At 42.2% G+C, this 144,179-nt stretch overlaps 3 protein-coding genes and 1 pseudogene across 16 annotated transcripts; 2 read left to right on the top strand and 2 right to left on the bottom strand.

Moving 5' to 3' along the window:
- Positions 1-56,938: 56,938 nt before the first annotated feature.
- Positions 56,939-78,918, bottom strand: LOC128560073 (S-phase kinase-associated protein 1-like; annotated as a pseudogene).
- Positions 78,919-79,157: 239 nt separating this feature from the next.
- On the top strand, positions 79,158-115,542 carry NFE2L3 (NFE2 like bZIP transcription factor 3). Of its 2 annotated transcripts, XM_053553768.1 has the most exons (4): positions 79,158-80,006; positions 101,194-101,364; positions 108,960-109,043; positions 111,056-115,542. In XM_053553768.1, the coding sequence occupies exons 1-4, from the start codon at positions 79,440-79,442 to the stop codon at positions 112,325-112,327; spliced, it is 2,094 nt and encodes a 697-aa protein (XP_053409743.1). In that variant the 5' UTR covers positions 79,158-79,439; the 3' UTR covers positions 112,328-115,542. The 2 variants fall into 2 exon arrangements, with proteins under 2 accessions (XP_053409743.1, XP_053409744.1); XM_053553769.1 differs by lacking the exon at positions 108,960-109,043.
- A 1,408-nt stretch (positions 115,543-116,950) lies between these two features.
- Positions 116,951-126,744, bottom strand: HNRNPA2B1 (heterogeneous nuclear ribonucleoprotein A2/B1). Of its 6 annotated transcripts, none has more exons than XR_008372906.1 (13): positions 126,493-126,712; positions 123,709-123,744; positions 123,501-123,611; positions 123,191-123,337; positions 122,688-122,898; positions 122,432-122,533; positions 122,277-122,357; positions 121,753-121,815; positions 120,396-120,515; positions 120,042-120,164; positions 119,295-119,377; positions 117,789-117,924; positions 116,951-117,278 (listed from the first exon to the last, which is right to left on the bottom strand). XR_008372906.1 is itself a non-coding variant. In XM_053553771.1 (12 exons), exons 1-11 carry the CDS (start codon positions 126,496-126,498, stop codon positions 119,316-119,318), a joined length of 1,062 nt encoding a protein of 353 aa, XP_053409746.1. In that variant the 5' UTR covers positions 126,499-126,712; the 3' UTR covers positions 116,951-117,278; positions 119,295-119,315. The 6 variants fall into 6 exon arrangements, 4 of the variants coding, with proteins under 4 accessions (XP_053409746.1, XP_053409745.1, XP_053409747.1 ...); XR_008372907.1 differs by having other exon boundaries at positions 117,852-117,924; XM_053553771.1 differs by lacking the exon at positions 117,789-117,924.
- Positions 126,745-126,891: 147 nt separating this feature from the next.
- On the top strand, positions 126,892-143,760 carry CBX3 (chromobox 3). Of its 8 annotated transcripts, none has more exons than XM_053553776.1 (6): positions 126,892-127,461; positions 128,861-128,912; positions 133,836-133,978; positions 137,280-137,442; positions 142,555-142,649; positions 143,552-143,760. In XM_053553776.1, exons 2-6 carry the CDS (start codon positions 128,889-128,891, stop codon positions 143,676-143,678), a joined length of 552 nt encoding a protein of 183 aa, XP_053409751.1. In that variant the 5' UTR covers positions 126,892-127,461; positions 128,861-128,888; the 3' UTR covers positions 143,679-143,760. The 8 variants fall into 8 exon arrangements, with proteins under 8 accessions (XP_053409751.1, XP_053409754.1, XP_053409749.1 ...); XM_053553774.1 differs by lacking the exon at positions 126,892-127,461 and adding an exon at positions 127,589-127,722; XM_053553778.1 differs by lacking the exon at positions 126,892-127,461 and adding an exon at positions 127,613-127,717.
- Positions 143,761-144,179: the final 419 nt, after the last annotated feature.

The raw sequence follows: 144,179 nt of genomic DNA, 5'->3' as shown, positions 1-144,179 counted from the left end.
GTCTTCTTAGTCCCATGAAGCTGAGTTTAAGAGTTGCTGTCTTAATTACTTGGTGACTTTTTAATCTGCATATTGAGGCAAGATTGCCAGGTGGTTAGGAGGTATGGGTGAATGACCAGACTTGGGTGTGCTTCTGAACCCCTCTGAGGCTTAGTTTCATTTGCAGAATTTAGATAATACAGTAACTATCTGTATCAGTCAGGTTCCAGCCAGGAAAGAAGAAACCACGCTAGGCATTTCAAAGAGAGAGTATTTAATACCTGGAATTGGTTACCTCAGTGCTAAAAGGGCTGAGAAGTTAAATGGCATGGTGAGACAATCTGAAGATTGGCTGCATCAAGAACCCACTACTACTCACAGGGCTGGAGGACAGCAAGAGCAGGAGGTGATACCAGAGCCCAGAAGCCAGGGCTAGGAGGGGCCAGATCCAGGGAGGAGACACAGCTGCCACCAGAGCCAGCCCAAGGAAGGGATAAATACCCTTACTTCGTTTCTCTTCCTGCCCTCCAGCCTCTGCCATCACCTTTTAGTGGCTGAACCTAACAAGAAGCCAGGGACTCTGGGAACTGCCGATCCCAGGAACACAGAGCAGAGCAGGAAAAGGGCAGAGAATGGATCCAGGAGCAAATAGGCAAATCACCTTTTGGGGCTGTGGTGAGATTGAAATGTATTATCTAATTCTAATACATGTGAAGTGCTTAGCCCTGCCCCTGGCATGTAATCGTGCTTCATGACAGTTATCATTGTTATTATTTATAACAGACTCTGGGCTTCAAATGGGTAATAAAAAAAGACATATAGACTCTGCCACCAAATAGAAGCCAGTCTGATCACTGTAGCCCATTTTTTAGCATCTCATCAGCCTGTGAAGTGAACCTTCTAACAGGCTTTCTCCTACCATATTGGTTCAGGTAGCCAACATCAAAACATGAATATTGTCTCATCAGGCATCAATGATTCTGGCCAATATTGGCCTATAAATGTTTATTCTCCTAGAATAAAAGAGGTTATTAAAAATGCAAAATATTGGGCAGCGCCTGTGGCTCAAGGAGTAGGGTGCCGGTCCCATGTGCCGGAGGTGGTGGGTTCAAACCCAGCCCCGGCTAAAAATCACAAAAAAAAAAAAAAAAAAAATGCAAAATATTTTTACACAAAATTATCTCAATAAAATAGCTATAGGTTCAATCATATTACCTGATAAATGGTTGATGAATATATCATTTAAGTGAGGTATATCATTTATACAGCTGTCTGATTTGCTTTCCCAAAAGGCAATGGCTTTACCATTAGAAGCTCATTTTCAAAAAGAATTTTCTCAAATAAAACAGGATACTCATACTGAGAACATGAAACCTTGGATAAAGGGGTTCACGACTCTTGTAATTAGGAAAGTCCGTGGATGCTGCCAATTACAGGCCAAAAAATCTTATCTCTCCCTCTCAACTTCTTTACCTCTGGCCTTGGAGTCATAGAACATTAGTTCTGGAACTCTGAAAACACAGTAATGTGCTTAGCTAAGATGTAGAGACTACTCTGAAAACACTAATCCCAAGCTCTGCTGACATTCATAGTTTATAGAAAGATAAAGTGGAAATTGAGATAGTGACTTGACCACGGCAATGGGGCCCAAGTACACCAGGAAAGTATCCAATACTCCTGCTTTCTCATCCTGTCTTCTATTCCAGGACATGTAGAAAATTGGCTATGAAGAATATTTATACTCTTTGCTTTTGAAGTAATAATGACAGCTTAAATATTGGACATTCTGGAGCATTTTAATTAGGTGGGACGACACCAGAATTCTGTGTCTTCTATAGGATGTGTAAATAAAATAGTGAGAAATTTAATCTAATCCCTAAAGAAAATGAATGAAAATAATATTTTATACCAAGAAATAAAAGGGAAAGATAGGGGTTAGGCTCCAAAATTACAGGGAAAATTGAGCTGGATTAATGGCCTCTTTCCTATACAAAGTGAATCAGTTTTACAACTCAATGAGTCAGAAGTTGCCATAAGTTTAAGAGAATAGAATGACTTTGCCAGTCTCAACGCTGATCAAAAACTTGCCAAAAAGGAGAGTTCATGCACACAGCAAATTTTATTCTGATATTGTTTCCTGGTTCTATCTCTCTGGTCCAGTATAAATGATGTCACAAGTCCCATTAGTTAAGCATAAGGTACTGCCAGTCGATAATTACAAATGCCTCCCCTCCTAGCATTCTGTTACACTGGGCTGTCAGTGAGTTTCATCTCCAAATTGTAATGGCACTATTTGCTTTATTTGGTTTTAGGTGGTACAGGATGGATGTCCTTCTAGAAAAGCATATACATTTAAGATGGCAGAGCAAGAATGATTTATTTGGGGAATAACTCCTCAGTCTGTCAAAGACTTGGCAGAATCTTTCTGGGAAACTAATAGCAGCCAGTTCCTTCCACAACTCAGAAATGAACTATTGGCATCTCGGCTAGCCATTATAAGATGCAATCTACTAACTGTAAGAAGAGAGGAAACCAGATTCCGCATTCTTAACACTTGTACATGCTTGATAAAGCTAAATTTCTTGTGAGCCACTTACTGGGATTTGAATGTCCCCTTTATAAAAATTCACCATTTTCCTTTGATCACAACAAAAATTACACTACCTTTCTGAGTATTTATGATGCACCCAAACATCATTTTTATCCTATAACCATCCAGGCACAGCTGCTATGAATGTTAGGTCCATAATGCCCTTGTATTCTCATAAAGTAGGCTGCTAGTTCAATGGGAAATGGGTAAGGAAATGATCTGTCCTAAGCCTCAGAGACCTTTTGCCCTGAGTTCAGATTTACACTGGTCATTGAATGTGTTCCTGTTCTCTTCATTGGGGTTCTTTCTCCCCTGCCTCCTCCCCCTGACCAACCTGCAGTTAGTATGAGAAACACACTGAACTCCCTGCTGGTCCACCAAGGCTAAGCCAAGGGCAACACAGAGAAGGTCTCCCTGCAAGACACCAAGAGCCTTCAGAATATCCCTGGGAGAGGCCTAAACTCAATCCTGTCTGATTGTCTAGACCAGTAGTTATCAAGGGGCAGGGGTGGGAGGGGAGTTCTCCTGGAGACATTTGTAATGTTTGGAGACATTTGGTCATCATAACTGGGGGACAGGGACATTACCAGCAATAGTAGGTAGAAATCAGAGATTCTGCTATATATCTTGCTGTGTACTGAACAGGCCCCATAACAAAGAATAGTCACGGTGACTCCCGCCTATAATCCTAGCACTCTGGGAGGCCAAGGTAGGTGTATTGCTTGAGCTCAGGAGTTCAAGACCAGCTTGAGCAAGAGCAAGACCCCATCTCTAAAAATAGCCAGGCTTTGTGGTGGGTGCCTATAGTCCCAGCTACTCGGGAGGCTGAGCCAAGAGAATACTTGAGCTGGAGAGTTTGAGGTTGCTGTGAGCTATGACACCATGTTTGAGGGTGACAAAGTGAGACTCTGCCTCAAAAAAATAAAAAATAAAAAAACAAAGAATAGTCTCACCTAAAATGTCAATACTGCCAAGGTTGAGAAACTCTGATCTAGGTTTTAATCAAGGTTTGCAAATAAGAGGATTTAGGCAAGTGGCTCTCTCCTCCAATTGGCACAGACCCCACACTGAAGCTACTCCCTGAGCAGAAGCTCGGTGTAGACCCTACATTTGCCTGATTCAGCAGATCACACTTTAATCATGTAATTCAATTTTTCCTCATTTTTTTAATGTTATTTGGGCCCTTTAATATAATTTGGCAAGCTATTATAGTTGTTACAGCTGCTATTTTTGCCCTCAATACTGATTTCACTTATGACCTCAGCCGGAATAAGATTTAAAGTTTGAGATGATGTAAGTGAATAAGGATTATTAGATTTATTCATATGGCAATTTAAATAAGAAACTGCCTGGCTTAGAATAAGTGGTGAATGAAAAATGCTAGTGATTTATAGACCTGTCCATTTTAAAGATTTATATGATGTGTGGGATGATTAAGTAAGAGACAGGCTTGATTATATGAAATATGTAATTTTTATAAATGCAATATTGGAGGCAAGCTACCAAACAGGGCTGCAGATCAACTCTCAGGTAAGCGATTTTTATTACACAATTATTGTAAACTGGTATGCAGAGTCATGTGTGAATCACACATGGAATCCTTGCTCTAATTCTGTTCAACTGTATGAGAGTGCGTTCTTAGGAAATGCATCAAACTTTAGCCTTGAAACATCAGTTATATCAGTAACCCAAATGGCCAGATCAGCTTTGGATTTCAGACCCGAATCAGGGACTCTCATGCCTGAGCAATCCTCTCTTTTGTAAGGGACACGGCCACTCTGCACAGCATCCCAACTTATGAAATGGAAATGATCCACTTGTCTTATTTTAGTGACACATTTTGGGGGAAATGCTCCGAACTCCAAAGCATTGCAATCAGAAAAAGAAAATCAAGACACCGTGATATAGTTTCTTTTCCCCAGTAGGAATTCCCCTTTTCCAACTTATGAAATGGAAATGATCCACTTGTCTTATTTTAGTGACACATTTTGGGGGAAATGCTCCGAACTCCAAAGCATTGCAATCAGAAAAAGAAAATCAAGACACCGTGATACAGTTTCTTTTCCCCAGTAGGAATTCCCCTTTTATCAGAGTAGCAGAAAGAACCTGAAAACCCAGTAGGCTGGGGGTGATTTGCCCATTTCTCAGATTACCTCTTCCTTTCCAGAAGCTCAGAATCCTACAGAGTTGAAGCCAGGTGCCTCCCTGAGGCTCGTATATAGCTCCAAAGTCAGCCCAAGGATTGCTGTGGAGGAATAAGCAGTGGCTGAAGCCTTATCTCTCAGGAGTGGAGAACATGAAGAAAGAGTATTAACATTTAAATTATTTTGACAGCTGCTTGGTTCAAACAAACAAAAAAAAAAAAACAAAACAAAACAGCTGTCTTAGGAGAGCAGTGAGACCTGGGTAGTAGTCATATTTTATCCACAAACTGAGTGTAGGAACTTGGGTAAATTCAGGATTATAACTCCTTTAGCCACATCTCAGGGTTGATATAAGGTGCTAAAGGGATAATTGAAGGAAAAACTCTTTATAAAGAATAGGGCAAAGGTTCAGAAGACAAAACAGAGGCAAAACATCATTCATAGACATTTATGGAAGCCCTGGAACCCTGTTGGGCCTTTGGGTGCCAAGAAGGACAAGCAACCCAATCCTTGGGAAGCTCAGGGCTGGGTTTGGGGGTGATCTAATCTCTAAACTCTGCAGTGTTTAAGAGATTAAGTACTTTCATTCACCTGTGGGCACGGTGAGGACTTGGGGTGGCGAGTAACAAATTAGAAAACTTCACAAAAGAAATAACATTTAAACTGGCTCTTGCAGAATATAGAAGAATTAGACAAAAGGAGACTCCTTGTCCATCAAGATGTGTGACCAAGCATGCCCTGAGACCACCACCAGGAGATAAGGAAAATTACCAACATGCATTGGTTTCAATATCAGAAATAAGGAACACAGGAGAGTGACAAGGTTTTACAGCTCTAGAAATTATTGAGGTGACAGGTATCAGAAACTCTTATTTAAATTCCAAACTCATATTGAAATATATCCTTCATAAACTATTCATATATGAAATCTTTAATGAATTATAACAATCATACCATTCTTTGATGTAATGTTTGTGTCATTTACTTGTCAAATATAATACTTTTGAACTTATAATGTAGGCATGGATTTAATAAATAATCAGATTTCCCCACTACAATTATTTTAATAACTATTTTCTTTCATCTACAGTAAATGTTTTGGTCCAGAGTTTTACTGAACTGATTATGATTTCTGAAGGACTCATGTTGCCCATCTTTATTAAATGTGATAACATAAAAAAAGAAAGAATTTTATTTCAGCCAAATAAATTGATTTTTTTAATCCAAAAATATATCTAATCTGTTAGCTCAGGATTTATTTTAATAACCTCAAAGTCTTATGTCCAGTTTCTCCAAGATGAAGACAATAGCAACAAAAGAGACTCAGGCTGTCAAATTATGGTTGTTGGTATTCAGAAAGGAGAAATATTTTTGGCTGCTAACTGGAGACAGAGTATGATACAAAAATTATAGGTCACAATGGAGAAGAGAAAAGCAAATAAAAAGATGCGTTTGTTCAAACTTTATCCCCACTCCTTTTTAAAACCTACTTGTCCAGCAAAGGTAGGCTTTAAATTTATGTTTTGACTACTACACTAACAGATACCCTAACACTTTCCTGATTAGTTTTATGAATTGATTAATAAGGTAATCATGGTGTGGGAAAGCTTTTATATGCCACCTGATATTGATGCTATCTATAAAAAGATGACCAACTGAGCACCTGATATCCAGTAAAGGCAGGTTCAAAAATTGCAGTCTTAGAAAGACAATGGAATGACCATGACCTCAAGTACTTTGAGCTAAATAGCAATTGTCAACTGCTGATAGCAGTATTTGACCTCAGAGGCAGGTGACAGAAACCAACCTGAAATAGCCATTTTCTCAAATTCTGTTAAGGATAATAAACTGTGATGGGGGAAATCACGCACACTTTTGTAACCTAGAGATGGGCACCACAATTTGAGCAGAAAGCAGGAGGTAGAGGAATTCTTGGAATTTGTTGATTTATACTGAGGATCCATTAAATTTGGACCAGATATTTTGTTTTTGTTATTATGACTTTGTTGTTTTGATCATGTTTCGTTCCTCTCATGGAAAATGTCAACATACAAAGAAGTAGAGAGAACAGCATACTAAGCCCCCACCATGGAGTTTCAATCATTACCAAGGCAGGGCCACTATACTCAGACATCTTATCATTTCATCCATAAATTCCAAATATATATTTAAGGGCATATTTCTAAAACATCTAAGTGCACATTTTGAAAAATAAAGATTTTTTTTTTTTTTTGAGACAGAGTCTCACTAGGTAGCGTACTGTGACATCACAGCTCATGGCAACCTCAAACTCTTGGGCTCCAGTGATTCTCTCGCCTGAGCCTCCCACATAGCTGGGACTACAGATGCCCACCACAATGCCCGGCTATTTTTTGTTGCAGTTGCCATTGTTGTTTAGCTGGCCCAGGCTAAGTTCGAACCTGCCAGCCTTGGGGTATGTGGCTGGCGCCATAACCACTGTAACACGGGCACCCAGCCAAATAAAGATTTTTTTAAAACACCAATTCAAAACCATTATCACTACTATAAACAAACATTAACTCTTTAATTTTGTCAAATGTCCAATCAGTGTTCACTTTTCTCATTATCTTCTAAATGCTTTTTACAATAAGGTGACACCACCTTAGCAACTGGCTTCTGTATCCTGTGAGTCTTTTTTCAGTCTAAAGTTCCCTCCGTACCCACTTTGATTTTCCTCACTATTCATTTATTGAAGACATTAGGCTTAGGGTTTCCACATTTTGGGTTTACACCCTGTGGCCTATTATTTTCTGAGAAATGGTAGTTAGATAGAGGCTCAGTCAGATTCAGGCTTGATGTCTTTTTTTTTTTTTTTTTTGAGACAGAGTCTCACTTTGTTGCCCTGAGTAGAGTGCTGTGGTGTCACAGCTCACAGCAACCTCCAGCTCTTGGGCTTAGGTGATTCTTTTGCCTCAGCCTCCAGAGTAGCTGGGACTACAGGTGCCCGCCACAATGCCTGGCTATTTTTTTGTTGCAGTTTGGCCGGGGCTGGGTTCAAACCCACCACCAGGTATATGGGGCCAGCGCCCTACTCACTGAGCCACAGGTGCCACCCCCAAGGCTACTTTATTGGAGTGGTCATGGACTTCCACAAGGAGTATCCTAGTGTCTGCTTGTCTCTCTGTATGATGTTAGTGGCTATTAATGGTACACGGGCTCTGATAATACAGGCTGTTTAGGGGAAACCATTGAACCAAAACATAAAGAAGGTCATGTTTTGTTTTTGTTTAAAAAAAAAACAACAATGAAAATAATTTTCCTCTGTGCTAAGAATAGTTTTGCAGCACACAGGGCCTTACTGAATCACTATAATGCCCTCATGAGGTGGTGGGGGGCAGATTGAAGCCAGTAAGTGAGCCTCCCAAGCCCATTCTCTCAGCTACCACAGAAACAAATCATCTTGAGATTCCTATAAGGAGGAGCCCTTTTGATTTGGGTAGTATGAATAATTGAAAGAGGCAGAGATGAAGCCCTAGCCAAAAAAATGGTTGAATCTTAAACACAAAGTATAACATTCATATAAGATTATCAAAGCACTGGGCAGCACATGTGGCTCAAGGAGTAGGGTGCCAGACCCATATGCCAGAGGTGGCGGGTTCAAACCCAGCCCCGGCCAAAAATGGCAAAAAAAAAAAAAAGAAGAAGAAAAAAAAAGATTATCAAAGCACCAAACAACTGTTAATAACTGGCAGATGCAATCATTGGAAGTGCACATCGTTTCATAGAGGATGTGAGTTGGACTTTAACAGGCAGAGTAGACGCAGGGCAGCCTGCATTAAATAGGGCTGAAATTGCACTACAGATGTCACCAAAGTGACTGGAAGCTATGGAGCTCTGCTCAAAGTCTATTCTGCCCTTTGCACAAATCAACTTAGAGTTGTGTTACCCACTCTCAGTGTACAAGGGTTGCCAAAATTAGAGTCATTTCATTAATCTCCCATGCCAAGGAGACGTGGCTATATATCACTCCAGGTTACACTGACAGCAAGACATTTCCACAGTGCATCAAATAGCATTTCTCTCAATTCATTTGCTGTCAGAGTGTCTGTAAAAATGCCTTATAACTAAAATATGTCTGTCTTTTAGATTTTAACAAGACTTGCTTCAAGGTAATTTTTTTTTAGTATAAAGAAAGAAAAGTAGGAAAACTTCTCTTTAAATGACATTTTGTTCAAATCTCTGAACAAATTTTAAAAATTAATACTGAAAATAAAATGCTTGCCTCGTTCCCATCAGGGAGAGGTGCTTTGTAATAAAGAGAAAGAGAAAAGAGAGGGAGAAAGGAGGGAAGGGGAAAAGGAAGAAAGAAACAAAGGAAGGAGGGAAGGAAAAATGGAAAGAAGGAAAGAAGAAAGCCAGGGAGGGAGGAGAAAGGGAGGAAAAGGCTTAAATTCATAGTATTAGGTCATTTTATTTAGAGTATTTAGGAAATTTAAGTGTGTCAAAAACAAAGTAAAACTGAGGGAAATAAAAACTACCTATGTGAAAAGCAATGTTTTGTCATTAAACGTATTTTTTAAAATAAGATGACCAAGCAAACTCAAAATTCCTTCTTCTTCTGTATTTTCATCTCTCACAGCTCACTTTAAATCACTGTGCATTTGTTTATGATTCTAACAAGATATCACGAGCAATTTATAAGTTCTCATGGAGTCTCCAGATTTCTCCCACAGCGTTTACCAGCAGGACACAGTGTCATTATAGAGATTTCCACAAGCTATCTTCTGAAATAGTATTCCTTCTCAGTTATTTTTTAAAGTAATTAAAGTTAATTTTCAAAATTAATCGCGTTTGATCGAAAAGAATCATTTTTTAAAAAAAATTGGATGAGGCTTTTCAAAAAATAATAGCAACAAGATCAAAAAGTCAAATGTGTCATAAAAATAAAAATCAGAGGGTGGCGCCTATGGCTCAGTGAGTAGGGCGCCGGCCCCATATGCCCAGGGTGGCGGGTTCAAACCCGGCCCCGGCCAAACTGCAACAACAACAACAAAAAAATAGCCGGGCGTTGTGGCGGGTGCCTGTAGTCCCAGCTGCTCGGGAGGCTGAGGCAAGAGAATCGCGTAAGCCCAAGAGTTAGAGGTTGCTGTGAGCCGTGTGACGCCACGGCACTCTACCCGAGGGCGGTACAGTGAGACTCTGTCTCTACAAAAAATAAAATAAAATAAAAATCAGAAAAGGGATGAAATCAAGGGACTTATGCTGTCATCCCATTACAGCTTTTACTACAGCGAGGAACATCTTTACATTGCCCAGATCCACGCGTTTGGCTCTTTCATTTCACGTAACTCATTATTTTACGAGTTGTTTCTGAAACAATTCACTAAATGTTCGTCCTTGCAAACGGTTCTGCTGCTGTGTTATCCAAGATCCTCAACATAAATTTCGATAAAAACTCAGTGTCTCTTAACTGCGGGGAGAGGTCTCGCCAGCAAGCAGCAGACGCGAAGATAAAGCCAGCCAGGCGGTTGAGGCGCGGCGCAGACCGCGGGCTGCAAAGGCGGGAGGACTGCCGCGCATGCCCGGCGGCGGGAGCAGATGTCGCCGCCGCAGCGCTGGGAGGCCAGGGGCTGCAAGCAGCTGGGCCTGGGTGAAAACGCTGCTCTACTGCTCGGCAGCTGTGTGATTTGGGGCAAGTGGAGTAATCTCTCCCAGCCTCAGTTTTCTCATTGCCACGTGAAGAAAATACCACCTTGCAGAGTTATTGTGAGGACTAAAGAGAGGACAAAGTATGCGCTAGATGCCCAATAAACGGTGTTGGGTGTTACCACATACCAACATAGCTCCAGTCACAGCCCAGATATGTAAGGGCATCACCATAGCAACATGGCTATCCTAGACTGATGATGTAGAAAATTAAATTGAATCACAATTTTTTTTTTCCGAGACAGAGCCTCGCTCTGTCATCCTGTGTAGAGTGCAGTGTTGTCATCATAGCTCACAGCAACCTCACACTCTTGGGCTCAGGCGATCCTCTTGGCTCAGCCTCCAAGTAGCTGGAAGGATATGTTCCCGCCGTGACACCCGGGGGTCTCACTCTTACTCACGCTGGTCCCGAACTCCTGATCCACCCGCCTTGGGCTCCTAGAGTACTAGGATTACAGGCATGAGCCACCGTGACCAGCCTAAATCACAAATTTAAATAATACTCATCCCTCTTTTAGATACTTTTCTAGAATTTGAGTTTTCTGAAGGTGGGACATGTGTGTCCCCACTCATGTGCCTGTGTATTCAAGATTCCTTTCCACTGTTCAGACAAGACCAGAAATGTGAATTGGTGGGTATAGTTAAGGTGCACAGGTCTTTATAAAGCAGCACAGAGTGAATGGAAGCACCATACTATTTGGCAGGATAAAGTATATACAGAGCTCCAAACTCAGAACTGTCCAAAATTTCATTATTAGGCTTAACATTATGTATTAATCAATCCATCCTAAATCTCCACTTCTGAGACAGATAAAGAAGCCATGTAAATCATTACCACACATCATCTAAATAGGGATGTTGTTCAAATATTGATGAGTTTCAAACTCTGGGTGTCAATATAAAGATATTATTAATATAAGCCACATGTGAAGACAAAACTTGACCCTGGAGGGAGAAAAGGGTCAAAGACACATATTTATTATATGCATTTCTCTTCTGAAGCTACAGGAGAATGTCAAATAACATCTCTTAACTATTCATTTTACTCTTTTTTCTTCCAAAAGAAGGAAAAGGAAATTTCTAGGATTATAAATAGTATATCTACATATTGATATAATCTGAGGACAGAAAATAAAAATAGGGCATTCTAGTGTATCTCCAGGTTCAAAAATACAAGCATACACATTTAGCTGGCAAAAATAACTAACTAAATAAATAAATAATAAGCCTGTTGACAAAGAAACGTATTTCCCTGGGAAAATTCTACTTTAAACAGGTGCCTGGGAAATCTTCTTCTTCCTCCAGCTGCTGTTGCCATGGGAAAAAAAAAAAAAGCAGAAGCAGCTCTGGACAGCTGGATCTATAAAAAGGAGCCAGGGGTGTCCCCCCACTTCCCTAGAAAGACTTATCACTTGGTTAAAAAGGAAAACATCTACATGAGAATGCATCTGATAGGCATATCATTAACATGGGATTAAGTGTCTACGATGTAAATTTAGGGAGGAGGGCAGACCTAGAACAAAAGACACAGGAAAGCTGAGGGGACACAGCTCAGGAAGTGTGCACCCCTATAGAAGACTGGCTTTCTGCTCCTCTGCTGCATCCAAGGGTTCAAAGGGAATCTCAGTCAAAACACTGGATGCAACTCAAAAGACCTCAGAGCTGATACAAGGTCTTCACATGGGCTGAACACTTACACAAGTAAGTGCCTGGCATGCTTGTTACCTCTGGGGAACTCTGAGTGGGCCAAAGAAGGAAATCATCTCCTCCTGGTCCAGGCCTCCACTCATCAATCACAGCTGTAAGTGAAGAGCCCTTGGGGGTTCTTATGTCCACAGCTATCACCTAGCTACACCTAAGCCTAGACCAGGGAACTGGGAAGCCCTGAGGCCAGCCTCGCCTATGGCTGTGTTCATCTGTGGGTATGAGGTAGTAAGAATCTCTCTGTGTGCAAAAGTTCCATCTCCCACCACCCCCATCTTCCCAGGCTAAAAGCTTGGGAGTCCTATCTTGAGGTAATTGTGGCCATACTGAAGTAGATTACTTTCCAGAGTCTTATTTGAGAACAAGATGTATTCTGACTTGGAATGGGAGACAGGGGGGCATGGAAGAATATTATGGTGTTAGTGTGAAATCACATAAAAACATAATAATAGCTCACATGTATTGAATGCTTACCATGCACCAGCCCCTGCAATTTAGTTTCCTTCCTCCCTCCCTCCCTCCCTCCCTCCCTCCCTCCTTCCTTCCTTCCTTCCTTGCCTTTAGATTCATGTAAGTTCCTTTTTATCACTTTTCACTTGAATCCACTCTTCAGCCCTCAGAGCCTCTCCTGGACCTCCTTAGACACCTCCCTATGTGGTTTTCCTTCCTTACTCTCCCTAAGCCTCCTGTCTCCTCAGAGAACTGGCACAAGCTAAAGTGCTTTCTCAAAATTTGCCTTAATGGGCTTGGTGCCTATGGCTCAAGCAGCTAAGGTGCCAGATATTCCGAAAGTACATCACAGGGAGGCAGAAATTTTTGAAAATCATTCCACATCTGCTTCTGAAAAGGCCATCCTAGTCACCATCCCCTGTCAGTGAGGTGGTGTGCTTTCTTGAGCAAGAAAGTGCCTCAGTTCTTTCTGTAGGGTTCTTTAGATGGTTTAGTGGACTCTGAAATCACTCGACAGTGAGGAAGGGTAGAACTATAGCTTCCATCAGATTCTTGAAAGAAACTCCTGACCTGGATTTTGCACCTAAAGACTACCTTTTTGATGAAATAGAATAGAAAATGTCAAAGAGCAAAAAATATGATGAATATATACAGCAGAACCTCTGTAAGTAGACCACCCAAGGGACTGTCACAAACTAATCAACATATGAAGTGGTCAACATAAGGAATTGGGCCTACTGTATTGATACATACACGTGGTACATGTCCCATCTGTGAAAATTGGGTCAACTTAAGGAGGTGGTCAATGTAGGGAGGTGGTCAACAATGGAGGTTCTACTGTTTTTGTGTGTTCAATGGGCATATTTCTGTGTGTGTGTTTAAGGTGGAGTTCTTACACTAAGTCATAGTCTAAAAAGTTTTAAATCTGCTCTAAAATATGCTACTCCTCAGAATACAGCAACCTAGTCCTGAGAAATCCAGGCAACTGGACCACACAAGGTGGGCAAATCTTACAACCAAAGACAGTTCAACCTCACCGAGGAAGCCACACATAATGAATCAGGCTGAGAACAGAAGGGAACAATGCTATTGGAGACTGAGGCCACTGAGGGAGCGTGTGGGGACACTGTGCCATAGAACTGAGCAACAGGGAGCTGGCGTCTAACAAGTCAGCTTTGGAAACTCAAGCCAGACAAGCCAGAACTGAGTGGCGTCTGCTGCCTCTCTCGGTGGAGCTGCAGCTCTGAGCCAACGGCGAGCCAGCAGTGCATGAGGACTCGACTAGCTCATGGGCCACTGCAGTTGCTTGGAGTTTAACACAGGTGGGGCGGCCCTGGGGGGGTCTCCAGCTTTAGTGTGCAGAGGAATCCCCTGGACACTCATCAGACATCAGGTTACTGAGTCCTGGCTCCAGAAATCCTCACCCTGTTGGGGAGTGGGGAAAGGAGATGTTTACAACCTACACATACTTGGAAACCATGGAAAAAAACAAAGCATTCCATTTCCATGATGGCAGCTATGGCAGTTTCCATCTGTCAGCAAGAATATATTAAGAAAGTGTACAGGGCTAGGATTGCTCGAGGCACTGACGGGAGTTTGGGGGCTTTTTGAATCTATCTTAGGGCCTTGTATTAAGGAGCATATACCTGAGCTGTGTGTGTGTGTGCACCCAGACAGGCATAATTTAAGGACAGGCAGGAAAATAGGAAAGTAAAAGAGGGAGATGACAAACAGATAAAGGTCCACACATCCCTTCCTCTCCTATAACATTCAGGAAACAAGATCACTTTCTCTTCCACTAATCTAAAATAACAGAAAGAGAAGTGAAGTGAATGAGGTTGCGGAGTTCTTCCAAGGCCCTTCTTCGAAGAGCAGAAGGTAAGTAAGTAACAGTCACAGCACCAGTGAGGGTAGAGTCAGATCAGGACAAGAAGATCACGTATCCAGGCCTGCTGGTAACAGGAACAGAGAAGGGCCCAGAAGTCATCATGGTTTTTCTGAGATAACAATATAGGGAAATGGCCTCACAGCTCATTAAGAGGCAGAGGAACTAAAGCCTAGATGTAGACAATTCGCTCAAGGCTTTTTGGGTCTTTTTGTTTTTGTTTTCTGAAACAGAGTCTCACTTTGTCACCCTGGTATGCATTGTAGCTCACAGCAATCTCAAACTCTTGGGCTGAAGTAATCCTCTTGCCTCAGCCTCCCAAGTAGCTGAGACTACAGGCACCTGCCACAATGACCAGCTACTTTTAGAGACAGGGTATCACTCTGGCTCAGGCTAGTCTGGAACTCCTCAGCTCAAGCAATCTACCTGCCTCAGCCTCCCAGAGTCCTAGGATTACCAGCATCAGCCACTAAACTCAGCCTCACTCAAGGCCTTTTGGATGGAGCCAAGACCTGAACTCAGAACCCTTTTGATGACCATATTTGACCTATGCTATTTTTTTTTCTGAGATGTGAATAGCTGGCTAGCCACATATATAAAAATAAACAAAGCTAAGACCTGTACCTACAGCACAGTATGTACCTAGAACATGGCAGGCACTCAATAAATATTTGTCAGATGAATTAATGTCCTGTTTAAAAGGTACACAATGTTGGGCCATATCAGTGAAAAGCTCCAGTCCCTTGCCCGATGGGTTCTCTATGAAAAACACTGCTAATCAGACAAGCTGTGTTGATCCTTTTTTTTTTATGTGCCCTGAATAATAAAAATAACACTTTTTTTTTTTTTAGAGACAGGGTCTCACTGTGTTGCCCTCAGTAAAGTGCTATGGCATCATAGCTCACAGCAAACTCCAGCTCTTGGGCTTAGGTGATTGTCTTGCCTCAGCCTCCCGAGTAGCTGGGACTACAGGCATCAGCCATAATGCCTGGCTATTTTTTCTTGCAGTTTCTCCAGGGCTGGGTTCGAACCTCCCAGCCTTGGTTATGGGGCCAGCCCCCTACTCACTGAGCCACAGGCACCGCCCATAACTAACACTATTAAACACTGGCTAGATGCTGGGCACTTTCTCTATATGTGTTGTCTTAATCTTTACAACTATCCTATGAAGGAGGAACTATCATTATCACCATTTATAGAGCAGGAAACTGAGGCACAGAGAGGCAACTTTATGGAACATGTAAGAAAAAATTGAGAACAACTAAATTCTAACTAATGAATGCTACAAGGAATTTATTATCCAAGTAGAAGTTTGGATGTATTAGAGCAATAGGAGAGCACTTGAAGGAAAACTCATCAGAGACTATAGAATTGTAGAAAACCTCGTGGTAGAGGTGGGATTTGAGCTACATCTTAAAATACAGGCAAGACTGAGAGGTGAAGAGGGAGACATAAAGGATAAGGGAAACGGCATTAAGCAAGGCATAGGGGCAGAATACAGAGGAAATGCTCGGGGACCTCCCGCCTGGAATGGAGACTGTGCCTCGGGGTTAATGAGAAGCCAGTTTGGATACTATGGGGTAGAGTCATCTTAGAGAGGGTTTAGACCCAAGCAAGGGAGTTCAGGTTTTTAAGAAGCCCATATAGTTTTTTAACCAGGAAATAACCCAATAGGGGCTGAATTTAAAGGATATTAGCTTGGCACAGCCTATAAGAACAGTGGGTGAGGGGCAGCAGCTTGAAGGCTTGGTAGTGGCGGCTTTAATCCAGGTCTGGAGGCCATAGAAATGGAGAGAAGAAGGCAGCTGTGAGACTGTAATATTTAGTAATGGTGCTCTAGGCCAGACCCTGTGCTAAGAGCTTCTGAGCTCACCTTGGGGCCTCACAGCAGCCCTGGGCGGGAAGAGGGTATTATGGACCCCATTCTAAGGAAAAGGAAAAAAGACCAAGGCCCTGACTTCAGAGCCTGTGCTGGTCACTACTACAAACAGGTTCTGTCAACAAATTGGATAGGTGCTTCCGCTTATCAGGAACAGCTCCTTTTGTTTCTTCCCAGCAGAGAGGGAGTTGGAGGCCATTCTGTCTGGGGGTTGCTGTGTCTGAGCTAACAGCTAACATGTCTGTGCAGGGAGTTGAAAATACTAGATGGAGATCAGCATCTCTGAGCTTGGAAGCTCCTGCCCAACTGAAAATGGTAATGGCCAGGATGGCCCTGCGAGAGGGAAAGAAACCAGTTTTTATCGCCATCCTCCAATTTTGTGATCCCAAATCTCATTCGATCCTTCTCTCAATCCTAGAAGTGGGTATTGCTTAGTCCCTTTTAAAGTCCCTTGACATTGAGTGTTAGGTAGCTCTTCTGCAGAGAAGCTGGGCTAGACTCCCACTCAGACACTTCTCACCCCAAAAGCCACACACTCAGGATGCCTGCTGGCTGCCCTAGGAATGAGCTGCTCCTTCTCCCAAAACTGCTCCCTGTGGGCGTTTTGCTGCAGGCTGTAAACAAAAATTCCTCCTCTTTGAAAGAATCCTGGTTCTCCAATCGAGGTGTAAGTCAAGCAAAGAAAGTCATTAAATTGCATGTGTCAGTTTTCTTCTCTTTTATTGAACATTCTTTTTTTTTTTTTTTTTTTGTAGAGACAGAGTCTCACTGTATGGCCCTCGGGTAGAGCGCCGTGGCGTCACATGGCTCGCAGCAACCTCTACTCTTGGGCTTACGCGATTCTCTTGCCTCAGCCTCCCGAGTAGCTGGGACTACAGGCGCCCGCCACAACGCCTGGCTATTTTTTTGTTACAGTTTGGCCAGGGCTGGGTTTGAACCCTCCACCCTCGGCATATGGGGCCGGCGCCCTATTGAACATTCTTATTCCAAGATTAGATAACAGCTCTTTTTAAAAGGAGGAAGCATAAACTGTGACAGATTTGTCCCTGTCTTGCAAATACAGTATTGTATTACCCCTAGGGGCCTTTGGAACTTCTGGAAAAGTAAGTTTGCCAAACCGCCAGCAGATGTCTCTGTTTTGTTTAAATGAATAGGGCTCCCTCTATTCCACCGGCGGTACATCCGATTAAAGAAACCCTTTCTCAACTCATACCCACAGGTCCCAACCATGCCTTTGCCTAAAAGCAAAGAATTTCATTCCACCCAAATTTTTTAATGGGGAAATAAAATGAAATAGAGTAGAACCTCCATAGTTGACCACCTCATTGAGTTTTGTAAAACAGACATGTACGTATCGGTACAGTGGTCCACGTCCATATTTTGACCACTTTGTTACAGTCCCTTTTGGGTGGTCAACTTGCAGAGGCTGTGCTGTAGTTTCTCTGTCTCCTACAATTTAGCATTCATATACCCATTTCTTATAAATCTTAAAAAACAAATCTTTTATTAGTCATTTCCAGAGTTTGGGGGAAATAGGGAATACAGTTATTATTTAACAGGTGTAGGGTTTCAGTTTTATAAGATGAGAAGAGTCAAGAAGATGGATAGTTGTGGCAGCTGCACACATTATGAACGTATTTAATACCATTAACTGTACACTAAAAATGGTTAAAATGGTAAATTTTATATTTGTGTGTTTTATCACAATAAAAGAAAATTGAGGGAAAATATTTCCCTCATTAAAGAATATAACTCAGCTCCAGTTCTTACTGTAAATCCCACTCACGAATTGGCAAAATTAGCGTAAGGAAAGTAGATTTATCCCAAAGAGAGAAGTTTAAATTCTGGATGCTGAGAGGAGGAAAGGGGGGAGGTAGGAGGGGGAGAGTATTCAGGGGGTGGGGGGGTGACCTCACCTAATGTTCATGATGCTATGGTACATTTCAAAACTATTAAGAAAAGAGTATAATTGTCTTACCACAAAAAATAAGTAAGGTGATAGATGTGCTAATTAGTTTGATGTAAGCATTTCACATTGTATATCAAATCAGTACACTGAACCCCATAAATGCATCAGTGTACACAGTTATGATTTAATAAAAACAAAAACAAACAAACAAAAATTCTGGATGCTTAAAGTAAAAGTTTCTGAAAGAGGCCGGGTGCAGTGGCTCACGCCTGTAATCCTAGCACTGTGGGAGGCCAAAGCATGCGGGTCTCCTTGAGCTCAGGAGGTCAAAATCATCCTCAACAAGAGCAAGATCCTGTCTGTACCAAAAATTGTTTCAATTTTGGTATAAATAAAAATAAAAACTAACAGGTATTGTGGCAGGCGCCTGTACTCTCAGCTATTCAGGAGGCTGAGGCAAGAGGATCGCTCGAATCCATGAGCTTGAGGTTGCTGTGAGCTATGATGCCATAGCACTCTACCCAGGGTGACAGAGGGAGACTCAAAAAGTTTTTGAATGGACCATCTTCTGTAAATAAGCTTATCTTGTGTGGAGCTGGAATACCTTCTTTTAGAAGACCTTACAATAGAAGAGATTCTGGAAAAGAATTTTTCCAGTTAAAATATTCACACTATCTGTAATCCAAAGATTCTATTACTTTCTTCCTTTTATACTTTTTTCCCTCAAGACCTCTGAATTTAAAAATTGAGTAAAAAATAATAATTAATATTGGCTGAGGTTTTTCTTCCTGAGCAAATTTGGGCTCCATTTTCAGTAGATCCAGGGGTGCCTGGAGAAATGGCTTCCCCTGTATTGAAACAGGCCCAGAGCTGCTGGAACTCTTTCAGTCAGCTTGAACCTCTGGAGACAGGGAAAACTTGTCATCCGCAACCTCCGAATTCAAAGTGCCAGAAACTAAAAACCTGCCCCAGGCAAAGTGTGCCAGTGAAGATTCAGGTTTCTATGTAACAACTTTTTATATCCTGACCACTAAGCCAAACTCATCGATTCCTATTTCATCACTTAAAAGCACACATAACACATGAAAGAAGCACTTTAGAAACAGTCTAACCTTAAGGGAAATAAAGCCTCAAGAACTTCCAATAAGCCAGAAAGGCTATGTTAACCAGTGTGATGAAAATATTTCCAATTGTATATAAAACCAGCACATGGTACCCCATGATTGCATTAATGTACACAGCTATGATTTAATAAAAAAAGAAAAAAAAAAGAACTTCTAATAATTATTCAGAAGTTCTCAAAATTCCATTTAAAATTCTAATTCAGTTCAACAAATCAACTTATACCAAAAAATACATTTTACAATGGAAGGCACATTAGGAGTTTCAGCCCAAACATGGCTCTGGTCTTTCCCCAGATGAATGCTGGCCTGAGACTCTGATTACTTACCTCTCCTGTGTGTGGGAGGGTGTGTCCATCTTTGATGTTGCATTGATCCAATTATCCTATGCTAACCACGTCTAGAGGTCACTTATTCACTGTCATTTTCCTTTATTTTCTTGGAAGATGCTGCTGATAAGTGTTATTTTCTTGAGTAACCCCCTGTTCTGGCCCAACCTGTACTAATGAAGGACCACAATTTGCTGCCTTGTTGGATAACAGAGCCAGCTGTGCTTTGGATATTTCCTCTTACTGGAAATAACAATGAGAATGTGTCAATCAGCCACCAATGGCATCTCACTGTAAATTCTCTTTTTTTATTTTTAGCTACAGTGTGACTGGTGAATACCATCCATCCATTCAAATGTTGTTCCCCTTATTGAAGCTTTTAGGGAATTTAGAGCTGGTAAAAGTGGCTAGTGACAGGGAGGGCCACAGCTAACATGGTAGAGCTGCTCACAGTGGTAGGACAGGCCTACAAAGTCCTGGCTGGCAGCTCTTCCCCACCCTCCTCCTTCGGGCTCTACAGCTATGCTGTCCAACAAACATGTTTTGCCATAGAAAACTCTGCTATGGCCAAAGTGGGTGGAGACCTAGCAAGGAGCAAGGAAAGGATGTGAAGTCCCAGTCCTGGTGGCCAGGCAAGCCTGTTTAGCTTTGGGTTCTGTCACCTATAGCTATGTGGCCTTTGATAGGCCACTTGAACCCTCAGACCTCAGTTTCTTCATTTGCAAAATTAAAAAATCCACCTTGCAGGCAAAATAGGGACATTTGTCTGTAAATGGTGAATGATACATCTTTTGTTAAACATTTTACTAAAGTCTAACATATGTATACAAAAGTACACAAATTATAAACTCTGTGAATTTTCACAAAGTAAACATACCCAGATCCAGAAATACTAAAACCAGGCCTGGCATGGTGGCTCGCGCCTGTAATCCTAGCACTCTGGGCGGCCGAGGAGGGTGGATTGCTTGAAATCACGAGTTCAAGTCCAGTCTGAACAAAAGCGAGACCCCGTCTCTAATAAAATAGAAAAACTGAGGCAAAAGGATTGCTTGAGCCAAAGATTTGGAGGTTGCTGTGAGCTATGACTCCATAGCACTCTACCCAGGGCAACAGCTTGAGACTCTGTCTCAAAAAAAAAAGAAAAAAAAAAAAAGAGGGCGGCAACTGTGGCTTAAGGAGTAGAGCACTGGCCCCATATACCAGGGGTGGCTGGTTCAAACCCAGCCCCAGCCAAAACTGCAAAAAAAAAAGAAAGAAAGAAAAAGAAAAAGACAATGTAACCAGTACCTCACTTCCTCCCAAAAGCAACCGTGTCCTGACATCTAACATCGTAAACTGGTTTTGCCTGATTTTAAACTCGATATAAACAGGACCATACAGTGTGCACCTCTAGGGCTGGCTTTTTTCACTCAGCATATTTCTCAAAAAAACATCCATGTTGTTGTGAAAAGCAACAGATTGGTCCTATTCATTATTACATAATATTCCATTGTATGAATATACCACAAGGGTTTTATTAATCTATTTAAATAATATTTTCTTGTAGTCTACTTCTTCCAAGGCCAAACCACATGGCTTTTAATAAATAACAGCTTCATAAAGGTATAATTTACATGTTATACACGTCATCCTTTTAGAGTAAATGATTCGATGGCTTTTAGTATCTCTTCACAGAGTTGAACAGCAATTACCACAATTTTAGGACACTTGTGCCAGCCCGCAAAGATGCTTATACCCTGAAGCACTCACTCCACATCCCCCAGCCACCCACTTCCAGCCCTAAATAACCACCAATCTGCTTCCTCTATCTAGATTGGTGCCTATTCTGGACGTTACATCCTTACACCGTGTGGCTTTACAGTGCAGAGAAGATGGCAGGTATTGATGTGTTAATGTGAGTGAATTTGCAACCCTGAGACGCATATGAAAGATGTTTTAGGAATTAACGTGTTGAAAATGCTTGATACACAGGTACTCAATAAAAGGTTACTGTTAGTGTAATTATTATTTCACCATCCTCATCATTGTTATAACTACAATAACTCAACATAACCCAAAGCAATTCTGTTCTCTTGGGCACATTAGAAGATCACTTCCCAAGATAGTCTTGAGAGAACCTGTACTTGTTTCACTTAGAGAGAGATTAATGATGCAGTTCTGCTCCCACAGCTCTCCCCTAGATCCTGCCTTCAACATCCATCCCACTTTCTGCCTCTGTCTGTCTTCACCCATTCCAAGTAACTCCTCAGCCTAGAGCATCTTAGCTGTTTTCTTCTGTAAAATGTGGTAGTCTACAGCTAGACCACTCAGTTTGAAGAAACCAGGGGGACTACAAGAAAGGGCAGCCAGATGGAAATGTTCATTCCAAAAGTGTGTGTGTATATGTGTTCACAAATATCATCACAAAGGCTTCCAGAAATCTGGAAGCAATGATGCTTAGCTTACTTCTTTGATAGATGAAGCCCAAAAAATTTTGTATCATCCACTCTAAAAATAGAGTACTACATTCATCTACACACTGATTGTCACTACCTCCTCCTCACTTCCACCAGCGAGCATCATAGATTTGCATTCAAACTCCTTTTTTTTTTTTCCTGAACATTGAAGGTCACCACATTTCTACTCCCTATTCTACATCACCACCAACTTTTGCTAGGATGCAATTATTCACATTGGTCCATCTAAAATCTTATTGATTGTTATAACCCTGGTAAAGTCACTTGTGTTCCTATGCCTAGGGTTAACAGGTATTCAGGATTTTCTACTACAATCCCAATTTTGAATGTCCTTCTGTTGTTACTATAAAGTCACTTAAAATTCACTTATAATTTTTCACACTGCATGTCTTACTTTGGAGTTCTGAAAAATGCTCTATTTCTATTCCAAAAGAACCCAGAACAATTTCCCAAAACCTTACATACAAAGAGAAGGGGATGGGAAGTGCCTGTGGCTCAGTGAGTTGGGCACCGGCCCCGTATACCCAGGGTGGCGGGTTCAAACCTGGTCCTGGCCAAACTGCAACAACAAAAAAATAGCTGGTCATTGTGGCAGGAGCCTATAGTCCCAGCTTCTCAGGAGGCTGAAGCAAGAGAATCACCTAAGCCTGGGAGCTAGAGGTTGCTGTAAGCTGTGACACCACCGCATTCTACCCAGGGCACAAAGTGAGACTCTGTCAAAAAAAAAAAACAAAGAGAAGGGGAATGTTTATGGAAGGACTTCCAAGACCTCATAATTTTTCTCTATTATTCATTCACTTTATGAACCAAGTGGTCAGAAAAATCAAACCAAGAAACCAAAATATTTAATGTTCTGAGTTGTTACATTGGAGTAGATTGAATTACCTCTCTGTATGCAATGGACTCTAGTTCCACCTCACTTTTATTTTCCATCAAATGGGACCAACAAGGGTTTATGAGACATAATTGCTGTTTATAGCAAGCTTTGGCATCTTGGATAAAGGCATTAGAACCTGGTAAAGCTTGTCTAAGGCAAATTAAAGCTTTGACTATGGAGCCCAAAGAAGAAAAATATACTCCATTTCACCCGAGAATGATTCTGCCTGGTGGAAGCAGCAAGGTTTTACTTTACACCAGACTGGTAGGGATTTTTTTCCCTCTTTTGAAAGATGCCCCAGTCCTGGACTTTCAGTCCAGGATTGGGGTTAGAGGAAGCCGTCCTCAAAGACAAAGGGAAATCTAACTCACTAGAACCATGGAGCATATATGTCATCCCTCCCACATAGCCAAGCACATAGTAAGTACTCAGTAAACATTTATTACAATACATGGCTGAATAAATCATTTGTTTAAATCTGCCCTAATATCCATGAAAATAGATCACAAGAATTACATTGTCATAAAGTTTCAAATCACAAAAAGATAAAGAATCCAATGAAATATATGCCATAATCATTTTGAGTTAGAGAAAATATACTATTATGAGTTACTTAGAGTGGTGGCTCACACCTATAATTCTAGCACTTTGGAAGGTGGGAGGATTGCATGAGGCTAGGAGTCCAAGACCAGCCTGAGCAAGAGCAAGACCCCATCTCTATAAAAACTAGAAAAATTAGCCAGGCATGGTAGTGCACACCTGTAGTCCCAGATACTCAAGAAGCTAAGGTAGGAAGATTGCTTGAGCCTAGGAGTTTAAAGTCACAATGAACTATGATCTTGCCACTGCACTCTAGCTCTGGTGACAGAGAAAGACCTGGGAGCTGGAGGTTGCTTACTAATAGCCTTTACAAAATTGAGATGCATATGAAAGATGGTTTAAATTAATTTAAAATTAATTTAAAATTCTACACAACAGAATTTTTAAAAAGAGTAATTTAGAGAGCCACCGATATATTCTACAGGCTGAAGGCTTTGCATGTAAACAATAGCAAATTTGAAATACATAATTCAAATTATTTGTGTTATGCAAATCTAGAGAGAGAGAGAAACAAAACTTATGTGCAGATTTTAAAGCAAATGCATCAGAACTTATATATCCTCATGAGTACAAAGCTGAGGAGCTCGCACCTTTATTCCAACAACGAAACCATTGCTCAAAGCATTTTAAAATCCTTTTTACGAGGTCTACACAGAGCTTGACGCTTACTCTCTTAATTTAAATATTTTATTTTATTTGAGACAGAGTTTCACTTTGTAGCCCTTGGTAGAAAAACCCTGGCATTATAACCTCAAACTCTAGGGCTCAAGCAATTTTTTTGTTGTTGTTGTTGAGACAGGGTCCCACCCTATGCCCCTGAGCAGAGTGCAGTGGGCTTGGTAGCTCACCACAACCTCAGACTCGGGCTGCGGGCACCCCCGCTGTCTCAGCCTCCAGGAGCCACTGGGATTACAGGCGCTGGCTGCAGCACCCGGCTGGGTTTTTCCATATTTTTTTCATGAGTCGGGGTCTCGCTGTCGCTCAGGCGAGTCTCGAACTCCTGAGCTCAAGCAATTCTCCCTCCTCAGCCTCCCACAGTGCTGGGATTACAGGCGTGAGCCACCACACCGACAATTCTTTTTTTTTTTTTTGGTAGTTTTTGACCGGGGCTGGGTTTGAACCCGCCACCTCCGGCATATGGGACCGGTGCCCTACTCCTTGAGCCACAGGCGCCGCCCTTTTTTTTTTTTTTTTTAGAGACAAGAGTCTTACTTTGTCACCCTCAGTAGAGTGCTGTGGTGTCACAGCTCATAACAACTTTGTTACCCTCAGTAGAGTGCTGTTGTGTCACAGCTCATAGCAACTGCCAGCTCTTGGACTTACGCGATTCTCTTGCCTCAGCCTCCGGAGTAGCTGGGACTATAGGTGCCCGCCACAGTGCCCGGCTAAGCTCAAGCAATTCTATTGTCTCAGCCTCCTGAGTAGCTTGGACTACAGGTGCCTACCACAACGCCCGGCTATTTTTAGAGACAAGGTCTCTCACTTGCTCAGGCAGGTCTTGAACCTGTGATCTCAGGCAATCTACCCGCCTTGGCTTCCCAGAATGCTAAGATTACAGCTGTGAGCCACGGTGCCCAGCCTGGCCTACTCTTTTTAAGGTCTGTTATGGAAGCAAATCTTCATATTTAGAGAGTAAATTTGATTATTTTAGATAGCTAAAGGCTATTAGTAACAGGTCAGTGATTTGAGTATTCTAGGCTCTGAACCAAAAGAGAAATATGACAGGATGTAATGACAATTAATTTTCTGGCTAGGCATAGTGGCTCACACCTGTAATTCTACCACTTTGGGAGGCCAAGGCAGATGGATTGCTTGAGCTCAAGAGCTGAGATCAGCTTAAACAAGAGTGAGACCCCATCTCTACTAAAGTAGAAAAAACTAGCCAGGCTTGGTCCCAGCTGTTTGGAAGGCTGAGGCAAGAATATCACTTGAGCCCAAGAGTTTGAGGTTGCTGTGAGCTACAATGATGCCACAGCACTCTACCCAGGGCAACAGAGTAAAAAATCTGTCTCAAAAAAAAAAAAAAAGAATTAATTTTCTTACATGGTTTTTATACTGGCTCTAAAAGCAAATCCAAGAAACAATTCCAGGAATGCTTCTGTGAGGGTTGATTTAGTAAATATATCTGCTCCCATAATGGTGAGAACATAAGCAAGAAGAACACATCACAAGTGTCAATACACCTAACACCTGTGTTTTAGTATTTATTTATTTATTTGTTTATTTTTTGAGACAGAACCTCAAGCTGTTGCCCTGAGTAGAGTGCTGTGGCATCATAGCTCACAGCAACCTCAAATTCCTGGTCTCAAGCGAGTCTCCTGTCTCCACCTCCCAGGTAGCTGGGACTACAAGTGCCCCCCATAACGCCCGGCTATTTTTGGTTGCAGCCGTCATCGTTGTTTGGCGGGCCCGGGCTGGATTCGAACCCCCCAGCTCAGGTGTATGTGGCTGGCGCCTTAGCCTCTTGAGCCACAGGCGCCAAGCCTGTGTTTTAGTATTTAGCATTTACAATGTGCTTTAGCAAATAAAACCTCATTTGCCTTTCGATCTGCCCTATCTCAAGTCTGATTACAGACCCATGGTTCATATAGCTGCAAAAGGTTATCTACAACATTAAACACTGAGACAGTTTTTTGTAGTACTCTACAAGTAATTGAATATATGCATAAATAAGATATATATAGAGAGAGAGAAAGAGAGAGAGTCTCACTTTGTCACCCTCAGTAGAGTGCTATGGCATCACAGCTCACAGCACCCTCAAACTCTTGGACTCAAGCGATTCTCTTGCCCCAGCCTCCCAAGTAGCTGAGACTACAGGCATCTGCCACAATGCCCAGCTATTTTCTTTTTTTTCAGAGATGGGGGTCTCATTCTTTTTTTTTTTTTTTGTAGAGACGGAGTCTCACTGTACCACCCTCGGTAGAGTGCCGTGGCATCACACGGCTCACAGCAACCTCTAACTCTTGGGCTTACACGATTCTCTTGCCTCAGCCTCCCGAGCAGCTGGGACTACAGGCGCCCGCCACAATGCCCGGCTATTTTTTTTGTTGCAGTTTGGCCGGGGCTGGGTTTGAACCCGCCACCCTCGGCATATGGGGCCAGCACCCTAGGAGGGTCTCATTCTTGCTCAAGCTGGTCTCAAACCTTCGAGCTCAGGCAATCCACCCACCTTAGCTTCCCAGAGTGCTAGGATTACAAATGTGAGCCACTGTGCCCAGCCTTGAATATATTTTTAAATACTTAATATGAAAAAATATCAATATTTCTTCATTTTTTATGTCTATCAGTTAAGCGAATCTCCCAAAGACCACAAAGCCCTCAATATAAAGCTTGCTACTTGGAGGCCAAGGTGCCATCTCCACATTAGGACAGAGATGTGATCTTCCAACTAAGGACACTGTGGTGGATGAAACCTCCTCACCACATTCAAAGACTAAACCAACAGAGCAAAAGGGTAAAATGGGAAGTTAAGAGACAACAAGAAATGTGAGAACATAATTACAACTTAAATTTTTCTTACTATCCTTAGAGTTGTCATTTCTTAGCATTTCTTACTATCAGTCCCTTTCACCCAGACATGATCTTGTATCATGAGACACCTATAAACAACCAGGACACTGTACGCCAATTCTGGAAAGTACTGGAAATGAGGAATTTAAGTAGTGTTCTCTGGTAGCACAGGGTAGAGTGCTGTACATGGGAAGGAGTCTACAGTCACTGGGTTAGTATTGTCTTGCAGAGACAATTCATTCCCCAGTGATTGTCAAAGTACATACCAAAGACCGCCTTCATAGCTCTTTGTGCCTGTGGCTATTCGCACATGAAGTTCAAATGGTGTCCATTCATTAACTCTGGGTGGTAAGGTATAAATGTCTTTTAATTGTCCCAGTTTGCCTGTAACTATCATGGTTTTAGCACTGGAGGCTTCATATCCCAGGAAATTCCTCAGTTCCAGGCAACCCAGAACACCATCGGTCAGAGGATAATAGATCTTGTGGCACAAGAACTATTCCAGACACCCCTGAGGAATGGCAGCCATCTCTCCTGACATCCCCCCTTAGGTCATCTTGTCTATTTGGCCAGTGCTCACCTCCAAGAACTAACTTTCCCAAGCTCATGACCCAACATAGTAAGAGAAGAAAATGCAGGCAAGCTGTAGGCCAACCTCAGTGTGATGCCTGGAGTCACATCATCTCACCCTTCTTGGCCTCAGAGCTTTTGTGTGCAAATGAGGTGCTGGACCACATCAGTGTTTTCAAACTCCACACAAGAGTTTGATTTTTGTGGGTCAGGAATTCAATTTAGTGGACTGAAAACAGCATTTTAAATTAATATAGAATAAAACAAGTAGAAAATGTTAGGGGACATTGCATGTGGCAAGGAAGTACTATTTGTAAAACATGTTTCAGGGGGCGCGCCATAGCTCAGTGGTTAGGGCACCGGCCACATGCTCTAGGGCTGGTGGGTTCTAACCCAGTCCAGGTGTGCTAAACAAAAAAAAAAAAAAAAGAAAGAAAGAAAAGAAAAGAAATAAAACATGTTTCAGTTGCATGTCTACATTCATATGTACTGGGTCTCAGGGTAAAGTCTGTTGCTTAGTGTGGTTTGCAGTCAAACATTTAAAGTACACATATTGAATGATCTCCAAGTTTCCTGCCAGCTCTATAATTTTGTGTCCTACAGAAGTCACTTTTATAATTTCTTCCCTTGTGTTATGACAATTGGCAAGTAGACAGTGTGACACAGGCTTCCATAGCAGTTCACATGTGCCCGGCACCTCTTTCACTGGGCATTGGGTTATAATTATTTTTGTAAATGATTTTCTCTTTCATTGTTGTAAGATACCCAAGAGGAAAAGTTACCTTCACTAATTTACATTACACGGCATGGGTCCTTATAGTTAGTTCCCCAACAGTAAATGTTTCTTATATAAGAACACACTCACGAGAACACACTCCAATGTGGTTATTGGTGCCACTTCCAGCTCTAGTAAAAGCAGAAGTCCCAGGGCTGGGTGGTTATCCAAGCTAGCCAGAAAAAAAAAAAAAAAAAAAGGCCTCTTGAATACTGCTGCCTTTCAGCTGCAGAGAATTCAGAGCACCCAGTAAATGCCACAACCCTGCCAGCTGCAGCCACTGTAAGTTTGGCTGAGGTGGGATGCTGGTTTCAGGAACAATTTGGCTCCTCTACTTGAGAGGGGAACACACTACAAGAGAAACACAAAGGAGAAAAAAGAAGGAAAAGATACTTCCCATAATTAAACACAAGTACCCACTAACTACAAGTCAGCAATGACCTCTGGAAGCATGAAATCGGGCACTGCTGGCACATGGCTGAGGAAGAGCATGGGAAGTATAATGTCATGAATTGTCACAATAGCAGGGTATAGAAAGAATAAAGTTGAGCAATTTTTACATCAGGAATCATAATTATGGAATCCTTTTGTTTTCTATTTCCCTCAACCCTCCCCACCCCCCACAAAACACCTGTGCAGGAATGTCCACATAGTCAGGACTTAGAGTAAAAATTTTGGCAACCTGAAAGGAAAGTATCATTTCCTCTTAAATAACATTTCTTTCCATACGTAAGTCTGAAGTTTGTTTAAAAAAAAAAAATGGGACTAGAGAAGGTATGGCTCTTAGTCTTTAAAATATTGATATTAGAAAGTAATATTGCTTTTCCAAAATATAAGAACAGGCCCGGTGCATTGGCTCACACCTGTAATCCCAGCACGCTGGGAGGCCAAGGTGGGTGGATTGCTTGAGCTCCGGAATTGGAGATCAGCCTGAGCAAAGCAAGACCCCTTCTCTACTAAAAATAGCAAAACAGACCAGGCATCATGGCACATGCCTGTAGTCCCAGCTACTTGGGATGCTGGAGGCAGGAAGATTGCTTGAGCCTAAGAGTTTGAGGTTGCTGTGAGCTATGATGCCACAGACTCTACCCAGGGTGACAAAGTAAGACTCTGTCTCAAAAAAGTAAATAAATAAAAATAAAAAATAAAGGAAATAAAAATCGGAAATAAAAACTGAACATTTACAATCCTAACATGAGGCCCCATCAGGAACACAGGGGGTCAGGAGATGGACTCTTCCCCAAATGACGGGCCTGTTCCCCAGGACCACATCCCACACAGGGGAGAGAATCCCATCCTGTTAATAGAAATAGTGTGAGTGGAGTGTTCTGACAGCAGGGGGCTATGTAGTCAGGTGGGGAGGGACATGGAGTGCCCAGACAGGCAGAGGACCTGTTCTAGCCAGGTGACTTGGAAAAACAAGGACACCCATGCTCGGGATGCCAGGCTAAGCTCAGCAGCCAAATCTCAGAAAGGGTACATAGAACTGAAGCTGTTGACAACTGACCATTCTCCTTTCTGCCATCTCTACTTTTAATTATGTTCCTTAAAAACTGGTTGTTATAGGAAGTTAATTTATACCAACTATATAAAAAACTCCAACCAGTCCACATACTGCCACCTAAGTTCTCCATGATCTTTCAGCACCCATCACCAGACTCCAAATTCCCAGGTAAGAAACCAGTTCATCTCTCCCAGCATCACCTCTAGCCTGACCAGGACAGAATTTCTGTGGATCAGTCTTATCCATCAGCCATGGATGATAAGAGGAACCACCACAGGTCCAAGGGCAGGCAAGTGCCACAAATTCGCATGACCCCTGCAGCTTCTGGAAGTCCCACAGCGGGGATTAGGTGAAGTTCTCTGGGACCCAAGTCCAGAGGGCAGCCTGGAAGTCTGATTCCAGGGGAACAAAGAGATAAATACTAGCACGGATTCTGGCACAGAGGAGCAACACAGGTGCCCAGTGAATAAAACTGGGGCGTGAGAGGAAGGCTTCATTACAGGAAAAAGATAGCAGTCCCTGAATGTGGGCCACAAAGTGAGGGGCAGGCTGGAGACACAGCCGAACAATTGCCTGTCTTCCTGAGACCCAGCACAGAGTCCTGCACGTGGGAGGGAATCAATAAAGACCATCTGGCTGTTTCATCAATTAACTCGGCAGCTTATAGCTAAACCAGTCATTAAAGAAGTGAGTGTTAAGGCAGGGTCACAGCTCTCCAGCATCAGAATCACCTGGAAGCTTGTTTAAAATGGCAATACCAAGGCCCTGAAAGAGACTTAATGAATCATAACCTTGGGGGGCTAGGGCCCAGGAATCTGTACCACACTATGTGCCCCAGGGCTATCGATGTGGCCCACCCTGTTCTGTATTGAATTCTGCATGCCCTGAACTTCAGGTTAAAATTAATTTTCCCTAATTGCACACAGTGGAGGCAATGACGGTACTCGCGTGAGCATATCTTGTATGGTTTGTCCCACTGCTCAGGCAGATGCCGCACATGGGAGGAGGTTATCTCACCCGCTGTCTCCACACTGGACCAGTTTTCCCAGACTCTGTTTCAACCCACAGGCCCAGCTGCAGGGCCAGGCAGCCATAGTTTCAGGTGCAATCCCCATGGCAGAATGTCAGCCCCACCCTTTGCTCACAATGCTAATAATGCTAATAATTAGGTCATCCTTTCCAGACCTGACATCCCAGGCCCAACTATCCCTGCTCCTAATTGTTCCCAGAAGCTGCTCTGGAGGTGGAGTACCAAAGGCAAGCCCTGAGGTCCACACCTTCTCACCTGCCCAGCTTCTCACCTGCCCATACCTCATTTGCCCAATCCAGAGAATGGGCAGTTGACTTCACTTTCCTCACTGAAGTCTTTCCCTCATTCAGCAACAAACGTTTATTGAATACTCACTGTGTACATACCAGGTACTGGGTTACCAAAGCAAGAGAGTCATTGGATTCCCAGAGGGTCTTCATTTCCCTCCAAGACTGTCAGTTTGGTTAGTTTTTTTAATTTTCTTTTTTATTTTGACGGCAATTAAAAAAATGATATTCTGCCATATAATTTTTTTTTCATTTTAGCAGGTTTTGGGGTTTTTTTTTTTTTTTTGAGACAGAGTCTCAGTATGCTGCCCTCAGTAGAGTGCTATGGCATCACAGCTCACAGCAACCTCCAACTCTTGGGCTTAAGCGATTCTCTTTTTTTGTTTTTGTTTGGCCGGGGCTAGGTTTGAACCCGCCACCTCTGGCATATGGGACTGGCGCCCTACTCCTTGAGCCACATTAAGCGATTCTCTTGCCTCAGCCTCCCAAGTAGCTGGGACTACAGGTGCCTGCCACAACGCCCGTCTGTTTTGTTGTTGTTGTTGCAGTTGACATTGTTGTTTAGCTGGCCTGGGCTGGATTCAAACCCGCCAGCCTTGGTGTATGTGGCCAACCCTGTAACCACTGTGCTATGGGCCCCGAGCCAATTTTAGCAGTTTTTAATGAAAGTTGTATATGAGATTATTTTATTCCTGCATCTTCTCAATTGTTTCTTCCTGTACTTGCCCTTTTCCTTTCCTACTTGGCGAAATTTGACTTTCTGTTCGAAGGGTTTTTTCCCAGTCTTCGTCTAGTTTAAGCCTAGTAATAATCAACATGCTGGGGTGAATGTCCACATGGACAGTTGTGCCATTAGCCCTTTCCCACTATATCTGCTCAATGTAGAAGACGTATTTCTTCCTGTAAACCTGGACTGCTTTACCAATCTGCTGACCTTTATAGTGCCCCCAGACAACCTGTACTTCATCACCCTTTCGGATGAGCATGGATCGAACATTGTACTTATGTCTCAGCTCTTTGGAAAGAGGGAAAGACATAAACTTCCCGCAAATGCAGGAAGATGCGTTGAAATGTCTTTTGCAGTTCTTGCTTGGGTCAGAAGTCACAAAGGGATTGAACTTCATTTTTGCCGCTGCCTCTTCGGTGATGCTGCCATATAATTTAGAGTTTATATTTATATTTGTAAATACAGTCTCACCAAGTGAAGGTCAAATTATATCATGTGATGATGAACAATGAAGAGTCCAAAATAATTTGAATAGATCTAAGTCTTTAGAACGCCCAGCATTTTGCTATCTAAACTCAAAAGAACCTTGTAGCAATCAAAACTACATTTTCATTGTGTCCACGGACCCCATTTTGAACCTACCACTTTGTAAAAGCTTATTTACTATAAACGTAGCAGTAAATGAACAGTGAAGAACTAGTTTCTAGTTCTAACTATGCAATTAGATACTCGTCGAGGACAGATTCCTAGGATACAGCAATACTAACTTCACTTCTGAGCGAACAAGACAGTTCCACAGAGTTATCAAGTGGCATTTTATTAAAACCAGCATTTCAGGAATGCTCAACGGCAAAGTTTTAATTAAGTATGAGGTCTGATGTTTTTCTTTTTTTTTTTGAGATAGAGTCTCAAGCTGTCGCCCTTGGTTGAGTATTCTGGCAACATACCTCACAGCAATCTCAGACTCCTAGGCTTAAGCGATTCTCTTGCCTCAGCCTCCCAAGTAGCTGGGCTACAGGCACCTGCCACAACTCCCAGCTATTTTTTGGTTGCAGTTGTCATTGTTTTAGCTGGCCCAGGCGGGGTTTCAACCCTCCAGCTCCAGTGTATGTGGCCGGCACCCTACCCACTGAGCTACAGGCAACCGCCCTAGGTCTGATTATTTTGAACTAGCAAACAAGATCAGGCTAGCGGGTATTCTCTGCAATAGCATTAAATCCAAAATCCAAAGATAGTAAATACAGAACGGAACCTGAGACCAAATCTTCCTACTGTTAAACTCAACATGACTGATTAGCTTCAGGACAACAACAACATCATCTGCTGTATTGAATTAATGTTGCTTACCTCAGCAATATTGATTTTGCAGTTGTGTTTGGGTTTCATTAATACATTTTTTTTATGATAATATGTATAGCAGCTTGCACTTATCGAGTGCTTGCTACATGCCAGGCTCTGTGCTAAGCTTTTTTCATGTATTAGCTATTTAATCCTCACAGCAACACTGTGAGATGCACACCGTTATCTGCATTTTACAAGTAAATTGAGGCACAGAGACATTAACTTGCTTGAAGTTAACACCACCAAAATGATAGGTCTAGGGTTTGAACCCAAGCAGGTCCTGTTCCAGAGTTTGTCTTCTTAACACAATACTATACTGTTTTATTATATATAGATATATATATATACACACAGCTTTCTGAAATTATCTAAATACCATGTACAAAAGTTTATAACTTTTTGCATTTTTACATATTGAAGTAGTTACATTAAAAAACATGTTATCGGGCGGTGCCTGTGGCTCAAAGAGTAGGGTGCCAGCCCTGTATACTGAAGGTGGCGGGTTCAAACCCGGCCCTCGCCAAAAAAAAACTACAAAAAAAAAAAAAACATGTTATCTGCCTGTAGTCCCAGCTACCTGGGAGGCTGAGGCAAGAGAATCGCTTAAACCCAGGACTTGGAGGTTGCTGTGAGCTGTGACGTCACAGCACTCTACCCAGAGCAATAGAGTGAGACTCTGTCTCTAAAAAAAAAAAAAAGACTTAACAATAAAAATAAATAAATTTAAAAAAAATGTTATCCAGTATTCAACTTAGGAGAATTTCTCTTATAATTAAAAAAAAAAAAGGTCTATATACTATTCAAGTGAAAGAATTTAGTAGTTACTCAAAGTAACTGAGACCCACTCTAAATCCCAGGAGTGATAAGCAGGAGGAAGGGGCTCTGATACTCGGTATAACTCTGCAAGCCCCCTGATCCCTGCTCACACCACAGCAGCCCCTCCTCACTAGAGAAGTCCTTCTGTGTGAGGACTGACACCTCTGAACTCGTTTCTATTTGCCAAGATCTAAACATTCCTAGTGCCTAGATTTCCTGTGACATGTCCTGCTGTTAGGTCAGCTCTCTTGACATGAATGGAAGCCAGGGGCCACAGCTGACATGGGCATCTTTGAACCCAATCTATTGATCATCTCACCCACCCTAACCCCCACCCCCTGCCTGCTGCAGGGCAGGTGAGTCCCCCACACACAGCTGACACCTGACTGTGGGATCTTGATCAGGAACAGCCTCTTCATCCTCATTCTCTCCTTCTTCCCTGCCAGACTCATGTTGCTGGGGTCCAGACACTTCTCTGGTTTAGTCAGAGCCTCAGTGGCATATGGAATCACACTGCCAGCTGTCTGAGACCGACTCCAGTTCACCAGGCCAGTATCACAAAAGCGAATTACCACTATCATAGCTGCATTTCAAGGAAGTAAGACACAAGCAATAAATGCCTCTGTTCTGCAAGAAGACCCATGAATTGCAGCCCTCCTTTTTTTACAGTTATAGAAGATATGATGCATAATTATAAGTTAATGGAACTGTTTTTTGCTGTGACTTGGGAATTATAAAATTATAGAGCTGAAAGGATCCTCAGAGTGAGATCATTCGGCAGGCACCTGTAGTCCCAGCTACTGGGGGAAGGCTGAGGCAGGAAGATCACTTTGCAGAAGTTTGAGGTTGCTGTAAGCTAGGCTGATGCCATGGCACTCTATGTGGGTGGGGGAACAGAGTCACATGTTCTTGTTTCTCTTCATCCTCCTGTCTGAAAAAAAAAAAATCAGTAAAGAAAAACATTTTTAAAAATTTTTATCCTTAATAGGGAAACAATGGAAGTTTTACCATTATAGGCAGAAAAAGGCAAGGACATCCATTCTCATCATTATTAGTTAACATTGGTCTAGAATTACCAGCCAAAGCAAAAGAAAGAAATAAAGGTATGAAAATTGGAAATCAGGAGGTTAAATTATCCTGAACTGCAGATGATGTATTATATAACTTGAAAACACACAAACAAAATCAACAGAAAAGCTTTTAGAAACAGTAACAGTGTACAGTAAAATGGTTCTTATATACTATTGGTCAACTGATGCAGCCCATCCAGGCAATTTGGACTATCTATCAAAATACATTGAGCCAATAACCTCACTTCCAAAAATGAATCCTTCTTATACTACCCAATGGGTTCAGAGACAGATGCAGGTATGTGTATGAAAACATGGAGCCATTCATTAGAACATTATTTTTATAATAGCAAACAGGCTGAAAAAAATCTGGTTTTTTAAAGGCATGCCTATGTATGTACAAGCTAGTATGTGATATACATATAAAACATTTTTCAAAGAATAGACAAGAATGGGCAGCGCCCGTGGCTCAGTTGGTAGGGCTCCGGCCACATACACTGAGGCTGGGGGATTCAAACCCAGCCGGGCCAGCTAAAACAACAATGACAACTGCAACAACAACAAAAAATAGCTGGCTGTTGTGGTGGGCACCTGTACCTGTCCCAGGGAGGCTGGGGCAAGAGAATCATTTAAGCCCAAGAGTTCGAGGTTGCTGTGAGCTGTGACGCCATAGCACTCTACCCAGGGCAACGGCTTGAGACTCTGTCTCACAAAAAAAAAAAACCCAGAATAGCCAAGAAAGTGTTATTAGTGAGTATTTCTAAGTAACAAAACCTAGGAAGGATGAGAAAGAACTTTATTTTTCAACATAAACATTTTATACACTAGGAATGTGCCCCAACATGCATGCCTTAAAATGTGATTTACTTTTTGTACCACAGGGTAAGGCTTTTTTGATAGATAAATTTATTTTCATAAAATCATTTAACAAACCAGGAGATTAATTTGTAGTTCAAAATAGATGGATGAGGCTGGCTTGGTGGCTCATACTCATAATCCTAGCATACTGGGAGGCCAGGGCGGGAGGATTGCTTGAGCTCAGGAATTCAAAACCAGCCTGAACAAGAGTGACACCCCGTCTCTACTAAAACTAGAAAAATTAGCCAGGTGTCATGGCGCATGCCTGTAGTCTAGCTACTTGGGAGGCTGAGGCAGGAGGATCACTTGAGCCCAGGAGTCTGAGGTTGTTGTGAGCTCTGATGCCACAGCACTATACCCAGGGTGACAGAGTGGGAGTCTGTGAAGGGAAGGGAAGGGGGAAAGAAAGAAAGAAAAGGAAGGAAGGAAGGGAGGGAGGGAAGGAAAGAAAGAAAGAAAAAAGATGGATGACTTTTGTTTAGTTAAGAAAAGCCTCTTCAGGTGGCGCCTGTGGCTAAGTGAGTAGGGGGCCGGCCCCATATGCCGAGGGTGGCGGGTTCAAACCCAGCCCCGACCAAACTGCAACAACAAAAAAATAGCTGGGCGTTGTGGCGGGCGCCTGTAGTCCCAGCTACTTGGGAGGCTGAGGCAAGAGAATCGCTTAAGCCCAAGAGTTAGAGGTTGCTGTGAGCCGTGTGAGGCCACGGCACTCTACCCGAGGGCGGTACAGTGAGACTCTGTCTCTACAAAAAAAAAAAAAAAAAAGCCTCTTCACTGATATTAAGGGGAAGAAAACTATACCTGAGGGGTTTTTTTGTTTTTGTTTTTGTTTTCTTTTTGGAGACAGAGTCTCACTTGGTCTCCCTCAATAGAGTGCTATGGCATCATAGCTCACAGCAACCTCAAACTCTTGGGCTCCATCTTCTTCTCTTGCCTCAGCTTCCCGAGTAACTGGGACTATAGGCACTCGCCACAAGGCCCAGCTGTTTTTAGAGACAGGGTCTCACTCCTGTTCAGGCTTGTCACAAACCTGTGAGCTCAAGCAATCCACCTGCCTTGGCCTCCCAAGTTTTGGGATTACAGGCGTGAGCACTGCACCTGGCACCTAAGGGTGTGTGTGTGTGCTTTTGTTGTCATTATTGTGGTTGTGATGGCTTTGCGATGGTATAACTATGTTTACAGGTCAGTGTTTTTCAAGTCCCATGGCCAGGTACAAATTCATATCACTGAGCAAAATGCTAGGCACATAAATCAAGACCAACCTTGATTTTCTGAAGGTTTTTGGGGACCCAGTCAAATAGAGCTAACCAACCAAAAGAGCTTGGGCCAGGTCAGGCCAGCAGGAGGGGGAGAAAGAACATTTGGTGGCTGCGCTGCCTACTCTGGCTGGCTCCTTTGATCACTGTCAGTGACAACACAGTTCCACTTTAAACCTCCTTCCCATTTTGTGCGTCCTCCTCTGATGTCCACTTCTAACACAGGGAGGGAAGCTTGGGCAATTCTAGTGGGCAGGGCGATGAAAAGAAATAAGAATGCATGGTTTGCAACAGAAATTTCTATGTCTAACAACAATAACATTTTACCTTAAAATTACCTGGGACTAAATAAACTATGCTGATCAGTTCCCAAACCTTAGTCTACTAACAGAGGCAAGGCTGTTGCAGTTGAATCACTGGGGACATCTTTAAATGAAAGAATTCCCAGGTTGCACTCTGTTTCACTGGCTCTGGGACAGAACCTGGTTGTCTGTATTTTTAAGACATTCCCTGGGTAATTCTGATGGGCAGCCAGGCTTGGCAAACGCAGGCATAAATGAATAAGTTACACACAAATTATCTTGACCCATATAACAGTCTAACAAATTTGGATGTGATCTTTTGGAGGGAAAAACCCCAGAAAAAATTGCTATCATGAAGGAATTAAATTAATCCTCAAGGGTGAGTAAATTAATCCCAATAAACACATTATAGTCACTGTATTAAGTAAAAATTTTGTCTGCTTAATCAATAATGAAATAAGCAGAAACAGGATGCTTTAAAGCCTGCAGGCGATATTATAATTCAAACTCTAGCCTAGATCTGATAAATATTTTATAGACAATCAATTTTATTTCATTCTACTTAAGAAATGAATAAGGGCCTATGTTGCTGTTTGGCAACATCAGGTTTTTTAAATTGAATTGGAAGCATATGGCGTTGGTAAAACTAATGTTAATTTATCCCTCAAGATGAATATTAGCAATCTCATAACTAAAAGAGACCAGGTCTTTTTCTCTCCTCAAGTAAGCCACTTCACCTGACTTGGTCTCTTGATTCTGGCTCTAAAATACAGTGCCATGAGGCATCTTTTGCAGAGTAATTGGCCTGCAAAATGTACCCATTCTCTAGAAAGGGACAGATCTGTAGATCTCTGGTCCTGGTTGTCGTCGTCGTCTTCCTCTTCCTCCTCCTCCTCCCTCTCCCCCCCTTCCCCTTCTCCTTCTTTCTCTTCCCCTTCTACCCCTCCCCCCTCTTCTTCCTCCTCCCTTGCCCTTCCTCCCCCTCCCTCTCCCCTCCCCCTTCCGCCTCCCCTTCATCTCCCCTTTCCCCTTCTTCTTTGTTTTTTTGTTTTGTTTTGCTTTGTTTTGAGACAGAGCCTCAAGCTGTCGCCCTGGTTAGAGTGCCATGGCATCACAGCTCACAGCAACCTCAAACTCCTGGGCTCAAGGGATTCTCTTGCCTCTACCTCCCAAGTAGCTGGGACTACAGGCACACGCCACAACACCTGGCTGTTTTTTGGTTGCAGCCGTCATTGTTGTTTGGCAGGCCCGGGCTGGATTCGAACTAGTCTATTTCAATACTAGAGAAATAGTATCTTAAAAAGATCCTTTCATCCATTTCCCTGACTCACTTCACTGCACAGGCTGGTTACATTGGACCCTTACATTCGGTGTCAAGATAGGAATGGACAATGGGGACTCCCTTGGATTTGATGGGGATGCCATAGAAGGACTCTAAAGTTTGCATTGTATGAAAATCCTTAGACTTCCTGGCAGGAAAATCGAAGGACCTAGGGATCAAAGATCAAGCCCCTGAATACAAGATTAAAACCCCTGAAAACAATTCTTTTGAAGACAGTGTCCCCAGAAGAGAGAATACCAAAGTACAGAAAATTTGAAAGCTGTGTGCTTTATTTCAAGACCAAAAAGGGAGGTAAAGGCCACCGCACAGGGATGTGTCAAGCTAATACTCTCAGCCCAGCCTCTCAGGGGCTATTGACCCAACTGCTTCTGGGCAGCTGTGACCACATTCAGTGCAGACTGTCCGCTGCTGGCTGACAGCACATTGCTTGAGAGGATACCCTATTTGAGGGGTGGGAAAGGAGTCTCTAAGCAACATGTTTAAAGAGCAGTGATGCAGCATCTATGATTGAGAGTGGAACCACAGTGGGAGCAGAGAAGTGGACAGCCACCAGTAGTCCAGCCACTGCAACAAGGAAGGGGTTGGGACTGAGGATTACAACCGCCAATTGACACGTTTGTACATAAAAGAAGACACTAGCCACCAGTGGAAACTGCTGAAATCAGCATTCAGTACCAACATCTTCCCCACTCCACCCCCCCGCCCCCTTTGGAGACAAAGTCAGGCTCTGTCATCCTGAGTAGAGTGCAATGACATCATCATAGCTCACTGCAACCTCAAACTCTTGGGCTCAAGCGATTCTCCTGCCTCAGCCTCCCTCCTGAGAAGCTCAGAGTAAAAGTGCATTACCACCATGCCTGGATATTTTTCTATTTTAAATAGAGACAAGGTCTAGCTCTTGTTCAGGCTGGTCTTGAATTTCTGACTTCAAGTGATCCTCCTGCCTCAGCCTCCTGGAGTGCTAGGATTACATGTGTAAGCCACCCTACCTGGCCTGTCTGTATTAAGATAATCTTGGCCTTTAATAGTCCTTCCACTGGGGAATATGTATGTGGAGGAGAAAGGTGTAGATATAGGTTGCTAAGGAATTTCTCATACTTTTGCATTTATAATGCGCAGGAACATATAATTGAATAAATTAGATACAAGAAATGCATGATTGAGAATTATGTGAGAATTATATGAAAATTCAGAGCCTTGGCTCTTTATTAAGCAAGAAAAATTATTTCAAGTTAGTCAATGCATTGTAATGCTAGCACACTGGGAGGTCAAGGCAGGAGGATCACTGGAGCTCAGAAGGTGACCAACCTGAGTGAAAGCAAGACCCAGTCTCTATAAAAAATAGAAAAGTTAGCTGGGTATAGTGGGGCACCCCCCTAGTCACAGCTACTTGGGAGACTGAGGCAGGAGGATGGCTAAAGCCCAAGAGTTTGAGGTTACAGTGAGTTGTAATGAAGCCACTGCACTCTAGCCCAGGCAACAGAAGAAGACTCTGTCTCAAAAAGGAAAAAAAATGTTAGCCAATGCAAACTTCTATCTCTCTTTCACACATACAGGTTTTTCCTACAGTTCTTGAAGCAAAATATTTACCTTGACCTTCAAGAGTTTTATTTTAGATGAGATGAAAAAAAACACACCATTAGGGCGCCGGTCCCACATGCCGGAGGTGGCGGGTTCAAACCCAAACCCAGCCCTGGCCAAATTAAAAAAAAAAAAAAAAGAAAGAAAAAAAACACACCATGTGATGATTAAAGATTGGTATAAGGCAGAAGGTCATCAGAACCTAAGTGGTGCAAGTGCAGATGAAAATCACAACAGAAATTGGGGAAAGAAAACATCACTGGGGCTGGTTATGGTGGCTCATGCCTATAATGCCAGCACTTGGGAGGCCAAGATGGGTGGATAGCCTGAGCTCACAGGTTTAAGACCAGCCTGAGCCAGAACGAGATCCTGTCTTTTTTTTTCTTTCTTTTGAGACAGAAGTCTCACTATGTCGCTCTCGGTAGAGTGCTGTGGCATCACAGCTCACAGTAACCTCAAACTTAAGCGATTCTCTTGCCTCTGCCTTCCAAGTAGCGGAACTACAGGCACCTACCATACTGTCTAGCTATTTTTTTGTTATTGTTGTCATTGTTGTATAGCGGGCCCTGGCTGGGTTCGAACCCACCAGCCCTGATGCATGTGGCTGATGTCCTGGACCCACTGAGCTACAGGGGCTGAGCCGAGATCCCATCTCTAAAAATAGAAGGCTCCTGTAGTGGGAGCCTATAGTCATAGCTACTTGGAAGGCTGAAGCAAGAGGATTGCTTCAACCCAAGAGTTTGAGGTTGCTGTGAGCTAAGACACCATGACACTCTACTGAGGGTGACCAAGTGAGACTCTTTCTCAAAAAAGAAAAAAAAGATCACTAACTACTGCAATGGAAAACTTTGTGAAGAAACAGGACCTTAGTTGAGCTCTGAAGACAATTTAGCTTAACATATACATGGGAATGGGATGGAAGTTTATCCAAGAAGTGACAGCAAAAGTGAAGATCAGAGAGAGAGGCTGTGTGCAAAACAGCAAGAAGCTGTCTACCTGGTGGTGTCACCTTCCTGTGACAATGCATGGCAGTCTGCCCATGTTACCTGCCCCTGCACCAGATACATTCATTTATTATCCTGTGACATCCTCACAGAAGCCCCAGGAAGTGGAGTCCAGTTTTACACAGAAGGGAAGGGCTGAGTGAGATTCAGTAACTTGTTCAAGGTTACATGTTAGTAGGTGGCAGAGCTAGGACTCCAATTCAAGTCAGCTGTGTCCAGAGCCTGCATCCTTAACTGCAACACTCTTACATAGATCTGTGGTTGGGTGACCAACTGGCAGCAGTTAGCTTCAGATATGTGTTCTTGGCATCACAATGTGTAGAGAAGCAGAGTGGCTGGTGTAGAGAGTGCAGAGTGACTGGGCTGGGAGAGACTGGCTGCCCAACCAGCTTCCTTCCTGGCCTGCCACCCTGCCTGTTTCTCACGTTTGTGCACCTGCCCCAGTCATCATGCTTGGGACTCCCAGGTGACACTGAGGCAGGTGAAGAGGAAATGGAAAAGGGAAAGCCCATTCTTGAGACCCTTCTAAAAAGGGAATTTAAAACCAAAGATAATACAAAGGAACGAGTTAAAGACCTAAGTCTATAAGGTTTTTTTCAAGGTGTATTCTCCAGAATAAGAATTCCCTGGGGAGCTTGTTTCAGAGCAGAGACCTGGACCCACAGCACTTCTACTGAGTCTAGGGGATGACCAGAAAGTCCAAATTTTTTGACAGGCTCCTAGAGGAGTCTATATTCATTAAAATGTAAAAACCTATTGAATTGTACTTATTAAAAAAAAAACACAAAACTTCCCACTCATCTATTTTCCCCTTTTAGCAAATATAATTCTTAGTCACATCTACTCCAAATGAAAAACAGTACTCACTGTCAGCATACAAAAACACTTCACATATGTCTTGGAAAAACCTTGAATCACAACTTTTCTCTGAGCACTTCTTTTTATCTTTGAGCTTCGGAGCACCAAACTGAAGTGAGTCCTAAATCTCTTTTTAATCAATAGTAACATCAAAGGGACTTCATTGCAATTCAGCTCATCTAAGCCATTTTCAGTATTCATATTCATCCAGTTATTATATTACCAAGGAGCATTGACAATTTTTCACACTGACCAAAGATTAGAGTTCATTGAGCTGCAAGATGTGCTTTGGGGTCACAGGTGGCCACTTAACCTCCTTCTCCTGCCTGTCCCTGGAAAAAAGTGGGTGAAAAATCCTTCCAAATGCCTCTAGGCAGTAAAGAGTGCCTTGGCCCTTGCCCTAGATCTTGGAAAGAGCTTTCACAGCTCCATGGCTTTTCCTCTGAAGTTCAATATGCCTGAATGATCTTCTCTGCCACCTCCCCCTACCACCATAAATTCTAATTCATCCTTCAAGGCCTGTCTCAGAAGTAGAGATAATAATCATAAATCAGGTTTCCCTAATTCTGTTCTAGTACTTATGAAAGTCTGTAGTGATATAATTGTGTGATTATTTTATGAGCATCTATCTATCCCATCCCACTTGACTGAAAGCTACATGAGGGCAGAGGCCATTTGCTTTTCTCACCCCTCTATTTATAGCCTATGACCATGTCTGGCACATAGTAGTACACAATGTTACTGCATGAGTTCATAAGGTCACATTTATTGAGTACTTACAGTGTATTGGGCACTGGCTGTATGCTCCTGACATGTGATCTGATTTAATCTTCCCAACAACCTTCCAGGGTAGGTATTATTATTATCACCCCTGTTGTATAGATAAAGATGTCTAGGCTCGTCGAGGTTCAAGGATTTGTCATGGTCACACAGCTAATACGTGCCAGTGCTGGGATCCAAATATGAGTTTGTCTACATCTAGAACTCAGCTCTCAGCCTGTTTGAGATGATCAACCTCTCTGACTGTTACATTTTTGAACACCCTTCTGCTAGAAATAATTATGTCCTTCACCATTTTTTCACACAGCACTTCAAACATTCTTTTATTACCACACTATAACATCACATGAGCAAGATTTAAATATGTCTGTCATAAAGAAAGGGAGCTCCCAAGAAGCCAGCTGTCCAATCCCACAACCCACTCCCACTTAAAAAAATAATAATAAATATGTGTCTGTAAGCTCCATGAGTGGATGGAGCATGTTCTATTAAACCAGTAGGGCAATTTTTTTCTTTTATTTATTTATTGAGACAGAGTCTTCCTATGTTGCCCTGGGTAAAGTGTTGTGGAGTCACAGCTCACAGCTACCTTAAGCTCTTAGGCTCAAGCAATTCTTTTGCCTCAGCCTCCCAAGTAGCTGAGACTACAGGTGCCCACCACAACGCCCAGCTATTTTTTTTGTTGTTGCAGTTGGCATTGTTGTTTTAGCTGGCCCAGGCCGAGTTGGAACCTACCAGCCTCGGTGTATGTGGCCGGCACCCTGCCCACTGAGCTACGGGCCCCGCCCTAGCAGGGCAATTCTAAACACACAGTCCATACTCAGGTGCCATCATAGTACCGGATAATAAGTACCCAACTAACCCAGCATCAGTTCTTCTTAACACATTATTGTCACTTCATGGTTAAGAAAACAGATGCCATTAACCTAAGTGGACAAATTTACCAAGGAAACAGCTCAGAGGCAGACCCACTATGTATGGAAACTTGGCGCATGAGAGAGGTGCACTGAGAAGAGGGTGAAACCAGCACTCTCGGTGACTCATGCAAAATGGAGTGAAATTAAACACCTCTCCTCACTATACAATATACATAAAAATTAACTCCAAATGGATTAAAGACTTTCACATGAGAAACAAAAATTTTCAAACATATATAATAGAATGATGAGTAATCACAATGGCAATCAAAGAAATCAAAATTAAGACTATGATAAAATAATCTTTTTTTTTTTTTTTTCGTAGAGACAGAGTCTCACTTTATTGCCCTCAGTAGAGTGCCGTGGCCTCACACAGCTCACAGCAACTTCCAACTCCTGGGCTTAAGGCGATTCTCTTGCCTCAGCCTCCCGAGTAGCTGGGACTACAGGCACCGGCCACAACGCCCGGCTATTTTTTGGTTGCAGTTTGGCCGGGGCCGGGTTTGAACCCTCCACCCTCGGTATATGGGGCCGGCGCCTTACTGACTGAGCCATAGGCGCCGCCCATAATCTTTTTTTTTTTTTTTGGAGACAGTCTCACTATGTCACCCTCGGTAGAGTGTCATGGCATCACAGCTCACAGCAACCTCAAACTCTTGGGCTTAAGTGAATCTCCTGCCTCTGCCTTCCAAGTAGCTGAGACTGCAGGCACCCGCCACATTGCCTGACTATTTTTTTTGTTGTTGCAGTTGTCATTGTTGTTTTTAGCTGGCCCAGGTCAGATTCAAACCGCCAGCCTCAGCGCATGTGGCTGGTGCCATAACCGCTGTGCTGTGGGCACCGAGCCAATCTTTTAATTTATTTTTTTTTTTGATGCAGAGTCTCACTCTATTGCCAAGGCTAGAATGCCATGGCTCACAACAACCTCAACCTCCTGAGCTCAAATGATCCTCTTGCCTCAGCCTCCCGAGTACCTGGGACTACAGGTACCCAGCATGATGCTCAGCTAATATTTTCTATTTTTAGTAGAGACAGGGTCTCACTCTTGCTCAGGCTGCTCTCAAACTCTGAGCTCAAGGTATCTTCCCACATCAGCCTCCCAGAGTGCAAGGATTATAGGCATAAGCTGCTGCCCCCTGCCCAAGATAATCATTTTAAAGCCACTAAATTGGCAAAAATTGAAAAATCTGATAATATCCACTGTTGGCAAAGATAAGAATTGCTAGGAATTCTTCATACACTGTTGGTGGAGATATATATATATATATATATATATATATGGAAAAAGCTTGGCAATATTGAATAAATGATAGTTATACTATAAAGTATAATATTATGTGCAGAAAAAATGAATGAACAAGTACACCCACTACAAAAAAAAACACAGTATGATTTTGGCTCAGCACCAGCCACATACACCAAAGGTAGCAGGTTCGAACCTGGCCCAGGCCAGCTAAACAACTGCAACCAAAAAATAGCCAGGCATTGTGGCAGGCACCTGTAGTCCCAGCAACTTGGGAGGTTGAGGCAAGAGAATTGCTTAAGCCCAAGAGTTTGAGGTTGCTGTGAGTTGTGACGCCACAGCACTCTACCAAGGGCGACATAGTGAGTCTCAAAAAAAAAAGTATGATTTCTCAAAAATCTAAAAATAGAATTACCGGACGGCTCCTGTGGCTCAGTGGGTAGGGCACTGGCCCCATATACGGAGGGTGGTGGGTTCAAACCCAGCCCTGGCCAAACCGCAACAAAAAAAATAGCCAGGCATTGTGGCAGGCGCCTATGGTTTCAGCTACTCAGGAGGCTGAGGCAAGAGAATCGCCTAAGCCCAGGAGTTGGAGGTTGCTGTGAGCTGTGTGACACCACCGCACTCTACTGAGGGTGACAAAGTGAAAAAAAAAAAAAAAAAAGATAGAATTACCATACAATTCGACTTCTGGATGTATGCCCCAAATAAGTGAAGGCAGAGATTAGAACAGCTGTGTCATAGCATTACTCATAACAGTTAAAAGGCAGAGGCAACCCAAATATCCATCAGTGGATGAATGGACCAACAAAATGTGTGTGTGTGTGAGAGAGATAGAATATTATGCTAAATAATATTCATTTATTTAAAAGCTAAATAAATGAACCTGAAAACATTATGCTAAGTAAAATAATTCAGTCACAAAGGGACTGTATTTTATATAGGAACCTAGTATAGCAAATCTACAGAAATGGAAAGCAGAATAGAGTTTGCCAGGGCCTGTGGGAATGAGAAAATGAGAAATTATTGTTTCATGGGTACAGAATTTCAGTTGAGGATGATGAAAAGTTCTGGAAATGAATGATGGTGGATAGTTGCACAACAATGTTAATGGACACTTAAAAAATAGTTAAAACATAGTGGGGCAGCTTAGGCAAGAGAATCCCTTGAGCTGAGAAGTTTGAGGCTAAAGTAAGCTATGATGGTGCCACTGCGCTCTAGCCTGAGTGATAAGAGCAAGACCTTATCTAAAAAAAGAAAAAAGGGCCATTAAAGCAGTACGTTTTACATTTTGTGTATTTTACTACAATAAACAAATAGGGAAAAATGAATGAATAATTTATTTACACATTCTTCCATCAATGGAAATTTGGGATATTTCCAGTTTTGTGTATTCATTTATTTGATTTTGTTGTATTGAAGACAATGCTACCATGAAGATTCTTCTATAAGTCTCGTGATACATATGTGCAAGAGATTCTGTACAACATATACCTAAAAGTGGAGTCACTGTGTCAATTTTACTATGCCAAATTGTTTTTCAAAGTGATTGTACTAAATTACAAAGTAAAAATAATAATCTGTAAAAGATGTTTAGGAAATATTAAATTACACCTGAAAGGATATAGATGAATCTCTCAACTTTCCCAATCATCTAGAAGTATTTGCTCAGAGAAGGGGGTTCTGACCATACCATACCTGCAGCATTTCATTCCAGCACTGGGCATCCTTTTTAAGACATTGGCTAATTGATGTTCATCTAGTGGTGGACTTCCAGGACGTGTGAAGCAGGGTCACTGTGCACTGGTTACTGTGCACTGTGCACTGTGCACTTGGCTGAGTCCAGTGCGACAGAGCACTCACACACAAGTCACATGAAGCAGCTTTATTCCTTACAGGTAGGCAGCAAGGGACAACAGAAGCCTGGGAGTCATTGTGAGCTGGTCCCCCAAGGCTCAGAAAAGCTGCTTGGGCTAAAAGGAATCTTGCCTACACATGTTGGACTTACACTGCAGCTGAAGCTCCCCCAAAAGTAAGCTGCCCTGGGTTGTATACATGACTTGCTGGGATACAGCCATGAAGGACATCCTGTTTTTAGGAAAAACCTGGAACAGAATACAAACTGTTCCTGCCAGTCCCTCCCTATCTCAGGATGTAGCATTCCCAGCATATTCTGCAGTTGACCTTAAGAACTATGAATGAAAAGCAGAAAGAGGGACGGAGGGAGGGGGGTGGGGCCTTGGTGTGTGTCACACTTTATGGGGGCAAGACATGATTGCAAAAGGGACTTTACCTAACAAATGCAATCAGTATAACCTGGCTTATTGTACCCTCAATGAATCTCCAACAATAAAAAAAAAAAAAAAAAAGAACTATGAATGAGAAAAGGAGGACTGGGTCAGTCCACAGCCACCCAGAGAACCGTCCTACAAGATGGTGGAAGGTCTGGATCCTCTGCCAGGGAGGAATTGCTGAGTAAGATTGGTGGGGTCTGGAAAAGTGCACATGGGCCTTTCGGGGAAGCTCAGCTACTGCTATTTGCTTGGCTAAAGCACTATTATTTTCTCTATGGGATGTTCAATCTTTTTTCTTTTTTTTGCAGTTTTTTTTTTGGCCGGGGCTGGGTTTCAACCCACCACCTCCGGCATATGGGACCAGTGCCCTACTCGCTTGAGCCACAGGAGCCGCCCGGATGTTCAATCATTTTGATTGAGTAACCTCAGGATCCCTGTCCACAGAAACAACCTTAAAAAGGAAAATGGCAAATTAGAAGACATATGAGATCTGACTTCAAATATTAGAAAACCTGTCTTATACAAAAGAGACTCACTGCTGGAAGTTCCAGAGAGTGGGCCAGTGGTTAGAAGCCACAGAAGAACGTTATAAACTTAGAGCTGGGCAAGTGCCCATGAGCTAGGCTGCCTGTGAGATCCTGGGCATGTTTAACAATCGACATTGTCAAAGAATCAATCACAGGACTGGAGGCCAGAAAAGGTGAAGGAGGTGGGAACTAAGGTCCTCCCCCACTCTGTGAGGACCCAAGTTGTAGACACTCTGCCTACCAGGAACAGCTCTCAGTGTTAGAACCACTCAGTCAACACCTACTTTGAATTAGGTTTTCTAATTATTCTATAACTCACCTACTTTGAATTGGGTTTTCTAATTATTCTATAACTCACTTGGATCTTGCCATGAACTAAATTAACCCTTTCACATCAGTTGCAATCCCTGGAGTATTAAAATGCTGCCAAGGCTTGGGTTTCACTACTCACAAAGTAAGCCCTCCATTCCACTAATAAAAAGCTGCTTAAAGCAGACACATACATCTTTTGTTCTACCTTTTGTTAAAAAAAAAAGACCATTTTCTCACCTCTCTTCAAAACAGGTCTACTATCTTTTCGAGATTTTTCTCCCACAAGTGCTTGAAAGCACTTCCATATTCTTCAAATAAAAGTTCTTCAGTTACCTTTTTTGGAAGAGAACAAGATATTGGATTTAAAGATGCATATAAACACCCACAGGCAGATGTCTTTTGATACTGTCCAACACACAGTCATGAAGAAGGGACCACAAAATAAGTCAGCTAATTACATGTCCACTGGCTGCAGACTAAAGGCCACTGAAGGTTTTGATCAATATTCACTACACCTTAAACACCATGAGTAATGTGATGCCTAGCGCTCATGTCTTTTCCTGGGCACTTAAGTCCGGCAGCTTCGTTTCTAAGCAGTAATTAAGTCAATGAAAATTATATGTCCTTATGTGAGTGGTACATATTTTTTTTAACAGCAATCATGAAACCAAAATCCCACTAATATGCTTTTAAAGTCTACAATTGGCAAATTTGAAATGCAAATCCATGCTTATTTAATCTCCAGGCCCCTCCAGGGAAGCCAGACATTAGCCTGTCTTTCCTGGCACTGTTCGGGTGGTATCCCTGTGAAATATTCTGTTTCTGCCTTGGTACTACCATCCTGTTAAATCTTGGTTCAATACATTGGTGTGAGCTGAGTCAGAACAGGTGGGAGAATTAGGTAACCACAAGTACTCACATTTGAATATTTCAGCTTCTCAGGTATGCTTCCTCCTTTTATCAGCCATTGGTTTTCTCAACCCTGGAGTGGTTGGCTACCCGGCATGACCTGAACTGGCTGCTTCATCAAATATTGACAGCATTTCTGAAGGTGTCTTTTCATTCTTATGGGGCAACTTCTTTCTGTGCGGGTATCACTTCTCCCATCAGAAGGTATCATTTGGGACAGTTTCTAGACTTAGCCTTTGAGACTGTGTCTGGAAACTGTTGTGAAAGGGAAGCAGGTCATGTATTTGGCCTCACCCAGAGTGCCAAGCACAGAGAAGCACATATCTCTTCTAGAGACTGAGTAGGGAAAATAACAAGCTGACTTAGATTCACAAAGAACTTAGCAACAAATAGTGAGAACTTCAGCATCTCACACCTGCTAAGTGGACAACACCAAGCATACACTACACCTACTTTTCTTTTAATTTTCATTTTTCATTTCTATCTCTTATATAAAGTCAATGATATGGCTCGGCACCAGTAGCTCAGTGAGTAGGGTACTGGCCACATACACCAAAGCTGGTGGGTTCGAGCCTGGCCTGGGCCTGCTAAACAACAATGACAATTGCAACTAAAAAATAGCCCGGCATTGTGGCAGGTGCCTATAATCCCAGCTACTTGGGAGGCTGAGGCAAGAGAATCTCTTGGTCCCAAGAGTTTGAGATTGCTGTGAGCTGTGACCTCACAGCACTCTACTGAGGGTGACATAGTGAGACTCTGTATGAAAAAAATAAAATAAAGTAAAATAAAGTCATTGATACATCTTGAGAAAATTCTGTGTTTTAAAAAAGTAAAGTCAATGATAAAGTCACAACTATAAGATGAATGCATTTGAAAACACAAAAGATACATTTCAATGAAAAAAATATGCAATGATCATGAAAATCAACCGTATACTTTGCCAAGGTCAAAGACTGAAAAATAATATGACGAAAACTCTCTTCTAATAGCAAAATCATCATTTAGGAAAAGGCATCATTGCACATCTGGACACCAGTTCCAACATAAAAAGAAGGAGAGAGGGGACAGATGATAACTCTTCCCAGGTTTTGCAGATTAAAAAAAAGTAGTCACTAGGAATTCAAGATTAAACTTCTAAAACATACATTTAATTCAAAACAAAATGAACATTTCTAACAGATGACAATAGTATGAAGCTGACTTCTTTTTTGAGATGAGGTCTTACTATGTTGCCCAGGCTGGAGTGCAGTGGCTACCCCAGCCGCTATTCCCAAGTTTGATCATAGCTCACTGCAGCCTTGAACTTCTGAGTTCAAGCAATCCTCCAGAATAGCTGAGACTGTAGGCACACAACACTGTGCCCAGCTTGTACCTACTTTTTAAGGTTAGCAATGATGATGAATCAGGGACTGAGGCTACTGATTAGAGAATGCCACAGCTATCTTTTAAAAACTATCAAGGTTTACTAGATGCCAGGGAGGTTTGCCTTGAACGTACCAAGCTGCTCTGTGACACACTTTACAACAGAAATGCCTGAGCCATGGACTGGGATCCATATCACCCTGGGCTGAGCTGATCCAGAGGTGGTGCTGAGAGGAGAGAAGCCAGAGGGACAGGATCAGAAGTGAGAGTCAGAAGGAACTAGGCACTCGGTATCCAGGATGCTTTTATGTAGAAGCACAGGGCTGAGGATGGCACTAGGAGCGCACGGGAAGGTGAGAGAGGAGGCAGCAGGAAATTGAATGTTTCAAGCAGAAGGCAGTTGGGCACTGGTGGAGTTAGAGAAAGTTTGTCGATTGATATTCTTTAAAAAAAATTTTTTTTATAAAACCCAGGAGTATATTTCTACAGCCCAAAGTGAAGGGGACCAAATTAAAAAAAAAAAAAAAATTGAGAATGGATGAGATAAGGAAGGGCACAAAAAGCAGTCCTATGGCCTGGTCTTAGCCAGTTATACGGTGAGACAACCTAGATCCCCAAATTACCAAATTACAGAGCGGGAGGCCTGTGCTGAGCAGCTGGAGTGAGGCTAGCACAGAAGAGCAGCTTTCCCCTGGAAAGCTAGGACAGCAACCGCACACAGCCCTGGGCGTGGACAGGCCAGGCAGCTGGCTGCCACATGGGCCTCTGACCCCAGGACTTCTGGGCACTCATCCTTGCCTGGCAATTTCAGGACACTCCCCCCAACCCCACCCTCATTAAACTATTATCAAGGAAAGATGTGTCTAAGGATCTCAGAAGTTTCCCCTTTCTCCCGAATGAGCCAAATCTTCTTTTCTCATTTAGAAAAGGAAAAAAAGCTGAGTGATCAGAAAAAGAAAATTATAACCTGATATTAAGTTTAGCTGAAACTATTGTGAGGATGGGAGACACTTGGAAGCAGCTAGAGAAGCCCGCCAGGGGAAATCAAGCATCCAATGGACATAGATGTGAGCCTAGCCTTTAACTCCCTTTTCACCTGGAAAACATCACAAATCATGATTGGGGCCTGTTAGCCTGGGAAGGGGGCCTGTAACCCTCGGTATCCCAAAACAGCTATGTCTTGGGGAATAAAGGCCAGCTCATCCTCACTGTGGCACCACTGAGCTACATCCATTCCCTGTCCTGGAGCACCCTCCCTCCTTCCCACCACATATCCAGCTCACACTTAGATCTCGGAGGCCTTCTTGAAGTTCTGGGCCTTTCCTTGAAGACCAGCAGAATAAAATCACTGATCTGTTCCCTAAGCCCTCAATTTAATAATAGTAACACTCAGCACTTTACCTCCTACCAGGCACTGTTCTAAGTACTTTTGCACATCTTAACTCCTTTAATCCTCATAAGAACCCTATGAGGACAGTAGCATTTTTATCTCCGTTTTCAGAGGAGACTGGGACACAGGGAGGTAGAGCAACTCACCTAAGGTCACACAGCTAGGGAGCAGCAGAGATAGGATTTGAACCTGGAAATATGGAATCAGGACCTGTGGTCTTAATCACTCCATTATCCTGACTTTCAACTCCTGTCTGTTCTATAATGTTGGACATTAGGTTGTGTCAGTTAACTTTTAGGCCTTATTATTTTAGCCAAAGAGGCCTCCCACAAGCATACTTGGTGCTGCTGAATTTCTGAGCCCATCAGGACCAAGACAGCTCGTGGCAGGGATCCTGGCACCCTGCCCAGCTCTTTCCCTGGAGACTACTAGCCCTAATTCTGTACCCCCGAGTGGCTGAGGGCTCATCAAAGTAAATCTCTTACCTGGAACCACCATGCTACACCCTCACTGACTTTCAATACCACCAGTATATGGGATCCCAGATACAATGCATCTGTCTTGGGACCGAGCCCTCTTAATGGTGAGATGACACGGAGTCCCATTTTCCCTCACACTGAATTGCTTGCTATTCATGCTTTCCCTAGCTTCATCCCATTCCTCACAAGCCCCTGTAGCCATATCAGACCACAATGGTGCAGGTCACAAGACAGCATCTGCACAGCTAACCAATTGGCTATAGCTCTTTAAAACAAGCTGAGGCCGAGCACAGTGGCTCATACCTATAATCCTAGTATTGGCCCTAGCACTCTGGGAGGCCAAGGTGGGTAGATCGTCTGAGATCAGGAGTTCCAGACCAGCCTGAGCAAAAGAGAGACGCTGTCTCTAGTAAAACCAGAAAAACTAGCTGGGCATTGTGGTGGGCCTCTATAGTCCCAGCTACTCTGGAGGCTGAGACAAGGGAATTGCTCAAGCCCAAGAGTTTGAGGTTTCTGTGAGCTATGATGCAAGGGCAACTGAGTAAGACTCTGTCTCAAACAAACAAACAAACAAAAAGCAAGCTGAGCAGGCACAGTGGTTTGTGTCTGTAATCCCAGCTACTCAGGAGGTTGAGATAGGAGAATCTCTTGAGGCCAGCAGTTCAAGATCAGCCCGGGCAACAATCATCTCTAAGAAAAAAAAAAATTAATTTAAAAAGAGCTGTAATTAGAAACTAATAAATTTTAAAATTAAAATACATAAAAGCAATCTGGTAAGTGAAAAATAATTAAAGTGACTATTCCTTCCTCTTAATCAAGGAATCCATAGAATGATCATCTCCTTGTTGGGACCTTGTATTTGCCATCACCTAACCACTCTGTGCAAGTGACGAGACAGAGTTGACAACAGTGTGACCCAGGGAAACATAAAGGGGAATGACCCCTGCGCGGGGTTTGAGACTGTGTGAAGGAAAGCAGTGAAGAGAGAGAGTAACTATATCTAGCACTGGTTTCCCAGGGGACACAACAATATGGCATTTCTCCAGGAGGTGGTAAGTGAAATTGATTTTCTTCTTTGGCTCACACATTCATTCCAGAGACATAATCTCAATTTAGAGTTGCCAGAGGAAGCTCTGCCAGAAATATTGCCAATTCTGCTATTTGAGGCTTTTCTAAGAATGCAGCCAGCTTATGGCCACTAAGTGAACATAGACTGCAGAAGACTGAGTTGGTCCCAGACAGCTAAGGAACCCGTGCATATATTAATGAAGTGGTATTATTTTAAGTAATCTAGACACTAAAATACTCCTCCAAAGCCTGCTCCAATGGATAATAAGAAATGTGATAATGGAAAAACTGCAGTCAAGTAAACTTGGAAAATACTAAGTTACACAAAACTGAACAGGTGCTTTCCTGCAAAACTTCCTGGAGGCCTTGATTAAGTTTGTAGGCCTTGGCCCCTGCAGCAAGAGTCCATCATAAGGCAGCTTTTCCCAACTTTTTGGTCACCAGTCCCTTCTCTACCCACCCCCATTTTTCCTACCAGAGATCTCCACGAACTTTGTTACCCATAACAGTGCTGCTTTAATGTTAACTAAAAGCAAAATGGTCAAACCACCATGCAATCTATGAAAGACATGCTGTTGGAAGCCCGTGGAAATAGACAGTAACTGTTGATGGCAGCTAGAACCTCAGATGAAAAGGCTGAGGGGGGCTTGGCGCCTGTGGCTCAAGCAGCTAAGGCACCAACCACATACACCTGAGCTGGTGGGTTCGAATCCAGCCTGGCCCGCCCAAACAACAATGATGGCTGCAACCAAAAAATAGCCAGGCGTTGTGGCGGGCACCTGTAGTCCCAGCTACTTGGGAGGCAGAGGCAGGAGAATCGCTTGAGCCCAGGAGTTGGAGGCTCCTGTGAGCTGTGATGCCACAGCACTCTACCCAGGGCGACAGCTTGAGGCTCTGTCTCAAAAAAAAAAAAAAAAGAAAAGGCTGAGGGGAACTTTACCTTGGATGGACCAGGCTAACGCCAAATGAACCCTCCCCCACCCCCATCAAACTTAACATCACAGAAAGGCAGCAAGGCAGGCGGTGCCTCCAATGGGATGCAATGGGAAGTCCTGGGCACCTTTTATGAGGTAGCCACCAAAAAATCCCACCTGAATATGCCCTAGAGCTAGCTCCTGTCCGTAAGAAATATAGAGGGAAGTGGAATATATTCAACAACTCCATGGGGATGCAGTCAACAAAATCCAAAGCGAGGGACACCCAAGGAATAAATAAATGACTGGATTTCTTCAACAATTAAATGACAAGAAATGAAAGAAAAAAAGAAGATGGAGGATAAATAATCAGATTTTAAAAGATTTACAAGACCTATAAACCAAATGCAATATTTGGATTCTGATTTAAACAAATCAACTACTTTATTTTTAAGCATTAGTGTGACAACCAGAAAAACGATGGCTGACTGGATTCTTGATGATTTTAAGAAATTATTGGCTCAGTGGCCCATAGCTCAGTGGTTAGGGTGCCGGCCACATATACCAAGGTTGGCGGGTTTGAACCAGGCCCAGGCCTGCTAAACAACAATGACAACTGCAACAACAATAACAATAAAAAATAGCTGGGCATTGTGGCTGGCACCTGTAGTGCCAGCTACTTGGGAGGCTGAGGCAAGAGAATTGCTTAAGCCCAAGAATTTGAGGTTGCTGTGAGCTGTGACGCCATAGCACTCTACCGAGGCAGACATAGTGAGACTCTGTCTCAAAAAAACAAAAAAGAAATTACTGTTAAATTTTTAGGTGTGATAACGGTCTGGTGGTAATGCAAAAAGAAAAAATTTTATTTTATTTTATTTATGCAGATATAGATACGGAAGCATTCATGGATAAAAAGATATGTTTGGGATTTGCCTTAAAATAATTCAGTATAAGAAATGGGAGGAAAATGGATGGCAGTAGAGAAGAAATGAGATTAGCCTTGAATTCATAATTGCTTGGAGCTGGGTGTTCTATCTAATTTTGTATTAAGTCTGAAAATTTCCATAATAAGAATTTTTAAAAAATATTTCTGCTCCAGTCAGCATGCCAACTTGTTTTTAAGGCAGGAAATTTTTATGTTTAAAACATTAAAATTTAAAAAACATTATAAAATACCATTCTTTGCAGGGCAGGTATTAAGTATCTTTTTTTTTTTTTTTTTTTGTAGAGACAGAGTCTCACTGTACCGCCCTCGGGTAGAGTCCCGTGGCGTCACACGGCTCACAGCAACCTCCAACTCCTGGGCTTAAGCGATTCTCTTGCCTCAGCCTCCGGAGTAGCTGGGACTACAGGCGCCCGCCACAACGCCCGGCTATTTTTTGGTTGCAGTATTGGCCGGGGCTGAGGTTTGAACCCGCCACCCTCGGCATATGGGGCCGGCGCCCTACTCACTGAGCCACAGGCACCGCCCAAGTATCTTTTTTTTTGAGACAGGGTCTCACTTTGTCGCCCTCGGTAGAGAGCTGTGATGTCATAGCTCACAGCAACCTCAACTCTTGGGATCAGACCATTCTCTTGCCTCAGCCTCCAGAGTAGATGGGACAACAGGTACCCACCACAATGCCCAGCTATTTTTAGAGATGGGTCTTGCTCTTGCTCAGGCTGGTCTCGGACCCGAGAGCTCAGGCAATCCACCCACCTCAGACTCCCAGAGTGCTGGGATTACAGGCATGAGCTACCACGCCTAGCCATTAAGTATCTTTTAAAATCGAAAAGCTAACAAACTGTCCAGTTAGATTTCTCCCCCCCCAAAACCTCCACAAACTAGAAAGTAACTGGGTCTCTAGGCAATCTATTCAAAGCCAAGAAAATGAAAAAAAATTTTTTTAATCCTCCAACCCAACTAAAGTAGTCCTGCTATATACCGACTAATCAATACCAGTGGTACAATTTTTTTTTTTTTTTTTGCAGTTTTTGTCCAGGGCCGGGCTTGAACCTGCTACCCCCGATATATGGGGCAGCACCCTACTCCTTGAGCCACAGGTGCCGCCCACCAGGGGTACATCTTAACTGTAAGAAGCTGAAAGTTGTTCCTATATCCCCACTCAGAATGTTCACTGCAAGCAGTCTTTCTCCAGTTTCCAACTCATGAATTAAGATAATATTCATATTTCTGAAATAGAATAATTCTACTTCAGAAAACTTTTTGTAAGTTGTTTTATGTACAATGCCACCTTTTAAAAGGTCACCAAAGTTAATTAGACAATAAACTAGGCAGAAATTGCTTTATAACAAAAGAGAGAGAAAGCCCAACATGCCACTTTCTGTAGAGAACCCACAGCTCAGTTTTATTTGGAGCAAAGAAAAAAGAAACTTTTGATCATATTAGAAGAAAATCAACCATAGGTTTGGAATCTGTACTCAAACTACACATGCAATGAGGACAATTCTGCTAATATGATGGATTGCTGCTGCGGTTGTCTGCTGTCTGTCTAATATTAACAGTTATGAACAGAAGAGCTACTAGTGTTTGGAAGAATCCTTATAGTGTTACAGTGTCAGGCGAAGCATCTCACTTCCCTTCACACCACGGGTTCTCTTCATGTACATGGGCTTCCTCCTTCTCAGTGAAGTCGTTTTTGCTTTCAAAGGTCTTGCTGATCTCAGCAGTTTTCCCCGTGACCATGTTGGCAACAGCCTTGCCTGTGGCATCTAGCAAACCTTTAACGCCTAAGCAGTTTGCAGCCAGAGTAAGTTCAAAAAATGTTCTTTGGTCAACTTTCAGGAATTCTTGGTCACCAACAGGGATTACCATATGTTTGATTTTCTTTGTTCCCATTATCCTCAAAGGAGGAGAAGGGGTCGTCCTTGCGGTGGGCACAACTCTGAATGACAGTTCCTAAATATTGCTGCATTAACAATTGGCAGAAAAACTGGGGCATCATCTCCTGCATCATCTGTTCACAAACCTTCCAACATGGTCTTGATAGTCACAGAGTATTTGGCAATTTCCTCATCAACTTCACATATCTCTTCATCAGAACTCTGCAACTTAATTGAAGGTATGGGTTTCAAAAAGGTGGCTGTGCAGTGGCTGATGAGAGCACAAGAAGAAAAAGATGATGCTCTTATCCTATGGCTTTGGCCAAAAAAAAAAAAAAAAAGAAAGGACAAAGAAGAAGAAGGAATAGAAAAAGTCAGAGAAGAAGACCACTGAAAAACTTCACTCTTATAAAACAGAATGGAGATCTCCTGTACAGTTAAGGAAAGTAAAAATAAAAGCTAAGATTTTTTGAGTACTTAATGTGTGCAGCGTACTGTGTTTTGCATGTATTAATTTGTTGTCAAAATCCTCTAATAGCTTCCCATACCTGTCGGAGTAAAATACAAATTCTTCCTTTTTTTTTTTTCAGAAACAGTTTCACTTTGCTGCCCTTGGTAGAGTACTACGGCATCACAGCTCACAGCAACCTCCAGCTCTTGGGCTTAGGCAATTCTCTTGCCTCAGCCTCCCAAGTAGCTGGGATTACAGGCACCGGCCACAACACCCGGCTATTTTTTGTTGCAGTTTGGCCGGGGCCAGGTTTGAACACGCCGCCCTCAATATATGGGGCCGGTGCACTACACGCTGAGCCACAGGTGCCACCCTAAATTCTTTACCATAGTCTATGATGTTCAATATGCTTTGGTACATGACCCTGCTCCCTCATACACTGGCCTCTGCACTGTTTCTTGAGATAGTACTCCCCTGCCTCAGGGCAATTGAACTTGCTATCCACACTACCTGGAATTTTCTTTCCCGCAGATAACTGTGCGACTTTCTCCCTTCTTCAGGTAAGACTTTCCCTGCCCACCTCCCTGTGTAACACACATGTGGTGTGTGCCATGTACATACCATCACTCCCCTTTGCCTCATCTTTTCCTCCCTGCTTTATTTTTCTTTTTAGCTCTTATTATTCCCCAACAAATTCTTTGTTTAATATCTGTCTCTGTCAAATAAATTGCAAGTCTCATTAGATTTGGGGCTTTGTCTTATTCACATTAATAATATTCTCAGAACAATGCCTGATATTTAGCAGGTGCTCTTTAAATATTTTGAATCAATTAATTAATTTAGCCTACATGAAAAGCCTATTTGGAAAACATGCTCGTGTATCTTTGGAGGCTGGAATTGTGTATTCCAATGGTGGCTAAGATCCTAAGATTAGCTGGATCTAAGTAAACTGGGCTAAGATGTTTGCAGAGCAGCTGAATGCTTTGCAGTGAGGGAGATGCACACCCTGGGGCTGTTGCACCCAATGGAGGGAAAACTGGAGTAATTAGCCTAGAACCCTGATTGAGGCTGTGCTAACTGTTCCTATCTTGGGAAGAGGGAGATAAGGTGAAGGTCTAAATGAGGGGAGGCAGTATCTTTTAGAAATAAACTTGGAAGGAATGACATAGCTGGATAGAGTGTTTTAGGGTTGTAAGAGTGCTGTTGAGTCAGAGTCTACAGATGGTTTGAAGATCCAAAATTAATTCATTTTCTGGGAGAAGTGGATGAGACACAGATGGATAGACATTCTGTATGGCAAACATCCCACTAAGCAATGCACTGTGGGAGGAGAAATGGGCTCTGAAAGCTGTCCAGTGTATTCTGAAGTAGTTCACTCTGCTGAAGTCAAATAAAATACAGAGATAAATCTCTGAAATTAAAACATTTTATTTTGGAAGAAAGAATTGGAGTTTGGGGCATAAAGGCAGACTAGGTGGTCTTGAGGATGTCTAAAGAACAAAGAGAAGGTTAGAGGTTTTATTTTTTTAAAAAGAGAGAGAAATACCATGTAGTGCTTTTTTTCTTTTTTTTTTTTTTGAGGCACACTCTCACTCTGTTGTTCAGGTTAGTGTGCTGTGGCATCAGCTTTGCTCACAGCAACCTCAAACTCCTGAGTGGAAGGATCCTTCTGCCTCAGCCTCCTGAGTAGCTGGAGCTACAGGCACCCACCACAATGCTGGGCTAATTTTTCTATTTTTAGTAGAGAGAGGGTCTGTCTGTTGCTGAGGCTGGTCTCTAATTCCTGAGCTCAAGCAATCCTCCCACCTCAGCCTACCAGAGTGTCAAGATTACAGGTGTGAACCAGTGTACCCAATCTATGTAGTGCTTTATGAGAAAGTTTGTAGTAAGATTTCGGGGAACTGGAAAGTTTTGATGGGTAAGTGACAACAATGGGTAAAACTAGTGCTAGAGTCTTAGTAGGTTATTTCAGCAGCTATTGTATAAAACTGGTTTGGGGTTATAGCAGGCAGTTTCAGCAGCCAGGCTTTCAGAGATGTACATTCTTAGACCAATGTTATGTGCCCTGAGAGTTTTTTCCCCCTCTGGTGTATTTTAGTTGGGTATGACAAAAATGATCCAATTTCTATGATCAACTTTCACAACTCAAGCCCAGGATGACCTCTTGAATTACTCTTCAGGTTGCTGTTGGAAGGATTCTGAATTTTCTCCAAAGAAATCTAGGTAACTAAGACTCTCTTCGGTACTCAGGCCAGGTAGCTGACCATACTCAGAAGGAGGACAAATGGCCTCCTAAAAGAAAGGCTATTGGTAATGGGATGAGGTACCAGCATAGAGCTGGGGACTGCAACTCTCACATGCTAGACTTTGTATACTACCCTTTGGCCTGAAAACTGCAACAGAACATAATTTCCATTTGTATTAGGAGAAAGTAGTGAGTTTATTTGCTTCAGAGGCAGCAAGGTTGAAATAAAACTATGAGAAGGGACTCATGTCTCACCTGACCAACTGCTCACTTCCTAAAAGCTATACAACAAAATGATCTATGAATGGTCTGAATGTTTAGATCAACTAGGTAATCCTGCTGATTAAAAAATTCTTACAGGGCCGGGCATGGTGGCTCACACCTGCAATCCTAGCACTCTGGGAGGCCAAGGCAGGTGGATTGCTTGAGCTCATGGGTTCCAGACCAGTCTGAGCAAGAGAGAGAGAGACCCTGTCTCTACTAAAAATACAAAAAAAAAAAAAAAAAAGTGAGGCAAGAGGATCGCTGGAGCCCAAGAGTTGTAGTTGCTGTGAGCTATGGTGATGCCATGGCACTCTACCTAGGGCAACAGCTTGAGACTCTATCTCAAAAATAAATAAATAAATAAATAAATAAATAAATAATTCTTACGGGAAATACTTTAGTGAAGTAAATAGTTCCTAATTTATAGTTTCAAAAATGAAACACATTTCTATACTTCCAGTTTTCATATAGCAAGGCATCTGTTTACATAAGCCATTTTCTGATCTGTAGACCACAGTGCCGAGTTTCCACTTCAGTTATGCCAAATAATCGTCTCTTGGCAGGGAAAAGATGTTCAGGCAGGCCCTCAAAGACAACGACAGATGGCACTCCACTGGAGGTACTCTTTGTTTTAACAAATATTGACATTTTAGCGGGAAGCAGATCCAGATCCTGTTTCTTCCTAACTCTCCCTTTCTTCAATCTTAATGGTTTAGAGAGATATAACTCAATAGAAGTGGGGAAATTCACTTACCACTGAATTACAAAAGGACATACATCATACAGAATAATGTTCACAGTCAACTGGTGCTTGTAAAAATCACAAAGTAGTAAATAATACTGGAACATTGTGATCACAAAGCACTTTCAGACAAATGAGACAGGATAGAAAGGCAGAGAGGAGAAAACAGAAGAAAAACATAAGAAAACAGAAAAAAAAATTGAAATTGGGCGGCGCCTGTGGCTCGGTCGGTAGGGTGCCGGCCCCATATACCGAGGGTGGCGGGTTCAAGCCCGGCCCCGGCCAAACTGCAATCAAAAAATAGTCGGGCGTTGTGGCGGGCGCCTGTAGTCCCAGCTACTCGGGAGGCTGAGGCAAGAGAATCGCTTAAGCCCAGGAGTTGGAGGTTGCTGTGAGCTGTGTGAGGCCACGGCACTCTACCGAGGGCCATAAAGTGAGACTCTGTCTCTACAAAAAAAAAAAAAATTGAAATTACTAGATGAAACTTTCTTTAAAAGATCCTTTTTGGCCAGGCAAGGTGGCTCACACCTGTAATCCTAGCGCTCTGGGAGGCTGAGGTGGGTGGACTGCTTGAGCTCACGAGTTCAAGACCAGCCTGAGCCAAAGCAAGACCCCATCTCTACTGAAAATAGAAAAAAAACTGAGGCAAGAGGATAGCTTGAGCCCAAGAGGTGGAGGTTGCTGTGAGCTATTATGCCATGGTACTCTACACAGGGTGACAGCTTGAGACTGTCTCAAAAAAAAAAAAAAAAAGATCCTTTTTAATCTAGGTTTTAGTAACAGTAAATTTTAGCAAGATAAGCAGAGAATATTTACTGCAATTCAAAATTAGAATATTCTATTTTCAAAAAGGTACCATTAATAACCACATGTGGTCCTTTCTGGGCAGCTTTTGGCAGAATACATCTAACCCTCCCCCCAAAGTTTATATTCTTTGACTCAGAAATTTGGGGAAGTTTACATTGTATAAAAATCAGATGTGTACCCCAAAATATGTATAACCAAAATTAAACACAGAGTTGTTTATAATCGCAAAAAAAATGGATAATGCAAACATTTATTAGTAGCAAATTGTTTAGCTAAATCAAGTTATACACACATTATTGAGTACTTTGCAGCCCATAAAGATGACAATGTAGAGCTGTATTTGTTTATATGGACTCAATCTAAGTAGTTTTTCAAAAAGCAGTTACAAAAAGCAACCTGATGGGCAGATTACAGTGGCTCATGCCTGTACTCCTAGCACTCTGGGAGGCTGCCTCAGGTTGATTACCTGAGCTCAGGAGTTTAAGACCAGCCTGAGACAGAACAAGACCCTGTCTCTAAAAAATAGTCGGGCATTGGGGCAGGTGCCTGTAGTCCCAGCTACTCGGGAGGCTGAGGCAAGAGAATTGCTTGATCCCAAGAGTTTAAGGTTGCTGTGAACTATGACATCATAGCACTCTACAGAGGGCAACAAAATGATATACTATCTTAAAAAAAAAGAAAAAAGGCAGGCCGGCACCCATAGCTCAGTGGGTAGGGTGCCAGCCACATACACTAAGGCTGGTGGGTTTAAACCCAACCCAGGCCTGCTAAACAACAATGGCAACAACAACAATGACAACAACAAATAGCTGGGCATTGTGGCAGGCTCCTGTAGTCCCAGCTACCTGGGAGGCTGAGGCAAGAGAATCGCTTAAGCCCAAGAGTTTGAGATTGCTGTGAGCTGTGACGCCACAGCATTCTACCCAGGGCAACAGCTTGAGACTCTGTCTCAAAAAAGAAAAGCAGTCTGATAAAAAAAAAAAAAAATTGTCTTTATAAAATTATATAATTAATATAGAAATTACCATAGAAATTATTTTTATAAAATAACATATATGCATATGTGTACATTACATAGAAAAAAATTACCTTTGGGTGGTAGACTTCTAGGTAATTTTAAGTTCTTGCTTCCTTTCTATAGAATCAATTGCTGTTTTACAATGTGCATATATTACTTCTGTAATTCAGGGGGCAACTAAAGTTATTTTCAGGTTGTAAAATGTAAGTCACAGATAACTTTTAATCAGCTTCTCTTATAAGCTGAGGTAGCATTTTTCTGGGGATTTGCTGTGGGTGGGACAAAAGAATGAAATAAGGATCAGTACAGAGCAAGCCTCAAGGCAGGACAGGGACAGAGTAAAGCCAACCTTTTTGGCACCAGGGACTGGTTTCACAGAAGAAAAATTTTCTAAGGATGGATGGAGGGGAATGTTGGATTCTCATAAGGAGCTCACAACCTAGATCCCTCGCATGCACAGTTTACAGTAGGGTTTCTGCTCCCATGATAATCTAATGCCACTGCTGATGTGGCAGGAGGCAGAGCCGGGGCAGTGATGCTAGTGACGGCAAGCTGCTGTAAACATAGATGAAGCGTCCTTGCCGCTCACCTCCTGCTGTGCAGCCTAGTTCCTAACAGGCCATGGACCAGTACCAGTCCTGGGACTGGGAACCATAGGAGTAAAGGACTCAGATGGGCTTCTCAGACAAGCCACTGCCCATAAGACAAACCTCCTCTGTGTCCACACTCCGCCTTGAGGACTGGTAGGTGCTCCTTCAGTGCCAGGGCCCTGGCTCCCTGTTTCAGCAACGCTCCCTCCTATACCTTTGCCCCAAGGCCATCTCAAACTCAGCAGCACCCAGCATGCCCCAGGTTTTACTCAAGGAAGGAAGACTTCCTTCACCATCCACCCCAGCTTTACTGAGGTATAACTGACAAATAAAAAGTGTAAATATTCAAGGTGTACATTGTGATGATGTGGCATACGAATACAGTATAAAATGATTGTCACATCAGGTTAATGAACACCTCCATTACCACAATTAGTTACTACTTGGGGATGTAGTGTGTGTGTGTATTGTGGTAAGGACACTTAAAATCTACTCTCTTTGCAAATTTCAAGTATAGATAACAATATTATTAACTACTATCACCACGTTGTACATTAGATCCCCAGAACTTAATTGCTTTTTAACAAAGTTTATACACTTCAACCAACATTTCCCCATTTCCCCCACCTTCCAGCTCCTGGCAACCATGATTACACTCCCTGCTTCTATGAGTCTGACTTTTTTCTTCAGATTCCACACATAAGTAAGATCATACAGTATTTGTCTTTCTTTGTCTGGCTTATTTCACTTAGCGTAACATCTTCCAGAGTTACTCCGTTGTGGCAAAAAAAAGAATTTCCTTTTTTTGGCTAAATAATATCCCATAAAAATAGTTCTTATAGGACAACAAGAACAAAACAAAAAGGAAAAGAAAATACAATAAAAAAAAATCTACTAGTTTCCCTGGAATGCCATAACAAATGACCATGACCTTGATGTCTTCAGACAAAAGAAATATATTCTCTCACGGTTCTGGGGACCAGAGGTCTGAAATCAAGGACCTGGCAGGACCATGCTCCCTCAAAAGCTCTAGGGAAGGACACCTTCTTGCCTCCCTCAGCTCTTGGCATTCCTGGGCCTGTGGCATAACCACTCCAATCTCTGCCTGTGTCTTCACATTGTCCACTTCTCTGGTGTGTCCCTTTCTGTTTCTTATGAGATACTCTCCGATTTAGGGCCTCATCTCAATTTTTACCTTACTTATATCTGCAAAGACTCTGTTTCCAAATAAGGACACATTCTGAGCTTGGGGTGGATGAGAATTTTGGGGGGAGCACTCTTTAACCCACTACAATATAATAGACACATTTATTCAGCAAAGTAAAACTCTAGCTAGTATTGACCTCTTAAGGAGGTAGGTAGAAGGCAGGCAGAGGCCAGAAGAGCTTAGAAGTGGACATAGACAGCTGAGGAAAGTGCCTTCTGACTATCAGAAAGCTTCTGCCTAGTTAAGAAAAAATAGAGGTGGCTCAGCGCCTGTGGCTCAAGTGGCTAAGGCACCAGCCACATACACCTGAGCTGGCGGGTTCAAATCCGGCCTGGGTCCATCAAACAACGATGGCTGCAAAAAAAAAAAAAAAAAAAGCCAGGATTTGTGGCACGTGCCTTTAATCCCAGATACTTGGGAGGTGGAGGCAGGAAAATCGCTTGAGCCCAGGAGTTGGAAGTTGCTGTGAGCTATGATGCCACAGCACTCTACCCAGGGTGACAGCTTGAGGTTCTGTCTTAAAAAAAAAAGAAAGAAAAAATAGAGGTTCCAGAATACAGCACAATAAAATTAGGAATTAGAGAAAACCAAAAAAGTCCAAGAAACTGTTGAAAAGGGGTTATTTGATATAAATTACTAAAAAGAGCATTATAGCTACTACCAAAAATATAAATGTGCTTAAGGAAGATATTAAACTAATGAAAGAATTCAGGTACTTGTCTAATGGTCAGTTCAGGTAATAAAAACCCATGTATTCTATTAAATAATGATCAGGAACAGTGGCCTCAAAATTAAAGTTTCTTCTAGCAAGGGAGCAATAAACTGGGCTTCTGCAAACCATGCTTATATTAATTCCCAGTTATGGGTATTTTTGCAGATAATTGTGGACTTTGCCTGCCATCCAATTTACTTATGTGCTGCTGTCCCGCCATCAAATAGGAGTGAGGTTAGAGAATGCAAATCAATATGAGTCTTAGACTTTCAAAATGTCATTGGCAGGTACATGTACTGACAAAGAAATTAGATGCATCACGAAGTCAGAGTCTTCTTTTTTTCTTTTTTTTGAGACAGAGTATGTTGCCCTTAGTAGAGTGCTGTGCAGTCACAGCTCACAGCAACCTCAGATTCTTGGGCTGAAGTGATTCTCTTGCCTCAGCCTCCCAAGTAGTTGGGCCACAACGCTGGGCTATTTTTGTTGTTGTTGTTGTTGTAGTTGTCATTGTTGATTTTAGCTGGCCCAGGCCGGGTTCGAACCCGCCAGCACCTGTGTCTGTGACCGGCGCCCTACCCACTGAGCTATGGGCGCTGCCGAAGTCAGAGTCTTCTTCTGGATGGAGACTGAACCCAGAGTAGGATATACTACGTTTTGCTTTCTTTTCCCAAGCCATGTAGTGGTGCTGAAGGACACATAGTTAAGCAAAAACACTGGAGTTTGGTCATAATCTAAATAATTCCTCAGTTGTTTTCAGTGAGTATTTTTAAGTGTTTCAGAACTTAGAAAACTGTCCAGTTCAAGTCTTCACTGTGCACCTGGGAGGCTTCGAGGTCCAGAGATGTGGGCATCTTTTCTAAAATGACTTGCTTGGGCCAAACTAGAACTCGACCCAGAAGTCCCAAGCTCTTCCCATGATATGTGCCACTTACTTTGACCATTCTCACCAGATAGCAGTTCCTAAACACCTAGACTGTAAAGTGCTGCTCTACCATGAACAAGCCACTCTAGATGTGCATTAGTATATTAGTTCACTATGAGGGACTAGAAGAATTTTTTTTTATTCGTTTTATTTATTTATTTATTTATTTTGAGACAAAGTCTCAAGCTGTCACCCTCAGTAGAGTGCTGTGGCGTCACAGCTCACAGCAACCTCAAACTCTTGGGCTTAAGTGATTCTCTTGCCTCAGCCTCCCAAGTTGCTGGGACTACCAGCACCTGCCACAATGCCCGGCTGCTTTTTTTATTGCAGTTGTCATTGCTGTTTTAGCTGGCCCGGGCAGGGTTTGAACCCACCAGCCTCAGTGTGTAGCCAGCACTCTACCCACTGAGCTAGCCCTAGAAGAATGTTTTCAGTCAAAAGGAGCGAGATACTCAGTAGGTGCTGAATAAGTGGTTTTTGAATGAATGGCATACAGAATAAAGACAAGGGACAGTGGCTCACCAAATGTGGCAAAGATAGCTATCCATGCTCTCCTTCTGGTCTTGGCACAGTTAGGCCACCATGCAGCCTCCCTTGCAGTCAGGTGTAGCCACACAGCTGAGTTCTGGCCCGGGGAGTGTGAATGAGAGCACCACTCTCAGGTCTGGCCCATAAAATCCCTGTATGGTTCTTCTCTCACTCCACCAGCTGAATGGAGAGGACCCTGAGGATCTAGAGGAGGACAGAGACACAGTAAGGAAAGAGTCTGTGACGCCACAGCACTCTATTGAGGGCGACATAGTAAGAACTCTGTCTCATAAAATGAAAATGAATGAAATAAATGAATGAATAATATAATGAATAATGATGAAATAAAATGAATAAAATTAAAGACCAAAAAAGAGAGGCATCATACAGAGGGACAAAACCAATACTTCACTTCTTCTGAAACTTTGCAGAAAAAATTTTAGCCATTTTCAACTTTCAAAAGCTATGGAAAGAATGAATTAACTAAAGAAGGGCATTCTCTTACAGGAGGATGAGGATGAGTAATGAATAAACAAGCAAAACAGTGCAGAGGAGAGGACAGCAGTAGAGAGTTGACAGATTGTGGGTTTGAATTCTGACTCTGCCATCTACTGAAGACCAATTTTTTAGGTAGAGGGCGGCATGTCCTTGAGCCTCGTCTCCACATCTAGACAATATAAAACAGACGTGCTGGGCCAGGTGCAGTGGCTTACACCTAGAATCCTAGCACTTGGGAGGCCGAGGCGGGTGGATTGCCTGAGCCAGAGCAAGACATCATCTCTAAAAATAGTCAGGTGATGTGGCAGGTGCCTGTAGTCCCAGCTACTTGGGAGGTTGAGGCAAAAGAATTGCTTATGCCCAACAGTTTGAGGTTGCTGTGAGCAGGGATGCCACAGTACTCCACTGAGGGTAACAAAGACCCTGTCTCAAATAAAATAAAATAATAAAACAGAAGTGATACCTACTTCATAGAGTTGCTATGAGGAGTAAATGCAGAAAGAGGCCCCCGCATGGAGCAGGATTTAGTTCTTTGGAGCCACTATTGTGAGTGCTGTACTTGAGCACACACATGGTGATCATTGTTACCATAACGTCCAAAGCAACTTTAAAGTCCACTTTTCTGAAGACTACAGACCATGAAGAAAAAAAGCACAGACTCATTCTCTTTGTCAAGTATCAGTTGATTCATCACGACTTAGATTGCTACCTGACAGCAAACGAGGCCATTCCTGAGCCTATTCTCTTTTACAGAAACTTTTGGCAAAATGTCTCAATAACTACCAAGTCATTTAAATCTTAGAGACTAGTCCTTTTTGAATGTAACTTATATCTTAATTTATGCCTTGGACTTTAATAGGCTATTTTGCTTAATCCTAGGATTTCTAGAATAAATTTTAATTTCCTGTGGCTAATATCAACAGAAATTTTCTAAACAGAAGATGCCAAGATCTTTGAATAAATGTTTCACCACAATCTATCTCCTTTTCAAGGCTAATAACTCTTAGATTTGCTCTTTTGAGGCTATTTTTCTAGACCTTGTAAGCATGCTTCATTCTTACTTATTCTTTTTTTTTTCTCTTCTGACTGTGTATTTTCAAGTAAGCTATTTTCAAGCTCACTGGTTCTCTCTACTACTTGGTCAACTTTGCTATTAAGAGACTCTGATGCAGGGATGCAAGGCTGGTTTAACATACGCAAGTCTATAAACGTTATCCACCATATTAACAGAGGCAAAAATAAAGATCACATGATCCTCTCAATAGATGCAGAAAAAGCATTTGATAAAATCCAGCATCCTTTTCTAATTAGAACTCTGAAGAGTATAGGCATAGGTGGCACATTTCTAAAACTGATTGAAGCTATCTATGACAAACCCACAGCCAAGATTTTACTGAATGGAGTAAAACTGAAAGCTTTTCCTCTTAGAACTGGAACCAGACAAGGTTGTCCTCTGTCACCTTTACTATTCAACATAGTGCTGGAAGTTCTAGCCAATACAATTAGGCAAGACAAGGAAATAAAGGGAATCCAAATGGGAGCAGAGGAGGTCAAACTCTCCCTCTTTGCTGACGACATGATCTTATACTTAGAGAACCCCAAAGACTCAACCACAAGACTCCTAGAAGTCATCAAAAAATACAGTAATGTTTCAGGATATAAAATCAATGTCCACAAGTCAGTAGCCTTTGTGTACACCAGTAACAGTCAAGATGAGAAGCTGATTAAGGACACAACTCCCTTCACCATAGTCTCAAAGAAAATGAAATACCTAGGAATATACCTAACGAAGGAGGTGAAGGACTTCTATAAAGAAAACTATGAAATCCTCAGAAAGGAAATAGCAGAGGATATTAACAAATGGAAGAACATACCATGCTCATGGATGGGAAGAATCAACATTGTTAAAATGTCCATACTTCCCAAAGCAATCTACCTATTCAATGCCATTCCTATCAAAATACCAACATTGTACTTTCAAGATTTGGAAAAAATGATTCTGCGTTTTGTATGGAACCGGAAAAAACCCCGTATAGCTAAGGCAGTTCTTAGTAACAAAAATAAAGCTGGGGGCATCAGCATACCAGATTTTAGTCTGTACTACAAAGCCATAGTGCTCAAGACAGCATGGTACTGGCACAAAAACAGAGACATAGACACTTGGAATCGAATGGAAAACCAAGAAATGAAACTAACATTTTACAACCACCTAATCTTTGATAAACCAAACAAGAACATACCTTGGGGGAAAGACTCCCTATTGAATAAATGGTGTTGGGAGAACTGGATGTCTACATGTAAAAGACTGAAACTGGACCCACACCTTTCCCCACTCACAAAAATTGATTCAAGATGGATAAAGGACTTAAACTTAAGGCATGAAACAATAAAAATCCTCCAAGAAAGCATAGGAAAAACACTGGAAGATATTGGCCTGGGGAAAGACTTCATGAAGAAGACTGCCATGGCAATTGCAACAACAACAAAAATAAACAAATGGGACTTCATTAAACTGAAAAGCTTCTGTACAGCTAAGGAGACAATAACCAAAGCAAAGAGACAACCTACACAATGGGAAAGGATATTTGCATATTTTCAATCAGACAAAAGCTTGATAACTAGGATCTATAGAGAACTCAAATTAATCCACATGAAAAAAGCCAACAATCCCTTATATCAATGGGCAAGAGACATGAATAGAACTTTCTCTAAAGACGACAGATGAATGGCTAACAAACACATGAAAAAATGTTCATCATCTCTATATATTAGAGAAATGCAAATCAAAACAACCCTGAGATATCATCTAACCCCAGTGAGAATGGCCCACATCACAAAATCTCAAAACTGCAGATGCTGGCGTGGATGTGGAGAGAAGGGAACACTTTTACACTGCTGGTGGGACTGCAAACTAGTACAACCTTTCTGGAAGGAAGTATGGAGAATCCTCAAAGCACTCAAGCTAGACCTCCCATTTGATCCTGCAATCCCATTACTGGGCATCTACCCAGAAGGAAAGAAATCCTTTTATCATAAGGACACTTGTACTAGACTGTTTATTGCAGCTCAATTTACAGTCGCCAAAATGTGGAAACAGCCTAAATGCCCACCAACCCAGGAATGGATTACCAAGCTGTGGTATATGTATACCATGGAATACTATTCAGCCATTAAAAAAAATGGAGACTTTACATCCTTCGTATTAACCTGGATGGATGTGGAAGACATTATTCTTAGTAAAGCATCACAAGAATGGAGAAGCATGAATCCTATGTACTCAATTTTGATATGAGGACAATTAATGACAATTATGGTTATGGGGGGGGAACAGAAAGAGGGAAGGAGGGAGGTGGGTGGGGCCTTGGTGTGTGTCATACTTTATGGGGGCAAGACATGATTGCAAGAGGGACTTTTCCTAACAATTGCAATCAGTGTAACCTGGCTTATTGTACCCTCAATGAATCCCCAACAATAAAAAAAAAAAAAAAAAATAAGAGAGACTCTGATGCATTTCTCACTTTGTCAGTTGAATTCTTAAGTTCCAAAATTCTGGTTGATTTTTAAATTATTTTCAACGTCTTTGCTAAATTTGTCTGGCAGGCTTCTGAATGCCTTCTCTGTGATGCCTGAAAGTTCGCTGAGCTTCTTCAGGACAGCTATTTTGAATTCTTCGTCTGAAAGGTCACAGATCTTCATCACTTGAGGATGGATTCCAAGATCTTGATCTGTTTTCTTTCTTGATTTTGGATAGATGCTATGACATTGTGATATAAAGAGAAACGTATATATAGTAGAACTTCTTTAACTTGTCCACTCAAGGGACTGTAACAAACTGGTCAAAATACGGAGATGGTCAACATAAGGAACTAGGCTTACTGCACTGATACGTACATGTGGTGTATGTCCAGTCTATGAAAATTAGGTCAATGTAAGAATGTTGACAATTTAGGGAGGTGGGCAACTATGGAGGTTCTACTGCATTTGGTCTTCATCTCTAGGTCCTGGCCAGAGCTCCCTTGTCACTTCCTAAGTAATAAGACAGGGGTATCACTGGTTCCCCTCCTGAAATAGCTCTGGAGCAATATAGGGGAAAGAAGTATTTTTTAACCACACCAGAGCTTATGTTAATGAGGTGATTTTTGGACTGCCCTCAAAGGGGAGGGGTACTGGTTGCCAGGAGAACCGACTTTGTGATCAGAGGGTGAGAACTTTCAGCCCCATCCTACTCCCTCTACCCCATGCCCAACTTCTGGGGAGAGGAAAGAGACTAGAGATGCAGCTCAATCATCAACCACTAATGATGTCATTCATTGTGCCTATATAATGAAACCTTCATTTAAAAAAAAAACCCAAAGGACAACGTTTGGAGAGCTTCTGGGCTGCTGGACAGTTGGAGGTGCTTGGGAGTCAGGTGTACCTGGGAGGGCAGGGAGCTCTGTGCCCTTCCCCACACCTTGCCCTGTGCATCTCCTGTATTATAGTATCCTCTATAATAAACAGGCAGGCACGGTGGCTCACGTCTGTAATCCTAGCACTCTGGGATGCCAAGGCAGGTGAATTGCCTGAGCTCACAGGTGCTGAGCCAGAGCAAGACCTCGTCTCTAAAAGTAGCTGGGCATTGTGGCAGACACCTGTAGTCCCAGCTACTCGGGAGGCTGAGGCAAGAGAATCACTTGAGCCCAAGAGTTTGAGGTTGCTGTGAGCTGTGACACCACAGCACTTTACCAAGGGTAACAAAGTGAGATTCTGTCTCAAAAAAAAAAAAAAAAAAATATATATATATATATGTACATATATAATAGACAGATAAACATGAGTAAATGTTTCTGACACAAATGTACCATTATTATGTACCATTTGAGCAAATTATCAAACCTGAGCAAGGAGTCATGAGAACCCCCAATTTATAGCCCATCAGTCAGATGTTCTGAAGGTTGACTTGAGATTGGCCTCTGACATGGAGGCAATCTCCTGAGACTGAGCCTCAACCTGTGGGGTCTAACTCCATCTAGATAGTATCAAAACTGAATTGGCTTGATGGGCACCCAGTTAGTGGCCTTAGAGAGCTGAAGGACTACTCAGTATGGAAAGCACACACATTGGTTGTCAGAAGTGTTGTGTGAAAATACAGAAGACAGAAAAAGATTTTTCTATTTTGGCTAGGCATGGTGGCTCACCCCTATAATCCCAAAGCAGGAGGATCCCTTGAGTCCAGGAGTTCGAGATCAGCCTGAGCAACATAGTGAGACTGCATCTTTACAAAATAAATTTGAAAAATTAGCTAGGCATGGTGGTGAGGGCCTGTAGTCCCAGCAACTTGGGGGCTGAGGCAGGATTGCCTAAACCCAAGAGTTTGAGGCTGCAGTGAGCTATGATTATGCCACCGCACTCCAGCCTGGGCCACAAAGCAAGACCCTGCCTCAAAAAAAAAAAATAAATAAAATAAATAAATAAATGTTTTTTCTATTTAGATGTTTACAAGAAGTTTCCATGGTATGCTTACTTCACACCAGCTAGGAGTAACTGTTTTTATGCTTTCATTCATGGCAAGTTACAATGTTACATTTAAATGCTTAAGCCAGATAATTGCATCTAGGGACCAGAATATACTACTATAATGTTATTTTATAGTAAAAAAAAATTTTTTTTTGAGACAAAGTCTTATGCTTTCACCTTGCATAGAGTGTCGTAGCATCACAGCTCACAGCAACCTCAAACTCTTGGGCTTAAGCAATTCTCTTGCCTCAGCCTCCCTTGGGCTTAAGGGATTAGAGGCGTCTGTCACAATACCGGGCTATTTTATTGTTGTTGTTGCATTTATCATTGTTGTTTAACTGGCCTGGGCTGGATTCAAACCCAATAGCTTCGTTGTATGTGGCCAGCACCCTACCCACTGAGCTATAGGCGCTGCCCTAGTCATCAGTTATTCATCACACAAGTAAAGTTGCATTCTCAGTTTTCCTTCAACTTGTCTGTTGTCACCTCTAACACAGGGTATATTAGTTATCTGTGGCTGCATAACAAATTACCCCAAATGTAGTGCTTTGAAACAACATTTATTATCTTAGTTTCATTTCTGGGTCAGTGTAGACGTGTCCTCTGGTTCAGGGTCTTTCACAAAGCTGCAATCAAGGAGTCAGCTAGAGGTACAGTCATTTCAAGCTCATCCAGGGAGGAATCTGCTTCTTTGTTCACTCAAGTGCCTGTTGCCAGGCCTGAGACACCAGTGCCCTGCAACCTGAGCCTCTGTGCAGGACTACTCACAGCACGGCAGCTTCCCTTTCCCAGAGGGAGAGTAGGAAAGATGGAGAGAGAGGTAAACAAGACAAAAGCCACTCCATCCTTTTGCAACCTAATCTCAAAAATGATATCCCCTCATTTTTGCCATATTCTATTTGCTGGAATCAAGTCACCCAATCTGAACTACATTCAAGGGAAAGGAGTCACTGAAAGTCATCTTACATGCTGCCTACCTCACAAGGATAACATTTAAGGTGGTGCTTCTCCAACTAACTCTGATGAAGAACCAACTTCTTCTTTTTTTTTTTTTTGTAATTTTTTACAAATTTTTTTTTTGTAATTTTCAATTTGTTGCAAGACAGTTCTCTTGTAAAATAAAATAGAAATTCATTTCCAGAAAAAAAATATATGTAAAAATTTCTAAACACTCTTAATTCTATTTATTTACCTCATCTGAATCAGAAACAAACAGTTTGCACACTGGCACCAGTTTCAGTAGTGCCAGTGTGTAAACCATTCTTCAAGTAGTACTGATTTGAGGATTTCATAAATATAGGTTCTTACAGGACAACGGTTTAGACTTTTCAAGATTCTTACAAGACTGGGCAGTGCCTGTGGCTCAGTGGGTAGGGCACCGGCCTCATATACTGAGGGTGGCGGGTTCAAACCTGGCCCTGGCCAAACTGCAACAAAAAAATAGCTGGGCATTGTGGGACCTGTAGTCCCAGGTACTTGGAGGCTAAGGCAAGAGAATCACCTAAGCCCAGGAGTTGGAGGTTGCTGTGAGTTGTGACGCTAAAGCACTCTACTGAAGGCAATAAAGTGAGACTCTGTCTCTAAAAAAAAAAAAAGATTCTTACAAGAAAATGGTTTGGACTTTTTTCATTTGGCTATTCCTGGATAGAGGGATTCTAGAAATAAAACTAAGTAAGAGTCTGTCCTTCGAATCTCATTCTGCTCTATCATTTTAAAAATAGTAGCTTTTGCTGTCATTAAAGGCAAAAGGGATTGATTATAAGTCTCCCGCCAGGCCCAAATGTGCCCTCTTTTCCACCATTCTGGAAGCTACAGAGTTAAAGCCGCGTTTTCTTTCTTTTTTTTTTTCTTTGAGCAGAGTTTGTCTCCCTCGGTAGAGTACCCTGGTATCACAATTCATAGCAACCTCAAACTCCTGGGCTTAAGCAATTCTCTTGCCTCAGTCTCCCAAGTAGCTGGGACTACAGGCGTCTGCCATGATGCCCAACTATTTTTGTTGTTGCTGTTGTTGTTATAGTTGTCATTGTTGTTTAGGAGGCCAGGGCCAGGTTCGAACGGTCAGCCCCAGTGTATGTGGCCAGTGCCCTAACCACTAAGCCACAGGCGCCAAGCCAGCCATGTTTTTGAAGTGTGCAGTCTGACAGATATTGTATCAGCTCACATTGCAAAATGGTGAGGGCAGCCCACTCCCCAACTCACATAATTATAGAAAACAAGTTTTTTGTTATGGGTTTTTTTTTGAGACAGATTCTCCCTTTGTTGCCTTCAGTAGAGTGCTGTGGCATTATAGCTCACAGAAACCTCAAACTCTTGGGCTCCAGCAATTCTCTTGCCTCAGTCTCCCTAGTAGTTGGGACCACAGGTGCCTGACACAAAGCCTGGCTATTTTTAGAGATGGGGATCTTGCTCTTGCTCAGGCTGGTCTCGAACCTGTGAGGTTATGCAATCCACCCACCTGGGCCTCCCAGAGTGCTAGGGTTACAAGCGTGAGCCACCTCGCCCAGCTAGAGAAGAAGTTTGAATGCTCTTCCCATTCCTATTCAGACCCCTCAAAACACATTTCAATTGTGAAATCTTCAATTTAACTGAAAAAGAAACAAACGTTTTTTGAGCATCATCTGTTAAAGATTCTGGGAGGTACCCCCTTGAAGAAGGGAACTCCTTTGCTATATAAAACACTTCTTACATAAACTTTGAAGTCATTTACATCTCTCTATATATGTAAATGACTCTCTATATATGTACGTATACATACGTACATATATATTTAAGCCTACAGCACCCAGTATTCCCAAGGAGTCGCCCATCCAAGTACTAACCACATCTGACCCTGTTTAGCTTCCAAGATCAGATACACCTCAAAATTTCGTCATTTGAGTACATTCTCTCTTGTTTCTAAGTGTTTCACAAGTTTATAGTTAATCTCCTTAAGGAGACCATAAACATACTGATCAAAAGTATTCCATTTCATATCCTTCACACCTCCAGCACAGGATGACACAGTTAGTAGGTCCTAAGGAAAAGCCTGAATGAAGCAGGCATTTACTGAGCCAAGACCCTGAAGCCCCTGTTCAGGGACTAAGTGCTGTGAACAAGGTTTCTGTCCCATATCTTGCTAACCTGGCAATCACCTCTCTTTCTGCTCTTCATCCTAGCCTATCCAAAGTTTAAAGCAAAAGCAACTTTAAGAGATTTGCTTCTTAAATCAGAGATCAATGAAATTGAAAACAAAAGAATCATTCAGAAAATTAATGAAACAAGGAGTTGGTTTTTTGAAAAAATAAGTAAAGTAGATAAACCTTTGGCCAGACTAACTAGAAATAGAAAAGTAAAATCTCTAGTAACCGCAATCAGAAATGATAAAGGGGAAATAACAACTGATGCCACAGAGATACAAGAGATCATCTCTGTACTACCAGAAACTCTATGCCCAGAAATTTGACAATGTGAAGGAAACGGATCAATACTTGGAATCATATCCTCTACCTAGACTTAGCCAGGAAGAAATAGAGCTCCTGAACAGACCAATTTCAAGCACTGAGATTAAAGAAACAATAAAAAATCTTCCAACCAAAAGAATGCCCTGGTCCAGACGGCTTCACGCCACAATCCTATCAAACCTTCAAGGAAGAGCTTGTTCCCGCACTACAGAAATTATTTCAAAAAATTGAGGAGGAAGGAATCTTCCCCAACACATTTTATGAAGCAAACATCACCGTGATATCAAAACCAGGAAAAGACCCAACTAAAAAGGAGAAAAATAAACAAATGGGACTTCATTAAACTGAAAAGTTTCTGTACAGCTAAGGAGACAATAATGAAAGCAAAGAGACAAGCTACACAATGGGAAAGGATATTTGCATATTTTCACTTTTTTTTTTTTTTTGTGGGTTTTGGCCAGGGCTGGGTTTGAACCTGACACCTCCGGCATATGGGACTGGCGCCCTACCACTTTGACCCACAGGCGCCGCCCATATATTTGCATATTTTCAATCAGACAAAAGCTTGATAACTAGGATCTATAGAGAACTCAAATTAATCCCCATGAAAAAAGCCAACAATCCCATGTATCAATGGGCAAGAGACATGAATAGAACCTTCTCTAAAGAAGACACACGAATGGCTAACAAATACATGAAAAAATGCTCATCGTCCCTATTTATTAGAAAAATGCAAATCAAAACCACCCTGAGATACCATCTAATCCCAGCAAGAATGGCCCACATCACAAAATCTCAAAACTGCAGATGCTGGCATGGATGTGGAGAGAAGGGAACACTTTTACACTGCTCGTGGGACTGCAAACTAATAGAACCTTTTTGGAAGGAAGTAGGGAGAAACCTCAAAGCACTCAAGCTAGACCTCCCATTTGATCCTGCAGTCCCATTACTGGGCATCTACCCAGAAGAAAAAAAATCCTTTTATCGTAAGGACCCTTGCACTAGACTGTTTATTGCAGCTCAATTTACAGTCGCCAAAATGTGGAAACAGCCTAAATGCCCACCAACCCAGGAATGGATTAACAAGCTGTGGTATATGTATACCATGGAATACTATTCAGCCATTAAAAAAAATGGAGACTTTACAGCTTTTGTATTAACCTGGATGGAAGTGGAACACATTATTCTTAGTAAAGAATACTCAATTTTGATAGGAGGACAATTAATGACACGGTGGGGGTGGGAGAAAAGGAGAGCAGAGAGAGAAAGGAGGGGGCAAGGAAGAGCAGAGAGAGGGAAGGAGAGAAGGGGGTGGAGTCTTGGTGGGTGGAGGGGGTGGAGTCTTGGTGGGTCCTTTTGGGGGCAAAACACAATTTTAAGAGGGACTTTACGTAACAAAAGGAATAAGTGTAACCTGGTTTCTTGTACCCTCAATGAATCCCCAACAATAAAAAAAAAGAGAGAGAGATCTGCTTCTTCTTAGATACATGAACATACATTGGTCAAACTTAATAAAGTGCCCTGACCCCAATGGGCAACCTGAAATCTCTTATCACACCAATACCAGGAGTGAGAAGAGAAAACTAGGTGGAGGGAGAGGCCCTTAAAACAACTCTGTTCAAGTTCTTACACAATTGCAGACCCTCAGTTGGGCATCTCCCAAGGGTTGGTAAAACCTACATTTGCAAGCCCAGTGCAGGGTGTGGTGCAGACACAAAGGTGAACCAAACTGGTTCTTTGCCCTCGAGAACTTATAATAGACAAATGACGACCAATCCTCAAGTACAAAACAAAGTAGAATGGGCCAAGTGTTGCAATGTTGGCGTATGGAGAAAGAGTTGTGGAAGAACACATGCAGGAGAGATTAATTCTGACTGGTGAAAATTCAGAGGATGTAGCTTTGGAGCTAAACCTTGGAGATGGGTAACAAAGAGCACTGCCTGCCTGTCCAGTCCTAGGGTTGGCTGTTGACATGCATTAACTCAATTAGGGCTCACAAAAGGCTGCTGGGAAGTACTATTGTCAGTCTCATTTTACAGTGAGGAAACTGAGGCACAAAAAAGTGACAGATTTGTTCAAGATTCAAACTAATATGTGGTGAAGGGGGAAATGAATGTGAAGTCATAACAGGGTTAACAGTAGAGCTAGTGATAACCCTCTTTTAAGGAGGAAAGGGTACCATGAAGGGAGGCCAAGCGATGTGCAGAGCTCTCCAGGAATAGAGACAGTTGAGGAGTCTGGGGAGAGGGGCCGGGATACCGTCTGATCCCAATAGCAATTTTATGTCAAACTCTCAACTTCACATGTAATATCTCATCTGACCACATCCCCTTTGACACGTGCTATTACTCCCATTTTACAGATAAAGGAATTGACACAGAGGTTAGCACCTCATCCAAGGTCACACAAGCGACAGGTAGTAGGGCTGGGATCTGAATCCAGGGGTCAAACTCCCCCACCCCCTCTTACCACTGCGCCAGCCGACTGTCAACGCGTGGGTGGAAGCCCTTAACAAGCTGCCGGGTGCCTCGCCGCTGTCCATCTACTTTCCCTGCAGTCTACATATCCTGTCCCTTCCCACCCACCTACCCCGCGCCCTCCACTCCCAACCCTAGCTTTCGGTTAGGATGGCCGAGTCCACGGCTACAGGGCATCCAGAGCCCTCTTGACGTCCAGAGCAACTTCTCCTCCCAGAAAGCTTTGTGCTGTCGGAGCGTTAAAGAGGCTCCGAGCTCCGGGCCCGCTCCGTCGGCCCCGCCCTCGGGCTCCGTCCGGGCGCCTTGGGCGTGTTCCCGGCAGCAGAGCCCAAGGCCCGGGGCGGAGCTTGGCCGCGGCACAGGGTGGCTCGGCGTTCAGGTGGCTCCTCCTCTGCGTCTCCGGATCCCCGGCCGCGCCGGGCACCGTGCCGGCTTCCAAGGGAGCGCCTTTGGGCCGGGCTCGGGGAGCCCGCGACGGCCGCCGCGCGTCTGGGTCCATTATTTCGCTTCTCGGTCTCTTCCAGGCAGGTGCCGCAGGCGCGCGGGTCCTCACGTGCCACCGCGGCGGCTGCAACTCTGGGACCCGCGGGCGCGCAGCGGGAGATGAAGCACCTGAAGTCGTGGTGGTCGGCCGGCGGCGGCCTCCTGCATCTCACCATCCTGCTGAGCTTGGCCGGGCTCCAGGTAGACCTGGACCTCTACCTGCTGCTATCGCCCCCCACCCTGCTCCGGGATGAGCTGCTGCTGCTGGGCAGCCCGGCCAGCTCCGCCCACGCGCTCAGCCCCTTCCCTGCCTCGGGAGAGTGGGGGCGCGCGGACAGGCTGCACCCCAAGGGCCTGGTGCCGGACCCCCCAGGGGCGCCCGAGGGTCGGCTGCTCCGGGAGGTGCGCGCGCTCGGGGTCCCCTTCATCCCCCGCATCCGGGTGGATGCGTGGCTGGTGCACTGCGTGGCGGCGGGGGACGCGGACTCGGCCCACGGACTGCTGGGCGCCGCTGTCTCGTCAGCGGGAGGAGTCGCCGGCGCCAGCTTGGACGGCGGCGGCCAAGCTGCGCAGGGGGGCAGCGGGGACCCCCGAGGTACTCCGAGTAGCCCCTTGGCCGCCGAGGAGAAGAAGGAACCTGCCGAACCGACGGCTCAGGTGCCGGACGCCGGCGGATGCGCGAGCGAGGTAAACGCACAGCGGGACCAGAGCGAGGTGCGGTGTCTCCTTCGGCCGAGAGCCCTCCAGGCTTGTGGGGACCTAGAGGGAGGGCGCACCCGCTTCCTTTTCCCACTATTAATTAGCTCCTGGGTAGTAGTAAGGTTCGCAGACGATGCTACTTCTCCTTTTTGTGACTGGAAATGAAGGCCATTAGTGCTGTCTCGTGCATTTTCAGTTTTTAGCAAGAAATGAGTGGAATCCGTCTGGTTGTAGGGAACACTTTTCTTTGTTTTTGATGACTGACAAGAGCAGTTTGGGGAGTGGAAAAGGGGAAAGGGATGGTGTTAATTTTCTTGCCCACTGTCTTTTATTACTTAATGTAGACGGAGATCTCTTTTTCTGAAATCTGTGCCTGAAATATGAAGGAGGCGTTGGCCTGTAGAAGATGGGTAATTCTTTTAAGAGCCACTCTCTCGGCCTAATGCAGTGGCTCTCGCCCTGATTTTAAACAAATTGCAGTTCGGTTTTGCTGTTTCCCTGGATTAAAGAGTTGTGGGCAATGTCTACTCTGAGGCCAACCGGCAAACATTCTCTCTGTGATCTAACCATCCCCTGTACAAAACATCCTTCTCTCCTGGGCCTTGCATAACCCCTTATTAGCATAAAAAGAACAGGTACTCTGGCAGACATCTAGTGACTAACGAGCTCCTTTTGGTTGATGGGTGCAAGCCCTTCTCTGGCTTAACTTCTTGTTGCAATGTTTTCCAAGGTCTGTTTACCGAGGGTGCTGTTGTGGTGCCTTAGAGTCTAAGAACACTTAACATCAATTTCTACAAAATCACCTTATCCAAAGTTCCTTCCAGGAGACTTTTAATATTCTTTCTTGGCCCAAATTAGTGTTACTAACTGGTTATCAATGAGTGTTCCCCAGTGGTGTTTGTGGAGTGCAGTCTTATGCAAAATGGGAATTGGAGAAAAACTGGTTTGTTTGCTGCTCTTCAGAATTGCTGTTTGTGTAGGCAGTTGCCAGACGGGCTTCTCCACCCTCTCCAGGAGGGGTCATTGTGCCAAAGTGCTAGGTGATTCACTGTTATGCGGATCCGATTCCTTCCTCTTCCTGGGGACCACACAACTAATGGGGTGGGGGTTAGTGAGAGGTACTCGGTGGGCTCTCTCTCAATTACTTGATGGAATAGAAGGCTCTTTCCCACTAACTCATCTGCCCTGAACCCTTCGGGTGGGTCTCACCTGAATCCTCCACTTCCTAGTAAGTGGGTGTTTGTTACATTCACATCTTAACTGGTTTTGTAACATTTGAAGTTGAAACTCAGTGCTTGATGCTGTACCAGGTGGCACGCGACCCCCCTCACAGCTGAATGCCAGCCCTCTTGCAAAGTGTGTGGGGACCTAGAAGGAGGCAGAGGGTTGGCTGTTTGTACTTAAGGACTTCCCTCCCACCATCACCTGGTTAATACCTATTTAGACAGGCAGGCAGCGCAGGGGACCCTGGTCCAGCCAAATCACCTTGGAGTCCTTGAGTCTAGCCTAGAAGGGGAGAGAGTGAAATTCACACAGGGCTGTTCTCCTGGCAGTGCCTTCCCAGGCTGGGTTGCCATGTGTAAACCTGCTGGACAGTAGTAGCTGTTGGGATGACCTGCTTTGTTCAATCCAGCAAAGATCATGTGTCAAACACCGTACAGTTCTCAAACTAGTTGAGAACTGCTAATTCGCCTTCATTGGTAATGCTTTTTATGTCAACCTTATGGCGTACACAGGCCAGGCATCTTTAGATCCGATTTGTTCTAAAGGAAAATAGAAGTCTAGCAAAAGTTAGGGCACTTGGCTAAAGCTACATGTTATTGATGCCAGAAATGGGACCAGAACCTGAGTCTCCTTACTTCCAGGCTGGCACCTACACAGGCTCTTTGGACACATGTGCGGTTCCCCAGGATAAGGACTCTCCCATTCTAGATTGTCTTTTAAATGCAGATTATATTATTCATAATAGCAGAGGTTACAATTTGGTTACAGTGAGGGTGGGAGAAAACCAGGGCTGGGAAAACAACTGGTTTTCACAATCTGTCAGACCTTAGTTGGGGAGCATTGCTTGCTAATATAACCCCTCCCACAGCTATTTGAATCACTCCAAGCCTCAGAGGTGTGGGAGAGTAATGTTGACCCCAGGGGAGAGTTGTGCTAATTAAATGGGGAAGGCCAGCACGGGGCCTGGATTAAAGCTGCGATTGTTTTCTCCTGCCCTCCTTCCTCAACATGCCCTCCTTCAGTTGCCCCCACTCACTTGAGCCTTTTGGCTTGTTTGTCTGCATTTCTGGCTTGGGTGGCTGGTTGTCTTTTAAGAGAGGGTGGTGTGTTGGAGCCAGACTGCCTGGCTTTTAAGCCCAGCTCTGCCACTTGTAGCTGTGTGACCTTGGACAAATTGCTTAGCCTTTCTGTGCTTCATTCTTCTCATCTGCACAATATAGGGTTGATAGGACAATTGAAAAGTTCATCTCATATAAAGGGCTTAGAACTGTGCCTGTCATGTGCTTAGTAAATGTTAGCTGCTATTAATTTGTAAGAGAAAAAGGTGCTTTGCCCCACAGGAACATCATAGGTTTTTATTTTTATTTTTTTTGATAGACCATTCCAGTAGCTTATGTTTGCATTGCAGGAGATTATGGTTTTATAGTATAATTTTCTATATTTTTTGTATGTGTGCTAAAATACTTTTGAGTAGGGGATTTTCCAAGTATCAAAGAAGTACTGCTTTGGTTTCACTTCTCAGTGGGGCTCATCAGACTCTGGAATTCCTGGAGGAAAAGGCTGGCACACTTCCTTACCACAGCCATTCTCTTAAAACTGCCAAAGTGCTTGTTCTTCAGAGTAATATGCAGGTTAAACAAAGAAATGGACAGCTTTTGTAGACTGGAATATGTAAACATTGAAGATGCAGCTGCTGCTTACAGCCAGCTTCAGTGTTTAGAAAGCCATTGCCACTTTGAGAGAGCCTGCAGTTCTCTTGATGTGGTTTCATGCTCTGCCTTAGCCACCTTCTGCTGGATGATGGAACCAATAGGACCTCTTGAATTACTGACCATTGGACTGGTTTCCTCAGGACACAGAATCTGAGACAGTCACTATTTAATTCTAAGAGTAAAGGGAAAAGAAAGAAGGTCTTTGATTTTTAAAAGTAAAAATTGTTTTTCATTTCAAAATTGGAGGTGGTGGTCCCTAATGCCTGAGCTATTGCACAGAGATGAAATCTCACACATTACCTGTTTTAAACAAAGCAGGTAAAATACAGAAATAGTGTTATTACCACATATGTTGCAGTATGACAAAGTTTCCCAGTAAGATTTTCATTCTGCTTACTAAAGGATATTGTAATAGTCTCTGTATGGGAAGAGATGGCCTAAGTCATGGTATTAGTTTGCTGGGGCTGCCGTAACAAAGTGCCACAGACTGGGTAGCTTAAACAGAGATTTATTGTCTCATAGTTCTAGAGGTGAGAAGTCCAAGATCAAGGTGCTGGCAGGGTTAGTTCCTTTTGAGGGCTGTTAGGGAGAATCGATTCCACAACTCTCTCCTACCTTATGGTGGTTTGCTGGCAGTCTTTGGCACTCCTTGGTTTCTTCTGTGTCACCTGATCTCTACCTTCATCTTCACATGGCATTGTCTCTCTGGGTGCATGTCCGTATCCAATTTCCTGTTTTATAAGGGCACCAGTCATACGGGACAAGGGTCTACCCTATTCCCTTAACTTACCTAATTACATCTGCAATGACCCAATTTCCAAATAAGATCACATTATAAGGTACTGGGGGTTAGGACTGCACCAAGAGTTTTTGAGGACACAATTCAATCCATAACAATCATCTCCTTTCTGTTAACTCCTGTGGTGTTTGGCTTGCTTAGAAAGTAGGCTCCAAGCATAAAAAGCTAAGTAAGGTGGCAGCCGCCTATGGGAAGGCAGGTCATGGTATATGTTCCTGAGGAAGTCTGAGGTTTTGCTGGCTTGATGTGCAGCCCTGGAGCACCTTAGTTCAAACCATCTTTCTCCAGTTAATCTTTCCCTCAATTGCTAGGTTACAGAGAAATCATCTCTTGTATCATTTTCCTCCTCTGTGTTCCTACTTCTCAACTCAATGGGACATCAGTATGCAGAGGCCTGCACCTTACTTGGCGGCAGGCGAGTCTGGTGGTCACCAGTGCTTGCACTAGAGTCCGACCCACTGAAGTGGATCCCCCAGCTCTTCCACTGTCTGGTTGTATAATCTGGAGTCCATTTCTTTCTTTCTTTTTTAAATAGTTTTATTTATTATTATTGTTTTTTTCAATAGTTTTATTTTTTTATTTTTTTTATAGTTTTTGGCTGGGGCTGGGTTTGAACCCACCACCTCCAGCATATGGGGCCAACGCCCTACTCCTTTGAGCCACAAGTGCCACCCTGGAGCCCATTTCTTAACCTCACTGAGCTTTAGTTCCTTTATCTGTGAAATGGGATGGTAAGAGTGGGTTAGGGGGCTGTAAGGAGATAACACAAGTTAGGGTGAGCAGGGTTGGTACTTGGCAAGCCCTCAATAATGTTACCTGCTGTTCATAATTCCGGTGGAGCTCTGTAGTGCTCCCTCCTTATGTTACTGCTGCCCATTCTCTTGCCACGTGCAAGTTTCCGAAGCATATTCTGGTTCATTTCTCCATTTTTGTGTGGGGAATCTCCACTAGCTGCCCTACCAGTTTAGTATTTTGTCATTCAAGGCCCCGCATGTGGCCAGTGTGACCCAGCCCTCCAGCTATCTCTGCTCATCCTCTGCCTGCAACCTATTTTCCAGCTAAAAACTTCCACCTTTCCTTTTCCCCACAGAACTCTGGGATGTTACCTTTGTGTAGAATGCCACCTTTTCATTCCTCCCAAGTCTCATGCTGCTTCTCAGACTCAACTCAACTATCACCACATTTCCTCTTCTTTCCTTTGATCCCTATTAAACTCCTCTGTCCCTTTACATGCTCTGCTTTGAACTGCAATGTGTTGAGTATGGAAATTGAATCTTCTAACCTACAGTACCACCAGGGACAGGGTCAGGAGCAGAGGACAGTTCAGCCAGAGCTGGTCTGGTAATTAGCACTTCTGATTCCTCACTCTATGTTAGTTTTGCAGAACTTCCAAGGATACCACGAGCATGCCTCGTGGGTCTTTCAAGGCAAGAGGCTGAACTAGAAAGTAGGTCACATCTGAAATCCTGATGGGCCATCTGACTGTTGGAGTGGATGGGGGCAGTGGAAAGCAGACTTTCAGATTGGCATTGTAATTAATCACCTGGTGAAACTTGGAATTGCCTAAAGTTATATAGTAAGTTAATGACCTTGAATAGAACAGGTCACTGTTCTTAAGTAGTGAGTAGCCACACCTCTCGCCCACTATAAAACTTCAGATGTAAAAACAAGCCTGTCTTATTCAGGGCAGCCTTGTGATAGAAATTCGTTTTGTTGTTGTTGTTTTTGTTTTTTTTTTGGGGGGGGTTGGTATTGTTTGGGAATCATTGAGGGTAAAGCACAGTATATTTTTAAAATATAGTTGTTAAGGATCAATGTTTTGTGGGGTTTTTTTGGCAACCTCAAACTCTTGGGCTTAAGCGATTCTCTTGCCTCAGCCTCCCAAATAGCTGGGACTACAGGCACCCCCCACAATGCCCGGCAATTTTTTTTTTGTTTTTTTTTGGTTGTAGTTGTCATTATTGTTTGGCAGGCCCGGGCTGCATTCAAACCCACCAGCTCTGGTGTTTGTGGCTGGCACCCTAGCCTCTGAGCTACAGACGCTGAGCCTGATGTTGCAGTCTTGAGGCAAAATTTCTTCTTAGGGAAACCTCAGTTTTTCTCTTAAAGCTCTTCTACTGATTTGGGTGAGGCCCACCCAGATTATTAAAGATAATCTCCTTTACTTAAAGACAGCTGGTTGACTGTAGACTCCAACCACATCTACAAAATACCTTCAACACAACATCTAGTTTCATGTTTAACTGAATACCTGTTAGAGCCTAGTGCCTTGACAAATGAAACTCATACTATCCGTATCCTCTTCCTGGCAACCTTTGTGAACCTTGCTTCCAAATTGGCAAAAGGAGAGAATGAATATCTTTCTTGGCAAATTCTTGTGAGGATTTTTTTGGGGGGTGGGAGGGTTGTTTGTTTGTTTGTGTGCGTGTGTTTTTGAGACAAGAGTCTCAAGCTGTCTCCCTGATTAGAGTACTGTGGCTCACAGCAACCTCAAACTCTTGGGCTTAAGCGATTCCCTTGCCACAGCTTCCCTAGTAGCTGGAACTACAGGTGGGCACCATAACGCCTGGCTATTTTTGTTTATTTGTTTGTTTGTTTAGCAGTTCCTGGCCAGGTTTGAACCCACCAGCCCCAGTGCATGTGGCTGGCGCCCTAACCACTGAGCTACAGGCACCCAGCCTCTTGTGAGTATTAAATGATGCTGTCAGTTAAAGGGCTTACACAGTTCCTGATATATTAATTAATGTTTGACAGATGATTTGCTTTAAATGCTCCTGAGCTCCAGGTCAAAGCTCCAGGACACCACTGTTTTCCAGAGGAAATCCCCCAAGAGGAGAGAGCATACTATCAATGGAAAAGAACCCAAACTCTATAGAATAATTTAAAGAGGTTTATTCTGAGCCTCATGTGTTGCCATGGCCCAGTTAGCCATGCCTAAGAAGCCTTGAGCCAAGATAGAAATTACACATAAAGTCATAAATCAATACCTAGAAGGCTTGGACTATTTTAAGATAAGGAATTCTGGTAAACATAAACAAGCCACCAACATACGTATCTGTTAAGTAAATTGATGTCTTGCAGGTATGTTTTAACCTTGTCTTTGGATGGTCTTAGGCTTGCTAATAATTTTGTATCTTATGGTTGCAAGATTAACTCCCAAAGAGATTGGGGATAACTTCTGTCTGACCTCCCTTTTCATGACTACAACTTCGTTTTAAGAATTTTTTTCTTTGGGGGAGGGTCCTCTTGGCTGGAGAGCTTAAGATTTTATTTTAGTTCACAATACTTGAAATAGTTGACCAAACTGAGGCTGTTCCGTGCTGAGAAGATCAGACTAAGGAAGGAACAAAATCACCAACTTCAAATACTTGAAGAGCTGTTTGTGAAGGTGGAAAAACCCCAAAGGCAAACTGAAGCTGTAGTGCAGCTCAACTGTTAGGAGACTTTCTTAGCCTTTTTTCAATATTTTCTTTTTGCCTTTGTCTTTTAGCGTTTCTCTGGGGGTGCTTATTAAAATGTAGGTTGAGGGGCCCACCTCAGACGTGCTGAATCAATACCTGTGGAGTTCTTGCAGCTTGTGATCTCTGCCTTAACATTCCTCTTTCTGCCCCCATAATTCCCCCCCACACACACACACACACAACCCTCCCCACTACACACACGTCCCAGGATGGAGGAAGGGCCTAGCTGAAAGCCCTTCCACAAATTTAAGGCCCACAATAGCTAAAGGACAGCCAGGGCCTAGTACTGGTCTACCAGGTGTTTTAAGGTGGGAGCCTGAATTTCTCTAGCTCCTTTTATTATTTCCTGACATCCCAAAGAACATAGATCTGGATGGGGGTAGGTAGGGCAAGGGAGGGAGAACCAGCTTGAAGGAAAAAAAACAAACAATGTAGAACTAGTTTGCACCTAAATGCAGTTTAAAATTCATGCTTAAGTTCTAGAACTGGCAAAGCTGGTGTAAAAGTAACCATAGCAGGAGAGAACTTTTCGAAATGTTCCTTACTATGGCTGAGATGTAAGTTGCCTGTGTGCCTCCATTTATCAAATTGTGCAGCTAAGTTTTCTGCATTTCTTTCTTTCTTTTCTTTTCTTTTTTTTTTGCAGTTTTTGGCTGGGGCCAGGTTTGAACCCGCCACCTCTGGATATGGGGCCGGCCCCCTACTCCACTGAGCCACAGGCACGGCCCAGGTTTTTGCATTTGTGTGTGTGTGTGACTCTACCTAGAACCCATGAAGTGGAGTATTCATATGAGAACACTGGTTATTGTTGAAAATGAGAGAGGAGTATATGGAGAGTTCGCTGTATTATTCTGTGTTCTATTTGTAATATATTTGAAATTTTTCATAATAAGGAAAATACCAAAAATATCATGTACATATGGGACTAGTTGGCCTGTCCTACCTGCTAGCGTAATCTGGCATTAAATAAATGAATTGTAAATAAATCTCTACTGCTGCACCCCTTTGCGCCCCCTCACCTGAGTAAGAAGCAGCTCCATTTAAAACCAGAGTCTAAAGGTTGGAGTTTCTATCTTTGTATGAAGTTTATGTCTAGGTGTTGTGGCTTCTTCCCGGAAAACAGCGGTTCTTTTTTTTTTTTGAGAAAGAGTCTCACTGTGTTGCCCTTGGTAGAATGCTATGGCATCACAGCTCACAGCAACCTCAAACTCCTGGGCTTAAGCAATTCTCTTGCCTCAGACTCCCAAATAGCTGGACTACAGGCGCCCACCACAACACCCGGCTATTTTTTGGTTGTAGTTGTCATTGTTGTTTAGCTGGCAGGGGCCAGATTCGAACCCACCAGCCCCGGTGCATGTGGCCAGTGCCCTAATCACTAGCTACCGACGCCAAGCGTATTCACGTTTTATCATGAAAAATATCAAGCACATATTACAAGTGGAGAGAAAGGAGACTAAGATGGTGAACCCCCATCCCTGTCACATAGCTTCAGCAGTTAACCAGTTCATGTGTCATCTATGATGCCTGCTCCCTCTGTAATTTTGAAATAAATCCCAGGCATCATTTCTTGTGATTCTTGTGCCAGCTCTTTGCCCGGTATTATTTTCTTACTCTTCCCATTACCTTCACTGACTCAGAAAACCTTCTGAAAATATTTCAGTATACTCAAATCATAAGGACTTTTATAAACATAACCACAATACCATTAGCGGACCTAAAAGAAATTAATGGGAATTCTTTAATGTCACATATCCAAGTCAGTGTTCAAATTTCCCCCAGTATCCTCATGAGTGTTTTTTCATGGTTGTTTTGATCTATACCTTGCATTTTATCCTGCTGTTTTTGCGTAATAAAGAAGATTCAAGCAGTCAGGAGCTTCATTTGTTTTGCATGGAATCAGCTCCTGCCACCCCCTGCTATGCAAGGAAAAGAGAAAAAGAGCCCAGCTTTGCTCATTTGCCCCTTTCCACACTTTTTTATTTGTTTATTTTTTTGAGACATAGACTCACTCCGTCCCTGAGGTAGAGTGTAGTGGCCTCATTGTAATTCACTATAAACTCAAACTCCTGGACTCAAGCAATCTGACTGCCTCAGCCTCTTAAGTAGCTGGAACTACAGGCATGTGTCATCATGTCTGGCTAATTTTTCTATTTTTAGTAGAGATGGGTTCTCACTCTTGCTCAGGCTGGTCTCAAACTCCTGAGTTCAAGTTTTTCCTCTCACCCTGGCTGCCCAGATTGCTAGGATTTTAGGTTTGAGACACTGCACCCCACCCCCACAACTTTTATTGATTCAGAAAACCTTCCTGCAAGAAGTTTTCTACTCTGCCTCTTACATGAATGGCAAAGGTGAAAGGCTGGAGGGCAGGTAGTCTAAGATAACATCTCGCTAGGAAAGAAAGATGCAAATACACATTATTTTGCATAGAATAGGAGTGCCTTGAAAGAAAACCCAGAAGCCTTGAGATTATAGAAACTGGAGTACCCACTGTTACCAAATGGGCCCAAACTGAGAAGGTTCTGGATCCTTGCAGAGGATGGTTGGGTCAGTTTCCAGCAGGTGCCAGTTCTGGGGAACTCAGTGGGTTTCTCATTGTGATTAAGGGGCCCAGCTCACAAATTTCTGATGGTTTCCTGTGGCAAGTCTCAAAACTTTTTTTTAAAAATTGGATCCCAGGTGTGTGTCACACTTTATGGGGGCAAGACACGATTGCAAGAGGGACTTTACCTAACAATTGCAATCAGTGTAACCTGGCTTATTGTACCCTCAATGAATCCCCAACAACAACAACAACAACAAAATTGGATCCCAGCCAGTTTTTAATCCCAGGTTAAAAACCATCTACACGCAAATAAAAAGTGACTTAATGGTGGGTTTAACTTAACCTGTTCTTTAAATTAAGAGCATGGACCATAAACCTCCAGTATATACAGTGTACTTGTAAAACACATCCTCTGTATATCAGCTCCATGTCACCGAGTTGAGAAAAAACAGCAAAAATAGAGAACAGAGATAGTAATTACTGGCTACCAGCACTGGCTGGGATCCTTTCCCTTGAAATTCAAATTGAGTTGTCAGCAGTAAATCATTAATTGTTACTCTTCAGAATCAAAAAGCAGTAGAAAGCAGTAGTAATTAATGTTTATATAGCATCTTGAAATGTATGAAGGGGCTTTATTTTCAACTAATTCCCTAAAACATGAATTATATATTAGTATCTTCTTATTTCAGAAAAATTAGCTCAAAGTCACATAGCTGTTGGTGTAGGATAGTAGAATAGGCCTTTTTACTGGGCTGTTTTAAACCTGAGCCCTCCTAGCCACTGGGTATTTTGGGCTTTGCAGACTATGCAAATTATATTACAGATGCCATAGGCCTTTTCTACTTTGTAAATATAGTAGTGAATCCTCCACCCCTCCTTGCCTTGAAATTCTGTTCTCTCCTCCCTCCCCCTCAAGATAGAATAATTGCTGTTACAAGTTGGGCTCTCTAGAGGCAGACTTTGAGACTGTGTTTAGAGTGCTGGAGCTTTATTAGGAGGAGCCCTTGGGATCACAACTGGAAGGGAAGGTACAGAACCAGGATCAGACAGAAGAAGTGGACTTTTGACGCAGGCTGACAAAACCAGGCACTCTGGGGGATCAAAATGGTCCCACCTTGGGCCAAGAAGGCCTAGCTGCTGTACCCTCACCTGACTAGTCATGCAGTGTGGGTACTCTGGGAAGGGTGTGACTTTAGGTGGGGTAGCTCTCAGCCACTGGAGGCTGCTGCCCACACAGACCCAGACTGGTTTTTTTGTTTGTTTGTTTGTTTTTTGAGACAGAGTCTCAAGCTGTCACCCTGGGTAAAGTGCTGTGGTGTCGTAGCTCACAGCAACCTCCAACTCTTGGACGCAAGCGATCCTCTCACCTCAGTTTTTCTAATTTGAGTAGAGATGGGGCCTTGCTTTTTGTTCAGGCTGGTCTCAAACTCCTGAGCTCGAGCAATCCACCCTTCTCTGCCTCCCAGAGTGCTAGGATTACAGGCATACAGCAGCAAAACCGCCCAGCCCCAGAGTTGCCACAAGTCCTCTACCAGAACTCCAGCCCGCACACCTCCACACACATGCAGACCCTGGAGAGAGGCTTCCTTTCATTCATCCCTTCGTATAATACATGTTTCTGTTAGCTTCATAATAGTCTCTCAATAAAGGAGAGTTGAATGATTATGAGAAGGACTGAATAAGAAGATATTTATTAAATACCTAAGGCTATGCAAGATGTAAAGTGTTTGTTTCTTCCCAGGTCCATCTGGAGCATTCAGTCAGCATGTTTTCATCTGCTGTCAAGATTCTTTTTTTTTTTTTAAAACAGAGTCTCACTCTATCACCGGGGGTAGAGTGTGGTGGCATCATAGCTCACAGCAACCTCAAACTTTTGGGCTCAAGTCATCCCCTTGCGTCAGTCTCCCGAGTAGCTGGGACTATAGGAGCACACCACAATGCCTGGCTAGTTTGTCTGTTTTTAGTAGAGATGGGGTGTCTCTGCTTGTTCAGGCTGGTCTCTAATTCCTGAGTTCAGGCAATCCACCCGCCCCCATCCCCCAGAGTGCTGGAATTACAGGCGTGAGCTACCTCGCGCGGCCTGCTATCAAGATTCTTGAGCCTTATGTAGTGCCTCCTTGCACTGTGGTCTCAGAGGCAAGGTGCAGTGCAGTCCTGCTCTAGGCTTGTCACCCATTGTTAATATCACCCTCTTGCCTTCTTAAAAGTCTACTTGTTTGGTAATAAATTATATGGCCACATATTCATGGACCTTGGAGAGTGTCAGAGCTGGAAAGGGCCCTTTTAGGAAACTAGGTTTCCAACCCTGAAGTGTCTAGGTCCAACCTCGCCATCTGCCTCTCCTGCCTCTCTCTGCCTGGCTGACGAGGAAGAAGAGTGCCTGCTCTGGCCATGCCTTTCTTCCCTGGGCACCTTTAGCTTCTCATCTTCAAGAACATTCAGACACCCACTCATGGTAAGAATCCCTCTGACTCAGTCTGGATATCACACTTGTCACTTGCTTCATATGTATGTTGACATCTGCAGGATTGTGGCTGCTGATGAGAGCTGCCTTTTCAACTTTTTAATTAGCAAATACTAACAAACCCCGGGTGGGTGGAGTGTGAGGAAATGGGGATGCCCACACTCCCTGGTGTCAGTGTAAGTTGCAACAGACTTTTTGGAGGGCTATTGGTTTACCCCATGAATGAAACTGAAATAGTTGTCAGAATAGTTTCTACAAAAAAAAAAAGACAACTCCTGCCACAGAGTTCAAGGGGAATTCTTTCAAACTTCATAAGAATAAGGAATTCTGATGTGAAAGCTTTCCAACCAAAACAAGCACAACAATGATACCAAGATCTAAAAAAGAAAAGCATCAAAGAAAATATAAACATCACTCTTAGTATATCAATATACTCATGGGGAATAGTTAAATATAATGCTAGCAAGGCATACAAAGAGTATGGATGCCAAGAGCATTTTGTTTGTATTAGTTATCCATTGTTGCCTAACAGTTGTCCCCAAACTTAATGGCTTAATACAAACGTTTATTACCGCATAGTGTACAAGTTCTGCAGCAACTTAGCTGATAATTCTCATTCAGGGTCTGGTGAGGTAATCAAGATGTTGGTTGGAACTAGGCATAGTTGGCTCATGCCTGCAATCCTAGCACTCTGGGAGACAGAGGTGGGTTGATTGCTTGAGCTTGGGGTCGACACCAGCCTGAGCAAGAGCAAGACCCCGTCTCTACTAAAAATAGAAAAACATGGTGGGCCCTTGTAGGCCCAACTACTCAGGAGACTGGGGCAAGAGGATCACTTGAGCCCAAGAGTTTGAGGTTGCTGTGAGCTATGATGCTGTGATACTCTGGTCTGGGGCAACAGAATGAGACTGTCTCCAGAAAAAAAACAACAACAACAAGGTATTACTTGGGTTGCTCTTAATTATCTGAAGGCTTAATTGGAACTGGAGGACTCATTTCCAAATAGGTTGATCATATGGCTTTTGGCGGGAAGTCTTGGCTCCTTGCCTCTCCATAGGGCTGCTTGAATGTTCTTAAAACATGAGAGCTGACTTTCACCAGAACAAGTAACCAGAGAGAAAGCAAGGAGTGCTATGCTAGCACTTCCACCATTTTCTTTCTTTCTTTCTTTCTTTTTATGAGACAGAGTCTCACTGTGTTGCCCTTGGTCTCACTGTGTTGCCCTTGGTAGAGTGCCATGGAAGCGCAGCTCACGGCAACCTTAAACTCTTGGGCTTATGCGATTCTCTTGCCTCAGCCTCCCAAGTAGCTGGGAATATAGGCACCCGCCACAATGCCCAGCTATTTTTTGTTGCGGTTGTCATTAATGTTTACTAGGCCCTGCCTGGGTTCAAACCCACCAGCCTCAGTGCATGTGGCTGGTGCCCTTCCACTAAGCCATTGGCACTACCCTTCTTTCTTTTTTTTTTTTTTTGAGACAGAGTCTCACTATGTTGCCCTCAGTAGAGTGCCATGGCATCATAGCCCACAACAATCTCAAACTCTTGGGCCTAAGCGATTCTCTTGCCCCAGCCTCCCAAGTAGCTGGAACTACAAGTGCCCACCACAACACCCAGCTGTTATTTTCTTGCAGTTGTCATTGTGGTTTAGCTGGCCTGGGCTGGGTTCCAACCTGCCATCCTGGGTGTATGTGGCCAGTGACCTACCCACTGAGCAATTTTACCATTTTCTGTTAGAGGCAATTCACTAAGTCCAGCCTCTATTCACGGGAGGGGAATTAGCTCTACCTATTAAAAAGAAAGAACATCACGTAATTTGTAGCCATTTAAAAACTAACTTAATGTTCAATGAGACAGAGTCTCATTTTGTCACCCTCGGTAGAGTGATGTGGCATCATAGCTCATAGCAACTTCAAAATCTTGAGCTCAAGTGATCCTTTTGCCTCAGCTTCCTGGTAGCTGGGATTACAGGTGCCTGCCACAATGCCCAGGTAGGTTTTTAGAGACAGAGTCTCACTCTAGCTCAGGCTGGTCTTGAACTCCTGAGCTCAAGCAGTCCACCTGCCTCGGCCTCCCAGAGTTGCTAGGATGTCTACTTTTTTTTTTTTTTTTTTTTTTTGTGGTTTTTTTGGCCGGGGCTGGGTTTGAACCCAGCACCTCCGGTATATGGGACCGGCCCCCTACTCCTTGAGCTACAGGCACCACCCAGGATGTCTACTTTTTAAAGATACTTCAAAACTAAGAATAAATGGATCTTCCTCCTACCAAATCCTCAAATTTATTATTGGATCCACCTTCTACTTACCTTGAAATAAGGACTTATTTTTCCTTCTTTTAAAATCAGTCTTGCCACTTGTACTTTGGAGGGCTCGTGCTCTTTTGTTTTCTGAAGGACCTTACTTTGCAGTTATTTTGTCCTCAGTTATTTCCTTACAAACATGCCCTAGCATAAATATAAACAAAATGAAAAACTACTGCTCTGGTCTGTTTTTCCTCTCACTTTCATGACAATTCTCAGAAGAATTGTCGTACACAGATTCTGATTCATAACGTTCCATTTACTTCAACATAGTAATCATTTGGTTTCTACTCTAGGTTGATTTTTTTGAAGGCCACCAGCAGCTTTCTTATTGCAAAATCCAATGGATACTTTTCTGTCCTTATCTTGTGTGACCTCCAAGCAGCATTTCTCCACAACCAACCATTCCCTTCTTGAAATGATTCTAAGACATTTGCTTGCTGTCCCATGGTTTCTGCACCTGCCACCTGTCCTGTGCCCGACCTCATTACCTGTTCTCAGTCTGCTCTACCTGACCTCTTCATGTTGCAGTTCTCCAGGACTCAGTTCTAAGCTCCCTTCTTGCTCTGTACTTTTTTGCAGGGAATCTCATTAGTTCCTTTGACTTTTAATTTTGTCTGTCTTGAGATATGTTTCCAGTCTACACCTCTGGTTCAGACCTTTACTTGAAATTCTAAATTCTCATCTCACCAGTATAATTGATACTTCTACTTTTCACATCTCAAATTTTAACATATCCAAAGTGGAATAACTCTATTGCTCTTTTATTTTATTTTATTTTATTTTATTTTTGTAGAGACAGCCTCTCCCTATACCACCCTCAGGTAGAGTGCCATGACGTCACACAGCTCACAGCAACCTCTAACTCTTGGGCTTACTCTTGCCTCAGCCTCCCAAGCAGCTGGGACTACAGACGCCTGCCACAATGCCCGGCTATTTTTTTTTTTTTGCAGTTTGGCCAGGGTTGGGTTTGAACCCACCACCCTTGGCATATGGGGCCGGCGCCGTACTCACTGAGCCACAGGTGCCGCCCTCTATTGCTCTTTTAAACTGTTCTCCCCATAGCCATCCATCAAGTTATTCAAGTCAGACATTTAGGAATCATTCTTAATTCTTTACTTTATTCCCTCATTTCTTGTTTATCAACAAGCCCTGACTACTATTTTTCTAAAACATATCATGACTTCCTCCATTTCTCTCTGTATATCTGTTAACCACACCTTTTCCTAGATTATCATCTACTTTGATATAGCTACCCTGTTTCCCCGAAAATAAGATCTATTTACAGGAAAGATAAGACGTCCCCTGAAAATAAGACCTAGTGCATCTTTGGGAGCACACCTTAAAATAAGATTATTTTCGGGGAAACAGGGTAGTTCTTTCTCTTTCATTTACCATAACTTGCAGTTATTCTTTAGTTCACTTGTGTTCTTGGTTCCTTCTCCCTTTAAAATGAGAGATCTGAAGGGTCTGAGTGTACTTTTCCCCTATCTTATTTAGTGCAGTATTAGCTAACAGTTTAAAAGTAATTGACTAGGCCAGGTGTGGTGGCTCATGCCTGATTTCCTAGCACTCTGGGAGGCTGAGGTAGATGGATTGCCTCAGCTCAGGAATTAAAGACTAGCCTGAGCAAGAGCGAGACATCTCATCTCTACTAAAAACAGACAAATTACCTAGGCATTGTGGCAGGCTCCTATAGTACCAGCTACTTGGGAGGCTGAGCAAGAAGACCACTTGAGCCCAAGAGTTTGAGGTTGCTGTGAGCTCTAATGGCACTCTACCCAGGGTGACAGTAAGACTCTCACCAGAAAAAAAAAAAGAAAAAAAAATGTGACTTGGCTGTATCTCAAATAAACGTCCACATGTCATCTTGATTGTTGAAACATTAAAAGTATCCCCTTAATTTTATGAGCAAGAATGTCAGATTTCATAATTATTTAACATTATTTGAGAATTATAACCAAATCAATTAGACAAGAAAATGAAGCATGAAACTTAAACGTTGGAAAGGAAGAGTTGAAAATAATTATTCAAGTAATTTATATGTCTATACACTCTGGAGGGAAAATACGGATTAACAGAAAATTTAATGTAAGAATTGTTGAGGCCAACTCTTTGTTGTTGCCTTGGCCAAAGTGATTTTACCATGTAGGGATTTTTAGGTTAATTTTTTAGTTAAATATAATTTTGAACATTAAAAAATTAGCAAGTATATTGGCTGGTCTGAGGTAGTGAGTGATCTCCCTTGATTGCTCACAGTTACAGATTGAACCCCTTGTTCTACTCTTCCCCTTTCTCACTACTGCACTTGACTGGTCTTAAAAAATTTTTTTTTAATTAGCAAGTATAGTACATGTATCCTCTACCCAGATTTACCTATTATTTACATTTGTCCAATTTATCTGTACTAATAACTGTATCTCTCTATGTACATATGTAATTCTTTTTGTTCCGAAATGTTTGAGTTAAAGCTTTTGTATCCCCCAGTACTCAGACACTTTAATGTATATTCTCTAAGAATAAAGATTTTCTTTTGTGTGATTTTTCCTTTTAAAATCAGGAAATACAACCTGAATCTAAGGCTGTTATTTAATCTTTTCATATTCAGAATATGTTGCCCATAAGTGCTTTGTGGCTACTTTTTCTCCTGGATTAGAATCTAATTCAGGGTCACATACAGCATTTAATTAAGAAGTCTCTTTTGCCACCTTTAATCTGGAATAAGCTCCACAGTCTTGGTATTTCTTGACCTTCAGATTTTTTAAAATCACTTATTTTTATTTATTTTTTTTTTTTTATTTTTTTTGTAGAGACAGAGTCTCACTTTATGGCCCTCAGTAGAGTGCCGTGGCATCACACAGCTCACAGCAACCTCCAACTCCTGGGCTTAAGCGATTCTCTTGCCTCAGCCTCCCGAGTAGCTGGGACTACAGGCGCCCGCCACAACGCCCGGCTATTAATCACTTATTTTTAAAAATGCCACCCAATTTTGTGGCATTTCTGGTGTTTACTAATGATTAGATTGAAATTACGACTTTTGGGCCAGGTGTAGAGACTCAACATCTGCAGTCCTAACACTCTGGAAGGCCAAGTTGGGTTGATTGCTTAAGCTTAGGAGTTCCAGACCAGCCTGAGCAAGAGAATCACTTAAGCCCAAGAGTTTGAGATTGCTGTAAGTTATGATGTCACGGCACTCTAGGGCAGTAAGATGAGACTATCTCAAAAAAAAAAAAAAAAAAAAGTATGACTTTTGGGTGAGAAAATTACAGAAATGGTGTTCTTTATATCTAAAGGTAGATAATGTTGTTTTATCTCCATATTTTGATGATAAATTTGACCATTTGGTTAAGATGGTGTCTACCATGTTTCTCCAGGACTGTTATTTTTCTCTTTATAATTAACAAGTAATCTGCAGAGTGATACTTTGAGACTATTTAAATATCTTGTTTCTCATCAAACTTTTATTCCCTAAACACCCATTGATACACTGATGATTTTCTAACTCCATCATTCTCCTTATGTATTTATTAGTTATATTCTAGTATAAGGAAGAGATTTCCTTTTTTCCTCATTTGGGTCATTTATATTTGAGCAGATTCATTGATACTTTCATTTAACTCATTTTCTTCAGTGAATTATGATCCATTATTATATCATGGGATTTTTAACCTACACTTGACTTCTTACAGTGCAAATTTTGATCATATAGAATTTCTCTACCTTTAGTTCTTCTCTCGAAGTGTATAGGCAGGTCATCCTACCTACTTTTGTTGACAACCCATTGCACTCTAAACAGGAAAAGCCTTCCCAGACTAAAGTTTACTTAATTGATTTCCTTATGAACTTGATCTAGTCCTGTTTAACCACTTGTTAATTCATTGAATGAACCATTGTTCATTCATGTAATATTACAGGTAACATTCTCGTGTTTGTGTGTTCATATGTGTCTATGTCTTTTGTATGATCACATGTTACAGATTAACTAAGGGAGCCTTGCTTCATGGTTCTGAAATAGATCATGTGATTTAGAGATTAGAAGTTCTTCTGTTCACCAAAAGCAGATTTGTAAATAAATGTGTTAGCTGCCTCAGGAATCTAGAATTTTTCTTTTTTCTTTTCTTTTTCAGACAGAGTCTCACTTTGTTGCCCTGGGTAGAGTGCCTTGGTGTCATAGCTCACAGCAACCTCAAAATCTTGGGCTCAAGTGATTTTCTTGCCTCAGCCTCCCAAATAACTGGGACTATAGGTGCTCACCACAATGCCTGTTTTTTTTGTTTTTTTTTTTTAGGGGGGGAGCGGCGCCAGTCCCATATGCCGGAGGTGGCGGGTTCAAACCCAGCCCCGGCCAAAAAAAAAAAGAGAGACGGGGTCTCTCTCTTGCTCAAGCTGGTCTTGTGCCAGTGAGTTCAGGCAATCCACCCGCCTTGGCCTTCCAGAGTGCTGGGGTTATAGACGTCAGCCACCCCACCCAGCCTAGAATGTTAAATTTGATTATCTTCAGATTTAGCAAAAGAAACCTTGCTTTGGCAAAAGAGAAACAAAAAGAGTGGTTATCTGTCACCTTTTCCTTCCCTCTCCCAATTTAGATAAGAATCAGTACTGTCATGGCAGGAAAGAACAATCCATCAGAGTAGGATCCCTACCAAAGTCTTAGGATATTACGTCTAAGAGTTTAGCTATTCTTCGAATTTCTAATAAGGGTCTATTATGGGCTAAGCTCTGGGATGGGCAATGGGTATACAGCAGGACTCAAGCAGACAGAGTCCTTGCCCTCAATAAACCATTATTCTAGTGGGGCAGACAGCAAACAAAATAATGTATCGGCTGGTCCTAAATGCTGTAGGAAAAAAATGTAAGATAAAGGAGATGGATATTGATGAGAACGGTACTTTTTAATATAGAGGGGTAAAGAAAGATGGTAAATATTTGAAGAGAGATCTGAAGGGGGTTGTGGGGGACAGAGGGAGCCTTACAGGCAGGAAGAGCAGCAAACCCCAAGGGTTGCAAAGTGGGAGAGTGCTCAGTGGGCCTGAGGACTGAGCCTTAGAGCCCTGGGGTATTTAAGATCTGAGAGACGAGGAATCAGCAAAGCAGAAGTACTTGGTGAAGCAGGAGCATAAAGAGATTGTTGGATGCCAGATGAAGAAGCTGTTTCCAAGAGGAGGTGGTAACTAAGTCATATTCTACTGAAAGGTCAAATAAGATGAGAACAAAGAATTGCTGGATTTGATAAACTGAGTGGTAGGGACAGAATCCTCATTGGAATAGGTTCAAAGGAGAACACACTGAGTCCAGATAACTCTGGAGGATTTTGCTCTAAATAGGAGTAGAAAAATGATAGGGGATCTAAAGAGTAATGTGGCACCAAGGAAGTTTGAGTTTTTTTGTTTTAAATAGGAAGTCTTAGTGCATGTTAGTTAGTAGGCTGACGGGATTTGACAGAGTAGCAGGAGCAACATTTTGAGTGCGCAAGCAGGGTTGCGATGGAGTATGCAAATGGAGAGACTGACGATAAATGACAGTCATCCACTCTGGAAAGGAAGGCAGAGTGTGTCGTAAGTTAGGTACAGTCAGAGAAGCAAGTAAAACCAGGGCCAGCAGGACACCCATTTCCTTTTCTTGTTCTTGCTTTGATTTCTCTCCTTATTTCTGGCATCTGTGGATTTCCATTTCTTTGACAAATTCCACATTTTTTATAAAACTTTTTCTGTGGCTTGGTGGGAAAGGGGTGCTGTCTTTGAGTTAGTTCAGTGTGCCATGTTCCTGGTAGTAGTCAGAAATTTATAAAAAATAGAGGCTCTGAAAGAGTTTGAAAAGCTTTGATGTTAGAGGGAAAAAAAGTATGCACACAGAGCTTTTAACATCATTATTTGAAAGTATTATTAGTATATACAGTCCATGCTAAATGGTAACTACATTTGAATGTTTAGAGGAATTCCCTAGCCTTTTAATTATTTAAGTCTCCTTAGTTACAAAGTAAATTAAAAGGTGGAAAACTCATCTGGGTAAATAAGCATATATCTGAGACTTGCGGGTTCTCATGGTCACTGAAGAGTAAGTACAAAGCCGTTTTAAAGACTTACTCCTTTGATGATAGAGATGATGTAGATAGTAATTTCTCAAAATAAAAATATATTTTGTCATTTTTTACTGTAAAAGAATACGTTTATTGTAAAATATTCAAACAGTTATAGAAGTATATGATGTGCAGTCAACTCTTTCCCACTTTATCTCCAGCCCATTCACCACCTTACTGAGAACCACAGTTAGTAGTTGGTAATACTTTCCGGATTTGTTTGTATATTGAATTAGTGTTTTCTTCCAACTTAGCTGTTTGATCTGTTTTCAACAGAACTAAATAAAAGACTGCCTGCTGACAACAGTCATTTCCAAATCTAATCTAACTTGCAACTATTTTCAATTCAGGGGCCTTCTAAATGCATATAATTTAAATTCCGCAGATTTAGAACAGGGTGTCTCAGAGCCGGGACATAAAATGGACCTTTGTTTCAGAATTAAACGTTTCTTTGATACTGAAATATGAAATGTCAGTGTTAGCTTTTGACTTGCGGGTTCTCATGGTCACTGAAGAGTAAGTACAAAGCCGTTTTAAAGACTTACTCCTTTGATGAAATATGGATTTCTACTGAGCACATTTTTTGGTTACTTTTATAGGAGAATGAGGTACTAAAAGAGAAGTGTGAAGCTGCAGATCACAATTCACAGCATGAAGAAAGTGTGTCAGCCAGGAAGGAGAAATCACTACAACAGAACAATGAAGATGAAAACAAAATAGCAGATAAAGCTGACTGGGAGGCAGAAGAGACCACTGAATCTATACATGAGGTAAGCATGTCCAAATATCCAGCCTTGCCATGTTAGCTTTGATGTAGATTTTGTGGCATTGACAACGTGTGTTGAGAATGAGCATGTTAAGTATGTCGCCCTGGGTAGGCTGCTGTGTCATCACAGCTCACAGCAACATCAAACTCTTAGGCTCAAGCGATTCTCTTACCTCAGCCTCCCAAGTAGCTGGGACTACAGGTGCCCACCACAACACCCGGCTAGTTTTTGTTGCTGTAGTTGTCATTGTTTGGCAGGCCCGGGCTAAGTTCGAACCCGCCATCCCCGGTGTGTATGTGGCCAGCACTCTTACCACTGAGCAACAGGTGCTGAGTCAGCAACTCTATTTCCTTTTTTTTTTTTGAGAGAGAGATATGTCACCCTTGCTAGAGTGCGGTGGTGTCACAGCTCACAGAAACCTCAAACTCTTGGGCCTAAGTGATTCTCTTGCTTCAGCCTCCCAAGTAACTGGGACTACAGGCACCCACCTCAGTACCTGGCTATTTTTTGTTGCAGTTGTCACTGTTGTTTAGCTGGCCCAGGCCGGGTTTGACCCTCCAGCCATGGTGTATGTGGCCAGCACTGTAACCACTGTGCTACGGAAACTGAGCCAGCAACTCTCATATATAAAAATATACATTTCTTTAAGTTGTGGGAGTAATAATTTGATTTATATACGAATCAGCCCCTAAAAGTCGTCTTCTCTGATTAAACACTGTGCACACATCCCTCCCAGAACTTGCTAGAAGGTTTGGCTAGCTATGTTTGTCAAAGCAAGAGATTGTGAGTATGCTGAATCTACAAATCTTCAACCAGCCACCTGAATAGCAGCCAGGCTGGCCAGGTCTCTAGCAAGCCAGACGCAGATCACCCATGATTCCAAGCAAGGCTTGCGCTCAAATCTTTGTTTAGTTCTCCAGCAGGCCAAGCTGAACCATTGGGCATCCAGGAGCCTAGTCTAAGGGCCAGGCCTAGGGGGACCACCTTCTGGGCTCATTCTGTAGCCACACTCATTAACTGTGAGAAGAGGTATAGAAAAATAACTCCAGCAGCCATCTGGATGGATTTCTCACAGCCTGTGCCTCCCTTTCTTTCACCTGGGCTATACTTTAGTTTCCACTCAGCCCTGCTGCTGAAGTCCTGCCCACAAGCCTGGCAAACAGGTGCTCTGGAGACAGGCCTGGATTTCCACAGACCTTTAACCATATGGCACTTCCACCTGCAAGGCATACCCTTGAAAGTTTTGCCTGATGATTCTCTTTCTTAGCCATGGCCTGCTTCAGCAGGTCCCTTTCTCAAGAGATGGAGTTTGGGTCTGTGCCTTGAGCACCTTTGGGGGATGGTGAGCGCATGCCTTGGCCCTTCTCAGACAGCCCATCATCATGGTAGCCTTGACCATATATTATCCTTTCAAACATTACTTGATTTTATGGACTGAAATCAGAAACAGCTTTGTTCTCTTTGTCTACCCACCTCTCCAGCCTGTTCTAACCTGTTCTAAGGGAACTAGTTCTCCCCTACACTTTGGGTTAAATCTAGGACAGGCCCCATGACGTCTAGAGACTCAGATAAAAATGCCTCTGATCATCTCAGTGCAGCGATTGATAAAAATAATCCAGTGTAATTTTCAAAGATTTAAGTAAAATTCAGCTGCTTCCCTCCTCCATCTCATCTGCTTTAGCACCAAGAAATATCTACAAACATCCCTCTGAGAACTTGCTAGCAGGTTCTAGCGAGTGGAAGGGTATGTGTAGCCTACTTCTCTATTTCCCCAATTCTTCAAGTTAGGCTGCTTTCTATGGAGTTAGCACTCAGGAAAAGTGTTCCTTGATTGGCACCAGTGTGACATTGTTTCCGTTGACTGTGGGATACATTTAAATAAACTCTCTATGGGATGGACACTTGCATGTAGTAGGTTCTTTAGAGACCCCTGCCCCCACAGCTGGGGAGTCCTGCACCTGCCTTTCTCTTGACAAAAACAGATGCATCACCCAGCTGGTCCTTTAGGACCCTTCCTGAATATACAGTGGTAGGTGGCCCTCTCGGTCACTTGCTGGCTATCTAGCATGTGGCCCTGGAAACATGCCCTTTACACTCTGGATCACTTCAACATCTTCCTAAATCACAGCCCATGGTGGCCTCTTCTTGGCCTCTGTATTTCTCAGACAAGAGTCTGCAAGGAGCACACACAAAGTTCTAAGCGGTCACCTTGAGGCCTTTCTTGCCATTCTTTAGGGAAGAGGGAGGGACTGAGAGCTTACCCTGAGGAGTCCTTTTATTTTCACTCCCAAACTTCTGCAGCTTCAATCCCCTTTTATAACTTCCAGTCACAGCCTAGTTTTTCACTTTAAAATGCAGTAGGGCTGCACCTGTGGCTCAGTGAGTAGGGCACCGGCCCTATATACCCAGGTTGGTGGGTTTGAACCCGGCCCCAGCCAAACTGCAACAAAAAAATAGCGGGGTATTGTGGCGGGCGCCTGTAGTCCCAGCTACTTGGGAGGCCTGAGGCAAGAGAATTGCCTAAGCCCAAGAGCTGGAAGTTGCTGTGAGCTGTGACACCATGGCCCTCTACAGAGGGCAACAAAGTGAGACTCCATCTCTTAAAAAAAAAAAAAAAATGCAGAAGTAGCTGGCTGTGTTTTCCAGCTGCCATTCTCCCAGCTCTCCTTACTTACCTAGGCTTTATATGTCCTCATAATTCAGGTCCCCTTAGTGAAGCTTTACCACCATCCGCCCCCCACTCCCATATTGTCAAATCAGTGCCTATGAACTTTCATAGTAAAATACTGAAAGAACCATATTTATTTTGTAGGAAGCATTTCCACCTACTTTTCTGAGTGCCTCATAGTTAATCTGCTTTGAGGGAGATGATGTTTTTACCATTGCCTCTCTACCACTTCTTTAATGTTTAGTTGGCTGCTGCCTTATGCTATTGGTTAGTTTTCCTCCTGGGTATGTCTTTGCCTTTACCCCCTCACCAGGCTTCTCAGAGAATCAAGAACAGATTACTTCTTTAAATTACCTGTAGTAACTGATTCACTGCTGGACACAGAATATGCACTCATTAAATACTAATGAAGAGATAGATGAAGTAGGGAATTATTTTTTTTTTGAGACAGAGTTTCACTATATCGCCCTCAGTAGAGTGCCATGGTGTCACAGCTCACAGCAACCTTTATGTCTTGGGCTTAAGTGATTCTCTTGCCTTAGCCACCCAAGTAGCTGGGACTACAGGCACCTGCCACAACACCCGGCTATTTTTTGTTGCAGTTGTCATTGTTTAGCCCAGGCTGGCCTCCAACCTGTCAGCCTGGGTGTATGTGGCTGGTGCCCTACCCACTGAGCATGGGCAGTGCTAGAGAGAATTTTTTTGTGTGTGAGACAGAGTCTCACTATGTCATCTGAGTACCATAGCATCATAGCTCACAAAACCCTCAAATTCTTGGGCTTAAGCAATTCTCTTGCCTTAGCGTCCCAAGTAGCTGGGACTACAGGCACCCACCACAATGCCTGGCTATTTTTCTTTTTTTATTGTTGTTGTAGTAGTTGTCATTGTTGTTTGGTAGGCCTGGGCTGGGTTCAAACCCGCCAGCTCCAGTGTATGTGGCTGGCGTCCTAGCTGCTGAGCTACTGGCACCAAGCCGAGAATTTTTTTTTTTTTTTGCAGTTTTTGGCCGGGGATGGGCTTGAACCCGCCATCTCCAGCACATGGGGCCCACGCCCTAGCCCTTGAGCCACAGGCGCCACACCGAGAATTTTTTTTTTTTTTGAGACACACTCTCACTCTGTTGCCAAGTCTTGAGTGCCATGGCATCATCCTAGCTCACAGCAATCTCAAACTCTTGGGTTCAAGCAATACTCCTGCCTCAGCTTCCTGAGTAGCTGGGGCTACAGGCATCCAGCACAATGCCCAGATAATTTTTCTGCTTTTAGTACAGACAGGGTCTCACACTTGTTGAAGCTGGTCTAGAAATCCTGAGCTCAAGGGATCTTCCTGCCTGGGCCTCTCAGAATGCTAGAATTATAGCCGTGAGTGAACCACCACACCTGGCCCTTTGGAGAGAATTTAAAATAGATTTAATGTAAGACAAACATCATTTTAGACAAAACTTTTCAGAAGCACATCAGTCACACAAAGCAGCATCTGTGCCTCAGCTCTTCACCAAGCTCAGCTTCTCCTGTGTTCCTGCTATATCCACGTGTCTAGTCGGTATTCACATCACATCCTTGTATAGTGCAAACTCTACATTTCTTATAGTACCTCTGACAATACATTCATCATCTGCTTTTTTATCAAGATACTAATTAGGCGCTTTTACAGTTTGTTGAAATAAAAACAGGCTTGGTGCCTGTAGCTCAGCAGCTAGGGCACCAGACACGTACACCGGAGCTGGTGGGTTCGAATCCAGCTTGGGCCTGCCAAACAACAATGACAACTACAACAACAACAACAAGTAGCCGGGCATTGTGGCGTGTACCTGTAGTCCCAGCTACTTGGGAGGGTGAGGCAAGAGAATTGCTTAAGTCCCAAGAGTTTGAGGTTGCTGTGAGCTGTAACGCCATGGCACTCTACCCAGGGTGACAGCTTGAGACTCTGTCTCAAAAAAAAAAAAAGGGACGGGGGGAATTAAAACAGAAATGAATTGTTGGTTCACTAAATCACTGGCAATTCCATTCTTTCAGAATCTAGGAAATGGGGACTGAGACGATTCTATCCATCCATTAGCAATCAACCCCAGAGCTAGATATAGAGTCTGAACCCACATTATCATCACCATCAGGAATCCTGGTTAAGAAAGTAAGGTCTAAAAGAAGATATAAACACTGATCCTTGCAGAGAAAAAAATGCAAAACTTTCTTACATTTGGTAATCTTGAGTATTCCTACAGAAACAACTTCTAACAAAGTTAGCCTTTTAAAAATGACAAGGAAATAAATAGCCATGGGTTAGTATATGCAAAAAATGTCAGTGCTTAAATTGTTCAAGGTGAAAGGAATAGAATCTATAAGGAAAGAAAAAATAATCTATAAAGCAAAAACAGATTATCAAGAGAAAAGAGAGTGAATATAGAAAAGAGCCTAAATGAAATTCTAAGTAGAAAAAATATACTTGTGTTATTTCAAAAGAGTGGAAAAGAGAATAGCAGATTAGACATGACTAAAGAAATGGGTAAAATGGAAGACAGAACTAAGAAAATTACTCAGGACATAACAGAGAAGGATGCAAAATGGGAAATAAAAACTGAGATAATGACAGGACGAGGAACTCTAAGTTACGCCGAATAAGAGCACCAGAAAGAACTAGATAATGTGAAAGAAAAGCAATATTTAAAATGAGTTTATGGCAAAATATTTCCAGAATCTTATTAGTCCTCAAATTAAAGGAGTACCCAGAATCCCAAGCAGAGTAAATAAAACCAGTCCCAACTATATCAAAGTGAAAATAGAACATCAAAAAGGAAAAATTACCTAAAAAATCTTTTTTTTATTGAGACAGAGTCTCACTTTGTCACCCTCGGTAGAGTGCTGTGGCATCACAGCTCACAGCAACCTCAAACTCTTCAGCTCAAGCCATTCTCTTGCCTCAGCCTCTCTAGTAGCTGGGACTACAGGTGCCCCCACAATGCCTGGCTATTTTGTTTGTTTGTTTGTTTAGCAGACCCAGGTCATGTTTGAACCCACCTGCTCCAGAGCATGTGGCCAGTACCCTAACCACTGAGCTACAGGCACTCTGAAAAAAATCTTTTTAATTACCTGAAACTCACTATGAGTAACACCCAGAGCAAACTTATCCATAGTCATAAATTCTGTAAGACAAAGTACTGAGAAAACATTAAACCTGATATTTTTAGCAATTAACTAATAAGTCTAGATAACAAAAGCAAAGACAATTTACTTCTTAGATCTACTATACAAAGAACTCTCAAAGGAATTATCTGAACAATAAGGAAGGCTGGGCATGGTGGTTCACACCTCTAATCCTAGCACTCTGGGAGGCTGAGGCAGGTACATTACCTAAGCTTAGAAGTTTTGAGACCAGCCTGATCAAGAGTTAGACTTCGTCTCTATTAAAAATAGGAAAAGTAGCTGGGCATTGGGGTGGGTACCTGCAGTCCCAGTTACTCTGGAGGCTGAGGCAAGAGGATCACTTAAGTATGAGGTTCCTATGAGCTATGACACCAACACACTTAACCCAGGCAACTAAAAATCTCAAAAATTAAAAGCTAAACCACAGAAGCAAGAAAGAGATGAAGTAATGTTAAGTTGGTAAAACATTTGGGTAAACATTTGTAAGTATTGATTGTAAACATAATTTTTTTTTTTTTTTGTAGAGACAGAGTCTCACTGTACCGCCCTCAGGTAGAGTGCCGTGGCGTCACACAGCTCACAGCAACCTCTAACTCTTGGGCTTACGTGATTCTCTTGCCTCAGCCTTCCGAGCAGCTGGGACTACAGGCGTCCGCCACAACGCCCGGCTATTTTTTTGTTGTTGTTGTTGCAGTTTGGCCGGGGCTGGGTTTGAACCCGCCACCCTCCGCATATGGGGCCGGCGCCCTACTCACTGAGCCACAGGCGCCGCCCCAATTGTAAACATAATTTTATAACCAATTGGGAGGGGCTGGCTGTGGAGGTACAAAACAAAGTGAAATACTAAAAATACAAGCCCAAAGTTACATGGAAGGTGGACAGAGCAGGAATAGAAGTACTGATTAACCTTTTACTTCATTTCTCCACGGTCTGATTAAGTGTGCGTAGGCACAGTGGCTCAGGCTGTCCTTGAGCTTTGAGAGGCCCTAGTAGGAGGATCTCTTGAGGCCAGGAATTTGAGACCATACTAGGCAACACAGCAAGACCCTTGTCTCTTCAAAAAATAAGCCAAGAATGATGGCAAGCCGAGTCCTCAGCTACTCAGGAGGCTGAGCTCAATTTGAGGCTGCAGAGAGATAGCTATCCACTACTCTTCAGCCTGAGCAACAGCATAAGACCTTGTCTTAAAAAAAAAAAAAGTGTGCATGTTAAAATACTAAGAGTAATGGGGGCAAGACATGATTGCAAGAGGGACTTTGCCTAACAATTGCAATCAATGTAACCTGGCTTATTGTACCCTCAGTGAATCCCCAACAATAAAAAAAAAAAATACGAAGAGTACTAGAGTAAGAAAAATAATAACATAAAACTTCGAATTAAGGGCTCGGCACCCATAGCGCAGTGGTTATGGCACCAGCCACATACACCAAGACTGGCAGGTTCTAACCCAGTCTGGGCCAGCTAAACGACGACAACTGCAACAAAAAATAGCCTGGTATTGTGGTAGGTGCCTGTAGTCCCAGCTCCTTGGGAGGCTGAGGCAAGAGAATCACTTAAGTCCAAGAGTTTGAGGTTGCTGTGAGCTGTGACGCTACGGTACCTGACTGAGGGCAACATAGTGAGACTTTCAGAAAAAAAAAAAAAAAAACCTTCAAATTAAGGAACAACAACAAAAAAAAAAAAAACAGGGATAAAAACCCATCATGGAAGTAAGACCTAAGCATCCTTTAAAAATTAAGCCTAAAGCCCCAGGTAGCCATGGAAGTATGATGCACCTTGTTTTTCTACAGAGACATCTAAATGGGACAGATACATCTTTCTCTCTGGAAGACTTACTCCAGTTACTTTCATCACAGCCTGAAAACTCACTAGAGGTAATTGGAACCTTGACTTTTATCCTTGTAGGAACATATCTACACTGACCACTTTGTGAATATGTAACAGCCCTTTTACTTTGATGAGACAAGTTTAAAGTAATGATTATACTTCATGTGAAACACATTAACTTTGGTGATTTAACCAAATATATATCTTATTCCTCTTTCCAAGAGTATAATCAAATTTAGACCATTTATGTAAAATACTATGGAGTTTTTAAAAAATAGGTCCAGGCAAAATGACTCACACCTGTAACCCTAGCACTTTGGTAGGTCACAGCAGGAGGATTGCTTGAGGCCAGGAGTTTGAGACCAGCTTGGACAAGACAAAAAATAGAAAAATAAAATTAGTCGGGTGTGGTGGTACACATCTATAGTCCCAGCTACTCAGGAGGCTGAGGTAGGAGAATCACTTGAGCCCACGAGTTTGAGGTTGCAGTGAACTATGGTGATGTCTCTGAAGCCTAGCCTGGGTGACAGAATAAGACCCTGTCTCTAAAACAAAACCCCTAAAAATAGTACTATGTCATCCAGCAATCCTATTACTACTACTGGGGTTTTATCCAAATTAAAGAAAACCTGCACCTGTTGCTCAGTGGGTAGGGCGCTGGCCCCATATACCGAGGGTGGCGTGTTCAAACCTGGCCCTGGCCAAACTGCAAATTAAAGAAAAACAGTAAATCTAGCCGGGCATTGTGGCAGGCGCCTGTAGTCCCAGCTACTCGGGAGACTGAGGCAAGAGAATCGCTTAAGCCCAGGAGTTGGAGGTTGCTGTGAGCTGGGTGAGGCCATGCACTCTACCAAGGGCCATAAAGTGAGACTCTGTCTCTACAAAAAAATAAATAAATAAAAAACCAGTAGATCAAAGGGCTAGCTACATCCCCAGGTTTACTGCAGCACTATTCACAACAGACAATGTATGAAATTAACCTAAATTCCCATCACCAAATAGATGGATATAGAAAATGTGTGTATATATAACGGAAATACTATTTGGCTGTTAAAAAAAAAAAGAAATTATGTCATTTGCAACATTGATGGAAATGAAGATCACTGTGTTAAGTTAGATACATACATACATATACATACAGTTAAAGTTCTAGTGTTCAGTAGCTCAGAAGAGTATAATTAACAATATTTTGGGCCGGGTATGGTGGCTCATGCCTGTAATCCTAACACTGTGGGAGGCTGAGGCAGGTAAGATTGCTTGGGCTCAGAGGTTCAAGACTAGCCTGAGCCAGAGTGAGACCTCACCTCTAAAAATAGCTGGCTGTTGTGGTGGGTGCCTATAGTCCCAGCTACTTGGGAGGCTGGGGCAAGAGAATCGCTTAAGCCCAAGAGTTGGGAGGTTGCTGTGAGCTGTGACACCACAGCACTCTACCCAGGATGACATAGTAAGACTCTATCTCCAAAGAATAATAATAATAAAAGGAGGCTGGGCATGGTGGCTCACGTCTATAATCCTAGCACTTGGGAGGCCAAAGCAGATAGATTGCCTGAGCTCATGAGTTCAAGACCAGCCTGAGCCAATAGCAAGACCCTGTCTCTTAAAAAAAAAAATAGCCGGGCGTTGTGGCGGGCACCTGTAGTCCCAGCTACTTGGGAGGCTGAGGCAAGATAATCACTTAAGCCCAAGAGTTTGAAGTTGCTGTGAGCTGTGATGCCACAGTACTCTACCACCACAGCACTCTACCTAGGGTGACAAAGTGAGACTCCATCTCAAAAAAAAAAAAAAAAAATGAGATTAGCTTTTATACTAGTCAAGCTTTCTAAATTTCTAGATTATTCAAAGACCAATTCTTTCCCCCAAGTATAGTGTATTTTGATTTGGACACGCTTCATGTATTATATTACTTGTATTTTAAGTAGAGTCATTTACAGCCAATAGCATAATCTCATTTTGTGTAGAGGAATTGACAAAAAGTGCGGGAAGAAAAGTTGTATTAAGTTATACAACTGATTTGAAATAGGATTATGGATAAAGTGCTTTTTTCCCCCTTCCTTTTCAGGGCATCTCACTGGGTGATACTCCTCCTCTTCTAGGCACTATCAACGATGGCATGAATTCTTCAGCACATTCGAATGTAAACTTTAGCCAGGCTATAAGTCACGACGTGAACCTTCATGAGGCCATGTTGTTGTGTCCAAACAATACATTTAGAAGAGATCCAGTAGCAAGGACTTCACAGGCACAAGAAGCATTTCTGCAGTTAACGTCTCATACTATCAATCCTGAGCAAACCCTTTCTGTAACTAATTTGCCAGGATATCTCCCACCTGCTGACAATCAGACAAGGACTCTGACAAGCCAGGACCTACTATATGATCTTGACGTAAACATATTTGATGAGATAAACTTGATGTCATTGGCCACAGAGGAAGGTTTTGACCCAATGGAAGTTGCCCAGCTTTTTGAAAAACCAGATTGTGATTCTGGCCTTTCTTTAAATTCAAGTCACAATAGCACCTCTGTCACCAAGTCTAATTCTTTTCACTCTATGTATGACGAAGGAGGTGCTATAGGTTATAACAGTGACCTTGACTCTCTTTCCCATCATAACTTAGAAGGGGCTGTAGGAGGCTACTACACAGAACCCAGTAAGCTTTGTCATGTGGACCATAGGAGTGTTTCTAGTTTCCATGGCAATCTTTTGTTTCAACACGTATTTCATAACCACACTTACCACTTACTGCCAAGTGCACCAGAATCCACTTCTGAATCTTTTTCATGGCCTGTGAAATCACAGAAAATGAGTAGGCACCTCAATGACACAGATAGAAACTTGAGTCGTGATGAACGGCGTGCTAAAGCTTTACACATCCCTTTTTCTGTAGATGAAATTGTCCGTATGCCTGTTGATTCTTTCAACAGCATGTTAAGTAGGTACTATCTGACAGACCTACAAGTCTCGCTCATCCGTGATATCAGACGAAGAGGGAAAAATAAAGTGGCTGCTCAGAACTGTCGTAAACGCAAATTAGACATAATTTTGAATCTAGAAGATGATGTATGTAATTTGCAAGCAAAGAAGGAAACCCTTAAGAGAGAGCGAGCCCAATGTAACAAAGCTATTAACATAATGAAACAAAAACTGCATATCCTTTATCATGATATTTTCAGTAGGTTAAGAGATGAGCAAGGCAGGCCTGTTAATCCAAACCAGTATACTCTTCAGTGCAGCCATGATGGAAGTGTTTTGATTGTACCCAAAGAACTGGTGCCCTCAGGTCACAGAAAGGAAAACCAAAAGGGACAGAGAAAAAGTGAGAAAAGGAACTGAAGATGGACTCCATTATGTAGACAAAGTACTACTCAAAAACTGCTTATCTGGATCACAAACCATTATAATCAACATTAAGTATTGGTACTTGAAGTGCTCAGTTAAGGCTAGGTTTTGAAGTTTACATAGATTAAGTATTTTGGACTGAGATACTTGTGGGGAATTTAAGGGAAACCACTTTTCATGAAATCCTGTGACGATTCATAGTTAGGTTCAAAGAATAGGATAATATGAAAACCTAGTATGACAGCACTCACTTTGGAGCCAATTTTTTAAAAGGTGGTCACTTCAAAAAGCAGAGGGGATCTGTTTTAAGATGTATTTGTTTTATATGACTTAAAATGCAAAATAGCCTTATTTCCACTGTTAGTACTATAGTGGAGTTTTCAAAGGCTATTTTTAATTTTTATGAGTAATTTTTCTGTGGATATAAATTTTTGAATGCATTAAAAATTTTCCTTTTTATACAGAAATTCAAAGCAAATTTAGATATTTTCCTTCCAAAATATCCACATTCAGGATGAGTGACTAGCAAGTAGGGCAGTACAGTGAAAATTGAAAGTATACAAATAGGCTAGACTCAAGCCAGATGGATGTCAACATATTATGGCAAATACTCCCTTAGACTTAACACATACTACACAAAATCAAAACTAAAAACAGGAGGCCAAGGCTTATGGACTGCTTGAACTCAGATGATCTAGACATCTGAGCCAGACTAACTGGGCATTGTGATGAACACCTGTAGTCTCAGCTACACAGGAGGCCAAGTGAGGCAAGAGTATGCTTGAGCTTGAGAAAGATTGCTGAAGAGTTGTGGCGCCACCATACTCCGAGGGTGACAAAAATGAAGACTTTGGGTCCAAAAAAACCCAAAAACCCCAGCCAAGTTCTAAACCAGGTGGTGAGTCACGACCCACAGTAATTGTATTAAAGGGCCGTGGCATTAGGAAGGTTGAGAAGTAGATTTAAGTAGTTTAGGCTTTAATGCGGGGCTGGGGGAGGGGAATGGTGCAAAGATGTAGTCACTGGTAGTTTAGGCCCCAGACCTACCTCTCCCACTGTAACCCCACAGGTAGAATGGAGCTGCCTGCATAAACAGAATTCCTTGGGTATTATTAAACCCATAAGGTCTTTGGATAGGCTCACATCCTAAAATACTGAAATCTCACCAAACCATTTCAGAAATTTTGAATAGTAAACAGGAAATTGTGCATTTTAAGATAGCAAAGACCTCCCAGATTAACAAGTCAAGATTTTATGCCCAAATTCTTACAAAGGTTCTCAGATGTTACCTCTGCGTTCAACCATTGACTTGCTTTAAGAATTTACCAGAAACCACGAATAGTATTGCTAATGGATATGTAGCTTTTGTAAATCTGCGCCTTAAAATTTTTTCCATTTTAAACGGTATAGCCATTTCTTCCAAGCCGTAGATCTTCCTATTGATAGTAGACCTTCTGAAAAAAAGCCTGATTGTATTGCAACCACAAAGCACATTAAAACAAATTTAAGCTTAAAATATAAAATCCTACAGTACCAATTTCTCTAATACTACTTGTCAGACTGCTCCTTTCAAACCCAAGGGGAGAGAAAGGTAACCTGGGAAATGTTAATAGGGACGTATTTCAGGGACAGGGATGGAAGATGGTTGTGCCTACACTGAACATAACTTACTCTCTGAACACATTATTAATGTACCTGTAAGTGTACAATAGGTAAGTTATGTGCAGATACACCATTCTATAGGGACCATCGGTGGAGTCCTGAAACCAGTATCCCTGCAGGTACCAAGGGACTATAGCCAGTACATCAAGTCAACAAACCAATATTTTTTCTTTAGCCAGGGATGGGTTTGAACCCATCTTTCTGGCATATGGGGCCAGCACCCTACTCCTCTGAGCCACAGGCGCCACCCCAAACCCAGTTTTAATAACCACTTCCACAACTTGCCTTGGGCTACTACTTTCCTGATACCCAAACATACTGGACTGATTAAGTTCCAACAGTGGAAGAAATCCCACAGGGGCTGGTAGGTTCAAACACGCCCCAGACCTGCCAATCAATGACAAATACAATAAAAAAATAGCTGCGTTGCAGCAGGCACCTGTAATCCCAGCTACTTGGGAGGCTGAGGCAAGAGAATCGCTTAAACCGGAGTTGGGAGGTGGCTGCGACCACTGCCTTCTACCCAGAGCCACATAATGAAACTGTCTCAAGAAAAAAAGATTTTTAGCGAAACCCAATGGTTGACTGAAACTGTTGCTAGCCAGGACTTATGTAGTCAAAATAGCCAACAGCTTAGTGGAAAAAAAGCTCTAAACTTGGGCGGCGCCTGTGGCTCAGTGGGTAAGGCGCTGGCCCCACATACCAAGGGTGGCGGGTTCAAACCCGGCCCCAGTTGAACTGCAACAACAAAAAAAAATAGCTGGGTGTTGTGGTGGGCGCCTGTAGTCCCAGCTACTCAGGAGGCTGAGGCAAGAGAATCGCTTAAGCCCAGGAGTTGGAGGTTGCTGTGAGCTGTGTGAGGCCCATGGCACTCTACCGAGGGCCATAAAGTGAGACTGTCTGTACAAAAAAGAAAAAAAGCTCTAAACTTTTGTGCTAGTCCAGTTTACATTTTAAAAGCCCTTTCTCCTCCTGAATTCAGTTTGGCTCCAATCTCCCATTTATTTGAAAGAGATCCCAATATAGATCAGTCTTTCCTAATCTAGAAAATTGGTTGATTCCACCATGACAATAAAATTGAAAAATGGAGTTAAAGTGAAATACGGTAGAACCACCCAAAACATAAACCCTCATTTCCTCTGATGGCACCCAATGGATGGTTTTAAGTGGTTTATCACAGAGATAAAGTCCAGGTTAATTATGTGCATGCCAAGAATTACCACACACAAAGTCCTCTGGATACTTGAGACTCCTGTGAAATGTAGCCTTAAGTTTGGCAGTGGCTTTCAGAACAGAAAATGTTAGCCTATGGATCTATATGACAACATAACACCTTTTTTACATCCTATTTTAAGTAGTTGCATCAGCCAGCAGAAATTCCCCCACCCCATCTTCAAACATTCTCTTGTAATCCACTTACCTGCTAAGTGGCCCCAGGCCCACAACAAACATAGCTAACCACTGTTAGTTGCAGTACTACGTTGTGTCAAATAGCAAGGGTCACATGAACCATTTGGATACCTTACTTCCCAAACCCTAAGATTGTGGTGTTAAAAACAATCAAACCACGTATGTTTTTCTAAGATTAGTGATTTGTCTCTACCTTTCACAAAAACATTCCTACACTTTACAACTGCCATCCTTAGTAATGACCTGAGATTTGATTCTTTTATTCTAAAGACTCTAAAATAAGTATACCTAGAGTGTAGTACAGTAGCCAGCTTCAAAAACCATGTTAATGAGTGGAACCCTCCAACAGCATAACCATGATAAAACTATGATGGTGTGAAGTTATTTTGGCAAAGTGTGGTCTTATTTGGCAATTTTTCCTTGTTTCTTAAATTGTTCACTGAGTAAAGACTAACAGCCAGCATTTATTTTTTCATTCCTGTTAAATCATCTTGGATGTCATTGTCCAACCCCAAGTTTTTTGTGACTGCAACCCTGAGCTTTAGCCAGAATCACACACATTAAGTTGTTTCCAATCGGTGACATCTGCTGAAGTTATGTGTTTGCCCTGAAGTGCTTTTTCAGTTTTTGAGGTAATGTGTCTTGTACCAATATACAACGGTTTTCTTTCAAGTTTCAGAAAATCACCTTAAATTTCAACTTCTAAATAGATAAATGTATGGGAAATGTTTTAACATTCAACAATACCTAGTAAACCCGTTATCCTCATACACCAGTTCATTTCACCCTATTGAGCATTATTTATTCTTTTCCCTGTAATTTGTATTATTTCCTTGCTAGTTTGGGTACTTGAGGTGCTACATCAACTTACTGATACACTTTTTCAAAGTTCAATTTTTATGTAGAGCTAGACTTTTTTAATGTGTATTCATGCACGTTAATAGCCAATAATGGATGCAAACTATTATTGCAAAAACAGCTCATACTTGTTAGTCATTAGTTTGACTTACCTGTGAAATATCTCATTATCAAAATAAACTGTTAATTTAAACAATTTAACTTTGCACTTGTTATTTTCTGATTTACATGTCCAACTAGGTATGACCCTATTCAATTTTATCCAAAAAGTTCAACCCTTTGCTAATTGTAAAACACAACAGGACAGTTGACAAACTATTATGTAAATTTAAGCTGTAGTGTTTTCCATAGCCAGTTACTTTGGACCACTCTATCTGGTTAATTTAAACTTCATCATTTCAAAATACCACCAGCAATATTAAAAACAAACAGGGTAAAGCCAGGAAACTGTAGCAGTATTCAAACGCTGAAATATACAGTACATAAAGAATAGCATTTTATTAGGGACAGCCAATAATGTCCACAATGCTCTTCTCATTTGTCTATTAATATTGAAAGAAAATGTAAATAATGTATAGCTTTTCAAAATTGTTTTAAAAATTTAGGGGATGGCGATCTTTTAGACAATCTTATGTTCATAGAACAAGATTCAGACATATGATGTGTAAACATTACACCAAGTATTTAGATACAAAAGTATTTATTTTATAAACTTCATATTTAAAATAGTATTTTAATCTATCTACTCACAATACCTAACTTAAAACATGATACATTTATCTCTCTGGCTGATTTGATGTTACCGTTTTACATACAACACTCATTTTGTTTTATATCAAGAACCTGAACTAAATGAAATTTGTTTTATCAGAAAACATTTCCCTTTTAGACTTAAAAGTGCTTTTTAAATGAAGGCACCAACAAGAACTACTTTCAGATGGTACAGAATTTCTTATTTCTTGAAGACTCTGTGGTTGACCACTTCTTCATTAGTTACCTGCAGCAAGACACCTTCCTGCCAAAGGAAAAAAAAAGTATCTGAAGAAGTTTATCATGTTTGTCCAAAGAACCTAAATAACTTCAGTGGTGGTCTTAGGATCAAAGAAGACTCACTGGTGCATATAGTAGAATAAGCCCTGATTATCACATTCCTGAAAAGGCAATAAAGCCAGGCAATCAAACTCCAGTGAATATTTAAGAAACAAACTTCAGCAGCCAACCTGCATCTTTCTTCAGGGTAGGACACTAGGTAAGAATCACCACACCTAAACCCAACTATATAATGTAGACCGAAACTTTACTCAGACTATTATCTGAAAGTAGATTCATCCATTTGCCCCTACCTTCTTTTTTCAGCCTTGTGGTATGGGTATGTAAAGCTAGAACCATAAATAGAACATATGTCTTTATTTTAATAAAACCCCTAAATACACTCAAATGCTTGATCCAAGAAATGTGAATACACAAGGGTGTAATGATGGGAAATCTCATGATTTATTGAACTTGCAGCCTAACTTTTACCTACCATTTTACTACCAACACCACTGAAGGAACCAAGAAAAGCTTTATTAATGATCACTTGGCTTGCCTCAGCTGTTGAAATGAAGCACTTTACAGTCTTTGTGGCAGCAGAATATACTTGTCCATGGCTCTTATCAATGCTAAAATTCCAGCAGGGAAAAAAATGATATGTTAAGCACCTGAATCTTCATGGAGGGGAAGGGGGTAGGAAAAGAAGGAAAAAAAGGGGAAAAAAACCAAAATAATTTAAGTAAATGACAGATTGGAAAACAGGGTTTAAAAAATTATTGTCTTGAGTTTATAAATTGTTAAACTCAATTTATAGCTATGTTAAACTACATAAGAACCACTATACTGAAAGACCATTGTAGAGTAGTATTAGTTTATATTTTAGGGAGGAAAATTAAGAAAGGAAAAGTAAATAAGATCTTACCTAAAGAAGTTTAACTGAAGCTTAGAACTATTTTGCTCTACACCCTCAGCTTTCGTTGGCATCCTTATAAACTACTGTAGTTAAAGCTTTGTAGAAACAGCGCAGTTTTTTAAGACTGGCTGAACTTAGTAGCCGTCAAGAGTTCTCTTGTACTAGACCTGTGTCCCTGAAGAGTACCTCGCTGGGGTTATTTCCTTTCCTTGCATTGAAGAAGCAGCATCTAAAAGATCTAAAAAGGTGTTTCTCCTTGCAGAGATATCCCTTAAGTTATCTACATAATTTAATCCTGATGAATTGCAGACAACACACTTATATCTGACCAGCATTTATCTTACACAAATAAATATACAACAGCTTTGCAACAGACCTTAATTATACTACCCACTCCTTAACTTATTTAAAATAAAAAGTCTATAATTACACAATTTCCTTTAGAATTATTTTATTAAATCATAAATGTACAACAGCTTCTTAACTCTACACACGCACTTAAATTTTTTTAAAGGAAAACGTTATGTCTTATTACACCATGATCCTGGCTAATAGCTTTTCAAAACTTTGAGAAAAATCTTAAAAAAGGTTTCACATGTCACCTGAAACTTACAAATTTAACATTATCAAAGAAGGAATGCTTCTACACTCTTACAAAGACCACTAGAAAGAAACAACAATTAAAAAGCTAAGAAACTGTCTCAAAGGCATTTTTTTTTTTACAATCCTTCCTCCACAGTAAGGTAATGTTATTAAATAATCCAATCCATTCACAAAATGGCTCTCTGCATCTGCTCTGGTGTCTTCTGCCATATCACTGCATATTTATGCATGACTGAGATAAGAGTTTCCTTAACATTGTTATTTCGATAACCTGAAGCTGTTCTGTTACCTCTGGGCTCTCATCCTCTCCTATTTATACAGTGAAGCCTGTTTCAACAGAAGTAAAGAGTAAAAAAAAAATAGGTTATGAAATTATCCATCTAACCAGATTTTAAGGAAAGATAACATGATCCTAAAAAGCTTTTACTCCTGCAGCTATTTCTCCCAAGACAATAATATTGTAAAACTCAAAAAGCTACTTACCCATGGCAAATTGGAAGAAGCTCAATATCGGCTCCTCCCACCATAACCCCCACTTCCTCCACTGCCTCCTGGACCATAGTTTCCTGGAATTATTGAAAACAGCAAAGAGAAAGGTTACTCCAACTTCTGACAATACTACAGTGGACTCCATACTATCTTTAAAACAAGCAGATCATAACCTTAAGTGAGCCCCAGTGAGCCAAATTACCCATCATAAAGACATTTGTTCCTCAAGTCTTTAATATATTTTAATGGGTCCTCTCACTATCATTTAAAGTTAAATTTTTACAAACCACAAACACAAAACACAGAAAATCTCTCCTGTCCTACTAAAAATATTCTTAAAATTAAGCTGAATTCTTAAAATTAAACTTGTTTGAATAAATGCATACTATTATTTAACTTTCAAAGACACTGGTGGTGTATCAATAATCAATTTATACCACCTGCAATGTGCTTAATAATTTTACCTGGCTTTCTCAAGAATTATTCAAGGGCAAAGAAAAAAGAACCCACCATACTACCTCCTGCAATCCAAATATTTCACATCCACCACCCATCCTGAATGTGATGTTAAAAATTATGTGCTAAATAATGTACCTTCTGTGGAGATCTATGGAAAATGTCTTTGAGTTATACTGCATTTAAAGGCAGAATCACCCAAATTTACTTAGTATGTCTGACTTAAGTCATGGAAGACTAATCACACAAAAATCTGAAACATTTCAATTTTTAGTTATTAATTACCTCCACCATATGGTCCACCCATGTTCCTGCTACCACCAAAGTTTCCACTCTTCATTGGACCATAGTTAGAAGGTTGCTGGTTATAATTTCCAAAATCATTGTAATTTCCACTACCATAATTTCCTGTAAAAAAAAAAAAAAATGAAATGATAGCATAATGGACCTCAGAAGACAAAACATTAAACCACTAAATACATGCCGAGTGTTAGAACAAAAAACAACTCAGAATATATGCATAACACCTATCTACAATTCTTAAAGGCATCTAATGACAACAGTGAAATGAAAAATCAAATGTTAAAGGCCATTAATTCCACTCCAAATTCCCACAAAAATTGCAGGTGAATTTATTACCTCCTCCATAGTTGTCATAACCACCTCCGTAGCCCCCACCCTGGTTGCCATATCCAGGTCCTCCACCACCATATCCTCCTCTTCCTCCTCCATAACCAGGGCTACCTCCAAAATTGCCACCTATTATAAAATAAGCCTTTAAGTGATTACTTAATATTTTCAATTCCATTTGAACTGTCTTATCACACCCATTGCTAGCTTTCAAAAATACATTGTTTTACAAATAAAATAGTCCCTCCATGGAGTCTTATAAGGGCTGAATAACCTATTTTTGGCAAATATTTGGGGGCTGGGTGCCTATCCTCAGCCAACTGGACAGACCATTTATAGAGACTGAAATACCACAGCTCTCCCCTAAAAGTAAAGATACTGATTCCTTGAAGGCATTGTGAAATACACACAGATTTTGGGTAAGCATTATGAGGATTAGCTGTATGGGCGAGGGAGAAACCAGAACAGTAACTTCATTTTGGTCCCAAAGATTAAGTTCCCAATTCATACTCCCTATGAATTATATCTGTCCTGAACAAAACACTAACCTACCCAACTCCAGAGTAAAGATGAAGAGAGGACCAGAAATTAGCAAACTTTCATGTAAATCAAAAGTTTATTCTTGACCCCTCCTCAAAACGGAAAGTCTATTTACAAGCGGTAATTTAACACTGAAATTTTAAATTGAAAGTCCAATTTCCAAGTAAGAGATATATTAATTTAAGTCATGCCTAATGAGTAGCAAAACCAGGGTTGTCTATAGCTTCGTTTTAAAATGTCCCTTTTAGGAAACCTGTCAGAAAAATAAACCTTGTGTCTGTACTCCACATGAATGTATACTACACAGTACAATTAAAGCTATCACTTGATGTGTAACAGTGGCTCACAACCTTATCTGTAGCCAGAAAGCACATTTACATATTTATTTTGAGAATATTCTTTAGGTTATTTTAGCCTAAGGAAGGAGGAGGGGAACCTATCATCTATTTATAAGTGCTAAGACAACAATTGCTCTTACATGTACTTCCCCTACATGGGTTGATCTGAATTCCTAAAGTCTGTACTTTTCCCGAAAAGCACAATGCGTAAAATATCACATTTAGGTCCAATTTGTTTGCTTGATGAACAATGAGATAACATGACAGCACCTTCAAATTCTCATTTTAATTTCACCCATGACTTTGCACTATTCCTTAAAAGCTACAAAACTAAGATGCAAATTATAAAGGAAAAGCCAAATAACTGAACCACTATTACCTAAGCCCGTTATCTAAATGGCAAAATAAAGATTTAAGTTGACATATAAACAAACATACATAATGCAGTTTAGTTAAGAATCACATAAATCAAATTAAAAAAAACTGACCTCCAGGTCCTCCTCCATACCCATTATAGCCATCCCCAAATCCACGTCCACTTCCATATCCATCTGTGAGGGGCCAAAAGAGATGATTATAACTTGTCCACCTACTCAATCTTTTAAGTCATTCCTTCTACAGTCCCCTATTAGTATCCCTTAAAGAACTGAAAATGTTAGGTGGAAACACACTGGTATTTTTACTAGTTCGTGCCTAAAAATAAAAACAAAATCAACTGCCTTTTGGCTTAGACTGGGCAAGCCTCAATTTAAGAAATTCCATTCATTTATACACAGTAATGATAATGGATACAATGGATAGGCTGAAGTTCTTGTTGGCAACTAATAATTCACGTAAGTCTTGTCTTTTTTTACCTCTTGTCTATCCGAGCTGGAAATTCTCTCAAGGACACAACCAAAATAGTCTCAGAGACAACTTTTAATTTAGGTTGATCTCCTAATTCTAATGAGAACTCATAGGATTTTTAATCGTGTACTCACATCAGCCTTCAACACTTAGAACCTGAACTTACCAGATCCTCCTCTAAAGTTACTTCCTGGTCCTGGTCCAAAATTTCCACCACCACCACGTGAATCTCCAAAACCAAAGTTGCCTACAATAAATGCCCCGGTTAGCAGGAAGCACTTCCACAAATGAAAATAAAGAAAAACCAATTAATGAAGTTACCTCCTCTTCCACTCCTAGAACTCTGAACTTCCTGCATTTCTTGTCTAGACAAAGCCTTTCTTACTTCTGCATTATGGCCATTGATGGTATGGTATTTCTGCACTAAAATGGAGGAGGAAAAAAAGACTCCATTAATTCTACAGTGTATAGTAAAGCAACCTGAAAAGTTTGTCTTTTAATGACGTTTTAGATGTTAACATGCCCAAAATGTTAACATGTGTTAAATCATCCACCTATAGCACGTATAGACACTTACATACGATTTTATCCACAGGATCATGGTCATCAAAAGTAACAAAGCCAAAGCCTCTTTTCTTTCCAGACTGCCTATCAGTAATTATCTCAATAGTATCAATTTTTCCATACTCCTCAAAGTAATCTCTAAGGTGATGCTCCTCAGTATCTTCTTTAATTCCACCAACAAACAGTTTCTTCACAGTTACATGAGCCCCTGGTTTTCCAGACTCCTAGAATAGTAGAGGAAAAGTAAGTCATCTTGACAGAAAAAACTGTAAATATGATTAAAAGAATACCGTATTTGTACCACAGATGACTTAGTCACTTTATGATAAAATACCAGGCAAAGGGATAGCTTCTAAAGTAAGTCTTCTGAAAAATGTTATTTCAAGGAGGTAAAGGAACAGAAACTCAAAACAGCTTTTAAGAAAAAATGAAATTTTCAAATATTACACTCAGATCTCTCACAGGACAGCCTCTCCCCACCATGTATGATCGCACCATGAAGTTATTTCTGCTTACCTCTCTTGCTACAGCACGTTTTGGCTCAACCACTCTCCCATCAATTGAATGAGGTCTTGCAGCCATGGCAGCATCAACCTCAGCCATGGATGAGAAAGTTACAAAACCAAATCCTCTTGATCTTTTGCTTGCAGGATCTCTCATTACCTTTAAAACCAAGAAGTAAACATTAGCAAATGATCTCATTGTTATAAATTGGAACAGCAACTATAATAGTTTTATTAGCAGCATGGCTTTACTTTTTGCACTATTCACTGAACATGAAGCAAAAAAACTAGTATCTACATTCAAAATTCCATAATTTACATACCACACAGTCTGTAAGTTTGCCCCATTGCTCATAGTAGTTCCTCAAACTTTCTTCTGTTGTTTCAAAGCTTAAGCCACCAATAAAGAGTTTACGGAACTGTTCCTTTTCTCTCTGCAAAGGAAAACACCATTTCAATTTTTATTTACATTTTCTCTTCGTATGCAGGAAATTAAATTCTTAAATATGAGGTGACCTGCTGGCAGAGTACCTTTTTCCTCTCCAAAGGAACAGTTTCTAAAGTTTTCTGGGGGGGAAAAAAAAAACTTACATCAAATTTAAACCATATGTTAAACTGCATATTTGTGTTACACCAAAAAAAAAAAAAAAAAATTTGCTTCAGCTGAACTATACAAATTTCAAAGTCATTAATGCTTGATCTAAATCTACTCAACATTAAATTACCTTCAACAAATTTACTATCACTTAATTTAAAAAAACTTTCTTATGGAACCAATCTATCCTGTGGTCACTCCTGGGTTACTAAAAAAATTATAATAAACCTTTTCACTTAATACCTAAAAACACAGTAGTTAGCTTTTTAACCCGATTCAGCTTGTGTTAAATATAAAAAGTAACTCTTGATTCCTAAGACCAAAGTCTACCATTTATTTCAGAATCCTGTATCTGAAAAGTAACACGTTTCTTTTTCCTTAACTGCCCCCTCTGGTGGCGATTTTAAGTTCTGGACCAAAACTATTAAATGTGATTAAGTTTCTCTAATGACTCTTAAAAAAAACCTAAACATTCAAGATATGTATAAATTACCTTAAAAACAGCCTCTTCTAACCCCAAAAATTAATTTTTATGACCAGCAATACTTAAAGTTTAAAAAATTTAGCATACTGATTTTTTGTTGGGCATTTAATACTTTGCTATTTATGTCACGGTACAATCTGAATTACTACCCAGCTAACAACCATATGTACACTAAAATGTAGTACATTCACCTGAAGTAAATTCATTAAAGATAATCGACTCATTAAATACATTGAAAGCTTAGTCTTAGTAAACTTAAGCGGCCATCTGGTAACAGCACAAGACAGATGTCTCACATTTTACACAGGAAAAAAACTTGAGCTACAATTTTTTATTATCTGCAAAGCAGCAGGCAAATATGCTGCACTTAACAGCCCTTCGTTTTGAGTTAAAGAATGAGCCAAGTAGGTAACCAATTAGGTAATTCTAATAAAAAAATTAAAAATCCATACAGAATAAGTAATTGACGCCATCTAGGATCCCAGCCACTACGAATGCACAATACAACAAAAAAGGTCACATGTAATTCTGAATCCAAGAATTTTCAATTTTGTTCTTAGCAAGCAGTACTACTGCTCAACCCACATACGGAACTTCTCCCAACTGCATACATATACAGTGATCGGAACCAATTCAGTCAAATTTTTTTCCTGCATAGTTAAGTTTTTAAGTTTTCAGGATTCTGAAGATTTAAAAACAAAAGCTGAAATTGTCAAATAAGTCTTTTTTAAATGGTGACAGGCAAGATTGATAACTAGACTTTCCGGCTATTTTGTTTATTCTAAGTATCAGTATAGGAGACGTTTCTCCAAACCCAAATAAATTAGAGAGAAAAAGTGCATCTACAAAGTCTTACAAATCATTAAAAGCAGAAACTCATTACTTACCTCACATTTTTTTCCAAACTTACCCGACGTCCACTATCGATTACAAGCAAAGTTATTGTATAAACGTGCTTAGGGCCAAAGAAAGTAACCACATAGACCCCCTTCGCTCGAGCCCTTATATTTATCAATATAATGATCACAAATAAGAAAAGCAAGTGACATTTCAAATACATAGTGGCCCAGATCTTACAATTTTGTACACAACACACATTAAGGGACCAAAGTATGTCTTAGCCACAGTACAACTAAAGATAAACATTCTGCGATCCCCTCAAAATTTCATCTACAAAGATCCACGGTTTTACCCAGCGAACATAAAAAAACAAACCAGTAAAAATACTACTTAAAATACGAACTTTTACAATTTAAAAAGAATCCTTCAGGCCAATAATGGATTCTAAACTATCCCTCCCGCTTAAAGAGCCTCCTTCCTCACCGCTGCTCTAGTAATCGGTACGATTCGGGCGTCTCTTGAGGTTTTTATTTCTAGTTTCCTGCGATTCAGTTACCATTTTGAACATTGCAGACCCAGTTAAAACCGTTACACAAGGAAAAGAGTCGGAAAACATAAAATGGTTTCTTTACAATATGGCTCGCATCAAAAGCGGCCCAACGCCCTAGGTCTTAATACCTCGTCTCAAACCGCGGCTGCACGCCCTGAAGAACCCCCCCTCCGCCCGCTCTTCTGTGTGGCTTCTGAACGCAATGGCGCCATTTCATCGAGGGGAAGGCAGAGCGCCTTTAATGAGGTGCGCAGGACTTTAAACATCCAAGCTCACAAAACACTCCAAATCCACCTCGAAACGACATGAAAACAGCCCGAAAAGAAAGAAAAATAGTTAACCGCGCCTATGCTTTGATATAGGAATCAAACTAGTAAAATTAAGACAGTTGAAAGAAAAACGCTGCGAAGGAGGAGAGACATGAAAATGGCGGACGCCAAATCCGGTTCCCGGGAGGGGGGAGGGGAAGCTCCGCAGACTCGCTCACGAGGACCCCATGCCCGCCGAAACGCCCAACGCCCAGACGCCGGGGCCCCCAAATCAACGTGCTTCACAAAGGGAAAAAGAATTCCCACCTCCGCGCCCTACTTTTCCTAAAGAGGGCTGCGTCCCCCATGCGAAAGTTCCCATCCCCCCCCCCCAGTAGAGAGAAATGGCGCCGGGAGGCTGAGGGTGGGGAAGGAGTTCGTACGATTAGGCCTCCACTATCGACCCCTCTCAAAAATAACCGCTACTGAAGCGGCCCGATTGCTGCCGCTCCCACGGAGTCAGCTGGCCGACTACCACCGAGGCGCCAACGGCCTCGCCATGCCCTTTCCAATAACTCATTGATTTCAAACCCGTTACCTCCATCGCGGACTCAGTCGCTTCAGCCCGATTTCCCGCAGCCGAGCGAGATGAGAGAGATCTCCGCGGACGAACGCGAGCCGGACTCGTCCTGGCGTTGTAGTGAAAACTGCCACTGCTCGAGAAACAACACCGCAAGGAGCACCTCCACACAGGACCCGGCGCTGCTGCTACTGCCGCTAGGGCCGCTGCCGCCGCTTTTCTAGAACCTTCCCCTCGACTAACGCGTCTTTCCTACGTCAGGCCGTTGCGTAAACGTCCTAACCGCCGCCAATGGCGGGAACGCTCTTCACCTTCCTTACGCCAATCACGTGCCCCTCCCCCACTTGCGGCCAGAGACAGCGCTTGACGTCAGTTGCGTAAATGAGGTTAGTGAATTGCGGAAGGCTCGAGGCCTGCGCGTTACTCCCTCCCGGAATTAGGTCCAGCCCCCGCCTCAGCGCAGGGCAGGTGAGAAACGGTCGCGCAGTTTGAAATTAACGCTGACGGGAGGAGCTTAATCCGCTGCCTGGAGGTTCAGCCCCCTAGCTTAGGGAGGTGGTCCCTGCAGCTACGCCGTTAATTATCTTCTCGGTTCTCCCGCCACAAAAATCTTCCCCTTCTTCCCTCCCCAGCAGAGGACTAACTCAGCCCCTTCCGGAAACACTCAAAACGCTTTTTAGTCAGCAAATTATTGTTCACTGGTGCGCCAATCTAACGTTTGCCTTTGGGGCTGACCCTTTGGGGTCGGGAGAGGTGTTTCCAGCGAGTGACCCGAGGAAGGGCACACGTTTTTAGCTCCCAATTACCACTTCCTCAGCATTTGTAAGCTCCCAACCCCAGGGGCGAGGAAGTGGGCGCAGTCGGGTTTTGGCGCCGGCCGCTGCCGCTGGGTAGCAGAAAAGCATCGGTGGAGAAGACTCCAGTCACCGTCCTCGCCCCTCCCCGTTCCCTCCCATCAGCCGACCACTTGGTGCCACGCCGCGAACGGTAAGTGTCGCGGTCGCCGCCGCCCTTCCCCCCACTCAGGCCCCAAGTTCCCAGCGGGCGTGGCGCGCGGCCCCTCCCCCGCCAGGCGCGCGCCCGCTGCCCCGCCCCTCGCGGCTGCCCGGCGTGGGCGGTCCCCCCCTCCCCGGGCGTCCCCGTGAGCAGCTCCCCCGCCCCCTCCTCCCTGTATGTGGCTCCAGCTTAAGGCGCGCAGGGCCGGAGACGCCGCAGACTCGCGACCCGGAGCAGCTCGGAACCGGTGAAGTCGGTGGTTTTTTTTCCTCTAATTCTTTCGGTGGTGGTGCTTAAGACACCACATGCAGCCTGGGGCCCCCTATTTCCCACTTCCCGCCCCTCTCTGCCAGATCCCGCGTCGGAAGCTGCGGGGAGGAGTGGAGGGTCGAATGGAGGCACCGCGGCTGGTCGGGCGCTGGCTGGTCACCTGTAATTACTGGGTGGACAGCACTGTCCCGGAGAGGGTAGAGGGCTATGGCCACAGGAGCCTTATTTCTAAACAAAGCGCATTTTCTTCCTCCTCCCTCATCCTGGATCAAGATGAGGGGCTGCCTCCCCTCCTCCACGCGGGGTGGGTCGGAGCGTGGGGCCTCCGGGAACGGCGCTGCGTCTCCCCGCAACCATGAGGCCTGGCGGCGCGCGGCCCGCTGTGCCAGGCTGTGCGTGTGCTCCGTTACGTGGCCGGCGCGGTCCGGTGGCGCAGTGCCCTTCGGCCCCGCGCCGCGGCCTTTGTTCCTCCCCGCGAATGCGCTGACCACGAGGCCGCGGTCCTGGTGGAGGGCGGGCGCCCAGCGCTGGGGCCTCAAGACGCTAGAATTAAGCCGGGACGGGCCTGAGTGTCACGAAGTGGGACTGAAACATTTCGTGTTTACTGATTGGAAAGGTTTCTGAAAGAAGTCGGGATTATACTGGAGAATCTTTGGACGTTCAGAAGTATAGAGAAAGAATTCGTGGTAGTTTACTGTTGTGAGTTGTTTGGGTAATTGTTCCTAATTATGAACCGACAAGTTTGTCCTCTTTAAAGAAATCGAATATTTACTTTATTTTATAAATGGATTTAAATTGGAAAAACTGTCCAGCATTGCTCACTATATAAAACTGTCTCAGGTTTCAGGTTTCTAGAAATACCTTAGTAAGTAGAATCTAGTAAGAAATACCTTACTAAGGTATTTCTAGAATCACTTTGTTTAAAAACATCGATGTGCCCATTTAAGTTGGTAGTAAGTAATAGCATATGCAGGAACTCAACATCTGCTTCTCCAGATTTGTATAGACGTGTGTGAAACGTCTGCTATCTAAGTGGGGGTTGGAATCCAAACAAAACTTGTATTTAGCTACCTTTTTTATGTCTTGAAAACTTCGTTTTAACTGTCATGCATTTTTCTAGTAATAGCTCTTCAAGTCTGCAATAAAAAATGGCCTCCAATAAAACTACATTGGTAAGTTAATGAAAACCTAAAATACATAAAGACTAAACTCAAGTTTTTTTCCCCCCAAAATTATAACTTTGCATCTCTCTGGTTGAGAAATTTATGTCTGTACTTTTCCTAGGTTTCCCAGTATTCTGTGGAAAAGAATTAAGGACAAAAAACGAAAACATTACGCTGAGATACTTAACTGACTTGGCTTAACAGTGTCTTAAAAGTAATTTCAGAGGCCGGGCATGGTGGCTCACGCTTGTTAATCCTAAAGCTCTGGGAGGCTGAGATGGGTGGATTGCCTGAGCCAAAGCCAGATCTCAAGATAGTGGGCGTTTAGGTAGGCTCCTTTAGTCCCAGTTCCTCAGGGAGGCTGAGGCAAGAGAATTACTTGAGCCCAAGAGTTTGAGGCTGCTGTGAGCTATGATGCCGTGGCACTCTACCGAGGGTGACAAAATAACACTCAAAAAAAATAAACTAAGAAGCATGACACAATCTGGATTTTGCTGAGTATTTTTATCAGTAAATAAAAATACATAAGTTTATGTAACGAGAAAAGAATATGTTTCATAAAGTGGTAAGGCCTTTGTTGGTTGGCATAATATTCTTTAAAATCTGCTGAATTCTAGTGAAGTCAAGTTTTTCATTAATGCCCAGTTTAGAGAGTAGCTACTTTGTGCACACTAGACTGGAGCAAAAGTTATTGAATTTTGTAAATTGCTTTAATTACTTTGCCCTAATTTAAACTTGCTTACTTGAAAATAGAGAGAATCTTAAAGTATCAGTTATTTGTTTTTTAAGTGGCCAGTGAACAAAAACACAAATATGACTAGGAAGGAGAGAAGACTAGATCTTGAGGGACTAGTTGTTTTCTCTCCCAAAAGTTTCTTAAACCCGAAGTTTACATTCTTTTTTCTTTCTTTTTTTTTTGTAGAGACAAGAGTCTCACTTTATCGCCCTTGGTAGAGTGCTGTGGCATCACAGCTCATAGCAACCTCCAACTCCTGGGCTTAAGCGATTCTCTTGCCTCAGCCTCCAGAGTTGCTGGAACTACAGGCACCCGCTGCAACGCCTGGCTATTTTTTTGTTGCAGTTCGGCTGGGGCCAGGTTTGAACCCGCCACCCTCTGTATATGGGGCCGGTGCCTTACCAACTGAGCCACATGCGCTACCCCGAAGTTTACGTTCTTGGGCTTAATAAGTTACACGAGTATCTACAGATGTGTCAGCTTATAAGTTTAAAAAAGAACACTGGGGGTGGCTCCTGTGGCTCAAGGAATAGGGCACCCGTCCCATATGCCGGAGGTGGCGGGTTCAAACCCAGCCCTGGCCAAAAAAAAAACCACACACACACAAAAAAAAAAGAACACTGGAATATTCACATAAAAATCACAAAATTCAAAGTTAAGGTTCTTTTCAGGTGACCCGTTATGGTAGTAATTGTGAGCACATAGAGGTGTTAATACTAAGTAAAGCAAAGTATATGGTTTTGTGGTCTGTGTGTTCTCTCTTCTAGTTGCGTACTAAAAAAGGGCAAGTTGGAGATTTTTAATTTGAGCTGTCATTAGATTTACATTAGGTCAAATACCCAGGAAAACAATTGCGATATGAAATGTAAAGCCTGTGTGGTGAGTCTGTGGTACAGACCATTCCCGTATGCCATATATGTATAAGTGAAAGCCATCCATGAGAAAAGCACAAAGCATCTTCTGTGTCTCAGAATGGAACTGACCTTCGAATTCCATAAACATGAATCCAAAATGTAGGTGACTGACTTTACTATTACCTGTATCCTACTTTACATATTAGATGGGAAAGGAATTGGCTGTCCATGAGCCTTGGCAGATAAGCAAAAAGCAAACATACTCCTGTTTGTTTTATTTATTTTTTTGAAACAGAGTTTTACTTTGTCTTTTTCACTAGAGTGCTGTGGCATCATAGCTCACAGCAACCTCAAACTTGCCTCAGCCTCCCAAGTAGCTGGGACTATAGGCACCTGCCACAACATCCGGCTACTTCTACAGACAGGGTCTTGCTCTTGGCTCAGGCTGGTCTCTAACCTGTGAACTCAGGCAGTCCACCGTCTTGGCCTCCCAGAGTGCTAGGATTACAAAGGTGTGAGCCACGGTGCCTAATCGAGTCTCACTCAGTTTCCCTGGGGTTGAGGTGTCATGGCTCACAGCAACCTCAAACTCTTTGGCTCAAGAGATTCATCCTTTTGCCTCAGCCTCCCAAGCAGCTGGGACTGCAGGCACCCACCACAATCCCTGGCTAGTTTTTCTATTTGTAGAAATGGGGTCTCCCTTTCCTCAGGCTCGTCTCAAACAGTGCTCAGGCAGTGCACCTGCCTGGGCTTTGCAGCTTGCTGGGATTACAGGTGTGAGCCACTGCTCCAGGCCGGATAAAATTTAAACAGACTTTTGCAGGCAGTTTGATAGGCTTTGATGTTTGTTTATTGCTGTCTATTTTCTTGTATTGAAAAAGATAACAGATTGACCACTTCAGAAGTTTTAACATACATCCTTTTCATTTTTGACGTCCTTGTTATTTTTGTTAGCTTCCTGCCTCTGTGAACAGTAAGCTGTTTTGGATTTTAGTTAGGATTCAGATCTAATAAATTTTATCTGTTTCAATGTCTCTTTGTTCCTCCCACTACCGTTCTTAGTGTCAAGAGGCAAAAATCTATTTGACTAGGCCTACTACTCAAGTATCTTGACTTAGGAGAATAGTAAGGCCTGACTTGGAAATTGTATCCAACAAAATTAGGTATTCGCTGCATTTTTTTCAGTTCCACAAGATTTTTTCTTTTCTCCTGTGTGTGTTTACCCCTGTATGTTTTCCTAGACTGAAGTATCTTTTTGCAGTCTTGAGTCATTGCTGTTTCTTTATCTGCTTACATGATTGTGGTGTAGTTTTAGTGACTGGGATGTTTTTTCTTTTTTATAAACCACTTGTTTTGGGCCAGGCAAGGTGGCTCATGCCTGTAATCCTAGCACTCTGGGAAGCCTAGGTGGGTGGATTATTTGAGCTCACAGGTTCGAGACCAGCCTGAGCAGAAAGCAAGACCCTGTCTCTAGTAATTTAGAAAAACTGAGGCAAGAGGATCACTTGAGCCCAAGAGTTCGAGGTTGCTGTGAGTTATGTTGCCACGGCACTCTACACAGGGTTACAGCTTGAGACTGTCTCCTCCTTCCCCCAAAAGTAAATAAACCACTTGTTTTGAGATAAAAGTATTTTAAAATGCTTGTTGCATTAGGGATTTCCCCCCCCCTTAATGTCTTCTAATTAGCCATTTAAGGTTTTTTTTAATTTGCCATTTTCAATCCTACTGGAATGAATCTGTTTAAGTATTGGACATAGTTGGTTGTGTTTATCTCTTCATAAATAGTGTTATACTGCAAAAGAGCAAATATCTGTTTAAAGCGAATTTTTTTGCTACCAGCTTAGACTCCTTGAGAAAGCAGAAAAGGGATTTTATTTTTTTCCACATTAGAGAATTAAAATGCATCTGTCATTTTGGCCTCTTTAAATGATAGCATTATAGGTTTATTTGGAATAGTCATTAGTTACAGAGGTTATGGAAAAATAATATTTTGCCTTATTGCTCACTGGGTAGGGTGCCGGCCCCATATGCCGAAGGTGATGGGTTCAAACCCTGCCCCGGCCAAACCGCAACAACAACAACAAAAAATAGCTGGGCGTTGTGGCGGGCACCTGTAGTCCCAGCTACTTGGGAGGCTGAGGCAAGAGAATCACCTAAACTCAGGAGTTGGAGGTTGCTGTGAGCTGTGATGCCAAAGCACTCTACCGAGGGTGACAAAGTGAGACTCTGTCTCTACAAAAAAATAATAATAATAATATTTTCCTACAGTTGATATCAGAATTCCAAACCGTGTTTTCATTCTGTGATTACCTTTTTTCTGTATCATTCAGTCTTCTAACATTAATATTTGAGAAGGAAAAAAAGGTCTTACTGTCTTGGGGCTACAATTTTATTTTATTTATTTATTTTTTTATTTTTGTAGAGACAGAGTCTTACTTTGTTGCCCTCGGTAGATCTACGTGCTGTGGCGTCACACAGCTCACAGCAACCTCCCCCTCCTGCCTGGGCTTAGGCAATTCTCTTGCCTCAGCCTCCCAAGTAGCTGAGACTACAGGCACCCACCACAACGCCTGGCTATTTTTTTTTTATTGCAGTTTGGTTGGGGCCAGGCTTGAACCCACAACCCTCAGTATATGGGGCTGGCGCCCTACTCACTGAGCCACAATTTTAACAAGTCTGTAAATACTACTTAGTCTCTCCTATGTATCTTCTTAATACTGTGTACGTATTTGGTTGTTTCTGTGTTGTGGTTGAAATGAGTAAATACTATATTTGGTCTCATATGCTACCGAGAGATAAGACTGAGTAACTTATTTTCCATTTAGTGTTTTTGATTATATCATTTTGCAGAAGGGTGGTGGACCTTACGTATGAGCTAAATCAACAGAATAAAGAATTATTTTATTGTCTGTTGATTTTTTATCTTGTCAAAAGATGTTTACCCTAGGATATAAAATCAAAAATTTGTTTTAAATACAACAATATGAGCAATTTGGCCTTTAAAATGTACACAAAATTTGGGGCGGCGCCTGTGGCTCAGTCGGTAGGGCGCCGGCCCCATATACCAAGGGTGACGGGTTCAAACCTGGCCCTGGCCAAACTGCAACCAAAAAATAGCCAGGCATTGTGGTGGGCGCCTGTAGTCCCAGCTACTTGGGAGGCTGAGGCAAGAGAATCGCTTAAGCCCAGGAGTTGGAGGTTGCTGTGAGCTGTGTGAGGCCACGGCACTCTACCAAGGGCCATAAAGTGAGACTCTGTCTCTACAAAAAAAAAAAAAAAAAATGTACACAAAATTCAAGAGGAATGTATTTCTTAACTTCTTTTTGTTTTGTTTTGTTATAGCAAAAAATGGGAAAGAAGCAGAATGGAAAGAGTAAAAAGGTTGAAGAGGCAGAGCCTGAAGAATTTGTGGTGGAAAAAGTTCTGGATCGACGAGTAGTAAATGGGAAGGTGGAGTATTTCCTGAAGTGGAAGGGATTTACAGAGTAAGATACCTCAGTGGTTATCATATGTTAAACTGCAGTTAGATGGCTTAAAATTTGTTTTTACCTTGCTCCTTTTTCTAGAAATCTCTTTAAATGTAAAGACATTTTTAATTTTAAGGTATTTTATTTGAAGTCTATTTAAAAAGAGCCAAGTCCTGGTGTGGTGGCTCACACCTTTAATCCCAGCACTCTAGAAGGCCGAGGCGGGGATTGTCTGAGCTCACAGGTTCAAGACCAGCCTGAGCCAGAGCAAGACCCCGTCTCTAAAAATAGCTGGGCATTGTGGTGGGCGCGCCTGTAGTCCCAGCTGCTTGGGAGGCTGGGACAAAAGAATTGCGTGAGCCCAAGAGTTTCTACGTTGCTGTGAGCTATGATGTAAGGACACTCTACCTAGGGCAACAAAGTGAGACTCTGTCTAAATCAGGGGTCCTCAAACTTTAAATGGGGCCAATTCACTGTCCCTCAGACCGTTGGAGAGCCAGACTACAGTTTAAGAAAAAACAATGAACATGCTGCACATATCTTATTTTGAAGTAAAAAAACAAAACGGGAACAAATACAATCACACCACCTCATGTGGCCCGAGGGCCGCAGTTTGAGGACCCTTGGAAATAAATATAGAGCCAAGTCCTTTGCCTACAGTTGAAACGAAGCAATTTAAAGACCAATTTATTGCCCTGGAAAGTCAAATTCGTTAAATTGTGTTTGTAATTTACTATATAATTCGTTTTAATGTAGTTACATACTGTACCAGTTGGAATATCTAATCTACATCATTTCACTCTATACAGAAGGCACTAGAAAACACTGAAGCTATATAATATAGAGTTGTCGGTCTTAAATAGAAGTACTCATCATAATCTAGGTCTCATATTAAATTTATCATGTCCTTGGCAATTCAGTATTCCTCCGTCTATTTACAATTAGTGTTCGTGTTAACTCAGTTTGTCTTTAAATAGTTACAGAAGGGATATGTCATTTGTTAATGCTTTTGTGAAGTGAGTTAAACGAGCTTTCTGTATTTTAATGCTTTAGTGTTTCAGTTTTATAAGTGAAGATTTTAAAAACCAATGGGAAAAAGTGGGGGGATTTTTGTATGTCTGGGTCATTCAGGAAGTGCTTCTGAATTAAGATGAATGTAGACCAAAAAAATGTAAAAAATGAATTTATCATGTCCTAATCACTATAAGAAGTAGAACCTAGTAATTTTTGAAGCTCATTAGTCCTTTGTGTTCCTTTTTATGAATTGATTTCTTAAGTCTTCATGTTAGCTGTCTTAAAATAACTGAAACATAGAGGAATTATATGCTTTTTAAAGCTTGGCGTTTATTGTGCTAATCTACTTTGAGTCTTCTACCTGACAACACAAAAACAGGGAGCAAAGCTCCCTAGGCAGTGACAATTAAAAATGGATAGAGGATGTACATTTCTGTTTTGTCTTTCAGTATTGGTAGTTAAATGTATATCATAAGTCAATTTATTTTTTTATTTTATTTATTTTTTGTTTTTGAGACAGTCTTAATGTGTAACCCTCAGGAAAGTGCCGTGGTGACACAGCTCACAGCAACCTCAACCTCATGGGCTTAAGCAGTACTCTACCTCAGCCTCCCAAGTAGCTGGGACTATAAGTGTCTGCCACAGTGCCCGGCTATATTTTTTTGTTGTTGTTGTAGTTGTTACTGTTGTTTAGTAGACCCCGGCCAGGTTCGAACCCGCCAAACCATAAGTCAATAATTTACCACTGAAAAAATTTCCTGCAGATAGCAAAGCCAAGCAAAATAAGTCTATGAATTGTTTTAAAATTAGATTTAACCAGTTTGTCAGAGTTGATTACCTTCAAATGGTTAACTTTTTTTATTTGAGACAGAGTCTCACTTTGTTGCCCTCGGTAGAATGCTGTGGCGTCACAGCTTACAGCAACCTCCAACTCTTGGGCTTAGATGATTCTCTTGCCTCAGCCTTCCAAGTAGCTGGGACTACAGGCGCCTGCCACAACGCCCAGCTATTTTTTGTTGCAGTTTGGCTGGGGCTGGGTTTGAAGCCGCCACCCTTGGTACATGGGGCTGGCGCCCTACTCACTGAGCCACAGGTGCCGCCCAGTTAACTATTTTTTTAAGCCCATGAGACATTAAAAGCTATTAGTCTTTTATGTTCTACCCATCAACACATTTGGAAATGGACTCCTCATCTCTGAAAACTTAAGGCCACTAGGATGATTGAGAACTTCCTGGTGTAGTGTAATATATTAGGTGATGTAGAAAGCTATAAGGAATATAATACCACAGAATAGAGACTCTTGCCTCCACCCTCTACCAATTTAGGTTTCCCAGTTTTGGAGTCTCAGGCTATCAGCAGACCAACTTGATAAGTGCCAGCGTTAACACCTTTCCCAGTATCCCCTAGATGATTAACTTTAGTTGTATAAAATCTTTTTGGACCAGAACACAAAAAGTTAAGGCAGTTGCTGTGTAGGATGGTCTGTCTTTCATATGTGTTAATTGATACTCATTTTCTTTGCAGCCCTTCTGAAAAATATATGGAAATGGTCATCTCAGCCTCATGTCAGGGATCAGAAATCTTTTTTTTCCCTGAAGTGTTACATAGTAACTATTCTAGGCTTTGTGGGCCATAGGTCTCTGCCTCTATACCATCTCTGTGGATGTAGTGCAAAAGCAGATATGTTAAATAAATGAGCCTGAATGTGTTCAGTAACACTTGATTTGGGGCCCCTGAAATTCAAATTTATTTAATTTTCATTTTGAAATATTTTTTGAATCATTTAAAAATGTAAGAAAACATTTTTAGTTTGCAGACTGTAAAAATGCTGGATTTGGCTTCTGGTTTACAATCCTTGCTCTATGTCATCTCCCAGTGTGAGTACCCAGCAAAAATTGAAATCATCTAACATTTGAGAATGCCTTACGATCATTGTTTTAAAACAGTATTGGATTTCCAACCCTAGGATACATCACTTTAGGGTGAGAATTGGGCTTCTGCATTTTTTAAAAACTCTTTGAGAAAAATTATGAAGTAGTTGTGTGCAGGACTTGGGGAAATATATTATCTTCAATTACATTGTTACATAAGGCTTCTTAAATTTGGAGGTAAAAATCGATTGCCCACTTGGGGCTGTGAGAGACACGAATGAAATCTAGGCAGATTCTCAAAACATGGAGGAAATGGAAGAAACGATTAGTATCTGCAGTATAGAGAACTTTTTTTCAAGTATCTGTTAAATGGATGCAGATGATGGTGATGAACCATATTTAATTGAATTGACTTTTTCTTTCTCTGAATACAGTGCTGATAATACTTGGGAACCTGAAGAAAATTTAGATTGTCCAGAGTTAATTGAAGCATTTCTTAATTCTCAAAAAGCTGGTAAAGAAAAGGATGGTACAAAAAGAAAATCTTTATCTGACAGTGAATCAGATGATAGCAAATCAAAGAAGAAAAGAGATGCTGTAAGTATAAACATGGCTCGCCAGACTATCATTTTATAAAAGGTTGATGGATAATGGGTAGGACAAAAAGGAAATGCATGGTTTAGCCTATACTATGTGACTGTACAGTAACTGTTTGTGCCACTTAAAATGTGGTAGTGTTGCAGGCCACGGTGGCTCATGCCTATAATCCTACCACTCTTGGAGGCCAAGGCAGGTGGATTGCCTGAGCTCACAGGTTTGAGACCAGCCTGAGTAAGTGCGAGCCCTGTGTCTAAAACATCGCTGGGCATTGTGGCAGCCACCTGTAGTCCCAGCTACTCCAGAGGCTGAGACAAGAGAATCACTTGAGCCAACAGTTTGAGGTTGCTGTGAGCTGTGATGCTACAGCACTCTATTGAGGGCGAAAAAGTGAGGCTCCATCTCAAGATATAAATAAAATGTGCTAGTATTGTTTTTAATAATTTCATGGATTTAATCCCTAATCAAACCAATCACTTGTGAGCCAAGGCTAGAAATCTTAATCAGAAACAATATTAAGATTAGAACATTCGGGCGGCGCCTGTGGCTCAGTGAGCAGGGTGCTGGCCCCATATACCGAGGGTGGCGGGTTCAAACCCAGCCCTGGCCAAACTGCAACAAAAAAAATAGCCGGGCGTTGTGGTGGGCGCCTGTAGTCCCAGCCACTCGGGAGGCTGAGGCAGGAGAATCGCCTAAGCCCAGGAGTTGGAGGTTGCTGTGAGCTGTGTGATGCCACGGCACTCTACCAAGGGCAATAAAGTGAAACTCTGTCTCTACAAAAAAAAAAAAAGATTAGAACATTCAAACACTTTATCTTGGGTGGTGGAGGCAGTCTCACTCTTTTTCCCTGGGTAGAGTGCCATGGCATCTTAACAGCAGTCTCAAACTTGGGCTCAGATGATTCTCTGATCCTCTTGCCTCAGCCTCCCAAACAGCTGATACTTCAGGTGCCCGCCATGATGCCCAGCTAGGGTTTTTTTGTTTGGTGAACTCATGAGCTCAGGCAGTCCACCCACCTCGTTCTCCCATAGTGCTAGGATTACGGACTTAAGCCACCTTGCCCATCTTAACTATGTTTCTTAGTAAAATAATGGATCATAGCAACAATCTATCCCAAAACTTCTGTTGTGGCCTACATAGTAGTGAAAGCAATCCAAATGGCGTGTCTGATTATAGTCCATTAATGACATTTACCACCAGAAAGTACTTTTGCTTGTGATATTTGTATTGTCAAACAATACTTTGAAGTTTATAATCCTTGATAATAAAAATTGCTTTCTTTTTTTTTTTTGTTAGAATCCCAACCTTAACAGAGTGCTGTAGCATCATAGCTCACAGCATCCCAAAACTCTTGGGCTCAGGTAATACTCTTCCCTCAGCCTCCGAAGAGATAGGGTCTCGCTCTTGCTGAGCCTGATCTTGAACTCCTGAGCCCAAACATTCCACCCGCCTTGCCCTCCAAGAGTGCTAGGATTATAGGCATGAGCCACCCCATCTAGCCTGAGACAGTTCCTAAGCTTTGATCTCAGGGACCCTTTACACTCCAGAAAATTTTCGAGGACCCCCAAGAGCCTATGGGTTATAACTATTAATACTTATTTATATTTATAAACAAATTTCAGACCAGGTACAGTGGCTCATACCTGTAATCTCAACACTTTGGGCAACCAACATTAGGTGGATTACTTGAGGCCAGGAGTTTGAGACCTGCCTGAACAATATACCAAGACCCTCATTTCTACACAAAATTTAAAAATTAGCCAGGTGTGGCCAATGCAGTGGCTCATACCTGTAATCCTAGCACTTCGGGAGGCTGGGGCAGGTGGACTGCCTGAGCTCAACAGGTTTGAGAACAGCCTAAGACAGAGCAAGACCCCATCTCTAGAAATAGCCAAGTGTTGTGGCAGGTGCCGGTAGTCCCAGCTACTCGGGAGGCTGAGACAAGAGAACCTGAGCCCAAGAGTTTGAGGTTGCTGTGAGCTATGACACCATGGCATTCTACTGAGGGCAAAAAAGTGAGACTCTGTCTCAAAAAAATTAACCAGGTGTAATGGCATATGCTATTAGCTGTTTGGAAGTCTGAGGCAGGAATATTACTTGGGTTTGAGGTTGCAGCAAGCTGTGATATTTGTATATTCAGTAAGAATGATAGGCTTGGCAACCATACACAGTGGTTACAGCGCCAGCCACGTAACACCAAGGCTGGCTGGTTCAAACTCAGCCCAAGCCAACTAAAACAACGAAAACTGCAATAAAAAAATAACTGGAGCTGGGCGTTGCGGTGGGTACCTGTAGTCCGGGCTATTTGGGAGGCTGAGGGAAGAGAATCACTTAAACCCCAAGAGTTGGCGACAAAGTGAGGCTCTGTCTCAAAAAAAATAATAAAAACTTGCTGCACATTAAATACCTTTTGTGAAAATAACTTTTCCAAAACAAAAAATTGAGAAGAGTGGGAATTTACATTTTCACAAACCTTTTCAATGCCTGGTTAAACAGAAGAACAGCTCTACTTACATGTTTAATTCTTGTGGTATGTTGTTCTGGTGGAGATTTATGAAGACAGTTCAAAGTCACAGGTACACAAGAGGAGGGACCCATACGGAACTCCCCCAAAAGACCTCAGGGACCGGGCGGCACCTGTGGCTCAGTGAGTAGGGCACCGGCCCCATATACCAAGGGTGGTGGGTTCAAACCCAGCCCCGGCCAAACTACAACAAAAAAAATAGCCGGGTGTTGTGGCGGGTGCCTGTAGTCCCAGCTGCTCGGGAGGCTGAGGCAAGAGAATCACGTAAGCCCAAGAGCTGGAGTTTGCTGTGAGCTGTGTAACACCACAGCACTCTACCGAGGGCAGTAAAGTGAGACTGTCTCTACAGAAAAAAAAAAGACCTCAGGGACCCCCAGGGGTTCCTGACTTGACTTTGAGAACCATTGGTTTATACTGAGTACTTTTCTTTCTTTTTTTTTTTTTTTTTTGCAGATTTTGGCTGGGGCCAGGTTTGAACCTGCTACCTCTGGTATATGGGGCCAGCACCCTACTCCTTTGAGCCACAGGCACCACCCTATACTAAGTACCTTCTAAGGTTTCCTGTAATTCAGATCAGTTGCAATACTGGTTAATCTGAGTTTTATTTATTTATTTATTTTTAATAACAAAATCAGAACTTTTTTTTTTTTTTTGAGGCAGAACCTCAAGCTATAGCCCTGGGTAGAGTACTGTGGCATCGCAGCTCACAGCAACCTCAAACTCCTCCTCTTAAGCAATTCTCTTGCCTCAGCCTCCCAACTAGCTGGAACTACAGGCACCTGCCACAACACCCAGCTATTTTTTTGGTTATAGTTGTCAGTGTTTGTCAGACCCGGGCTGGATTCGAACCCACCAGCTTTGGTGTATGTGGCTGGAGCCTTAGCCGCTTTAGCTACAGGCTCCACCCAAAATCGAAAATATTTTATTAGAGTTTTTTACATTATTATTCACTTTTCAAAGGTTTCTTAATTCTTTCATAAGCTTTAAATACCACTTAATTTTGGTAGCAGTTCTTATATTCAGTTGACTTCTGTAGTGTTAACTTTTTTTTAATCATAAACACAGATCGTGTATATGTTAATGCATTTATGGGGTACAATTAATCTGAATTTTAAAGTTTTTTTACTGTTTGTTTATACCTTTAAAATAGTGGGATAATTTAGACTAATTATTAGAATTGATTTGAAATACTAACTTTCAAGAGTTTATTTCTGGTAACAACAGGTAGTAATTATAAAGGGATTCATTTTTTCCTCACAGTTCTGCCCTTACTGTCTTTAGATGCAGAAAGTTATTGTGTATTTTCTTGACTTGTGATTCAAAATATTTCTAAGTATTGTTCATTGGACATCAGACATCCATATTTGTTAAATTTTTCTGCTTTTAAATTAATACACTTCAGGTGGCACCTATGGCTCAGTGGGTAGGGTGCCGGCCCCACTGGCAGGCCCCTATAGTCCCAGCTGCTCAGGAGACTGAGACAAAAGAATCGGGTAGGCCCAGGAGTTGGAGGTTGCTGTGAGCTGTGTGATGCCACGGTACTCTACCGAGGGCAATAAAGTAAGACTCTGTCTCTACCAAAAAAAAAATTAATTAATTAATTAATACACATTTCAGACAGGGGAGGTGGCTCACTGTGCTGTAATATGGCACTCTGGGAGGCTGAAGCAGGTGGATTGCTTGAGCTCAGGCGTTCCAGACCAGCCTGAGCAAGAGTGATACCCCATGTCTAAAAATAGCCAGGAGTTGTGGCAGGCGCCTGTAGTCCCAGCTACTCTGAAGGCTGAGGCAAGAGAATCAAAAGAGCCCAAGAGTTTGAGGTTGCTGTGAACTATGATATGATGGCGCTCGACCCCAGAGTGATTAAGTGAGACTCTGTCTCAGAAAATAATAATAAAATTGAATTAATACACTTTTCTTTTTCTTTTGTTTTGTTTCCCCCACACCCAAAGAGTCTCATTTTGTCACCCTGGGCAATCCTCCTGACTCAGCCTTTCAAGTAGCTGGGACTACAGGCATGTGCCACTCTCCTGGTTAGTTTTTTTTTTTTTCTATTTTTAGTAAAGGCAGGGTCTCTTGCACAGGCTGGATTTGAACTCCTGAGCTCAAGTATGATCCACCTCCCTTGGCCTCCCAGAGTGCTAGGCATGAGCTACCACTTGGGACCAATTACTATGCTTTTTAATAGTAACAAATGTGGGCTGTTGCTTTAGTCATTTGTTTTGCTTTTGGGAACCATATATTGATGTAAGACAGAGTCTATATTACGCAGACTAGAGTGGTGTGACATCAGCCTTGCTCACAGCAACCTCAAACTCTTAAGTTCAAGTGATCCTCCTGCTTTAGTGTCCAAGTAGTACTATAGGCATGTTTTTCTATTTTTAGTAGAGATGGGGTTTCACTCTTGCTCAGGCTGAAAGGGATGCTGCTGCCTCAGCCTCCCAGTTGTGGGAATACAGGTGTGAGCCACTGCACTTGGCTGGAAGCTTTTTATTCAAAAGCTATATATCATGAAATCAAATTAGAAGTTATGTTCTTAGTTTGTTGTATGAAAACATGTAAGTAACCAATCAACCTCTTCTAAATAGGCTGACAAACCAAGAGGCTTTGCCAGAGGTCTTGATCCTGAAAGAATAATTGGTGCCACAGACAGCAGTGGAGAATTAATGTTTCTTATGAAGTGGTAAGTATGCTCAGCTCGGCACCCGTAGCACAGTGATTACAGCGGCCAGCCACATAATCGAGGGTGGCAGGTTCAAACCTGGCCCAGACCAACTAAACAACTGCAACAACAACAAAAAATAGCCAGGTGTTGTGGCGGGCACCTGTAGTCCCAGCTATTTGGAAGGCCGAGGCAAGAGAATCACTTAAGCCCAAGAGTTAGAGTTTACTGTGAGCTGTGATGGCATGGCACTCTGCCTAGGGTGACAGCTTGAGACTCTTGTCTCAAAAAGAAAAAAAAAGGATGTAGGTGTTACATTTTAAAGTAAGAATAGACATTTTTATAAATTTAGGAAAGGTTTTATAAATAGTTTTCATCAACTAGAGAGTAATCTGCTAAAAAGATGATCCTGGTTACTTTTGATAATGACTCAAGCCTCAGCAAATTATAGCCTGTTTTGGAAAACTTAAGTTTATTGGAACATAACCACAATTAACATTTAACTACTCCCCCGGCCCTCACTCGAAGCACTTAAATACCTTTTGATTGCATTATTATTTCTTTCTTTCTTTCTTTTTTTTTTTTTTTTTTTTTTTTTTTTTGACAGAGTCTCACTTTATTGCCCTCAGTAGAGTGCTATGGCGTCACACAGCTCACAGCAACCTCCAGCTTCTGGGTATAGGTGATTCTCTTGCCTCAGCCTCCCAAGTAGCTGAGACTACAGGCGCCCACCACAACGCCCGGCTATTTTATGTTGCAGTTTGGCCAGGACTGGGTTTGAACCCACCACCCTCGGTATATGGAGCCAGCACCCTACTCACTGAGCCACAGGCGCCACCCGCATTATTATTTCTTAAATGAACAGTTGAGGGTTGACATAAACATTTAGATTTTTAACTGGATTTTTTTTTTCCTCACAATAGGAAAGATTCAGATGAGGCAGATTTGGTGCTGGCAAAAGAAGCAAACATGAAGTGCCCTCAAATTGTTATTGCTTTTTATGAAGAGAGACTAACTTGGCATTCTTGTCCAGAAGATGAAGCTCAATAATTGTTTGCATTGCTTTTTATATATATTTATATATATAAAAAAATCTGGGTCTTGAGAGTGTGAAGAAATAACTACATTCTAACAAATCAAGTTTGATATGTTCATTTTGAAAGTAGTACTGGGAGAGTCATTGGGGCTTGCATCAATAGCACTGGTTACTTTGAACAAATAAAAGCTTTCTCTAGTTGCTTCCTTTATCAGAAAAAAAAAAAAAACACTTGACACCATGGTATATTATTTCTTCTGCATTAGAAAACAGCTTTTCTAAATACTAAGGGAAATTTCCATAGCCATTATTCAGTAAGAACTTGTGTTTAACTCTTTGCCTAAGGGCCATTCTGGGTTTTTTTTTTTTTTTTAATTTGTTTATGTGTATACGCGACATTCATATGTAAATGATTTTCTTTGTTTTTAAACATTCACCAAAACAAAAATCACAGGTAAGCCCAGGTGTCTGCAATACCATCATTCTGAGTGATGTAATAATAGAAAATTTTCCTG

The sequence above is a fragment of the Nycticebus coucang genome, chromosome 11 (assembly GCF_027406575.1).
Source record: "Nycticebus coucang isolate mNycCou1 chromosome 11, mNycCou1.pri, whole genome shotgun sequence".
In the NCBI taxonomy this organism is placed as follows: domain Eukaryota; kingdom Metazoa; phylum Chordata; class Mammalia; order Primates; family Lorisidae; genus Nycticebus; species Nycticebus coucang.
Note: the sequence above shows the minus strand (reverse complement) of the source record. Positions and strands in the feature narration are given on the sequence as shown.

Bases quoted from the DNA above. Each gene is read 5' to 3' on its own strand.
- CBX3 (XM_053553776.1), top strand. From the start codon at position 128,889: ATGGCCTCCAATAAAACTACATTG. The intron at 128,913-133,835 runs GTAAGTTAATGA...GTTTTGTTATAG, and splicing joins CCTCCAATAAAACTACATTG to CAAAAAATGGGAAAGAAGCA. The intron at 142,650-143,551 runs GTAAGTATGCTC...TCCTCACAATAG, and splicing joins TTAATGTTTCTTATGAAGTG to GAAAGATTCAGATGAGGCAG.
- HNRNPA2B1 (XM_053553771.1), bottom strand. The intron at 122,899-123,190 runs GTAAGCAGAAAT...CTACTATTCTAG, and splicing joins AACGTGCTGTAGCAAGAGAG to GAGTCTGGAAAACCAGGGGC. The intron at 122,358-122,431 runs GTAACTTCATTA...CATTTATTGTAG, and splicing joins TTCTAGGAGTGGAAGAGGAG to GCAACTTTGGTTTTGGAGAT.
- NFE2L3 (XM_053553768.1), top strand. From the start codon at position 79,440: ATGAAGCACCTGAAGTCGTGGTGGTCGGCCGGCGGCGGCCTCCTGCAT. The intron at 80,007-101,193 runs GTAAACGCACAG...TTACTTTTATAG, and splicing joins CCGGCGGATGCGCGAGCGAG to GAGAATGAGGTACTAAAAGA. The intron at 101,365-108,959 runs GTAAGCATGTCC...GTTTTTCTACAG, and splicing joins CCACTGAATCTATACATGAG to AGACATCTAAATGGGACAGA.